At 52.9% G+C, this 142,318-nt stretch overlaps 1 protein-coding gene and 1 long non-coding RNA gene across 2 annotated transcripts; one reads left to right on the top strand and one right to left on the bottom strand.

Moving 5' to 3' along the window:
- Positions 1-24,841: 24,841 nt before the first annotated feature.
- GTF2IRD1 (GTF2I repeat domain containing 1) lies at positions 24,842-127,596 on the bottom strand. The gene is made up of 27 exons (XM_033110823.1): positions 127,483-127,596; positions 96,346-96,474; positions 94,628-94,769; positions 92,000-92,155; positions 90,631-90,814; positions 89,628-89,938; positions 88,518-88,607; positions 86,758-86,841; positions 81,993-82,176; positions 77,409-77,434; positions 76,371-76,479; positions 75,446-75,483; positions 74,865-74,945; positions 74,144-74,233; positions 68,511-68,558; positions 67,554-67,619; positions 66,339-66,522; positions 60,669-60,718; positions 60,392-60,448; positions 58,865-58,948; positions 54,564-54,747; positions 54,004-54,032; positions 32,676-32,753; positions 31,039-31,231; positions 28,767-28,804; positions 26,366-26,502; positions 24,842-25,053 (listed from the first exon to the last, which is right to left on the bottom strand). Exons 2-27 carry the CDS (start codon positions 96,466-96,468, stop codon positions 24,985-24,987), a joined length of 2,835 nt encoding a protein of 944 aa, XP_032966714.1. The 5' UTR covers positions 96,469-96,474; positions 127,483-127,596; the 3' UTR covers positions 24,842-24,984.
- A 373-nt stretch (positions 127,597-127,969) lies between these two features.
- Positions 127,970-138,693, top strand: LOC117025101 (uncharacterized). The gene is made up of 3 exons (XR_004423551.1): positions 127,970-128,279; positions 130,716-130,803; positions 138,341-138,693. It is a non-coding gene; the product is annotated as an uncharacterized LOC117025101 (long non-coding RNA).
- The last annotated feature ends 3,625 nt before the right edge of the window (positions 138,694-142,318 follow it).

The following is a 142,318-nucleotide window of genomic DNA, read 5'->3' as shown; positions in this document are numbered from 1 at the left end:
TATCCCGGGGGATGTGTGGCCCCTACTAGAGATGTACCTGGATCCTTGCAGCCTGAGTTTTGCTTTTGGCCAGAAGTCGCTACGACTGTGTTTCCCCGAAAATAAGACCAAGTCTTATATTAATTTTTGCTCCAAAAGACACACTAGGGCTTATGTTCAGGGGATGTCACCCTGAGAAATCATGCCAGGGCTTATTTTCTGGTTAGGTCTTATTTTTGGGGAAATATGGTATGGGCTGCCCCTCCTCTTGGTTTCCAAGGCCACTGTATAGAGTGTCGCTGTTTTGAAGAGAGGAAGTTCAGTGCACATTTATTTTCTACCAAGACACATCAGGACCACATTTTACAATAAGGCCATACTTTATTTGTTATTATTCCTGAAAAGGAAAGATGTATGTATGAGCATTGTTTTGGTTTTAATACAAAATAGTTTTTGTTTTTTTTTTAAGGAGGGCACAGCTCACAGTGGCCCATGCGGGGATCAGATCGGCAACCTTGGTGTTATTAGCACCACGCTCTAACCAACAGAGCTAACCGGCCACCCTTCAAAACAGTTTTTTTTTAAATGTAGGTCTTATTTTGAAAAATTGCAAGCTCATTTCAAATGTATTCAGATAGCTTCCAGAGAAAGATAATGTTACAGCAAATTATTTGATCATATGGCATGGAGAAATTTTTTGGAATATTCACACTTGAAGATTCCTTATTAACGAATGCCTTTGACTTAAAATGAACCAAAAGCTGCTAATATTTTCATTACAGAGGTTTAATAAACTCAGTTGCAATAAATAAAATACTTAAATTACTAAAATACTCTGAATTTAAGCATCATTTTGAGGAAGATAGAAGAGAGAAAGGAGGAGGGAGGTGTTGAAATCATGATTTGGAGTAGTCATCTAGTGCCTTTGGTTATTTGGACATTAATTTCAGAAGTGTCCTTATAATTATATGAAAGATCTCTCAAATTATAGGCCACAGATATCCACTTTCAATGTTGAATAATTATACAAAGATGCTAGTTAAAATGCTTCTGGAATCCCAGCATGAGAGGGTACCCATTTAACTCGGTGAGGTCAGGCCAGCCTTATATTCTGCGCAATCTCTTAGGTTGAATTTGAAGCAGTTGTTTAGCAGATTCATTTAAGCAAAAGCTTTGGTTTCTTGGCTGGCAGTGTCTTCAGCAAGGAAACCATGTGACCACTCAGGATAAGGCAGAGTCCCTTCAAGGACATTCAGAGGGCTTCCAAAGTGGCTGCTTCAAGGTCCCTCCCCACCGCAGAGGGACTGTGGCAGGCTGGGGTGAGGGCTCACTGGTGATTCTGACAGGAAGCCAGGTGTGAGAACCAGCCAATAATTGATTGATAAGAGGATGACAACTTTGATTTTACTTCCATTGTCTTTCTTGTATGGGAGACAGGCTAAGGGGAAAAAAGCCGGTGGGTAAAAATATTTTGGTGACCCGATAAACGTTTGCTGTAACTCCAACTGGATTTAAGAGTTTTAAAAGTGTTTTCAAGGACATTCTCCCCTTTGCACTCTACAATCCTCTGAATAGGTATTGTTGTCATTATGTTTATGGTTGAAAAAACTGGTTTAGAGAGATCAGGTGAGGGGCCCAGCTGGTAAGAGGCGGAACCAGGGCTCAGACTCGCCTAATCCAGCTGCCCCTTTGTTCTGAGTCTGAAACAATTCTCTTCTGTAAGGGCCCATCCATTCTACTTTTTGTTCTCTGCTGCCATTTAGCTAGCTTGATTCTTACTCTCTCTGTGTTTCTCTCTCTCTCTCTCTCTCTCTCTCTCTCTCTCTCTCTCTGTTTCTCTCTCTGTCTCTCTCTTTAAAATCACAGTGTAAATTGAGATCAGTGTAATTTCTGAGAAAACAGAAATTAACAGGCAGCCGGCCTGAGAGTGGAAAGTCAGGGACACACTCAGTCGGCCTTGAAGCATGAAACACTTCCAGATGCCAAAATCACTTACCGCTTGCTTCACTTTGTTTGGCAGGGCTAAAATTAAATACTGCTTTCCAGAAGCTGTGGTGGGAATCGAATTTTGCATCTTCATTAGACCGGTTTGGAAATGACCTTGAAAGATAGAAGAACCTCAATTTGTGTTAGCTGGTAGAAAATATCATCAAGAAAATAGCGACACCTCAAAACAATTTCAATTTTTAAATCGAGGGATTTTTAAAATCACAGATTTCATTTAAAGATAGGCAAAGTTCAAGCATATAAAACTGATTTCTTTAGTGGCAAAAAAAAAGAAAAGAAAAGAAAAGAAAATTTCAAGCAAGATCACATTTTCTGCAACTACTTGAAGAACTGCTGCCACCTCATGGAAAATTTTTAGAAACTTCCAGTTTGGGCAAGAATCCATGTTTGCTGTCTTCCAGAGTCTTCCTCTAGTCACTGCTGCTGTGTAATGTTCCCTCAGACCAAAACGCCTGGGAGTCTCTGGCCTGCAAATCGCAGTTGTTCATGTCATTGTGGATCAGTTCAAAAGGAGATCGAGTATCAGCGAAACAATGCAATTAGAAATCAAGAAACAGTATTTCTTTTAAAAATATTTAAAAATGTAAACATTTTACACTTTTAAGCATTTCTTTTTCAAGAAAGAAATATTTCAGTTGTAATTGAAATGAGCAAAGAGGACATCATGATGAAGAAGACCGTTCCCTGTTGCTCTTCATCCCTGTTCTGAGCGCACTTCTGTAACCGACAGACCTGCGCCGGCTGAACACAGCCTGCCCCTTCCCGCCTGTCTGCCTCACACACGCCTGAAATGACCTTCCCACTGTTGGGCTCCAGTGAATTCCTTTTTAAAGGCTGAGCGAAAGGAATGGCTCCTTCGTGGCAAAGTCCTTCAACTCATCCAGGTGGAGTGAGTGGGTTGCATCCCCCTCTTTGTTTCTGCAGAACTTTCTGCCCACTGCCACGGTCATATTTATTGTTCCCGTATTTACGGCCAGAGCACTTTATTCGTTTTGCAGCGATCGTTTTGTAAAGGGAATAAATAATGTGAGAGTTACGAGCTCCCACTCCGGGTTCCAGTCCTGGCTGTCCTATCACTTAGCTGTGCAACCTTGGGCAAGTTTTCTCTGCTGCAAAAGGAAGATGATCGTGTCACCTCAAAGGGTTGCTGTGAGCCTGAAATGCGTTGCTGTTCCTCAGGTGCTTAGAGCAGGGCACGGCACAGGGAGAGCAGTGTGTTGGTAGGAAGGCTCACTGCTGCTGCCCACGATGTGATTGCCCACATGCAGGCCCATCTCTGCCAGCGGACGGGCTTCTCAGAGAAGGACGGGCCCTGCTCATCTCGGATGCCCCTGTGCTGAACCGAGTGTGCCAAGCAATGCTCAGTTGTGTTTGACGGATGCAGGTGTGCACGAATGAGACATTTAAAAACTCATTTTCCACACAAATATTCTCACAGGAATGATCTCGCAGTGAGTGTGTGCGTGCTGGAGCCATAGCTGTCTTACCACTGCCCTAGCATGTTCTAGCTCCACACGCCAAGTCCAGCCCCAACATGTGCACATTATGCCAGGTTGAGGAAGTGCCAGGCTCCAGGCAGCTTCAGGCATGCAAAGCCGACAACAGCTAATCCGTCACCCAGAGCAGAACTGGTGGTGTGCACATGATAGTAACACATCTGTGTCAGAAATCCAACATGGGAAGTCAAGTTTCCTGAGCCTCAGACACTGCCAGTTGCCCCCCAATATCTCCATTTCCCCATCTCAGTTATTGTGTTCATTTCCTAGGGCTGCCGTGACAAAGGACCAGAAACTAGGTGACTTTAAAACATCAGAAATGTAGTGTCCCATAGTCTTAGAGGCCAGAAGTCCAAGATCAACATATCAGCAGGATTTGTTCCTTCTGAGGGTGCTGAGGGATTGTCCGTTCCAGGCCCCTCTCCGACCTTCTGGTGGTTTGTCAGCCACCTTTGGCTTTCCTTTGCTTTCACATAGTGTTCTTGTGTCTCTTCACAGTGTGTCTTCCCCCTCTGCGTGTCTGTCTCTGTCCAAATTTCCCCTTTTTATAAGGAGACCAGTCATATTGTTTTAGGCCCCCTCCCAAGATGTCATTTTAACTTAATTACCTCTGTGAAGACCCTATTTCCAAATAAGGTCACATTCTGAGGTACTGGGGTTAGCATTTACGCTGCGATTTCGTCTATAGTCGAATGATATCTCCATGCCACTGACTGCAGCGTTCGACTTTACCCCACGAGCTCAGTGTGCCAGAAAGGAAGTTTAGGAAAGCAAATGTACATTTTTCTATATTTTTGTGTTTTTCAAGAGAGAATAGCAATAGGAAATTTTTATATTTTAAAAGTAATCATTTATTTTAATAAAATGTAGCACCTTAACTGTATTTACTTAAAAGTATAAATACTGTAATTATTTTCTGTGGATTTTTGACACATTTTGGAGAACATACTTGAAATCAATTAACGCAGTGAAAAGGTTAGGAAGGACTTCTTTTTGGGAAGACACAAGTCAACCCATAACAGTTATGGAGAAGATTTGGAGATAATATTGCTGGAGGAGTGGCAGAATTTTCATTCTTAAGCTTCATGAGTGGAGTTGAAGCTGATGTGATGTAGTATTGCAGATTTGGAGGCTACTATTTTTTCCCAGTTTTATAGAGATGTAATTAGCATACAGCACTGTATGAGGTTTGACAGTTAAGTTCACAAACTTGCCACCGTGCATTTACATTGGCATAACTTTGGTATATCAGTGTCTCACAGCTGTGTTCGTGTCAATGTGTGACAATGTCTTGCTGAGTGGCGTTCATTATTGTTGTTGCATGTCTTTGTGTGCCATCGCGAGAATATCTGAGCTTGAAATAGAGCAACGAACACACATTACATTTCTTGTTAACCTTGTCAAGAGTGGAAGTGAAATCAGGGATGTGTTAGTCCAAGTTTATGGGGATAATGCCATGAAGAAAGCTGCAATGTACAAATGGATTAAACATTTTTCAGAGGGGAGTGAACGCGTCACTGATGAAGAGATGTCAGGGCAGCCAGTAACAAGCTGAACTGATGAAAACATTGCAAAAATTTGTCGAATTGTGCGCTGAAATTGTTGGCTGACTGTGAGAAGCATAGCAGACCAAGTAAACATTGATAGAGAAGCAGTTAGGAAAATCTTATCTGAAAATCTTGGCATGAGAAAGATGTGTGCAAAAATGGTCCCAAAGGAGCTCACCAATGAACAAAAGCAAAGGAGAGTCGAAGTTTGCCAAGACCTGTTGGAGAGGCAAGACAATGTTTGGGGCTGTGTTATCACTAGTGATGAAACATGGCTGTACCAACACGACCCTGAAACAAAGCGTCAAAGTGCACAGTGGAAGTCAGCCAATTCCCCATGACCAAAAAAGTTCCGTCAGTCCAAATCAAGAGTCAAAATGATGTTGCTAACCTTTTTTGATATCAGAGGGATTATTCATTATGAATTTGTACCAACTGGACAAACAGTTAACCAAGCTTACTATTTGGAAGTGCTGAAAAGACTGCGTGGAAAAGTTAGACGACCTGAACTTGTCACCAACAATTCATGGCTCTTGCATCACAACAATGCACCAGCTCACATGGCACTGTCTGTGAGGGAGTTTTTAGCCAGTAAACAATGACCCTCCCTATTCACCTAATCTGGCCCCCAATGACTTCTTTCTTTACCTGAAGATAAAGGAAATATTGAAAGGAAGACATTTTGATGACATTCAGGACATCAAGAGTAATACGATGACAGCTCTGATGGCCATTCCAGAAAAAGAGTTCCACAATTGCTTTGAAGGGTGGACTAGGTGCTGGCGTCAGTGCATAGCTTCCCAAGGGGAGTACTTTGAAGGTGACCATAGTGATATTCAGCAATGAGGTGTGTAGCACTTTTCCTAGGATGAGTTCGTGAACTTAATTGTCACACCTCATATACGTTTAAGATTTACAGCATAATGACTTGACTTACATACATTGTGAAATACTATTTGGTTTTTAAAAGGCACAGGGATCAGCATAGATGTTCATGGTTACTGAGTTATCTTAATGGTCAAATAGAGGAAATATGTGAACGTCCCACAGTAGGAGGATGATTAAGTAGATGATGATGACACAATGACGACGATGATGATGATAACTGATATTCTTCATGGCTTACTCTGTGCCAACACTATACCGATGACTTTATATGAAAATTACCATTTAAGTATAAGTTATGGTTTCTCAGCCTGATAAAGGTCATCTGCAAACCCCTCCCCCCGCAGGCTAACATCATACTTAGTGGTGATGAAAAGCTTTTCCCCTAAGAGCAGGAATAGGACGAGGATATCCATTTTTGCCATTGCTATTCAACCTTGTACTGGATGTTCTAGCCAGGACAATTAGGGAAGAAGAAGAAACGAAAGGCATCCAGGTTGGAAAGAAAGAACTAAGTTACTTCTACTTACAGATGACATCATCGTGTACATATAAATCCTAAGGAACCCATAAACACACACACAGACACACACACACACACACACACACACTTAGAGCTAATAGACAAATGCAGCAAGGTTGCAGGATACAAAACAATATACAAAAAAATCAATTGTACTTCAATCCAAAAATGAAATTAAGAAACAAATTCTACTTATAATAGCATCAAAAAGAATTAAATATTTAGGAATAAAATTTTTTAAAAGAAATGTAAGATCTTTACACTGAAGACAACACATCCGTTAAAGAAATTAAGGAAAACCTCAATTAATGTAAGGATATCTCATGTTCATTGATCAGAAGACTTAATATTGTTAAAATGGCAGTACTCCCCTCATTGATTTATAGTTTGAAGGTGATCGATATCAAAATCCTAACTAGTTTTTTTGCAGAAATTGAGAAGCTGATTCTAAGATTTATATGAGGATGTAAGGGACCCAGAATGGCCAAAACAAAGAACAAAGTTGGAGGACTCACTACTTCCTGACTCAGAAACTACTATAAACTTTCAGTAATCAATAGACTGCAGTGCTGGCATGAGGATAGACGTAGTATCTATCAATGGAATAGAATTGAGAGCCCAGAAATAAACTCTCACTTCTATGGTCAATTGGTCTTCCACAAGGGTGGCAATGCCATTCAATGGGGGGAAAATAGTCTTTTCAACAAATGGGGCTGGTACAATTATATATATATATATATATATATATATATATATATATATATATATATATATATACACATACATATATATTTACTCTGTTTTCTTCTGAAACGGTTACAATTTTCTTACATTTAAGTCTATATCACATTTTGAGTTAATTTTTGTATATTGTGTGAAATAGGGGTCTAATTTTATTTTTTGCATATATGTATATATGTATGTATATGACCCCTATTTCACACAATATACAAAAATTAACTCAAAATGTGATATAGACTTAAATGTAAGAAAATTGTAACCGTTTCAGAAGAAAACAGAGTAAATCTATGTGACCTTGAATTAAGTAGTGGTTGCATAGATATGACAGCTAAAGCATAATCAACAACAGATAAAATAAACTGGACATCATTAAATTTTTTTTTAATTATGCTTTAAAAGACACCATCAAAAAAGTGAAAAGACAACCCACAGAATGGGAGAACATTTTTACAAATCATATCTCTGATAAGAATCTTGTATCTAGAATATATAAAGAACTCCTCTAACTCAATAATAAAAAGACAACCCAATTAAAAAATGGGCAAATAACTTAAATAACCATTTCTCCAAAGACGATATAAATGGCCAATAAGCACATGAAAAGATGATCAACATCGTTAGTTATCAGGGAAATGCAAATCAAAACCACAGTGAAATACAACTTCACACCCAGTAGGACAGCTAAACTAAAAAAGACAGACAGTGACAAGTATTGACAATGATGTGGAGAAAAGGGAACCAACCCTCTTACACTGAAAGTGGGAATGTGAGCTGGTGCAGCCACTTTGGAAAATAGCCTGGTAGTTCCTCAAATGGTCAAACAGAGTTACCATGTGATGCAGCAGTTCCATTCACAGGTATTCTCTCTACCCAAGAGAAGTGAAGGCATTATGTCCACACCATAACTTGTACATGAATGTTCATAGTGACATATTTGCAATGGACTGAATATTTATCTTCCTCCAAAGTTTATATGTTGAAACCTATTCCCCCAACATGAACATATGTGGAGCTGGGTGGGGCATTTGGTAGGTTATTTGGTCATGAAGGTGCAACCCTCATGAATGGAATTAATGTCCTTTTAAAAGAGGCCCAGAAAGCTCCTTTCCCACTTCCATTATCTGAGATTACAATGAGAAGATCGCCCTCAGAGAGGAAGTGGGTTCTCACCAGACACCAAATCTCCCAGCATCTGGATCTTGGACTTCTCAGTCTCCAGAACTGTGAGGAATAAACTTCCGTTGTGTATGTGCTACCTAGTATTTTGTTATAGCAGCCCAAATAAACTAAGGAAATGTTCATAATAGCCCCAACGTGGAAACAACCCAAATGTCCATCAACTGACGAATAGATTTTATAAAATGTAATGTATCCACACAATGAAATATTATTCAGCAATGAAAAGAAATAAAATACTGCTACATGCTACAACAGGGATGAGCCTTGAAAACACTATGCTAGGTGAAAGAAGCCAGTTACAAAGGACCACATATTGTAGGATTCCATTTACATGAAATGTCCAGAACAGGCAAATCCGTAGAGACAGAAAGTAGATTCAGAGTTGCCCAGGGCTGTGGGAGTTGGGGGAAAATAGGGTGTAACTGCTAATGGATGTGGGGTTCCTTTCTGAGGTGATAAAAATATTCTAAATTGATTGTGATAGTTGCACAACTCTGTGACTATACTAAAAACCATTGAGATGTATAGTTTTAACCAAGTGAATTGTATTTCAATATAAGTGTTATAAGAAGTAACTTATATCTACTTGTTGGTATATCTACTTGTTGGACCAATATATGCCTCTTTGTTTGTAAAAAAGTTTAAACCATAAAGAATATATTCATAATATGATGTTCAGTTAAAACAGTAAGTATACAAAATTGTATCATATCAACTATCTAAATATATCTGTGTAGGAGACACTGTTGGCAGCCACCCCAGCCTCTTTTTCCTCTTCTTCCAACCTAATAGACCATGAAACGCAGGGAAGCTGACCCAACTCTGGGGATGATTGCTCTAAGCTAATGGCAGTAATCCCACCCCTTTATCTGGTCCATACAGGTTGATTAGCATAAGGCATTCCCAATGACAGTGATTGGCTCAGGAGTGAACCAGGTTGGCCCAATCAGACTGAAGAGGAAGACTTTTAGCCCCTTCAATCATCTCTCTGCTCTAAGAGGTGAAAGAGATGCCACCATTCTAGTGCTGTTGCAGAATGATGCTTGGGATGAAGTCAATGTTTGAATGGCCCAGGAAACATCACCTGGTTCCTTTAGAATGTCATTCCAACACCGTCACACCTGGCTGCCTCTGTGTTTCCTGCCCCCTGAGATCATTAACAGCTCTCTTATTTTAGCTTCTTTGAGTCAGGGTAGTTTTTGTTATCTGACAAAGGCATCCTAACAATATACAATATGCATAGAAGAAAGAAGGAAATGTATAAAACTATAAGTAGCAATTATCTTTCAGTGGTGGGATTAGGGGTTTTTAAAATTTCTTCTCTGTATTTTTCTGTTTTCCAATTTTTCTCAATTTAGCATGTAGTAGACTTTTAGTCAGGGTAAAAACTGTAAGTTTTTCAAAGAAAAAGGGAATATAAAAGAATATGTGCTCCCCTGTGGTAGCCAGCCACTGGGGCAAAATGACCCCCAATGTCCCCCGCCTCCTGGTGTTCACATCTTGTATAGTTATCTTTCATATTGTATTAGGGTTTATTTGTGTGATCAGTAATATAAGGCAGAAGTGATGCCATTAGGTTATAAAAAAGACTGTGTCTTCTGTCTTCAGTGCTCACTTTCTCTCTTGCATCACTATTTCTGGGGGAAGAACGCTGCCATGTTGTGGCAGTCCTATGGAGAGGCTTACGTACTAGGAAACTGAAACCTCTGGTCAACAGTCATCAAGGAACTTAGGTCTGCCAATAACCAGGTGAATGAGCTTGAAAGCAGATTCTCCAGCCCCAATCGACCCTTCAGATGACTGCAGCCCAACCAACAGCTTGAGTGAAACATCCTGGGAGACTCTGACACAGAACCATCCATCTAAGCTACTCCTGGATTCCTGACCCTCAGAATCTCATTTATTAGATAGTAAATGTTTGTTATTTTAAGGTATTAAGTTGCAGGGTAATTTTTCCATAGCACTGGATAACAGCAATAGATACAACACTCTTTCATTCAGTAAGCCACTTTGTGGAAATCTGAACTTCAGAAACAGAAGTACCAGAACCAAGGGATGTATCTTCAAGGATGTTTATTGCCACTGTCTTTGTTTTAGAAAAATATTGGATATAATTATAAATTATGGTGGTACCAATCTGTGGGACGATTGTGCAGCTTTCGATAGGAATTAGGTAGACCTATATGTGTTAGTCTGAAAAGATTCATGGCATATCAAGTGGGGAGAAATACTAAAGTATAGATCCCTAGATGTATGGTATCTAGGGTAGGCATTGCCAAATGTGTCTCCCCACTACCGATACGCCCCTGCTTCCTTATTCACAGGTCATTTACTCGGGTTCAAAAATAAATTTTGATTTCTCAGCTTCCCTTGCAGCTAGGCACCATCGCATGACATATTTCTGGCTAATGAGACACAAGTGGAAATGTACAGGGAAGAACTTCTGGGAAAACTATTATTTTTTTTTTAGTAGCATGTATTACATACGTTTTTAATCAGAGTCAGCTGGTATGTGCCTGTTGTCTTTTGCCTTCCCTCTTCTTCCTGCTTCGAACATGGACTTACATGCCTGGAGCCATTGTGTGACTGTGGGGACCAAAGTCACCCTTGGGATGGGGAAATATATGGAGATGAAGCATGTGCCTTAGTGGCTGTAGCAACCTGCACCATCTAATGAAACACATTTCTTATTTAAGTCACTGTTTAGGTGCTGAATGCAGTTCTGATTACCTTATGACCCATTTTCATTGAAAAGGAAAAGGAGAAAAATCACGTGCATGTATATGTGCCTCATAAGCCTGAAGATGAAGGATACATATCTCGCCCTTAACACTGACAGTTAATAGCAAGGGCTAAGATTGAAGGCAAAGGAAAGATTATAAAGTTTTTATTTTTACTCTATGTTGTTTACATTATTATATCAAACACTTGTTAATTTTGTGAAAAATATAATAATTCCAAAAACCTTATAAAAAGAGAGAAAGAAAGCGCTCTGGAATTGCCTGTCATCACTCAGCTAGCTCAGGCTCAAGGCAAGCTCGGCTCCAGGGACTTGGCAAATACTGGGCAGATTGTGGGAGGAGACAGGCAGGGAGGGAAGTGTCAGCAGAGCTCTAAAGTTTGAGCCAACACCACCAGCTTCAGAGCAGTTCGACAGGCCTTGGTATGGAGGGTCAGGCCCCAGCCTAGCAGCCTAAATGCTGCAGGCATCCCTCAGACGATCGGAGTCCCACCGGGGCAGGAGGCCCAGAGTGGAAGGTGTAGCCTAGTAGAGGAGGGAAGTGTCCAGGGGAAGCTGGGGTCCAGGGGAAGGAGATACAATGCAGGGGCCCTGACCTTTGGCCCAGCAGATCTCTGGCACGTGAGACTGGCCCTGAGCTCCCCAGAGAGGGGTTCTTGCTTTCAGGAGCTGGGCTCAGTTACCCTCCCTGCTCCTGAGGCCTGGGCTTGCAGTTGATTCCCACTGTTCATGCAGCTGAGCAGGTCCAGGGCACACAGGAGCCAGGTGTTCAGCCCAAAGCACAAACAATCGTGCAGCTGATGTGCTCATGATTTGTCTTCTTAGCCAGTGGCTCTTTGCTTCCTGGGGCCTTCATGGCACCCACTCTGTGCAGCCAAGGGGTTGGGGGTGGGGTGACAGTGCTATGGTCCTGGACCGCCTTCCCCACCACCGCCTGTCTGCTCCAGTTTCCTCTCTTATGGCAGCCAGAGGCTTCCTGTCCTATCTGGCTGTCTGAGCAGCTTCCTTCTTTCTCTCTCAGCATCTTAGAGCAAGGGTCTGATTGCTTCTCCTCTTGAAAACTCCGGCTGGGGCCAAGCAGAGCGCCTCTGGGATTGTTCAAAGGTACAGCATGGAAGGAACGGTGCCCCTCACTTCCTCAGCTCAGCAGAGCCCAGCTAGGTTCTGGGGGATCCAATGCAGGGAGACCGCCATTCTCCTGCCCGGGCCCGTCTGCTCTGCTTCTTCTTCCTCCTCCCTCCCCCCACTCAGAGGCCTTCTGTTTGCAGATAAGAGTCTGCTCCTAAGGTAGGGATGCCAGAAAAATACAGGAAGCCCAGTTCAATTTGAATTTCAGATGAACAACAAATAAATTTTTTTTAGTATGTTATGTCCCACATGTTCCGTGGAACACACTTAAACACTGAAGAGTTATTTGTTATTTATCTGAAGTTCACATTTAACTGGGCATTCTGTATTTTTATTTGCTAAATCTGGCAACCTGATCCTAAGATGGCTCAGCTTTCAAAGTTCTAATCAGATTTCCCAGAAAGGAAAGAGGGGGAGGAGGAGACAGCACAAAAGAAAAGAAAAAAGAAATCCCCAGAAGAGAGCATGTCTGTGACTCACAGCTGCCCTTCGGGTCTGAGAGCTGGGGGACCTCCTGTGGGCCCAGAGACGGGTGCCCTGGGAGAGAGGGCCAGGCCAGGAGGGGGCCCGGGAAAAATGTATTGAGTATTGAGTATTACAATCCTGGCTCAGGCACCAACTTTCTGTGGGTCACTCTGAGCAGTGGCTGGGCCTCCCTGGCTCCTAGGCTGACATCTGTGGCCTCCAGCAGTCATTCATTCATGGCACCTGTCCTGAATACCCCTTCTGTGTGCCAGACTGATGCCTGGGAGAGGAGCGGGACTCCTGGGCCCTTGAGCAGCTGGCCAGCAGTTGGCATGTGGAGGACACAGACACGAAAATGGATCCCTGTGATCCAGGGAGATAGAATTTCTGCTTCCCTCCTTCAAATGGAGTTACTTGGCCCCCCCGGGCCCTGCACCTGCCCTCTGCCTGGTGCCAGGGGCTGCTCAGGGATCTGCAGGGCCTCACTATGAGCAGCATCGGCTGCGATGGCACCTCTCACAGTACCCAGCGGTGGCACTGCCACTGTCAACAGAAAGCCATCTATGCAGCCATTCTTTCTCCTGCAGCCCCCAGGACGGTGGCGGTGAGCTTCGTGAACAGTAAGGTGTCCTGGAGGGATTTGCTTTCCTTGGACCAGCTGGGTTGGGTTGGATCGAGGCAAGCTTGGGTCTCCCAGACGCTCACCTATAAGTATCCAGGGCTTCAGATCACTTGGTGGAGCAGGGATGAGACCGAGGTGGGCGTCTCTGCATGGCAGGCTGCGAATGGTATGGTCAATAAATACTACCTGCTTTATCCGGCAGGATGAGTAGCAGGAAAAAGGGAAGGAAGGAATTGGAGGTTGATGACTCAGGGGGTAATTTAGGAGCCGACATTCTCCACACAGCACCCAGGGTGCTTTTAAAAAACAAAATTTTTTTTTTTAATTTTAAATTTTAAATTCCCAGGGGTGCCAAAAAGATGCACACAAGTCGACAGTTTGGTCAACGTTGCTCAAGCAGTAGTTCGCCGTAATCAGAAGTGTCTGGACGCTGATGGTAACCGCTTTGAGCACCTCTTGTAATTGCAGAAGTCAAACGTGACTTGTATTCATCTTTTGTTATTGGTATATACTGAGTATTACAATTTTAACACAGTTTTCCTTTCTTAAAATGTGTATACATTTTTGGCACCCTCTGTATATGTATGTCATAACATTTATTATTTAGGTGTACAGTTCAGTGGCATTAAGTACATTCACAATATTGTGTAACCGTTATCGCTATTTCCAGGACTTTTTCGTCAACCCAAACAGAAACTCTGTATCCATTAAATAATAACTCCCTGTTCCTCCCCCTTCCCTCTGTGGGGGTTCAGAATGAGTCACCCCAAGATGTGCTTCTGTGGTACACAGATTGTTTTGAACTAAAGGCAACTTTGGCTGCAGGCTCAAGAGAAACTTCTGTCCCTCCCTTAACTACCTAGAACTTGAATTAAGGGCCTCGACTATAATAAGAGATTATCAGAGATAACCTCTTTTGATCTACCTATAGGGCAGGACAAACTTCTATTTACCAAACATCTGCTCTTCTTGTCATCCTGCAAATGTCCCTGTGACGCCCCCAAGGCACCTAACCTCACCCCAGTTCAGGATGCATTATATACCTCAATCCCCCCTTCTACGGAACCTATTGTACATGTGGGGTCTCTGACTCTCATGTATGTGGGGTTCCCATACGTATGTATATATTAAATTTGGTTATTTTCTCTTGCTAATCTGTCTCACGTCTATTTGCTTATTAGATCAGCCAGAAGAACCTTGAGGGCAGAGGAATGTTTTTTTCCTCCCCCACACCTCCCAACGCCCGGTAACCTCTAATCTACTTTCTGTATCTGGATTTGCCTGTTCTAAATACCTTATATAAGTGGAACCATAACGTACTTGTCCTTTTGTGACTGACTTCTTACACTCAACATAATGTTTTCAAGAGTCATCCATGCTGTAGCGTGTGTCAACACTTCCTTCCTTTTTGTGGCTGAATAATATTCCACTGTATGGATAGACCACATTTTGTTTATCAGTTTATCTATTGGTGGACACTTGGGTTGTTTTTACCTTTTGTCTATTGTGAATAATACTGCAATGAACATTGGCACAGAGGTATCTGTGTGAGTCCCTGCTTTCAATTCTTTAGGGTATGTGCCTGGAGAAGAATTGCTGGGTGAAAATGAAAAACTTTCCTGTGTTTATCCTCTGCTATAACACTCTCCACTTCTGGCCACCAAATGTGTGGGGGCTTCCCACACCAAACAAGCCTCAGACACTAGCTGGTATCCTATGATTTAGCTCATTTCTGACACTATCTTCCTGGACACAGCCTCAGATCACACAGGCTAAGGGCTCAGTCCTACAATCTGCCCCCACCTCAGATACGAATTACAAGTCCAGGTAATGACCTGTGCTGGCAGACTGGCTATAAATTGGAGGTTCCTGTGACCCCCTCATTGGGTTCAGTCATTTGCTAGAGTGGCTCACACAACTCAGGAAGACAGTTGACTTACTCGATTTCCGGTTTATTACAAAGGATATTAAAGGATACAAATGAAGGCCCCCATCTCCCCACATCCTCACCAGATGAAGAGACACATAAGACGAAGTCAGGAGGGGTCCAGAGCATAGGGACTTCTGTCCTCCATGGAGTGTGACGTGTGCCACCCTCCTGGCATGTGGATGCATTCTGGTTCACCGACCTGGAAACTCTCTGAACCTGTACTGTAGGGTTTTCTATGGAGGCTTCATTGTGTAGTCATGACTGATTAAATCACTGGCCAGTGGTGATGAATTCAATCTCTGTCCCCATCCCCCATGTTCCTGGAGGTCTGGGGGTGGGGCTGAAATTTCCAATCCTCTAATCACATGGTTGGTTCGCCTGGCAACCAGACTCCATCCTTAGGTGCTGTCCAAAAGTCACTTCATTAACACAAACTCAGGGATGGTTGAAAGGACTTGTTATGAATGACAAATGACACCTTTGTTGTTCTTATCACTTAAGCAATAACAAGGGTTTTGGGAGCTGGTGCCAGGAAAGCAAGTGAAAACCAAAACATGTATTCCTTGTTACATCACACTGTCACACTGAGTCATATGATAATTCTATGATTAGCTTTTTGGAAAACCACCAGTTGTTTCCCACAGAGGCTGCACCGTTTCGCACTCCCACCAGCAATGCACGAATGTTCCCATTTCCCCATAACCTCACCAACACTTGTTATGTCCTGCGTTATTTTCCATAATAGCCATCCCAATGGATGTGAAACGGCATCTTGCTGCGGGTTTGATTTGTATTTCCCCAGTGAGTAATGATGGTGAGCATCTTTTCATGTTCTGATTGGCCATCTGCATATTATCTTTGGAGGTGACCACTCAACTCCTTCACCCATTTCTTAGTGGGGCTGTGTGTTTTTGTTGTTGCCGAGTTGTAGGAGTTCTTGATATTCTCCACACAGCCACCCGGAGATTTTTTTTAAAAACATCAGTTGGATTGTCACTCCCTGATGGTGATGTCCTGGGGCGCTCTGAGAAAAGTCTTGCCTCTGCTCACCTTTCCACCCTTGTGACTCTCTCCCCTTCACCCACCACTTGCCACCTTCACAGAAAGAAGCAGCTCTCTTCCCACCCCCCACCTCAGGGCCCACGGGTGAGCACTGCTCCCCCTCTCTGGAGGGGTTTGCCTTCTTTCTGCTCTTTGCCTGGCTGACTCCTACTGCCCCTTTAGGACTCAGCTTCACCCTGTCTCTGCAGGGAGGGCTTCCCTGGCAGGCCCTAGCCTTGGTCCCTACACCTTGTTTGTTTTCTTCACAGCTCGGGTCTTCATTTGTAGTTACATGTTGTCTATTTACTTGCGTGTTGTCCATCAGTAACAGGGCACAGAGTCTTGGCAGAGTATGTGGCAGATGCTTCATGAATCTTGTTTAATGACTAAATAAACTGATGAATTGTCTCTTTGATGGGTCTTTGGGGAGACACTGTGATCACACCACCTCCTGGCCGTGACAGCCAAACCAAGGGGCCAAGTCTCACAAATGTACTGAAGCCACAGCAAGTGACTCCTCCCAGCTTCTGAGGTCCCTCGCTCTTTTCCAGATGCACCTCAAACCATTCTCTTCCTTTGGGCCCAGGGAACCAGGTGCCTAGGCTGTGAGGACGCCCAAGATCCAAAGATGAGGTCCTGGGCGAGGCAAGTGAGTGCCTGCCCAGAGCCCCACGAGTTTCTCTTCTGATAGGAGGTGGGGGCAGCAGCAAGAGTGAGCGAAGGGAGGAGGCAGAAACCAAGGGAGCAGAGCCAGACTGCAGCTGATCAACTGCAGGACCTCACTGGATAGCAGAGCAGGGAGAGCTTCTGGAGAAGGACAAAGCGTCAGGGACCAAAAAACATGAGGCTCCCAGAACCTACTGAATAGGAGAAAATATTTGCAAATCATATAACTGATAAGGGGTATTTAGTACCCAAAATGTATAAAGAACGCATGCAACTCAATAGCAAAAACAAACAAACAATCTGATTTAAAAATGGACAGAGGACCTGAATAGATATTTTCGTAAGAAGGCGTACAGATGGCCAACAGGTACATGGAAAGGTGCTCAACATCACTAATCATCAGGAGAATGCAAATCAAAACCACAATGAGATGTCACCTCACACCTGTTAGAATGGCTGTTACCAAAAGACAAGAAGCAGCAAACGCTGGCGAGGATGTAGAGAAAAAGGAACCCTGTGCATTGTTGGTGGGATGGATGTAAATTGGTGCAGCCGCTATGAAAAACAATATGGAGTTCCCACAAAATATTAAAAATAGAACTACCACATGATCCAGCAATTCCTCTCCTGGGTATTTATCCAAAGAAAATGAAAGCACTGACGTAAAAAGATATTTGCACCCCCCGCCCCCTTGTTCATTGCAGCATTACTTACAATAGCCAAGATCTGGAAACAGGTACTTAAGTGTCCATTGTTGGATGAATGGTAAATAAAAAGTGGTACATATGCACAGTGGAATATTATTTAGCCATAAAACAGAAAAGAGGGGCGGCTGGATGGCTCAGTTGGTTAGAGCATGAGCTCTTACCAGCAGGGCTGCCGCTTCAATTCCCGCATGGGATGACGGCCTGCGCCCCTTGCCACTAAGATTGAAAACGGCGACTGGACTTGGAGCTGAGCTGTGCCCTCCACAACTAGATTGAAGGACAACGACTGACGGGTCCTGGAAAAACACACTGTTCCCCAATATTAAAAAAAAATAGGAGCGGGTGGGTGGCTCAGTTGGTCAGAACGCAAACCCCGGGCAACGGGGCTGCCGGTTCGACTCCCACATGGGCCAGCGAGCTGCGCCCTCCGCAACTAGAATGAAGGCAATGAGCTGCCGCTAGGCTCCCAGGTGGCCAGATGGCTCAGTTGGTTGGAGCACCGGCTCTCAACCACAAGGTTGCGGGTTAGACTCCCGCAAGGAATTCTTAGTTGCTGTGCCCCCTGCAACTAAGATTGAAAGGACAACAACTTGACTTGGAAAAGTTCCAGAAGTGCACACTGTTCCCCAATAAAAGTCCTGTTCCCTTCCCCAATAAAATCTTTAAACATAAATAAATAAAATAAATAAGAAGAAGAAAAGAAAAAGAAAGGAGATCCTGTCATTTGTGAGAATATGGATGGAACTTGGATGGAACGTGAGGGCATTATGTTAAGTGAAATAAATTAAAGACCAGTATGCTTTCACTTATATGTGGAATCTGAAAATAAAACACAGGAAAACCAAACTCGTGGGGTGGGGTGCGGTAGGGGGGTTGAGCAAAATAGGTGAAGGAGATCAGAAGATCCAAACTTCCAGTTATAAAACAAGCAGGTCCTGGGGATATAATGCACGACGTGGTTAACAAAAGAGGCTCCGAGAGGAACGGCACGTTTCCTGAGCAAAGACGGCCTAGATTTCCACGCTCATATAGCATCATGTCTGGAAGGCTACAGAGAAGAAATAAAGGACCTTTTTTTTTCCCCTGGGGGATATTTAGGAGATATTTGGAGCTAGTGTTTCAGGCCATGTGATCGATAAGCTATTTTTCAGAGGACAATAGCACATTGTGTTCAGTGCTGAGAGCACCTGCTGGACCAGCACCTCCTGGATCTGCGCAGAGAGGATCCTTCCGCTGGATTATAAAGCAGGGAGGGCAGACCCTTGTCAAGCAAAAAAAAAACCAAAAACGAAACTTGGGGGAAGGGCAAGCCATCCCAAGGCCTGGGCAGCGGCATGGAGGTCTGAGAGATTCCAGAAAGTTCTGAGAACAGTGAGGACATGGTCTGGCTGGAGTCCAAGGCACACTGGGAGATACAGCAATGAGTTGTTGGGGGCTGGGCCGCCGATGCCAGAGTGAGGCCTGCGGATTTCCTGCTGGGATGGCAGAGGCCAGCAGAGCCAGGCTTAAGTCTGGACGGGGCATGCTCAGAGCTGTGGGTAAACATGGCTCCTCACTGCTGTGTTCTGTTTTTCAGACGCTAGTTTCTTAATATCTGTGAGCCAAGCACTATGCTATACTTAGGGATTATGGCAACACCTTTTATGAACAGTTTTTATATGTGTGTGGGTGAGTGCATGTGACTGCATATGAGTGTATGTGTGTGAGTATACGTGTATGTATGAGTGTGTGTGAGTGTATGTATGTGTGAGTATGAGTGTGAGTGTGTGTGTGCGTGTGTGTGCGTGTGCGTGTGTATTCCACTGGTCCTTCCAGCTCTGGCTTCCCACTGATGTCCCTTTTCTGTGGACTGAGAGTAGTGTCTGGTCTGAGTAAACCTGAAGTAGCTGGCATCCACTCATTTTCTTTTCCAATGTACCACTCTTCTTCAAACAAGAGGGAAATCAGAAAACAAACTCCCCTCAACCTCAAGTTGCCACTGCTTTTCCAGTCCTGCTGGGAAGGGCAGTTGCAGGCAGGATCCACCCTGATATAGACTTGGTGGCTTGAGTCTTTGAGTCAGGGGCCCTAGCTTTGAATCCTGGGTTGGTGCTTAATGTTTGCCGGTTGTGTTACCCAGGATATAGCCCTTGATCTTTCTGAACCTCAGGTTCTTCATCTGTAAAAGGAAGAAACATTTCCTTGGCAGGGCTGTGAGGGTTAACTGCGCAGGAAAGGGCTTGCCTAATGGCCCTGATGTTGTATACGTCAAGTACATAGTAATTGCTTTTACTATTACCTGCAAACATGTAAGCAAGGCGGCGTGTTTTGGTACCTCTAGTAGAGGCCGCCTCTGCTTCTTCCGGACCTAGTGTTTATCCTGGGTCCCCTTGCCTACATCTTAGGTGCGCTGTCTCAGAGAAATTGATGTTGAAGTCTACGGCTTCTGGAGTTGAAACACTTGACCAGAAATAAAGAAAACTTTAATGGTAGAAGAACAGGCAGAGGCACCAGTCATGGTTTTCCCATATATGGATCTGGGGGTGGGGGTTAGGGCAAGATTTCTGGAATCATCGTGGAAGGAGGATTTAGAGTTAGGGAGCACTCATTTTTCTGTTCCCTGTGGACATGGGTGTAGTTTATTCTTACAGCTATGTGGCTCACATTTAGTGAGTAGTTCCCATGTCCCACGTCTGTGGTAGGGGCTAGGCTATGACAACGAACAGATGGATGTCATGCCTGCCATCATAAAGCTATAGCAGGGCAGATAGCCAGAAAATAACCACACAGAAAATAAAGTATTACACATGGTAATAATAACAGGATTTGTAAAAAAGAGATGAAATTTTAAAAATTATGAGGTGGTGGGGATCTGCTTTAGACTGGGTGTTCTGGAAAGGCCTTTTTGAGGAGGGGACATTCAGTGACATTTCAGTGGAAGGTAAAAAAGGAAGGAACTGCCATATAAGTTGGAAAGAGGAGGATGTTTTGAGGAAATGAAAGGACACTCAACCCCATGTGACAGAAAGGTGGTGCTGTGGAGATTGTTCCGGAGATGAGACAGAGAAGCATGGGGCAGAGGCTAGATTGTGCAAAGAGAGTCTCCGGATTATTGGGGTCCTGTTTTACTCCACATCTCAACTTCTATGCAATTCCCACTCCTGTATCCTCAAACCTCGATCACCCAGAATGTTGCCAACAAGAGCAGTGCTTGTAGCCTAAGAGCTGCCTGCCCAGAGACCATCAGCCCCTTGCACTGCCCCTTCACTCTCTTTGGGGCTCAATTTTCCTACTGAAAAATCATTAGTATTTTCTTCCAAAGCGTTCATCTTTCATTGAACCACTACATGAGGCTTAAAAGAGGGGCTGTCATTCCTCTCCCTCTCTTCTCTTCTTTCTCCTTCTTTGCCTGGGCCAGGTGGGAGGGAGGGGACCCTGCACCTTGGGGCCAGACTACCATTAACAAAACTTCGGGGCCGGCCCAGTGGCTTAGGTGGTTGGGGCACCGTGCTCCTAACGCTGAGGTCACCAGTTCAATTCCCACATGGGCCAGTGAGCTGCGCCCTCTACAGCTAAGATTGTGAACAACGGCTCTCCCTGGAGCTGGGCTGCCATGAGCAGCCAAAGCTCGGTGTGTGCTGCTGTGGGCTATCATGTGCTGCCATGAGTGGCCGGTGGCCAGCATGAGTGACCGGCAGCCATCGTGAGCGGCTGGCAGCAGAGGAGAACTGCCATGAGCTGCTGTGAGCGGCCGACCGACGACTGGTGACTGGCTGCCTCAGCCGGGGGAGCAAGGCTCATAACACCAGCATGGGCCAGGGAGCTGTGTCCTACACAACTAGACTGAGAAACAACGGCTTGAACTGGAGTGGGGGGAGGCGGAACCAGAGTCAGGGGAGGTGGAAGAAAGGCAGAAAAAATAAAACTTCAAAGGGAAAAGAAATAAAACTTTGACTTCTTGTGGGGAAAAAAAAAAGGTACATGGGCAGGGTTGCTGTGAAGCCACTGTCGCTGGAGCTCAGAATGACCCCTCTTGTTTTTGCAGAAGGGAGGCACCTGGGTGGTGAGGGAGGCTGCAGCCAAGGAGCAGGTGCAGTGCGAGCACCGCCCCTACATCCTCAGCCCTCCCGTCACCTTCCCTCCCCGCGTGCCTCACCCGGGCTTTGTCCCTGCGCCGGTTATTGCTTTATTACTGTTTTCAGTCAGATATAATTCTGGCACTTTCTATAATCTCGATCTTTTCGTTGATACCAGATTTTTATACAAAGATTTGTATATAAAATGATTATGTACCCGCCAGAATACGTTCCCCAGCAATTAGAACATTTAAGATGCAGCTCCTTACACTCCTTCCGCACATCCCTCATTTATTACTTTTGAAAGTGTTTTGTGATTTTGTGTGTGTGTGGATGTGTTTACAAATCCAATAACAATTCTCATTTAGAGTTGCAAAACACGAAACCATTTTGAACCCCAACAGATGGCAGCTAAATGAAGTTTAATTAAAGAATGAATGCTTTGAATCAAATTACTTTAAAAAGTACAGTATATTGAGATTCTGGAGAGGTTGCATAAACAGCATCTGGGCTGTTCTGCAGAAAGCAGGGCCTGCTTGCGAGGAAACACTTGGGAAGGCGTCCGCATCGGAACAGGGGCTGAGCAAAGCAACCAGGCGGGTGGGTGGCCAGCGGCCCCCACGTTTGTCCTCTATCCTCTGTTCTCTGCCCTCTGCCTGGACACACCTGCCAAAGCCTAGAGCTCGCGAACAGGAGGGGAAACTGACACAGGCCACCGCTTGGTTCAAGGGTTTTGACGGTGTGTGTGTGTGTGTGTGTGTGTGTGTGTGTGTGTGTGTGTGTGTAATCCCCTCCTGATTTTATGGAATGAGGTCGGGGCGCCAAGGCTCGAGGATTTGCTGCACCAATACACTTAATTGCACGCGTCAGTAGTGAGAGTGAAAGGAAACGGGGGAGGCTCTGCAGGCCGCAGTGCCGCTGGATCGGGGTGCCCCGAACCTTCCCTTGGGCTCCCGCCTCTCCCAGCAGCCGCCGGGGGCGCAGGCAGAGCACCGCGAGCGCCTCCTTTCGCCTGCCTCGCCCGGCGGGAGCCACTTCCGGCTTTGGCCGCAGATCTGAGCCGCGGGGCGGGGGCGGCCCCGGCTGGTCTAGACTACCGAGAGGCGCCAGCCCGCCGCCGGGAGGGCTGCGGGGGCGCCAGGTGGACCCGATCCCCAGGCGGGCTGCAGGGAGGCCGGTGCCCAGGCTGCAGCCACTCACTGTTCAGTGGCTGCCGTGGAGAAGAAAGGGGACAAACGGTGGGATGAGAGGCAGGGGAGGGGGACGGACCCGGCCGGAGGAGCCTGGAACGCGGGGTTTAGAAGTTTGCACTCAGTGCTGTGGGGTAGGAAAAGCGTGGTCTTTAATTCAGGGAGAGGGTTAGATGAAGGACGGTTCCAGGAGAGGGGGCTGAAGACAAGGTGTCGGCTGTTATGCTGGCCTTGATTTCATGGGCAATTTCTGCCGTGGTGGTCAGTGTAGGGGGTCGACTTTCCGCTGATCTTGGAGAGAGGAAGCCCCGCCAAGAGCAGAAGCCCGAGGATGGAGTGGAGGGCCCTGGGGAGTCCTGGAGCCGCGGGATATGGGAGGAAGTGGTGACACGAGCAGAGAGAGGAAGAGTTTGGGTGGGATGTGCCAAGCTTGTGGTTTCTGACTTCTTGAATCTTTCCAGGAGGAAGCAGAGTCTGGAAGGCTGGAACAGGGCCTTGCCTCCCAGCTCTGGGGTGCGGGTCTGACCCAGAGGGCTGGCAGAAGCTCCTGGACTATTTGGATCACGTACTTAGCTGACTCAGAATTTGTTCCTCCGTCTTAGGCCTTTTTGCTGGACCTTGGCTGGCTCCTGTGGTTACTCCGATCCCTCCACGCCCCAGCACTCCTGTCCAATTGACCTTCAAGTTCTGTTGGCTGACCTTGTTATTCTCTATCTGGCCCAAACCACTGCCAGTTCTCACTGAACAACTGTAAGAGCCTCCCATGTGGTCTTCCAGCTTCTTCTCTCACCTCTGATGTTCTCTCTGCAGGAAGGCTGATGCTTCCAAAATGCATGGCTCTCCCCTGGTACCCTGTGCTGTGGTTCTCCCCAGAAACACACACACACACACACACACACACACACACACACACACACATGCATGCGCGCGCGCCTGCGAGAAAAAGGATGCAGCCTGGCCCGAGTAAACAGCTGGGTCAACAGAACCCAGGCAGCATTTCTGTCCCCACTCACCCCTTTCGTGTAACACCATTTTCACTGCCTGCTGACCACCCCCACCTATCCCTCCATTTCACCTCCAACCATTCTCCTCGAGCCCTCTGCTCCAGCGACTCCTCGTTCTCAAAGCTCCTTGCCTTTGCATGTGGGTCTCTCCTAGAACACTGTCTGCGCACCCCGCCCCACTTTGTCCCACCAACTGCTAATACGCTCTTCAGGTCTCAGCTTCAGGGATTGTTCACTGATTCTGCACTAGGTGAGGCTCTGCCTTGTGCTCCCAGGACACCCTGTCCTTCCCCATCAGGATACTAGGCCCACATGCCTATCTTCCCCCCGGGAGTGTGTGCCAGGCCAGTGTGCCAGGCCCTGGATGACGACCAGGCCCTTCTGACTTGTGTTTCTGCCTCCAGTCTTAACCCTCCTTCTACCTTTCCACTTGCCACCAAAGTGGTCTTTCTGAGACACAGCTGTGACCCATCCCTCTGCTGCTCAAATGCATTGAGCTTTATTAGATGTACCCCACCCTCCAGGCCCAAAGCAAAGCCCCTTCTCCAAGATGCTTTCCCTCCAGCCATGGAGATCTCACACTTGATCATGCTTGAGACGTTTGACCTCACCTGAGTCACTGGGGCTAAGATAGGCTCCTACCATGTGCTCCCTGAGGCCAAGGGACCAGTCCGGTACTTGGCCTCCCATGGCACATCATCCTGAGGTCACATGGGCCCAGCACCAGAGAAATGAGTGGAGTTTGCACCCAGAGCCCAGGGCCTACTGGTCAGAAACACCGCTTCTGCTATGGCAAGGACAGAAGGCATTGGCAGGCCAGCTGAGCTGAGTTTCCTGACCTCGTCCCAGGAATGGCTGCGGCCGCAATTCCAAAAGAGAACACTCAACAGTTAAGAGAAAAAGCAATGCTTTTTTTTTTCTTTTTTTTTACTTATTTAAAAAGGCCTTGGTGGCAGGAATATAGTGTAAAAATCATTGGAAAAACTAAAAGGCATTGATACATATTCGAATATACACTTTGTACATAAATTACATTTCCTTTAGTCTTTCTGAGTGAGGTTCTGATTCAGCACTGAGGTCTAGTAATTCAGAGGTCCCGGCAGCTGCACGTTCAGGCCGGCATAGTCCACCATGTACATTGGCCATTGCTAGAGAGAGGGGGACAAATGGTCCGGGTTAGGACTCTAGGTGACATGGAAAGAACACTAGAACACTTAGTTTTGCTTTCTGAAGGGCTTCCTCAGATGCTATTTATCTTGAGGCTGCTGAAGGCCAAGGGATGTGACCTGTCCAAGGTCACACACTTCACCAGTGGCCATGGAGCCTGGGCCAGAGCCTTCTGACCTGTTCCCACATATATCCCAGGGGCTAATCATGTGGACCAGACATGAAGGCCAGAGGGAAGTGGGGACTGGCTCGAAACAGGTGGTTACCCGAGCAACTCAGCCCTTCCAGGCCTCATGCGCCAAAGAAGCTGTCATGTCTTGGGGTGGGGTGGGGTGGGGTGGGAGGAGCTAGTGACCGTCTGTGTGCAGTCATACACCCAGGCGGGGAAAGGCCGACTGAACTCGGGGATTTTCCGGGAAGGTGTTGAAGGGGAACATGGTCAAAGGATAAAGAAATCCTAAAATCCACAAGAAAAAAAAAGTTCTGTAACTATGTATGGTGACGGATGTTAACTACACTTATTATGATCATTTCACAATATATACAGATACTGAGTCATGATGCTGTACATCTGAAACTAATAGAATGTTGTATGTCAATTACACGTCAAAAAAATAAAAAATCCTAAAATCTTTTCCAAATGTGTTCCAACAATGTCCCCACTTAGACTCAGGATTTCAAAGCTAGTATTTTGAAATCAGAAAGAACTTTCATGTGTATGCCCCCAATAAGGCTTTTCTCTTGAGTGAGAGAGAACCAAACCCAGCCACATGGCAGAACAGGCAGGATTTGCAGGTGCGGTTCTTCATCCACCACTGACCGCAGTGAGGATGCAGTCAGCCAGTCTCTGACGCTCCTTTTCCTCGTCTACACACTTCGGGTAATACGCATACCTCCTAGGGCTGTGCTGGGGCTGGGAGCAAATGATGGGAGCACAGAGATCAGCCTAGCATCTGACTGTCCCTGTCCCAGAACCTGGACTCTGCTTAGGGTCCTGCTCTGGCACTGCCGAGGGCAGTGGGCAGGTCCCTGCCTCTCCCAGTCTCAGCCTGCCCACCTGCCCAGTGGGGATGTGACTTCCTGCCCCTACAACTGTGAACCCTTGATGAGAGGGGCGGACTATCTCGTGGGGAGACCAGGCAGATGTGTCTGTGACCCCGAGGCTGCAGAGCCCACTCAGAGCCCAGTGCCTCCCCACAGCCCAAACCCATGCCCCACAGTGGAGGGTCCTGCCCGAGTGCAGGGCGAAGGCCAGAGAGAAGAGTGGTCAGGTCCAGATCTCTGCAACTTTACCACGAGTGAGATCTGGTTGGTGGATGCCACAGACTCCGGGTTGGAGGATGAGGAAGAGGAAGACGAGGAAGAAGAGGAGACAGAGTTCCCTTCGGAGACCCGCTTCCTCTTGCGCTTGGGGATGCTGCTGTCTTTGGCTGGTGGGAGAAAAAGTTGCTGACACTGGATGCCAAGGCCACTATCTCAGCCTCCCTGGCAGCCTTGGAGGAGGCCTTTGTTTTCAGGTTTTAAGTCCCTTCTCAGCATTCAAGGCTTCCAACCCACCCACTGAGGCCCATCTCTGCAGCCTCCTTCCCTAAGCAGGCCCCACAGCCCATTTGCCTCCCTCCTGCTCCTGCTCCTGCTCACCAGCCTGACTTGCTAATACTATATCCTCACCCCGCAGGCAGGCCTCCCCAGACCGTCTGGCCAGAGGGTCCTAGCCTCCCCAGAACCCAAGAGCTCCCTCTGGGGCCCTGCACCCCAGGGTGTAGAGCATGGCTTCCAGGGCAGCACAGACTTGGGCCTTGGGGAGAGTCACTCAATGTCCCCGCACCTTCATTTCCTTGTGAGTAGAATGTGCATAAGATCCTGCAGGGTTGTTGGGAGGCTCCCATGCGATAACATGCCTGGCCCCCGGTAAATGCTCAGAAACTGAGAACTGGTATCGATATTGCTACTGTTATTGCACACGTGTAATGACCCTGATAATGCTGTGACAGATGGCAGTCCACAGGTACAATGAGTGGACAGGCAGTGTCCCAGTGGAGGGGAAAAAAACCCTCCAGTTTAGAGTCAGAAGTCCTAAGTTCGAATTCCACTGCTGCTAATTACTAGCTGTGTGACCTTGGGAAATTGATTAACCTCTCTGAGCCAAAAGGGGATAACAGTGTGATGTGAGACTCAAAGGAAATTGTGGTGAAAGAACTCAGTGCCAAGCCCAGCGCAGAGCAGGACTCAGCACGTGTTTGTTGCTGCTGAATTAAATTAATGTGAATATGTAAGACTTATACAAAAGATTTGTAACTGTGTGCTACCTAAGTGGGGTTTGAGGCTTGACTGAGTGGACAGGTTACTGAGTAGAAACCTAACACAGCCCACCAGAGGGGTCTTAATGACACAGTGTGAGGGCAGCCTGGGTCCAGGGGGCAAACGTTTGTCTAACTGGTGAAGAAAAACCAGAGCCTGGGGGCTGTGTTGTGGTGTAAATAGAGACCCCGGGAAAGAAAAGGCTTGGAGGCAGGGGGAGCCTGGCTATGAGTTAGAGAGGAGGGAATTTTGTGGGAGGCATCCGCTTGCCTGGGCCGTCTGGATTCCATCTGTATTTGCAGGGCACATACTTATACAAGACCTGGGCTTTTACACTCTTTCAGTTCGCAGGAACCTAGGAGACCGTTTTCACCTCCACGTGAAAGTCAGAGGTGTTGGCCCAGGGCTGTGGCCAGCCCGGGTCACCATAGGAGCCTAAAGATGGCCCTGGTGTGGGAGTAGTAGATGTAGGTGATGGCATGTGCCCTCTGATAATTTGTCCCAGACTCACCTCCTCCCTGAGGCCTCCCCCGTCTCTGTCTTTGACCTGGGAGCAGCTTCCAAACCTGCTCACCTCCCTACCCCAGGTGCCTGGTGCCCTGCCTGGCACGTGGCCTGTTGGGCTGTGCCACTCCAGGCAGTGGAGCTGCAAATGAACCAGGACCCAAGTGGAGTTGGGACCTCAGGTTTCGACTGGGGTGGGGAGGCCTTGCTAAATCCCATCACTGTCCCCACTGAGCAGCCACAGTGGCCTGCAGCCCACAGTGGCCGGGGGTTCAGATAGATGGTCTGGACACAGGGCTCTAGGCAGCCACCAACTCACTATGTGGCAAGTCTCTTTCCCTCTCTGGGCCTCTGTTTCCCAGATGTACAATGAGGGTGTACCTCCCAATCACCCAGGGGTCCATCCTCTCACGTTCTATCGCACATTTTCTCAATCAGAACCATTGTACCAGACAACGTCCCAGGTGTCTGCAAACCAAAAGGTTCTAAAAGTGCAGTGCTGGTGCCCTGCAAACGCAGGCAGAATCAGGAGGGTCCAGCCAGTTTCAGGCAGCACTTGCCTGCCTTACATCTGCCAGTCACACGTCACCCCTTCGTTCCCCAGGTGGCTTCCAATTATCCTACCTGACGTCCCTTCCTCCTGACTCCAGCCTGCCTCTCATTCTCTCCCTCTAGCTGATCTGACACCATCAGCCATACTGTGGCAGGGCCCCCCTCCGAAGGGCACCTGCAGGCTTCCTGGGGCCTCTGGGAATACTGGCCCTGCAGAGGGAGATCTGCAGCTCCCCGGAGAGGTACTTGGTGGAGGGAGCATACATTTTTCTCTCGGTGGTCACCACAGACTGGTCCCTGAGAGGTAGAAGGGTGGCTTCTTCAGCCTCTGATTTACCTGGTACCTTGGTGTCATTGCAGATTTCTGCAAAAGGTCTGAAAAAGAAAGAAATGAGGTGCCAGTTAGAAAATGAGGTTTTCTCTTCTTCTCACCTGCTCCCTGAATATGGGCGACGTCTCTCAAGAGATGAAATGCTGCTGCTGCTGGAGTGCCACAGGGGTGAAAACGGTCAACACCTCCACGGAGCAGGCAGTGCTGTGCCAGGCAAATCGCCCCTTGGGGTCTGCTTTCCTCAGCTACAAAGCGAGGGTATTGCCTGACCAAGTGATCAGAAATATGTGCCTAGATTTATACAAATGGATATTCATTACAATATTCGTTTTTATATCTTTTAATGTTATGGATTATTTTACTTGCAGCATTATTTATATGATCTACCCACAAAAACAGACTCAACCCAAATGTCCATCAGTAGAGGACAATATGGTCCATGTGTACAGTCATTAAAGGGAATTGTCGTGGACATGTGGTAACGCTCAAGTGCATTCAAGACAGCCAGACAGGAGACATCAAGTTTTATTTACCGTCTACTGATAAATATTGTATGAGCTCAGTTTCATTTTCTCCCAAAGCATATCTAACAGGCATTAAAAGAAAAGTGGAAACGTGGTGGAGCGGCCGGTTGCTCAGTTGGTTAGAGCGCGGTGCTCTTAACAACAAGGTTGCCGGTTTGATCCCCAAATGGGCCACTGTGAGCTGCGCCCTCCACAACTAGATTGAAACAACTACTACTTGACTTGAAGCTGATGGGTCCTGGAAAAACACACTTAAAATAAATAAACGTTTAAAAGAAGGGAAAAAAAAGTGGAAACATGGAAGGAAAACCCCAGAATGTCCTTGGTGATTCTCTCTGGGAGGTCCACCTGGAGGGCGGGGTGGCATTTTCTTCTATGGTTTCCTGTATTTTTCTAGTAGTTACTTCAGGGAGTGGACTGTAGGTGGGAGAGGGGCGAAAACCTCTACTTTTCATTTGAGACTTTTCTGAATACCGGTAATTTGGGATTTTTTGGACCCATGCAAATATTATTTTAATTTTAAAACATCTAATATAAAATTGAAAAGAAAATACGTGTAGAGGAAAAATATGGAAGAAACATACCAAAGCATTAACTCTGCAGAGGAGAGTTACGGGTTATCTTTTTTTCTATTTTTTTGGATTTCCCTAGTTTGCTGCGTGTATTGTTTTTAAATCTGAAAACATTAAAATAAACTATTTTATTTTATTTTTATAAAAAGACTATAAGGGGGGAGCCGGTTGGCTCAGTTGGTTGGAGCACAGTGCTCGTAACACCCAAGTCGCCGGTTCAATTCCCACATGGGCCAGTGAACTACACCCTCCACAACTAGATTGAAAACAACGACTTGACTTCAAGGTGATGAGTCCTAGAAAAACACACTGTTCCCCAATATTCCCCAATAAAAATAAAATAAAATAAACAGACTATAAGGATATATGGTAAAATAGGAACAGTGGTTATCTCTGGATAATGAGAGTACTGAATGAACGTTATTTTCTATAATAAATATATTAAAATGGGTAAAAATTAATGATAGTCAGAAAGGCAAACTTAATTAAAATTTTAAAAATAAACGAACACCCATGAATTGAGACTATGTGTTTCAGTAGAAAGGGGTTGTAATCAGGACACCTGGTGCTATAGGCTGAATGTTTTGGCTTTCCCCAAATTCCTATATTGAAACCTAACCCCCAATGTGATGGTATTAGGGGGTGGGGCCTTTGAGAGGTGATCAGGGCATGAGGGTGGAGCCCTCACGAATGGGATTAGTGCCCTTATAAAAGAAGCCCCAGAGAGCTCCTCTGTCCCCTCCGCCACGTGAGGACACAGCGAGAAGATGGCCAGGAAGTGGGCCCTCACCAGCCTCAGAATCTGCCGGTGCATTCTCAGCTTCCAGAACTATAATAAGAAACACATTTCTGTTGTTTAAGCCACCCAGTCTGTGGTATTCTGTAATAGCACCCTGGATAGAGTAAGTACCGGTCTGGAGCCACGCTGACCCACTGTGACTTACGCTGCCCCTTTCCTTGCTCTGGGTATCAGTTTCTTCATGTTTAAGATGAGAGTATTAAATTATCAAGTCTCCTGGATTCTGTGCAAGTGCATCACAAGCCTCCCTCTCTCTCTCTCTCTCCCTCCGCTCCCCCTCCTCCCCTCAACTCCTGGCTGGGACTCCTTGGCGATTCCCCTCCAGAATCCATGCAGCAGCCTTCCCTACTCTGACATCCTGTCCAGATGCTGGGGGCACTCACTGGAGCTGGTTGATGATGACCATTCGGACGTGCTCTCGGGCCTTCAGGATCTTCTCCAGCCGGTGGATGTCGTACGTGTTGGGGTTCCGGAAAGGGATGTCATCGGGCAGGCCTGTGACCTCAACGGCATCTGGGCTGTCTCGGATCAGTTTGTATGGGACGAGCACAGGTCGGTTCAGGCCCAGGGCCTCACCTGGAAGGCACAGGGGGTCAAGACAAGGGCAGGATATCCCCTGTGAAAGACCAAGCCCTCTGGGAAAGGGCTGGAACCTGGCATGGCCCAGCTCAGAAGCCACCACACCCCTGAGAGAGTTTAAAAGTCAACACACACACCATTTAAAAAAATCCAATTAGCAAAACTAAAAATCTAATACCCAGTGCTCATAACGAAATAAATACCGGCACATGTGTGCCTGGTTCAACGATGTGTTAAATGTGCACACCTAGAAATGACAAATGAGAACTTGATGTCTGCTTAAGATCCACTACTTATGTATTAGAAAAAAGTAAGTACTTCTGTATGTATGGATAAAATAACATGATGTTTTGAATTTGTTTTAAAGTACTAGAAATCTCAAAGTGAGTCTGTGGAAATAGATAAATAAGATTGGTAAAGTGTGGTAATCACAGAAGCTGGCTTTGGGGTATATGGTGGGCCATTATGTCATTCTTTCTGTTTTCGTGTGTTTGAAAATTGGTTCCAAAATAAAAAGTGAAAAAGACAACAGTACAAACCACAGAGCCTTTCCATTACTCTCAAAATGAAACCCTAAGTCACGTCAGGCCTGCCCTCCTCTCCCCCACTTGCTTGGTTGCTCTGGGCCCTCTGGGCTTCTCGCTGGTTCCCCATCATGCAGCTGCTCCCTCTGCCCGGGAAGCTTTCCCTCGAACGTTTGTCCTCTCTTGACATTAAAGTCTCAGCTAAAATCTCCTTCTTCAAGGGGCTTTCCTGTTCATTGAGCCAGAGAGGCCCTGCACCCCACCGCCTACCCCTCAGCGCTCTTGGTCACATGACTGCATTTTCTCCTTTTCCTTTCTCACTCTCTGAAATTTTTCTTTTAAAAATTTTACTATTATGTCTCCTGTGCTACAATGCAAAACGGAGATCATAATACTAAGTTCATCACAAATAAAATGTACGTAGTGCAGCTGTACAGCCCAGGCCTCATTAACCTAGAAAGTACTGTATCGTTTGTAACTCTATTGTTAACCGTCCCACCCTGGGTTCTGCCCTGGCACCCTGGCTGCCTTCAGCACAGGGCCTCGCATCTCCTGGCTCTCGTCTATTCCACGTCCATCTCCCTCCGTAGAGTCTGAGCTCCCTGACGGTGGGAGCAGACTCCTTCCCCTGGAGTCCTCAAGGCTAAGTGCCTGTGGGCAGAAGGGTATCTGCATGAACAAGCTCTTGGCCATGGGCCATGGCTTCTGCCGTGCAACCCAGCCCTAGAGGAATAGAAATGCTGACTGCAGTCGCTGCCCCTTTGTACCACAAATTGGGGCTCTTTTAGTCACGGGCAGAACTTTGTCTCCAGGGAGTAGCAGGCCAGCTGGGGGCAGCCAGAGGCGAGGCTGGCTGCAGAGGGAGGACGGGCCACCTAGGAAGGCTGGCCCCACAGACCTTCCCCCCGGGCACTGACCGTATTTCTCATTGAAGAGCTCCTTCACCTGCTCCCGCAGGATCACCTTCTCCCCGAGTCTGTTGGCGTCATCTTCGTCTGTAAGAGGAACACAAGGGAGCATGAGGGGACGCACCAGCTCGGCCACTGGACCTGCTCCTTCTCATGCGACGTCCCTGCATCTCACCTGCTGGAGCAGTCTCTCCAGGACCTCCCCACACCCCTGCAGCCAGTTTCTGGCCGCAGCTGTCTGTGTGCATATCCACCCATCCATCCCAAATTCTCTGAACAGCTCCCCCAGCACATGTCCAATGTCAGGCATGGAGCACCCCAGGAGAGGGAGGCAGAGCCCCTCCCCCAAGGAACTCACAAACTAGAGGGGGTGGCACACAGTCAAGTGTAACAGGAGACACCTCCAGGGAGATGTGGGCAGGAATCTGGGTGCTCACCCCATCTGTGTAAGTCTGGGGAGGCCCCCTGGGAAAGCAGGGTGTCTAAGTGGTCTCTCAGATGGCAGGCACAAGTCTGTGATGGATGGAGTGGGGCTGCGGAAAAAAACTCAGGCAGAAGGATCGGCCCACACACGGCAGCAAACGGTGGAAGGTCACAGCATGTTGGATGCAGCTGAAGCACAGGGCGGTGTGAGGGGAGGCCCAGCTGTGGGCACTGGTGTGATCCAGCTGGGCGAGCAGGCACCTACCCTGGCTGCCTTGCAGACCAAGAGCCCCAGGCCTGTGGCGGGGAGTCAGAGCACCTTGAGTGTGGGTGCTGCCCATTGCCCAGGGCGGCCCTTAGTGGGCACTATTGCTTGGACCCTGTGCTGCCTTCACTCCTCTCCTCAGCCTATAGTAGCTGGGGTCAGGGGAGCCCCAGAGACAGAGCCAGGGCCGGGCTGGGGGATGTGGAGTGGGAGAGACCATGGGAGGAATGGGACGGAGCGGGTGCTGGCCCGGGCAGCCAGGCTTGTGGCCGCTCAGGGACGGAGCTCGAGTTCCAGGAAGGGCACTTTGCACACCACACAGTAACCACACTGGGACGGGGGTGGAGCTGGACACAGGCAGGGAGCCCGGGCCTGGGAGAGAAGGGGCAGAACAGACAGAATGGATTTGTGGAGACAAACAACTCCTGGTTTTATCTGGAAAATGGCACAGAGCTCAGCGCCATTTAGGAGGCGTCTCCCAGGCAGAGGCTCTGTGCCTCTGTGTCTGCTGTCCCTGCCTGCACACCACACCCCGGGGGGGGGGCACAGCCCTTGCCATGAACCTACTACCTGGGAGTAGCCCGTGCCGTCTGGGGGCTGCCCCTCAGGTCAGAGAGCTTTCGGCACTGCCCGATGCCCTTCCTCCCAGCAGTCTTTCACCCCCTGCCCTGCGCCGCCCAATTCCTGCTGTCCCTTGTCCGGTCCCTTTCATGGCCACAGTCCTGACTCTGGAATCTAGAGCTGCCATGTCTCGGAGATCCCGCATCTTTCTTCAACCATAACCAACCTGAGACACTGCAAACATCAAGCATCCCAGCCAACAGCTTCCTCTTGTGTCCCCATATTGGCAAGTGAATAGCCCTTCTCAGCTACACCAAGACCCCAAACTCAGCCCCCCTGGGACCCTCCTTCCTACACGCAGCCCCTCCAGGTGGTTTTCAGGACCCTAGATATGGCAAGAATTGACCTGACCCTTCTCCAGGTCCCAGGCAGACTACTGTGTCAGAATTCTGGGCCCAGGGCCACCTTGAGCCGACAGGGAGGCAGAAATTTCTACCTACCCCCTTGTCCCTAGGAATTCCTCTGGTGGCCAGGATTCTGCACAGGCGCACTACACAGGACACGGGAAGGAGGACCTGGATTCACACCAGTGGGTGCCAGATGCTCTGCTGGCAGCTCTCCCAGACACGAGATTGGCCCCCTCTCACCACAGCCAAGGACACAGAGGCTCGGAGAGGTTAAGAAACTTGCCCAAGGTCACACAGCTGCTAAGTACCAGGAACACTGTCTGACCCTCTACTATGAACCCTGGGTTTCCTAAAGTCTCTGTTCCCCCATCTGTAAAAAGAAGAGTTGATTTTTAAGGTGTTTCCTCTACATCTCTTGCTTTATCAGCTCACAGTTCCACATCTCGTCTCCTCGAGCCCAGGACAGGGCTGCACTCGACAAAGCCTGCTGGATTAAAAGTGGGCAGCACTGGAAGACGAGCCCGACGCAGGTTGCCGTGGTTGCCGCACACGGCCGTCTCTGTGCACTCGGGTGTGTCTGAGAGTGCACACGCCTCACGCGCCCACCCCGCCTGCCCCTCGAGGCTCCTGTTGCTGTGTGGGTGGGGAGAGGCCAAGACGAGGCTGCCCTGCCTTGGGAGAGGTGAAGCCAGGCCCCAAAAGAGCTCCGAGCTTGGAGTCAGAAACCTGGGCTTGTGGGTCATGTGACGTCACATCTCAGTGTTCCTGCTCACTGCTCATTTGTCCCCTGAACAGGTGTTTCAGAAGCACGGTCCCACTTGGACGCGGTCCTGTTCCTGGGCGTTTAACAGAGCACAGAAAACAGCCCTAGCTAGAGGCAGGAGATGGTAAGGAATAGGAATGCTTGGGGACACGCTGGCTTTGAACACGCCAGTGCAGGGCCCTGGGAGCATGTGGGGGACCCAACCCAGAGGGGGTCAGGGAGGGTTTCCAGAGGAGGCAATGGCTGTGTGGCCTCATCTGCACAGGGACTCCAGGCCTCCTGTGGGCGCGCAGCACGTTAAAAGATGTGAAAACTTTCCCCTCTCCTTCCAAGTCCTGCCTGGGCTGACGGGCAGAGCACCTTCAAATCAGGCTGCAGCTGACAGGGAGAAATGACACCATGAGGCGGCCTACAGGAGGTGCGTTAGGGTCCTAAGCAGTAAACCGGAAATGGCGGGCTCAGTTAAATGTCAGGAGAGTGGGACCAGGGCTGCCTCAGGGACGGTGGTGGCACTGGGAGGTGTCCTGAACCCTCTGGTAGTACCGAGAATAAGCACAGTTGCTGCTGTGTACCAAGCACAAGCGATGTGAAGACTGTGCCAGGCCCACAACACATGTCATCACTGGGTTCTCCTGGCTCAGTATCAGGCCTCAGAGAGGGTGCTCTTGGCTTTTCCCCACCTCTCTGTTTTTACTGAATTTGGAGGAAGAAGTTCCATTTTTCTTAAAGGATCAGCTGAATGAATACGGCTGGGGAGGTTCTGGTGGGGGCTTGAGGGGAGCGTGCCCTGCCCCTCTGGGTACTCAGAAGAAACAGGAGGCAGCTCCTTGCGCTGTGTGGCCAAGGGACTGACCCACTTTTTGGGAGGGGACCCGAAGCAGAGGTGAAGGAGCTCCCGCACGTCTCTCTGCTCCCGCCCCCATCCTACCCAGCTCCATGCAGGGGAGAGGGTAACATGTCAATCTGAACACTCGTGACGTGGCTCGGAGGTGCGCAGGACAGAGCTGGTCTCCACTCCCCTGATGTGAATCGTGACCACTCTCCATAGCCGATGAAGCTTGCCCCAGCACCCTGGTGACCCCCGGGGCGAAGAGTGGGCGAGGGAGTGGAGCTACACTCCCTGGTCTGAAGGCCACCTATTACTGTTCTGAACTCTGAGTCAGCAAACCTATTCTGGGGGGATCTTCCTGAGCTCCCTGTACCCAGGGTGGCTGTAAAAGTCACCAGTAGCTGCGAACACTTCAGAACATTTCCCATTTGGAAACGTCATAGCAAGGGCTCAGTGTGGTGTGTGTGTGTGTCCTTCATGTACCTGCGTGAATGCCTGTGTACTGTGGGGAGGAAGGGGGTCCCCAGGCGCAGTGACAGGGAAGGTCGCTGGCCCAGCAGACTGCAAGGCAGTCTTGATTGTACCCTAATGCTGTGCGATGCTTGAAATCACTCAGTCTCTCTGGACTTTAGTTTCTACATCCTTCAAAGGGGCATCCTGGCCTGTTGGGAGGATCCAATAATATCACATATAAAAAAGTTCAAGGTCTCATGCCATCCAAGATGTTGATGTTAGTACTAAATCAATGCCTCAATTACCCTGTAGCCTCAGAAACTTAAATTTTACACGAGACTCTTGCAGATAAAGGAAATTTATTCTCTCTGAGTTTGTTTTACCCATTTTGGGTAGAACGTTTTCTAAAACGCCCTGGTCTTATTAAGCACACAATGGGGGTCGGGGGAGGTCACCCTCATGATCTGCGCCCTGGTGCCATCCAGAGAGTGCTGCTGAGCCTGCCCCTGCAGCAGTGACCTGCACCCCAGGGCCCCTGCCCCATCCTGCCGCCTTTATCCGGCCACTTCCTGCTCATGCGTTTCCCGGTCTCCTGTGTCTCATACTGTCTGCCCCAGTAGCTCTCATCTTGTCCCTTCTAATCTGCTGTTAGCCTGGGATTAACTGAATTCTGCCTAGGGAAAGAAAGCAACCAAGCTTATTAAATCACAGCCATGCTGGGTACACAATTTGAAGCCAATCAGCTCGGGGTGATGCCTGGGGTAGCACCACAGCCCTCTCTGGGGCAAAGTACAAGAGCCCTGAACAGCCTGGCCTTTCTCTGCCGGGTCTGAGGCTGCAGCTCAGACTGAGGACTGTAGGCTGGTTGTGATCACAAACACACGCACAGAGGCAGCCAGCAGCGACCGAAGGGCTGCATAGGGGGAGACAGATCTGTCCAGAGGGTGGAATAAATATCCCTCCTTTCCCCTCTCTGCCCGGCCTGGGCTGGGAGATCCAGGCAGGACGGAGGTCCGGGCAGGCCTGGCCCTCCAGGGACAGAGGGTGGGTGGGTATCTGGAATGCTCCACTCTGGCGGCACAGCTGCCTCTGGCAGGGAGCCGAGGTGGGGGTGAGGGTGGGGGACCACCAGAAGGGCCACATCCCTCTCTCAGGCCTGCAGCTCGTACAATACCTCCCTTTCCTGGCACCAGACATATGCCAGAATAAGAAGGTGCGCTTGGGTTCACCTTGTAGCCCCTTCTTGGGCCTGCACGTTGGTGCAGCAGGAATTCCGTCATCTGTTTTACAGATGGAGAAACTGAGGCTCAAGAGAGGGGATGGCTATGCTGCAGTGGGGTGGAGGCCCTTTCCCAGGCCGTGATCTCATGTACCCAAGAGAAACTTGTACACGTGTGAAAAGAAACATGTTCAAGGACGCGACCAGCAAGGTCATGGAACAACCCAAGTGGCTGAGGACAGGAAAGATAAAACTATGGTGGAACAGTCACTGGGTGGAATATGATGGACCAGTGAAAACAAACGAGCTATAGCTACACATTTCCACGTTATGTTACAGAAGGTTACGTGACAAAATCAAGTCCCAGACTTGCTACAACAGCATACCTTGGCCAGAAAAGTAAAAAACAAGCAAATGAAACAATTTTTGTTCAGGAAAATGCTATATGCAATAGAACCATTTAAAAAAATCAACCTGTGAACAATGATTATATCATGGGAGAAAAACAGCCATAAAAGACATTTTGGGGAATTTGAATATAGACTGTCTATTAGATGAGAGGGAGCTGCTAAGTTTCACGAGTGTTATAATAGTACTGTGGGTATGTAAAATAGCACTGTTCTGAGGCGACGTGGGAGACTGTGTTGAAATATTTAGGCGTGAAGAGTCAAGATGTCTGCAGCTTACTTCAAATGGAGAAAGAGACAGAGACACAGAAATAAATGGGGAGGGGTCTGCATGTGGGGGAGAGAGAGGGAGGGAAGAGAAAGGGAAACATGGCAAAATATTAAGAATGAGTGAATCCAGAGAAAGGATATATGGACAGTCATTATACTTTTCTTCCATTATTTTCCTGCAGTTTTGAAATTTTGGAGGCAAAAACCAAGAGAATGACACACACAAAATTCAGGATATTTGTTCTAGGGAGAGAGGAGGACAGGATGAGGGAGAGCACGTGGGCAGGTGTACGTTTTTTGCACTGTCCTAATTTTCAGACGGGTGCCGGGTTCAGGGGTGTCCTTTGTAGGATGTATTAACAAGTGAGTAGACAAATATGAGGGGATATGAATGAAAGAATAAAAATAAATAAACTGCAATGTGGTCTTCTGGATTGGATTCCGGAATATAAAAAGGACATTAGTGGCAAAACTGATGACGTCGAAATAAAGTGTATTGGTGCATTGCACCAATCCATGCTAATTTCTTAGTTTTGACAAATGTACCGTGTTATGTAAGATGTTAACATCCTACATAGTCAGGCAGTATTTGGGAACTCTACTACCTTTGCAATTATTTGTAAATTAAAAATTGTTTCAAAATAAAGTTACAGCAATCACTTGATGATTACCTGCAGAGACCAGTGGCAGAACGATGGACGTGATCAGTGCACAAGGTCCACTGCGGAGGGAAGAAAGCCTTCTCTGACAGTTCCCTCAAGCCGGGCTCTGTGTCCCTTTCAATCCATCTCCCTTCCCAGGGGTGGGGGTAGGGGGCCACACCCACTGGGGCAGGTGCTCTGTGTTCCTCCCTGGAGCCCAGCCGTCTGGGCTAGAACAGTGGCTGACAGTGGGCTCTCTGGCTGGAGCCTCCCCTGTTGGGGCTACCAGGCCCTTCCACTGTCCCCTGAGCTGCCAACACCGGGAAGCAAATCCCACATCTGCCTATTACATGCCCCCTGGAGACTGTGCTGGAAACGTACACAGTGACGTCCTTTATTCCTCACGACAAGCCTGACCTTTAGGTGTTGTGTCCCCCATCGTATAGATAAGAAAGCTGGGGCTCATAGGAGTCAAGGTGCCTTTTGAAAGCCACCAAGGACCGTGGTCTGCAATCGGTGGCACTAGGATTTGAACCCAGGTCTTTCTGACCCCTGGGAACTGCATTCCTGTCTGAGAACAGCCCAGCACCTTCTGTCCTGCAGCCCTATGGCTGGGCAGAGCAGGCACCAGGTTTTGTCTTGGGGGTCTGTCCTGGACAGACAATCCTGGGGCCAGATGCATGCATGGCCTTTCCCGAGGAAAACTGCCTCCTTCCCTCTCTCCTTTCCCTTCCTCCGAGGTCCCAGCAACACAGCTGACCCAGCCAGGGACAGCACTGACCCAAGGCCGGCCAAGGCCCAGGCAGAACTGTGGCCACACTGCCAGGCCCAGAATATTGTGTGCACAGCACCATGAGCAGGGCATCAGCGCCTTCTCCTGGGAAAGGGGACACGTTTGGGCAGGTGACCGCATAGGCTGGGGCAGCGAAGCTGCACGCTGTCCTACGTCCCCTAGATGGTTCTGAGAACACGTCCTCACAATGTGCAGCAGCAGCGGCCCAGGCTACAGCCGACTACAGCAGCATGGACGCTCCATGGGGGCTGAGGCTGTGGTCTGTTTTCCGCTGTCCGTTCACGATTACAGCCCCAGCATCTACAATAATGCCTGACACATTATAGGCACCCATTCAATGTTAGAGAAATCAAGCTCTCACGTGCCAGGCACTGTTCTTGGATCTTTGCATGGATTCGCTCACTGAATCTCTGCAACAACCCATGAGGTGGTATCTATGAGCATGTCCACTTTACAGGTGAGGAGACGGGAGGAGGAGCAGCGACCTGTCCCAGGTCACACAGTGAGGGAGTGGGGCAGCCAGGATTCACCCCCGGCTCCCAACCACCTCGCAGTATAGTCCCTCTGTCCTGGCTGTGAGCACAGGGGGAAGTGTCCAAAACCCAGGCTTGTAATCATGCTGACTGCTTGTTAGGACCTTGCTTCCACACGTGGGTGAGGGCAGAGCAATCTGCCTCCCACCCTGGCCACGCGGCAGCCCCTTCTCACTCCTTCTGCACTCACGTTTCCAACTGCCTCCTTGAGCACCTTGGGTTCCACACATCGCCAAACAGCCTTCCCACCCGTCCCTCCTCCCTCGGCTTCTCATGGGTGATGGGTGCCTGGCCCCACTCTCCTATGTGGGTGCTCAAGAGAGAAACTGAGGCTGCCTCCAACCCTTGGTAGGCCGAGCAGTGGCCCCAAAGCTGTTCATGTCCTGATCCCCGGGGCCTGTGGCAGAAGGGACTTTGGGTTGTGATTAAGTTAAGGATCTTGGGATGGGGAGATTATCCTGAATGATTTAAGTGGGCCACGAATATGATCACAAGAGTCCTTTAAAGGAAGCAAAGTCAGAAGCAAGAAATGGGACAACAGAAGCAGAGACTGGAATGCTAAGCTTTGAAGATGGAGGAGAGGCCATGAACTGAGGAATTAAAGTGGCCTCTAGAAGCTGGAAAAGACAAGGCAACGAGTCCCCCTGGGAGCCTGTGGAAGGAACCTGCCCAGCTGACGCCCTGACTTTAACCCTATGAGATGCATTTCAGACTTCCTACCTCTACAGCTGTAAGGGAGTAACTCTGTTGCTTTAAGCCACTGAGTCTGGGTAATTCGTTACAGCAGTCACAGGAAATTAATACAACCTCCTTGGGTCCCTTTGCCTCCATCCACAAATCCAGGTGGATGGACCACTTTCCTAGAGAAACTTCCCACAGGTCCAGCCCAAGGATGAGTTAGGCCTCGTCAGCTCTCCTCTCACTGAGGCAAGAACTTCTCCCCTGGCCTCCCTGAATCCATCCTCTGATCTGCGAGCCTGCGGATCTTTCTAAAGTCTATCTGACTGTGTCATTCTCTTGCTTAAAACGTAAGAAGTTTTTGTTGTCCACGGGGCAAATCCATCCTCCTTCCACCAAACAAGACCTTCTGCTGAGACCACTCTTCCCGGTTTTCCCCCAGGTTACGTGTTCTGCCTGCCATTCTCCAGGTCCCTACCAAAGAGGTCACGAGAAATCTATTCAGCTACACGGAACAGATAATGGAAACTCAGGGCTCCATACGTCCTGGAGTGTCAAGAGGACCTTGTTTCCCTGCCCTGCCTTGTGTGGCATCTATAATCCTGCATGAGTGTGTGTGTGGGGAGCCTCTACCTACGAAGGGTGATTTTTCTCTATGCCCAAGACTGGGTCCCGCTCAGGGCCACCCCCCATGTCTCTGCGAAATGCTCAGCCAAGTCTCTGGGCTCTTCATGGCCATAAGGGGAGAAGGCTCCCCCAGGGAGAATGGGGTTTGACACTGGCTCCAGGTCACGGCCCACTCCTGGTTCCCTCCTGTCTCACCCGGCACCAGGACTCCGGCTCTGACTTGACTCACTCCCGATGATCTCATCCTGTCTTAGGGCTTTAAATACCAACAACATGCTAATGATTCTCAAAATTATACAATTATACCTCAAGCCTGGACGGCTCTCCCCAACTTGTGCATGGCACCCCCGATTTAATGACACCCCAGACTTAACATGTCAGAGGGCATGCCTGGCATTCCAGCCCGCGCAGCCCACTCCTCCTGTATGCTCCTCCTCTGAGCTACAGGCACCTCCGTCCTTCCAGCTCGGCCTGAATCCCTGAGGTCAAACCTGACTCCTCTCTCTCGTAGCCACATCAGCAAGTTCTGTTGGCTTTAGCTACAAAACACACCCGACCCGGAGCCAACGACTTACCACTGGGCCTCACCTCCTTCCGTTTCTCCCTGTTTCTCCCTGCTACTACCACCCTGTCTGTCCTCATCCGGCAGCCAGAGTAATCCTGTTAAATCCTAAATTGGATTCTTTCTTCTGCTCAGAAGCAGCTCCAGCTCACTGGGAACAAAAGGCGTCATTCTTACCCAGCCGCACACAAGCTGCCTTCTCTCCCATTTCCACTTCATCTCCTACCATGTCCCCCACCTCCGTCCTCCAACACCCTGCCTAGGGACCTCAGGGCCTTTGCAGCTGTTGTTCTCTATGCTTGCAGTGCTTTTCTTGTCCCCCCAGCGTCCTTCAGGCCTTTACTCAAAGGCCTTTCCTGGACACCCCCATTTAACATTGTATCCCCCTAAAAATAAACACAACCTCTCCCATCCGCTTTTCTGCTCCTTGGTGCTCATGTCTAACTTGCTTTACACTTCCCATTGTTTATTCTCTGCATCCACACCAGAACGTAAGCGCCACGAGGCAGGGTTTTTCTAAATCGGTGTTGGTCAAAAGCCCAGCACCCAGCCCAGCGCCTGACCCCGGTCTACCGGGAACTGTTCATGGACCAGGTCAGTGCACCTGAGCTCCTAAAGCCTTTAAGAGGCCCCTGCTGCCCTGGTCCCCACATCTGGGAGTTCCACGTCCCCCACCCCCACCATGAGGCCTCTTCTGACACCAGACCCCTCTTCAGAAGGTTGGAAGGATGGAATCCACCGAGTAATCCACAGGTGCTGAGCCCTACTTAGTGTCTGGCGCCTAGGCCTCCACTTTTGTGGCTCAAAGGCCCATTTATTAGCCAGGGAGAGCTTCTGTTCAGCATGCAGTGCCTGGTGACCCTCAAGCTGATTTCATTCCCGCCCAAATAAAGGCACTGGTTGTTCCTGTCAACTTGGGTGGTCCCAGCTGGGGAAATAGTTTCAGTGAGGTTTTCTGGAATGTTGCAGAAGAGTCAGAAGCCCCCCACTGCTCCCTTCTGGGGCCTACCGAGCCTGTCTAACAACCACTGGGAAACTTGAGGCCCCCCACCCCCACCTGGCAGGACTGGGGACCACCGACCAGCCCAGGGGCAGAATGGGGAGGCAATGATCCCGCTGAGCCCCCACAGGCCAGGAAAAGGGTGGAGCCTCCTGACATCACGTCATTCCATCCCCCACTGTGCTGCCTCGCCTGGAAGAAAGGAGGCAGCCGGCCAACTCTGGGCCTGGCAGCCAGGCGTCTGTCTGCCCACAAAGGGCTCCAAGCCCCGCCCAGCAGATGCCAGCTCCTTGGGGAAGGCAGAAGGGAGATCATTACTGGAGCCTAATTAACAAAGAAAAGCAGAGATAATTAAGTGGAGAAACATGTGGCTGGCGCTGGAATTGTGATATCTTTAGAAACTTGAGAAAGGATGGTTTTATTTTGAGCCCTCAAGAACATGACAGAGTTGGAAGGGTGGAGAGAAGGTGGGGAAAGCCAAGAGGCCAGAGGCGTGTGTGTGACTGGAGTGGGGAAATGACCCTCAGGTCTTCTGCGGTGGAAGAGGGGACGGGAGGGGGGCGGGGGGGACACACCATGGAGGGCATTCTGCTCCATGCAACCTCAAGGCCCAGAGACAATTAGTTAATTTATCCCCGAGATCACAGACAGTAAGTTAACTTATTCAAGATTACAGACAGTTAACTTATCTAAGATCACACAGCTCAGAAGTAGTGGAACCAGTTTCTGAAGGGGCACAAGGGGACCTATTCCTGCTCCTGTTCAGCTCCCCGCCTCCCCAGGCCCTCTGCTGAGGTCAACACCATGCTGGCGCCCAGGCCCCACTTATGGCCTCTTTTCCAGGAAGCATACTCCACACATACCTCACTGAATGACAGGAGGCCCCACAGAGAAGACTGACCTGGCAGGGGCCCCAATGAGGACAATGACAGGAGGTACCGGCCCATTTGGGGGTAGGGCCTTTCCCTGCTTGTACCCTCCCTGAAAACAGGGTCATAACCCTTTGCTTGGCAGTCCCTTCACCAACAGTTGAGTTTCTCAAACTGGGGTCTTAGGCAATGCTGGGGAGTATGAAGTGATTTAGGTGGAATGATCCATTTTCCTCAGTAGAATATAATTTTACATACACCGGAGTTCCTTAAATTAAAACTAGAGTGTATGGGGTAGACTATGTGAGAACTTTCCTAGATAAAGCTGGGGCTGGCGAAGAACTTGAGCCCTGGCCCTCGGGGGTGCTCGGGCTCCGGCTGCGGAGACATCAGCGGAAGAGCTTGCCAAGGCCGGGTCTGCAGGGTCTAGTCCACGCTGCAAAGCCAGGCCTTCCAGGCCCTCCTCGCTCCAGCCTGGCCGGCCTCTCTGCCTCACCACCTCCTGCTCTTGACGGGCCATTCATTCTTCTCCTTGATTGGCTGTGTGCCCCAGGGTAGCCCTAGTGTGGGACTTTTTCCATTTTACAAGTAGGGAAACCGAGGCCCAGACAGGCAAACCTGACTTGCTGGAGTCAGACAGGAAGTCGGCAGCTCTGCTGTGTCTCTGGGGCCCGAGCCCTTGCTCTGGGGTGGGAAGGAGGTGGAGGGGGTCTGGCTGCTCACAGAGTTCCCTCAAGCTGGCAGGGAGGGCTGTACCCCAGGGGCAGAGGGAACCCAACGGAGAGGAAGCTGGGGCAGGGCAGCTGGGCCTGTAACTCTGGTTATCATTTGGCTCCCAGACCCAAGGGGAGCTGTGCGGAAGCTTGGGGCTGGGTAGCAGAGGGAAGTGATCTGGTATGGGAGGGGAGGAGGGAGGGGGGCCCTCCCTCTGCACCCTCCCAGGTTCTGAAGGGCCTGGGCTCTTGCTTCCCTTTCTCACAGGCAGGTGGATTATGCACAAACCCAAGGTAGCTTCAGTCGGAAAAGCCCTTCCCTCCTTTCCTGCAGGGCTCCTTGTGGGAAGCAGCCTCTCATGTGCTTTGTAGGCTCAACCTCTACTCAACTGCTTCCAGTAACAGGGAATTCCCTACCTTCCAAGGCTTTTTTTATGCTAGCGCTATTTGAGAACAGTTCTAGAATGTTCTTTATTTCTTTGATCCTTCTGGTGTTGCCCAGAAGGACGATGCTCTCTCTTCCGAGATTGGCAAACAGCTGCCTGACTCAGTTTCTCTTATCCTCACATTTCCTCCACCTCCTTTCCTTCCACTTCATCTCCTTCTGTTCCTTACAGGCTCTTTTCCTTCAAGGTGCCCTGGAGGTCGCTGTAGCCCTGGGCCCTCCTCTGGTAGCTCCACATTCATTCCTGGTGATGTAGCTGCCACCTTCACACTGACGGTGCCAGCCCCATCACCATCCTGCCGGCTCTAAGCACCACTCAGGTCCAGCCAACTGCACATTTGGCCCTGGATGTCTCACAGGCCTGCAGACCAAACCTTGGGCACAGGAACCACAATCACCCTTCCGGAACCTTCTGTGCTCCCTCCCTCCTCACACCCTGCTACCACCTCTAGGTTCTAACGCCACTCATGTCTGGGTCCTGCAGCCCACTGCCTGGCTTCACTGCCCCAGTTTTGCTTTCTACAATCCACCCGTGGTGGGTGGAAGTGTGGTTACCATGGTAATCGTAGGACAAAGCAAATCCGATCCTATCATTTCAACTGAAAAAAACTTCCAATGTTACCAGATAAAGCTTGAGTCACCAGCGTTTAGGTCAAGGCCTTTTATAATTCTGCCTCATTTTTTTGCTACCCTCCCCCCTCACCGCCCAACACCCCCTGCCCACACCCCCTGTTCAGGCTCCAGAATAGCAGAGACCTGGGTATGGCTTTAGCCCAGGGCTAATGATGTGAGTTTTGCGTCTTTCAGCCTCAGTGTGCTCAGCTGCAAAGTGAGGGTGACGACAGGCTCGACCTCACAGGCTTGTGTGAAGGGCACAGGCATGCCGTGAGCTCAGCAAAGGTTGGATGTGGTTATTTCACGGCTGCCTACCTGTGTGGTGTTGCCCGCAGTCTGGAACGCCCCAGCTCCTTGGGGAGCTTGCCCGGACCCCCCGTGCATCTGGTTCTCCTGGGGGAAGGGGGAAGAGGAGCTGGTCTTTGCCTGTGGCTGGCACTGAACTCACATGGTGGCCGGGGCCTAGGAAACCCACACTGCTCCCTCTTATTTCCTGGGGATCAACCTGCAAGCACATAAGCCTTCCACATCCCTGGCCCTCTGGCCCCGACCTCCTCTCCTCCCTCTAGCCACATCTAAACCTTTTGGTCTTCAACAGTGGTGGCCTCTCCATGGTGCCATGTCATGCATCCTTCTCTGACTGTCCCTTCCCGTCTGTCTAGCCCTCCCCTCTAGGACCCTGACTCCAACAGTCGTTTATTCCCATTGGGACCTGCAGTCCCCCGTCACCCTTTCCATCCCCTTCGGAGGAGCTGGCAGAGGGACTCTTGTACAAGCTCTCAGCAGCCCCTCTTCAGCCCATCCTGTTTCTTGGGGGGATGCTCCTCCTCTCACCATTCTCCCCACCCTCTCTGCTGCATCACTCCTCTCTCTCTCTCTCAAATTACAAGGTTGCCATTCCCACCTCTAAAACCCTCTCCTGCATTTCACCCTGCAGCTCCCATACCGTCTCTCTCCTGCCCTTAAAGGGTCGCCTGTCCCGGTGAGTTCCATTTCTCTTCTCTCATTCCTTCCTGAGCCCACTACCACGCACAGGTCCCCACCTCTCACGGAAACTGCCCTTAACCAGGCCGCCTACGACCTCTGGGCTGCTCACAGCCATAGTCCGCTTTCCGGCCTCCTCTACTTGACCTGGCTCAGGTGATCACTCTCCTTTGACAGTCTCTCACTTGCCTCCCAGGACATCACACCCCCCAGGTGATCCACCTAGCTCTGCAACACCTAAATGCTGGAGGGCGCCACGACTCATCCTGGGAACGCTTCTGACTGTCCATACTCATGCCCACTGGTCCAGTCTCACGACTTAAGTACGTGAAATACAGAATGGCTCTCGACTGCACGCGTCTGCTGGGGTCCTCCCTGATTTGTAGCTCTAACCGCCTGACCCGCCTGTTCACTTGGGTGTCCAACTTGCCCACCACTCAGATCCTGCCCCCTCTTGCTCTCGAGCTGCTCGGGACAAAATCTTGATGTTGTGGGGGTTCAGAATGAGTCACCCCTAGATGTGCCTCTGTGGTGGTATGTATAGATTGTCTTGAACTAAAGGCAACTGGAGCCACAGGCTCAAGAGAAAGTTCTGCCCCTCCCTTGACTACCTAGAAGAACTGGAATTAGGGGCCTTGCCCATAATTACCCCCACCCCCCAGGGATCCTGTGAAGCCCCTGGTCCAATCCCCCCCTTCTTTTGACCCATCTATAGGGCAGAGCCAACTTCTATTTACTAAAAGTCTGCTCTTACCCTGCAGTGACCCTTTGAAGCCCCCGAGGCTCCTTACCTCGTTCCTGGCTCAGGATGTCTTATGTCCCTCAATCTTCCTTTCTATCTCTGAACCTCTGCTGTATGTGGGGTCTCTGACTCTCAGGCATTCCCATACCTATGCATGTACTAAAGTTGGTTATTTTCTCTTGCGAATCTGCCTCACGTTGTTTGATTATTAGACCAACCAGAAGAACCAGGCAAGTTTGTTCGTCCCCCACAATGTCATCCTTGACCTCTCTTTCACCCCACGCCCCCCACTCTACGTCAGCAATTTTGTTCTACTTTCAAAATATGTCCAGAGCCCCAGGGCCTTTGCACTGACTGGGTTCCAGCCCCTGGATGTTTCAACCATTTCTACATGGCTCATACCCTCAATTTTTTCAGGCCTTAACTCCTGGTGGCTTATTTAAAATTGTCCTCTCAATAGATAGTCCTATTTCTGCTTTATTTGTCTCCATGGCACTAGTCGCTATGAAATATACTATTTGTTTTTAATATTTGTCTCCTGGGGCACTAGAATATAAGCACCACAAGAGTAGAAATTTTTGTCTATTTTATATTCCCATATCTTGCTTGGCACAGAGAAGGTACTCAATACATTTTTGTTGTACAAATAAATGAACCCAAAGCATTAATTGTGAGCCTCAAGGGTTGGATAGGTAGGATCAATGTTGTAATGTCAGCCAGAAGGGGGCAGCAAAGAGCCACCCAGTGTAGATGAAAAATGAGGGTGGAGAGAGCATGAGCACATGCTGTGTGACATCAAGCAAGTTCCTTAACCTCTCTGAGCTTGTTTCCTCCTGTTAGACAGGTTATTGGGGGAGACGACATGTGCTGGCATGGGAAGGCTTTGTAACTGGCAAATCACAAGCACATGGATATAAGCTGCACAGTATGAGGAGCTGCCCAAATGTCCACAGTGAGGCACAGGGCAATTATGTAACTATGATGCAGTCCGGTGAGGGAATATTATAAAGCATTTTAAAGACATGGGGGAAATGCTTATGTTTTACGTTTGTGTATATGTAAATATCACAGAAAGGAAAACAGTTAGATGTGAAATTAATTAAGTTTGTGGAAAAATCTGAAAGAAACGTATCATCATAAAAATCAAAAGCCATCTGGCCAGTTAGATTTCTGTATTTTCCAAATTTTTGCCATGGGCATGCATATATCTGTGATTCCCCTTAGGTTTTTCTGACCTACTAGAAGAATGTTCTGTGGCTGTTACTACCGGGTTTCCCCCAAAATAAGACCTGGTCTTATATTAATTTTTGCCCCATTAGGGCTTATTTTCAGCAGATGTCTTATTTTTTCATGTACAACAATCTACATTTATTCAAATACAGTCATGTCATCTTGTTCTGGAACATCGTCATACTGTACTTAATGTGTCTGTCGGGCTGAGATCTTAACTGGGGCTTATTTTCGGGGAAACACTGTATACCCACTACTTAGGCAGAGGGCCTCTCCCAACATATCCCAAACATCTTCCTTTGCCATCCTGGGTTTTTGAGGCCTTGGGAGAGGTCACCTGGACTTGGTGCTGCTGAGAGCACAGAGGGCTGTGCCAGGCTCACCCAGAGCCCCTCCCACAGCAAACATCCCGGGCCGTGCTCTGTGACTTGCCTGCTGGGTGCCCACTAACCTGTGGCCCCTGGTGCACACCTGCTCCTGAGAGCCAGATGGATGCCTGGCGCTTGGAGGGCAGAGATGCCCCACTGCTGTTCCTAGCACCAACCTGTCTGGCCCCTGGTCCAGTCTCCCTACTCGAACTCATGGTACTGCAGCAGGCAGGTGGGTAAGGTGGGGGGCACCTACACAGGCAGCAAGGAGCTACCAATGGCGTGCATCTCTCCGGCCTTACTTGCTTGGGCCCCTGGGGTTAGGCCTGGGTTATCTTGGCCCCTTGAAGCCAGGGCTGGAGCTCACTCTAGTATAAGTGGGGGCCTGGCCCCACCGTCCCTCTGTAGCCCCAGGCTCCTCCTGCCTGCGTGCCCATCCCCCAGGGATCCCGTGAAGCCCCTGGCCCACAGCTGCTCTGACCAAGGCCTGCAATCCCCCCACTGTCCTCTCAGGCTCGGTCCAAGTCTGTCTTCCTCTCTAGCCAGGTGCCTACCACCACTCAGTATGAGCAGGACAGGCTACCAGACACCAGTGGGGAAACTGAGGGCAGATGTGTATCCAGTTGGACAACACCAAAGGCCTTCTGGGCTCATCTCTTTTCACCCAGAACAAAACTGGCTCAGGAATGACCATACCCTCAGCCTGCTCCGGGCCAGCCCATTGTTCCAAGCCACATCGTGAAAGGCCCAGATTTAACCACCAATTTACCTCCAAAGCACAGTTTCCTTCTTTACCATTAACCTTCTCAGGATGGTTCTGTTAGGAAAGGCTTCAATAAATGACCTAGAAAACCTGAGAACCATCCTTAATGGGGTCCCTCCTCTCCCCAGGGAAGCCCCCCTCCTTCCCAGCCTCCCCCTCGAAGCCCTCCCACTGACCTAGCCTCCCCAAGCACTGGTCAGCTCACGCTCAACCCTCTGCACAGGTGGCCGCAGAGGTGGACTTCACAGAAGCTTCGGGCCCTGGGCGGGGGCTCAGTGGGTAGGAACAAGGGGCATCTCTCCAATCACCTGACTGGACAGTTGTCCGCGGATGTCTTCTGTGTACCAGGGTGGACACGTGACATTCGAGACTTGATGGGCCCCCTCCCGCTTACTTCTTGGCATTGTGGACGCCTCTGGGACTTGCACATAAGCCCAGGAAACAGGGGAGCCTAAGTGGACTCACATTAAGTTTCTGCCGCTATGTAAGGAGGGCTTTTGGTAGAAATCTAGTTCAATTTTAGAAGAACAGAAAAGAAAGTTTACATGTCTTGCACTTCTGAGTTTGCAGACTAAAGTCCATTCCCTATTGTTAGAAGAGATGTTAAGAAAAAGGAAAAAGTCTCAAAGTTCCCACTGTGCCTGGGATAAGGCCTGCCTCCTTGTCATGACAAGCCATACCCTCCTGTGTACGCCAGCTCCATCCCTGCTGGACACCTGTGATTTCACTTCGGCTGTGCCCTGTGCAGCACCACACACTGTTCTGCTCACCTCTGAGGCCCAGTTCAATGTCACCTCCTCCAAGAAGCCTTCTAGAGCCCCAGGAATAACAATAACCAACACCCCCATTGGCTAAGCTCTTCCCATAGCCAATCCTGGGCTGAAGGCTTTACAAACATCTTACTTGAGTGTCAGGACAAAGCCCCCCAGGGCAGCAGGTGGAAACAGTCCTCAAGAGCTCACCCACCATTGCCCACCATTTGTCCAATTCAGATCACCTGGGGCGGCAGGTATCACTATCTTCATCTCACAGATGAGGAAGTGCAGGCTCAAGGATGTGAAATAACGAGCCCAGTCACACGGCTAGGAAGAGGGGTGCAGGGATCTGAACCCGGGTCTCTCTGAGCACCAGCCTGTGCTTCCCCATGGCCCACAGGCTGCCTTGGACCCACAACCCCAGAGATCACCTGCCACCCCTCCACATGCCCAGGACAACTGCTAAAGTCCTGCCTCCCCCAGTGACCTGAGCTCCTGCTCCAATATCACACCCAGACGCTGGCCTTTATCAGGCTTCAGTGATTTTCTCATGGAAGGTTTGGAACAGCCCTTTCTGGGGCAGGAACAGCACTCAATGACCTCTGGTGAACCCTCGGAGGCCCATGTGAGCCTGGACACCTTCCCAGCCCAGCGTGACAAGGGACATGAGTAAATGTGGAGCTGGCCTGCAAGCCAGCCTGCTTGGCCCGTCCAGGCCCGGGGTGCCAATGCCTGGAAAGGCGCTGGCAGTTCCACCCCCGAGGGCTGGGACCAGGGCCACTTTCCCATCTCCTCTTCCAGGCAGCCTGCCATCCTCTCCCATAGCACATGGGCAGAGGAAGCATTTCTCAGGGCTCTGTCTGTACACAGAGGAGCCAAAGGGAAGGTCAACGGACAGGGAGACTGGCACAGAGACTGAGGGACAATGGCTGAGATTCAAGAAGCTGCTCAAACAACAAGATGGGCCGTTGAGCTCGCTTAGCTGGAGAGAGAGTCCTGGTCAGTGGAAGAGGTCACCCCTCGAAGGGCGCAGGAGCTCTGGTCTGCGCGAGGGCGGCTGGCTGACCCTCTGCCCGCAGTGCGTCTCCCCAAAGCCTGACACACACTGTTCAGTGGCTGCCCTGATTTATGGACTGCCCGCCCATGATCTGTGGCCTCCCTCACAGAATGCAGGGAGCCAGGCTTTGGAGCTAACCCTTACAGTTCCTTCCCTTACAGGTGGGGCATCCCAGGCCAGTCACGGAAGTTCCCTTCATCCCTTCATCCATAAATGGATGCAAAGCGCTGGACGTACAGCCTGGCATACATGAGGTGTCATAAATGACTTTTCTTTGCCTGCTTTCCAAATTCATTAAAAATGTACATGCCCCTCAAGCAGCTGTATTTCAGGACACGTGACCCCTTCCTGGACGGGCTGGGGAGCACAGGAGGAGCCAAGGGGAGGCCGAGGGGCTGCCACACTGCATTTCTACTTTCCGTCGGCAGAGGGAGGCCGGGCCATGCTTCCTGCTGCTGTTTGTGGGACCGGGCCCAGCACTGACACCAGCTTAGGCAGAAACCCAACTCGGGGCAGGCAGTGGCTGGAAGCTGACGCGGTGGCACCAGCACTGATGTCTATCAGGCTTGGAGCCAGGCGAGTGAACCACAGGCACCGACCACAATCCTGGAGCAAGGCAGATCCACAGAGTTGGGGCCAAGCAGCCTGTCACAGAGAGGGGAGGGACTGGTGGTACCAGGAAAGGTGTGTTCTGGTTTCCCTTATGAGAAGGGAGCTGTTCAAGTCCAAAGGCCTGTGATCTTCTCACGAGCATTCGAGCCTCCGTTTCCCTGCCCTGTCCCTGCTGGACCCAGCTTGCTTCCCGGGGAAACACTCACTTCCTGTGTGGTCATCCGAATTGGGCGGACCCCTGGCTCTGCCTCTAAGAGTGCGGGCCTTAAGGCCACATGCCAGCTGTGTGACACGAGCACACTGAGGAAACGCAGAGCCTGTTTCCCTCTGTGGGTAGGGTTCGTGCACCTACCTCACAGGTCTGAGGAGCAAACGCGACGCCTCCTGTGTGTTCACTGCTGTAACCCTAGTGCCTAGAGCACTGCTGGCCCCAGGAGGGCCTCGGGTGTAAAATGAACCCACGCGAGGCGGGTCTGACACCCAATAATCTTTCGGTAAGTTTTCGGCTGGGGCCACCACGGCTGCCTCTAGCTGCTACTTCCACCGTCTTCCCTTCCTACCATCCCATCACTTTCCCATGTCTGAGAGCTCTGAGAAAACACCTTTGGGGTGGGCCTCGGACACCTGCTGCGCACCCACCTTACCCCGTCCTCTCCTCCTCTCCCAAGTCCTGCCTTCCCCTGAGGCACCACGGAGACTTCCTCTCCAGGAAACCCTCCCCAGCCACCCCTACTCTCGCTCCGTTTCCTGGGGTGGGGGGGGTCCCTACAGCCTGACAGCAGCTGTCACATTACTTCACCCCTCAGGAAGTCTTGCTCCTTCCAGTTTATTGGCCTCATACCCCTTCCCCAGAAGCCCACCAAGCGAGCCTGGCACAGGGAGTGGACAGCTCCAGGGCGTGGGAGTGAATGTGCGTGCGGGGGGTGACAGGTGATGTCCCCGGGCATGAAACTGGGTTCTTGTACTGCAGGCTTCCCCTGATCTGGGGATGCCAGGACGGCTCACCGCTCTCAGCACATCAGCACAGCCTCCCCAAGGGCACAGGCGGGCTAATCCTTACACCAGCAGCGGCTCCTGGGGTGGGCGTGGGCGGGGATGAGGTGGCAGGGCTCCTCTTGTCTCTCCATACACAGGCTCTGGGGTCAGTGGTTCAGCGTGTGCAGCCTCCTCCCTAGAGGTCCTGGCGAGCCTGGGGTGCTCACCCAAGGGTCAGCCTCTGCTTATTCTGGGTTTGGGAGGGCTAGGACACAGTCCATGGAGGAGGCGGAGGGCCACAGATGCCTTGCAAGGGGTCAGGAGAGACATTTCACCCTCTAAGGCTGGGTGGGCACCTCTTACATCTTACTGCCAAGCTCACAGGTCCCGATGCAGAACTTCCTCCCTCTGAGGTTAGAAACCCACCTGCCATCAACCTCATCTATTCACCAAGGGCAATTGGGCCCCTTCGTGAAGAGGAGTGGGGAGCACTGACCAGGCCCCTTCTTCTCAAACCCTGGCTGGGTGAAGCTTACAAGTCGCCAGTGCCACCCACCACCCCTTTCTCTGCCCAGGTTGCAGCCTGGCCTTCCCCCTGCCTTCTGGGGCTGGTACCCAGGTAAGGTGGGAGAACAGAAGAACGGGGGTCTGTCTGGCTCCTGCTTCAGGGCCTCACAACCTGTGTCCCACAGAAAGCTCGGCTCCACCTCTGGCCCCCAGCACCACGGCCGGCTCCCACGCCAGCAGGCCCCCCCGCCCCCCAGCCAGTGCCTCTTACCAGGCTTTGGGATGAGTCCTTGGAAAGGTCTAGAAGAGAAACAGAGAGGGCGGTGTCAGGGGGAGGGCCTGGGAGCTCATTAGAAATTGTTTGGGGCCCACCCAGACCTACTGCATTAGACTGCGTCATTTTCACAAGCTGCCCAGTGATTCGTGTTCATGGGACACCGTGCAGGAGGGTGACCAGGATTTCCCACTGGCTGTACTCTGGCCGGCTCTGTGACCTTGGGCAAATCACTTGTCTCGGTTCCCTCCCCTCTGAAGTAGGCCTAGTACCTCTCCCAGGGGGCTAGGAGTGCAGCGATCAGGTGCTGCGAGCAGGTAGAAGGTGCCCAGGAAGGCCGCCCCTGTTATGGTGGTTGAGGTGCTGGTCTCACCTCTGTGGGGCCTTCTGCACCCCGGCTGGCCGGCAGTCCTCCCCACAACACCCAGGACGGCTGGGACAGCCGTCTTGCCCATCAGGGAGGGCAGGACCCACTGAAGGAAAGGCCAAGCATCCCTGGGTGCAAGCCCCCACCCGTGCTAGTCTTGCCTCCTCTCCTTTCCCCTTCCCCTGCGTACCTGGTGACTGTGAACTTGATCTTGTCAGCCACCGCGAGGATCCTCTCCAGGTTCTGGGAGCCAAAGGTGCAAGGCTTTCGGAACGGGATTCCTGGGGGCAGCCCCTCGATGATCACGGAGCCGGGGTTACTCTTGATCCGCTTGTAGGGGACCTGGACCGGGTACTTGATGCCCAAGGCTTCCCCTGTGGACAACAGACAGAGAAAGTGTCATCAGGAGCCAGAGGCAGTGCTGGTGTGTGGACATGGGGGTGCGTGGGGGGTGCTCTGTGCATGAGTGGGAAAGAGAAAGCTGTCGGGTAGCACCGAGGAAAGGCACAATCGGTGGGGGAGTGGGAGTTAGGGGGTATGTTGTGCAGGATACTTAGGGGTTGGGTGTGTGAGTGTGTGCCTGGGCCGGGTGGACGTGTGGGCAGGGGATATGTAGCTACAGCTGCTGTGGGGAAGGCAGTGGCTCATGTTTCTCAGCCTCCCAGGCTGCGAATATGAAGCCCATCTCAAGGATGGTCTCTTCTGGGCACAGCTGGCCTTTCCCACAACGCCCGACCCTCCATCAGCCCCAGGGCTCTGCCTCACCCTGTTTCAGGACCGGCCTGGCCTGACAGGACAGACTGCAACCGGGAGCAAGGAAGGCAGCCTGAAGCCAGCCCGGTGCAGGTCACACCTCGGGGTCCGTCCCAGACCTTGGGGCCCTCTTTCCCTATCTGGGCGTTTTCTCTTTCTGTCACCAAGCCTCCGTGCAGGGCTGTGGCATGCCCTCGGTGACAGTACTTTGTCTCATAGCTGGCCTAGGGACAGTCCTGGGGTGGAGGGTGGCCCCTGCTGTCCCATTCTCAGCCAAGGGCTGCCACCTGCTGTCAGGGGCCACCTCTGAGGCACTGCTCGGCTGGTCCTCTCATAGTTCCTGCTCACAGGGCCCAGGACACAGGTGCGGACGCTGCAGCCTGGATGCTGTCAGGCTGACTTGAAAGTCCACGGCTTTCCCAGACTTACACGAGATCCACTGTGGGAGCCCCTCTCGTACAGAGCTAAGCTCCTGTGACCCGAGGGCTGGCTGAGACCATCATCCCCAGTGTCACAGGATCCCCCTTTAGGGAGACACTGCAGGAATTTTCATGTCTTGCACTAGGAGGAACAACTGAACTTTCTCGTGCAATAAACTCATTTTTATCTCACGGACACTAGGGATGGTAAAACTTGCCTCATTTCCCAGTTTGCTCTGACTCCTGGGAAACTCAGAGCCCAACGTGTGGCCTGTATCTAGCAAGTACAGAATTTCTGAGTCTTCATGTCACTCCTGGCTTCGTGCCATTGCTGCAGCCTGTTTGGTTTTATTTAATTGAGATACAATTCACATAATGTCATAAAATTTACCATTTTAAAGTGTATAATCCAGTGGTTTTTAGTACACTCACAAGGTTGTGAAATCATCATTACCATCTAATTCTAGAATACTTTCACTGCTCCAAAAAGAAACCCTGTACCCATTAGCTTTCCCCCTCCCCATGCCCTGGCCACCACTAATCTATTTTCTGTCTCTCTAGATTTCCAGGCTGTTTTTCACTCTTCATCTTGACTTTGTTGCTGACTAGTTTATAAGTTAATGCAAAGAGATCCTTTTTCAAATGAAAAAAAAAAAAATCAGACAAGAAGGAAAATGCGTACCCATGATTCATGGATTCACAAATGGAAACACTGTCATCTCTACTTCTCCTCTTGCCGCCAAAATGGCTGTTGCTCCAATGACCAGTACCCGCCACCTTGCAAAACCTGTAGACACTTGCGCTCTTTGGCAAAATCCCAACAGATGGCCACTCTGCCCTTCTTGGTGTCCATGACCCCACACTTTCCTGGTTTCCCCTCTTTCTGGCCACGCCTCCCCCTCCTGGACTGACCTCTAAAACACAGGCTCCTTGGTCTTTGGTCTGGGTCTCTTTCTGCCCCCTCTGCACGCCCAGGGGTGCCTCCTCTATCCCCCATGACCTAATTTTTCAGTCCAATCCAGACTCTTTCTGAGCAGCAGACGGTGTGTATCTCTGCGTGCCTGTGGCTCATCTCCACTCACTTCTCAAACTCGACAAGCCGCAGATGGAACCCATCACCTCCCCCTCTAACTTCCCCATCGGTGAGGGTGGAGCGCCATCTCCCTGGCCGACAGTTCGGGTGTCCGCCTGTCCTTGATACACCATGTGCTCTACCCTCCCCCTCCGTCACGGTGACAGGTCCGGGTAACCTAACGAGCATGTGGCCTTTCCCTACTACAGGGAATTGTTAAGGAATGGACATATGATTCAATGGGGACCAATGAGAAACAAGGGGAGAGCTCAGGGAATTCTGGGAAAGAAGTAACCCAGCTCTCTTGAGAAAACCTATAGGAGAGCCAGCCCTCTCCCTCCTCCAGTGCGCTGGTGGGATGTCTGGACCTGCTGCAGCCTTTCTGCTAACAAGCAGGAAGCAAGGCTGACACGATGCTGACACTGGAAAGACACCGGGGACATCCCTGGGCTGCTGGATCCAGCTGATTCTGAAGTCCACCCTGCTGGACTTCCCTTGCTATGAGCTATGGCTGATGATACGGTCCAAGGAGAGCTACCCCGATCTTCCATCTCACATACTCTCACAGTGTCACACTTCTCCACAGAGAACTGGGGGTGGGACTTTGTAACCGCCTTGACCAAGAGCACCACAAAGGCGACACGGCACGACCTCTGAAGCAACACAGCTTCCGCCTGGCTCTCTCTCTCAGAACACATGCCTCAGGAGGCCTGACTGACACGCAGGGAATCCAGCTATCCTGGAGTCACTATGCAGGAAAGCCCACAGGGAAGGATCACAGAGAAATCAAGAGAGATGCCGGAGGGGCCCAGCTGTTTCCCCAGCCCAGGGCTCCGACATGTGAGTCAGGAAGCAGATGATTCCAGCCTCAGCTATCCAGACTGCAACCTCGGGAGACGACCTGAGTGAGAGCCACCCAGCTGAGCTGCTCCCAAATTCCTGACTCACTGATACCAAGAAAGATGATAAATGGTCATCGTTATTTACGCCAGTATGTTTTGGGGTGATCTGTTCTGTAGTCATAGTAACTGAATCATAACCCAATTAACCCCCTTTATTGTTGAAGCCAGTTTGAGTTTTTGTTACTTGAGACCAAAAAATCTAAAATCTTAACTGATTCTAGCTTGTTTTCTGCAAGCCAGGACTCAACTGGAGGCCTCTATTTTCCTCCCCCATCTCTGCCAGTTCAGCACCAGTGATTCTCCCCCTGAGCACATCTCAGCTCCATCCACTTTCTTCCAGCCAGCACTGAAGCCAAGGCCCCACCCGAGATCATTACTCTGGCCTGAACTACCGCTTGAACCTCTGAGCTGGTCTCCCAGCATGCACCCTCACCCCCCTGCACCCATTCCCTTTCCTCACAGCAGCCAGGAAGATACTGCAAAAGTGCAAAGCGGCTCTAGTCACTTCAGCCCTCCCAACAAAATGCAAAAGTGATACAAAGCTGATACCAGGGATGACCAGCTCTGTCTCCTGGCCAGCTCCATGGGGGTCCTCCTCCCCTACCTCTATCCCCATGCTTCAGCTTTCTCCCCTTCTTAGGACAAGCCTCAGGGCCTTTGCACATGCCATTACCTCAGCTGGAATGTCCTTCTTTCACATTCTGTGTGATTAATTCCTTACCTATCCTTCAGTTCTTTCTTTAAAGAGGCCTTCCCTGGCCCCCAATTTAAGGTAAGCACGCAAGTTATTCTCTCTTGAGCAGTCTGCTCTTTTCCTGCACGATCGTAGAACAATTCTTCATTGTTTACCGTGTTTCCCCGAAAATAAGACCTAGCCGGACCATCAGCTCTAATGCATCTTTTGGAGCAAAAATTAATATAAGACCCGGTCTTATTTTATTATAAGACCAGGCGTTATATATATAATATACAACATAATATATAATATAATACAATATAATGTAACATAATATAAATATAATATAATACTGGGTCTTACATTAATGTTTGCTCCAAAAGACGCATTAGGTCTGGCTAGGTCTTATTTTCGGGGAAACACGATAGTAGATTCTGCGGATAGTTGATAAACATCTGTCTCACCTCATGATCTATGTGACCCATGAGAGCAGAGACTGTGTGTTTTCTTCATTGCTATATCTCCAGTGCCTGGCACATAGTAAGTGCTCCGGAAATATTTATAAGCAGTGACTGGTTTTCCCAGCAGTGACCACAGTTGGACCTGGGAAGCTCCTGCCTCTCTTCCCACCCCGCCAGCTTCCCTGCCACCCAGGTGCCCCGAGCTCACCGTATTTCTTATTGAACAGATCCTGGACTTGTTCCCTCAGCGTGTTGGCAATGTCGATCCGGGAGAGTCTGGTGTCATAATTTTCTGCAAGAGAAAAACAATTATGGAATGGGCTGTTAAATTAAAAGGCACTTGGTGACTTTTAAGGAATATGATTTTCTAATTATGGGGAACTCCTCTCTGGCAATTATCAGCTCCTTGGAGTGGGCCCCTCAGAGTCCTTCAGAGCTAACATCTTGACAGAGATGTGTGTTTTTCCGGAAGGACACACACTGTTGAAACAACAGCAACGAGTCTGAAATTAAGTGAATTGTTGACATTTGAAAACCACCACAGCAATAAACGAGCCCTGGAGGTGACAGACACCAGGAAGAGGAGCAGTGCCTACGCCATGGTGGGCTCGGAGCAGGGGCCCATGAACTGAGACGACCAGGCAGCCCCCGGAGAGACAGGGAGCCAGTCTAGCAGCTCCTAACGGTCACTCACCCAGACGGTGTTTGTTAAGGAGCCCGTGTGCCAGCACAGGGCCCTGTCATTGGGGAGATTACAGCCTGGTATTGTCTTGTGAGAAGAGAGAGGTGAGCGGGGAGAAAGAAGTGGATGCCAGGGCAGTTTGGGTGGGCAGTGGGGTGAGAACCCCAGTTGGCTAAAAGGACCGGGTATAAGGAGCCACGGGTGAGGTGCGAGACTCAATCCCCCTTATCACGAAAAGTCCCAGCTGCCTGGGAAGGAGAGAGAGAGACTGGGCATTGAGAAGCCTTGGGTCCTATCTCGAGGCTCCTCCCCTCCACGCTGGCCCTTCCTGCCACTGGCTCGCTGACCCTTCTCTCCTCAGAGCCACCGTGACCACCCAGGGCCCAGCTGGGAACCCCGACCCTTGGGACTCACTCACAGCCACACCCAGAACTATCCCAACAGGCAGACAGACGGCTGTTCTCTGCCCCCTCCCAATACAGGGAAGGGGGAGAGAAGAACTAAAAGGCTGAAAAGTGATACCGACCCCCCAGTGACGGGAGGAACAGAGCACCCCCTCTGAGTCTGGTCCCTTCTCGTTTCTGCTTCTCTTGTATGGTCTGGACTTCACACCTTCAGTCAAGCTTTTCCCCCTTTTCTACACCTCTTCCTCCACACTCACTTCTTCCCATCCCTTCTTGGCCTAGCCACAGTTCCCCTCCTCTGGAGAGCCCTCCTTGCGCTTGGGGAAATCCGCCTCCTCTGATTTCAAAGCTGTAAGAGCACGGCTGACTGTCTAACATACAGTGGGCAGGTCAGCTGACTCCCCAGATGGACAGCGGGCAGCTCCTGACCCTGCACCCCACCGTCCCTCCCACTGCTCAGTGTCCCTGTGGAGCCTCTTACTCAAGAGCTGGCAGGCTACAGCCCGGTCCTGGTTGCCAGCCCACCTCATCCAGCCCCCCAAGTCCTGAGGTAATGGCCAGCTCCATCCCCAGCCTGGTCCTCCAAACCCAAGCCAGGTCAAGGTCATGGTGCTGGAACAGATGACCTCATCCTGAGCTGCAACCTTACCTTGAAAGCCCTGTCTCTTCAGGCTCTGGTCCACAAAAGGGTCCCCGGAATCCCTCTCTAGGGGCGGGGGAGAGAAGCCAGGGTGAGCAGGCAGCTAGCTCCTGAGACCCAGGGACAAAGGTGGTAACTGGTGGGGGTAAACCCAAGGGGGAGGGCAGTGGGGGAATGCCAGGGGAGGATGGGACCAGAACAGAGGAAGCAGGAGGGGTGGTGGCAGAGCCTGGGACCCCGCCCACGCCCAGCCCACACCTCGGCCCATGACCCCAGTGCAGGGTACCTTGGCTATCCGTGATGGGTTCTTTGATTCCCTCGGTGAGCAGCTCGGGCCTGAAAAACACCACAAGTAGGGCTATCACCAAGGTCCCTCCAGGCTTCCCCCGTACTGCCCAGCCCTCCCCTCTGGGCCTCAGTCTACACATCTATGCAATGGGCCCTCCTGGCTCTGGACAGTCCAGGTCTGGGTCCCTGCCCGCCCCCCCTCATGTCCTGCTGACCTACGTGTGAGATCTGGGGAGCTGCGCTGGGCCGAGGACTCAATTGCAAGTGAGACCAGCCTAGTACTGGCCCAGTAGGGCTGAAACCATCACTCTCAGTTCCAGTGAATGACTGTCACTATCCAGGGTCAGAGGTAACCCATCCAATGTCCTTGAGGAAGGTACTGTTTTCATCATCCCATTCTCAGGATGAGGAGACTGAGGCATCGGCAAGGTGAGTACCATGTCCAAGACCACGCAGCTCGAGAGCTCGAGGGGCAGAGCTCCAGGGGCCTCTCTCCTTGTCACCAGCTGAGGGACACCATCTCCCCACCCTGGGCTTCTGTTTCCTCATACAAAATGGGATAACCCTGCCTTGGCTCAGACAGAGGAGCGGGCCTTACAAATCCAAGCCTGAGGAGGCAACACAGGACTGTGGAAAGCACTTTGGCCTGGGAGTCGCCAGTCTAGCTCAGCTCCTGACGCTCGTCCTGCAGGTGACTGCAGGACGTCATTCCACTTTCTGGGCTCCCTTTCCCCATTAGGAGGAGAGGTAGTGGTGGGGGCACTGAAAGCAGTCTGAAGCTTTTTTCAGCTCCTGAGACGATGGTCCAAGGCAGGATTATTCCTCCTTTTTTCCTGGCCCGGGGAGCCCAGCTCTGTGCCAGGCACCGAGCTGATGCCCAGAGGCCTGCTGTCAGGACAGGCACCAAATCCTCATTCACTGGCCACCTGCCCGGGGGCGGGGTGCCCTGAGAGTGTGGCCTTTGGCTTCGCTCCCAGGCAAGGTCTCTGTGCTGCCGCTTGGACCCCACCTGTGACAGAGAGCTCACCTCAGCGGGAAGCTTCTACAGACCAATCTTTACACTAACCCTGCTCCAGCATCCCTTTCCTTCGGGAGGTTTGAAGGAGTGGTTCTGCTCATTGTCTCACTCCACCATGCCATGTCAGCTCTCTGGCCAGCTTGACTCCCCAGTGCCCTCAGGCTGCCACAGACCCCAGACCTCCACCCGCTCAGACAGGCCTATTCTAGCTGGATACGGTTGCGCTGAAAACGGGACATTCAGAATCAGTGCTGTACAACAGTTTGTCTGGTCTTTGTCTCTGGTTTCTGGAAGAGAACCTCTAAATCTTTGGAATTTCTAGAGTGACAGGAGTGTCTTTGTTATTCATGGTGGGCTCCCTGGATCACATCTACATTTATGCTAACGAGATGACTCAGGATTCGGGAAGAGCAACCAGGTGAGGAGAGGTCTGGAGCTGTGAGCCATCTGACATCAGCCCAACCTCCCGACTTCTAGGGAGGGCAGGGGCTGGAGACTGAGTTCGATCAGGTGACCAATAATCCACCGATCTTGTGTAATGAATCCCAATAAAATCTGTGGGCACTGAAGCTCCGTGGAGCTGCCTGGTTGGTGAACACATCAATGTGCTGGGTGGGTGACGTCTTTGGATTTCATGGGGAGAGGGCATGGAAGCTCTATGTGGGTGCCCTCTCCGACCTCATCCATTGTGTCTCTTAAATTGGCTGGTCTTGATTTGTATCCTTTATATACAACTGTAATCGTAATAGAGCCGACCCTGAATTCTAAGAGTTGTTCTAGCTAATTATTGAACGTGGGGGAGTCATGGGAAGTGTAGGTGGCGTAGGGACCCTTGGGGCTGGAACTTGGGGCTGGTGTCTGAAGTGGGGGCAGTCTTGCTGGGGCCTGTGCCAGCAAGGCCCCAGCTGTGGGACCTGCGAACTTGGGGTGGTCCGCGTCAGAACCGCACAGTAGTACTACAATCAGACAGAGCCTTCTACCACTACTTCCCTGGACCCCAGGCTTCTACCCATGAAAATCTGCCCATGGTTTTAAATTTCCTAAGGGTTTTATAATTTTGGAGAATTTGATGAAAGCAAGAGACCCTCTCTCCAGAAGAATGCACAAAAGAATATGAAAATTTTGCATACAAGTTCAAGGATCTGGGTTAAGAATGTTTTCTGACCAAAGATTAGAAAGTTTAATTTGATTTTATGCCAACTCTCACTGATTGGTAGTGGTTGTCTGGGGTATTGTTTAGACGGATGTGGAGGTCGGGTTCAGGTAGAAAGAGTCTCAGTTAGTAATGTCTCCTGCAGATGATAATTTCTTATATATATTTTTATGGGCTGAATGGTGCCCTCTCCCCAACTTCATATATTGAAGCTCTTACCCCCAGTACCTCCGAATGCGATGAGTGTATTTGAAAATAGGGTGTTTAAGGGGGTGATTACATTTAAATGAGGACATTAAGATGGGCCCTCACCCATCTGCCTGGTACCCTTGTAAGAGGAGATTAGGTAATGCAGAGAGAGATACCAGGGATGTGTGCACGAGAAAAAACCACTAGAAGACACTGCGAGGAAGTGGCCATGTGCAAACCACAGAGAGAGGGCTCAGGAGAAGCTAAACCTGCCAACACCTTAATCTTGAACTTCTAGCTTCCAGAATCGTGAGAAATAAATTTCTTTTGTTTAAGCTACCCAGTCTGTAATATTTTGTTATGGCAGCCCCAGCACACTACACACATACACACACACACACACAAAATATATATATATCTTATATACACACACACATACATATGCTTTAGATGTAATTCACATACCATAACATTCACTTTTAAAGTATACCAATCAGTGGTTTTTAGTATATTCACGAAGTTATTTAAGCAGCTATACTTCTAATTCTAGAACATTCACATCACCCCCAAAATTTTAAAGTAAGATTAATGAGAAGTAGCTATTTTTCACTTAATAGTCCCAACAGAGTATTTTCTAATTTTTAAAGTAAGAAATAACAAAATAAATATACTCAAGTGTTCAATCTCTCTCCGCTAATCATTTCTTAAAATCACCCCAACTAGTCTTGAGTCCCATCACCTCACCTTGCACTCGACAAAGTTAATTACTCTCTCCCACTTGAATCGCTTTCTTCACTTGGCTTTCAGGAAACTGGAATTAGTTAATTTCACTTTTTAAAATTGATGTATTTTTAAAGAAATGAACTCCTCATACAGGCAACCACATGGATCAGTCTCAAAAGCTAAGTGCAAGAACCCAGACACCAAAGGCTGTACACCGTGTCATTCCGTTTAGATGACAATCTGGAAAGGGCAACATGATGGGGGAACACTGACCAGTGGCTGCCAGAGGTGAGGGCTGCCAACAAAGGGGGCACTCGGTAGTTTTGGGAAACTGCTTTGTATCTTGATTGTGGTGGCGGTTTATACGACTGTATGAGTTTGCCCAAGTTCAAAGAGCTGTACATTGACAAAGGGCGAATTGTTTCAATAAACCTGACATTAAACAAACAAACCCCATCTTGACGGAGTCTTACAGTGTTCCAGGTTCTTTGATAAGCCTTGAACTCTACTGCTACCCTGTAAAGTGGTACAGTGCACCCCACTGAACCCCCCAAGCAACCTGCCCAAGGTCACAGGGAGTCAACCACCCAGGAGACTGCCAGTCTGCCACAGAGCCACCCGGCTCCCATGCGTCCTTTCTAAATATAAAGCTGCATTACAAAATACTCCGGAGCACAGGGGAGAGGCCATCTCTGCGGGGAGACAACAAGAAAGGTCAGTTCACGAGAGTTTGCTGTTGATTTGACTCCTCCCTTCGAGCCACCCAAGTGCTCCTGGGTCTGGGTTTACAGGGATGGTCGTAGCAAGCAGCCTCATGTGCTCCATCCTGCCTGGATGCTGGCAGATCCCAAAGTTCTGTTCACACCCGACTCTCCCTGAGCATCACATCTATGCTCCTGTTACCCACCTGCCATCCCTCCCTGGAAGGTCCAATGCATTCCAAACCTAACCCATGTCAGACCCAACTCTTGACTGTGGTCTCCACCCACATTGTCTCCATCTCAGAAAACGGTATCCTCAGCAGCCTGGTTACTCAGCCCCAACCCTGAGTCATTCAGGCCTCGCCTCCTCTCACAGCTCACATCCAATATATCGGCGAATTCTACCAGCCCCATCTTCAAAATACTGCCTGAATCTGACAACTTTCACCACTCCCACCCTATCTTTACCCGGTTCAAGCTGCTGCCCTGTCCCCTGAGCAAGAGTAAAGCCTCCTCACTGGTCCCCGCTTCTGCCCCTGCCCATACCCCCCCAGCTCCTCCCACCTCTGCCTTGCAGCTGGAGAAACTAAAATTAAATGACCAGATCATGTCGTACCTTCCTCCTGTCCTCCTGGCAGCTTCCAGTGAGTTCTCATTAAGTTTGAAATAAAACCCAAACTCTTTAAGCCAGCCCACGACCCTGTGTAATCGGCCCTTGCTCTCTCTTGGGCTTTACCCCTTTCCCCTGCTCACTCTGCCCTGGCCATACCATGCCTTGTTAGTCTTCAGACACAAAAGCACGTCTCTGTCTCACGGCCTTTGCACCTGCGGTTCCCTCTGACTGAACACTCTTCCACAAGGTCCTGGCATGGCTTGCTTTACTGGATCTGTTCCAATGTCACCTCCTTAGACAGGTTCCTCTTGCCCCTCTCTGCCCCCTTACTTTGCATTATAGCACTTATCTCTACCTGACGTTATATTGTGATTTTATTCCGTGAGATTGGCCAACTCAAGGGCAGGACTCAATGCCATTTGCTGCTGTATCACAGCCTGGCACAGGGTTGGCTTTCTAGGTGTATTTGTTGAAGGAAGGAACCAGGTAGCCACTATTTGCGCCTCCCGGAGTACCACCCCTTAGTGCAAACCAGGCCCCATGGGAGAGCGCAGGGAGAGCTCCCTGGGCTCCATCAGAAGCCTGCCACTCTGGGTGTGAAGAACACAGTGAGTTTCCCCACTTGGGGGCCATCTGCTCCCCTAGGGGCAACACATCCTTAAGACTCCCCTCTTTCTTGCCCCTTTCAACCAAACCAAACTTACAAAACATGACAGTAACACACAGAAGCAACAAACACAAAACAGGCCCCCCAAGGTCCTCCCTCTCCTTTCAAACATGAATAGCCGCCTCCACCTTCTGCAGAGGGACTTCATATCTGAGCCGGGCATACAGTTCCATTGGGCCCTCGCTGACAAAACTGAGATGCCCAAGGAAACCGGAAGGATCTGGAAATGCCATTGTCATCCTGGGATAACGGGGCCTTTCCCTCAGGAGTGTCCTGATGTCCCCCCGGCCCAGGACACCAACACACCTGCCCACAGGGTACTCAGAACGGTCTAGGAGAGCAAGCCAGTGGGCACATTCGCATTCCACAGGTCGGCAAACTGAGTGCTGAGAGGATGTCAGTCTGGTCGCTTCAGATTTGGCAGGCCTGGGCTGGGCCTGGACAACCTCGTGTGCACCCAACTGTGCCCAAACCCTGTCTAAGACCCCACTGTTTTAAAAACAAAACAGAAGCCTGCCCTAATCTGAAGAGGAAGATGGTAATTTGACGCTGTTCCTGAGTGCTGGGCAAGCCTGGAGGGCCTGGGGAGCTGGCCAGGCCTTACCTCTTGATGACAAACTGGATGCTGTTGCTGGCCTCCAGGATCTTCCGGAGCTTGGCGATGCCGAAGCAGTTGGGCCTGCGGAGGGAGATGCCTTCAGGCAGCCCCACCACAAACAGCTCCTCTGGGTACATCAGGAACTTGGAGTAGGGCACCTTGACGGGCTCCGAGATGCCAATGGCCTTGGCTGCAGAGACACGGCTGCTGTAGGGCCACCCACAGCTATGGGGCCACCAGCCTCACTTCCCCCTCCCATGTCTGCGCTGGGGACCAGAGATGCCAAAGCCCCTTAGAGGCAGTGAGCCTTCCCAACCTTCCTGAGAGGTGAGTACTGCTACCCAGTCTCCAGGTAAGACACCTGGAGCTCAGAGGGGATGTGACTCATCTCAGGTGCCAGAGCCCCAGAGCTGGGGGGTGTGAACCCCAAACTCATGCTCATTCTGTGCCTTCACTCAGGCACTGCAAGAAAAGTCACTGATGGCTGGTGAGACCTCACGTTGGCTCTCCCCAAGTCCGTGTGACCGCATGTTGCAAGAAATGCCCTCCAGCAGGTCCCCCAGTACCATAAAGAACCCCAAAAATCATGTGGCCCAACACCATGCCTTGGGAAGAAGACAGATCTCTGAGGACCAGGCCAGATGCTGCCACTCACTACTAGTTGTGAGGCCTCAGACAAGCCATGTCACTTCAGCAGGCCTCATTTCCTCATCTGTAAAATGGGTATTAGGACACAGGGATTTTGTGAGATGGTATGAGAGAACTTGTGTGAAGCACTTGGCCAGTGCCTGGCAAACTACAGGCACTTAATAAGAAATAGCTTTCTCCCCTGCCTCCCCATCTTCTCTCCTTGTCTCTCTTGAAGGAAAGCTCTTGCTATGTATGAGTCCTCCTGAGGACCCTGAATGAGGGTGTCCACAAGGACAGAGGGACAGTTCTGACAGAGGAGAAAATGGCCTCTCCAGCCTGAGGCTGAGGCAGATGTGACTGTGATGACCGAGGCCAGCACGCGGTGTTTCAGAGTGTGGGGTTTTCTGCCAGTGCCTGCCTTCCTGGGTGCCCCCATCCCTTCCCAATGGATTCCAGTCTCTCCCTCCCCTTCCCCCTTGTCGCTGTAGAGGGAGCGGCTGGGATGGGGGGCTGGGCCCCAAGTCCCTCTGAACACAGGGCAGCTGGAAGGCTGGCTAGGATGCCCCTGGCCCCGTCCAGCTCCTTGCTCACCATAGCGCGTGTTAAAGAGCAGCTCCACCTGCTTCCGCAGGGGCCGGATCACGTCACCATGGCTATCTGAAAGGCAAAAGCAGCCTGCTAAACCTCCCCAGCGGCAGCGGCACCCTGCTTCTCAGCTCATGGCCTAGCTCTGCTGGCACCAAGAATGACCCTGTGGTGGGACCTTGGAATGGGGAAGGCCAGGGTGGTGGGGGCAGGTAACCCATTCCCTCAGAAATGGCATTCCCACACAGGTTTGCAATTCCTGAGCTCAAATACCTGCTTGTGAAATCCAGTCTAGTGCATCACCAGGCCTGAATGGAGATCTAGAAGGTTTTGTGTACTAAGAATGACCATGGGCCTTTCTAGGTAAGTGTCACTCTGGACCAGCTCTGGACCAGTGACTTAACTAGTTAATACTAGGCCTGCAAATTGAGTATGCCACCAGCAGGTGGCAGTGGACTTTTGTTAACACTTCCTGGTTCCCTGGCCCTGGCAGTCTGGGTTTGGGGAAGTGACACTTCTCTCCTCTGACACTCGCTCCTTGCATTCCGCAGATACTCCAGAGATGAAAGAGACCCATCCTCACTGTGGTCTCCTTCCATCCTACTCCCACTCGCAGCAGGAAGGGAACGAGCGGGGCTGACTGACGCAAAGCCAACTTTTTGTTTTCGGGCCTAAATTCTATTTGCTCAGGAAGACTAGGTTCAGACCTCCCTCAGCCTTAAAACTTTTGTGGAAAGAAGCAGGGTGTGTATAAAAACGAAAAAAGATAGGCTTGCAATTTCCCTTACCATAAAGAGCTGCTATACCTCTGACCAGGTACCTCCTAGTTCTAGAAGACAGGTCTGCAAACCTCCCATCTCAGGTAGCCCACGGGACGTCCACACCCAAATGGGGTGTTGGAGAGAAACAAAGGGGAGACGAAAGGGAGAAGAGGTGAAATGTGGGAGGTGGTCAGCGCCTCACCCTCCACGGGCCTGTCCTCGGGCCGCAGATCCTCACTGGGGCCTTTGTCTGAAAGAGAACAGAGGGAGCTGGAGAGCCATGTCCATCATGTCCTGCGCCCTGTGCCGCCAGTCAGGCCAGACAGGTGGGCAGCGGCAGGCCGGTGGGCTCTGACTCTGGAGCACAGCATGGTGACCCCCAGATGGGAGGAGGGACCCCGATTCAGTACAGGCACCCCCCTCGCCTCGATGTGAAGAGGGCAGGTTCAGAGACCAGGTACCCCATCAGATCTGGTATGTAACCCCCGGGGGGGCCCACCCTGAGCCTGCCAGTCCTTCCTACTACTACATGCTACGTCGTTCCAGGCACTAAGGGAAAAAGAAAGCCCTGTCCTTCTGGTGTGACGCAGACATAACACAATGCCAGATGGTGGTGACGCCATGAAGAACAACAGAGGCAAGTAAGGGAACAGAGGGAACAGGTGGGAGGCATGGAGCTACACGGTCAGGTGGTTGGGGGTGGGGCTGATGAGGTGGCGCTCATCCCAGCACTGGCTGGCAGCACTGGATCCAAACTTGTCCCCAGGTAGCAAGGCCAGAGTGCAGCCAACAGGGGGGTGACAGCTGAGGCTGTACTTGGGGGGGCTGAGGAGGGGAGGCTCTCTGCAGGAGGCCGACAGCTGGGCTGTACCCCTGTGTCCAAGAACAGCAGTGAAGTGGGAAGGACACACGCAGGGAGGAAGGGGCACATGTGGGGAGGGGGAGGGGCAGGGAGAGGGGGCCGGGGGCAAACCCCCCAGAGGACTGGTTTTGGCTGGAGGATGACATCCAAGTGCAGGCAGTGGGAGTGGGGTGAACGGGGTGTGGCTCCTTTGTCACCAAAGGTAAAAAAGGCATTGAGGGGTTTTCAACACTTGTAACAACCAGATGGGAGCTGTGGCTTAGGAAGCTGGCTGGTGCCTTCACACGCAGCGCTAACCCTTACACAGCCCCTTTCAGCCCAGATGTGCAGCTGAGCTGGGGAGTGGTGGATCCCAGGTCTGCTCTCCCGCCAGCTCGAGAGAGCACTCCGTGATGAGGGATGCAGGGCATTGTCCCCTGTCCCAGGAGGGATGCTGAGCTGAAGGAAAGGGGCTAATCCTGGGGGAGCTGACAGTGGCGGTCAATGCCTGCTCACCGACCGAGGGAAGGTGAACACCAGGGATCACCAGGAAGCCTGAGACTTGGGCCTCAGCCCAGAAGGAGCTGGAAGGTTTCAACTACGGGTATGCTCAGCTGCTGACTTGAAAATGCCGAGGGCCAGCCTAACCCTAAGGGTTTAGGCCTAAACTTTCCTCAGGGAAATGGACACACTGGGCGCAGAGACAGGGTCCACCTGACTCTGTCTAAAGAACCAGCTGCAGAAGAACAAGCAAGCTGCGAGCCTGTGGTTAACGCCCTGGGAACAGCTCAGCCAATAAGGGGGGCGATTTGGCAGATCGCTAACCCAGCTTCCTCTTCACCCAGCAGCGTAAACTCAGGCGTATGGTTAGTGGGCTCCCGTGGGCCCTCTGCTCAGCTGCCTGCAGAGGTCACAGGCTGGTAAACTGACAGCACTGCTGTATTGCCTCCGCCCCACTTCACCCTGTATTAGTGTTCCCGGATCTCTTCCCAAATGAACGAATGCACTTGTCCTGGGGTCATCTGGGGGGGATCCCACTAACACACTAGAGAGCAGGGCAGGCAGGAAGACATGAGTCTGGTGGGGACAGAGAGGCAAGCAGGGCCACAAGGGAGGGTTTCCCTGGGCAGGGGCCTGTGACAAGGAGTCAGGTACTGTCAGTCCCGAGGTGAAGGAAGCTGCCCTGGTGTCACACCTGGAACACCTATTAAGTTCAGCAGGTGGCCTGTGAGGGGCAGGAGAGCGGAGACCTGGCCCAGGAATCTGTCCCCATTGTGGGCTGTCCACGTGTGCAGTGCCCCCCCCCACCCCCCCAGGAGGTAGCAACAATCTAGAGAGCCAGTCAGATGACCTGACCCAGCCATCCATAGGAGCCCAACTCGGGAGGGGTTTCTGCCAGCTTTGTTAGGTCCCTCAAATGGAAGAAAGTGGGCTGGGTCCACTCCTGCGGAGCCTATCAAGGCAGTAGGAGCCAACCTGGGTGTTTGGGGGGCCCAAATTTAAACAAAGGGAGCTTGTGTGATTCTCCACCCAGACGGGGAGGGCTGAGCTATTTCCTCTGAACACACCCATTCACGGGCTCACCACTCTCCGGTGTCAACAGTGAGAAACTGCAAACCACCTTAATAAACGATCAAGGACATGCTGACACAGCGAATACCGTGCCACTGCAGAGATGTCCGAGGCACTGGGTGAGGAAACGAGGGACAAGGGTACGCAACAGTAACAGCATGTGTTAGCGTGCGCGTAGAAAACACGGAGGGTGGACACTAAGCTAGCAGGTGCCTAAGGAGGGGACAGGGGGCACTTTTCCTCTAGGTGTTACAGAGCTCTGTAGCGTTTATTTTACACTGTGCACATGTAAACAGAAAAAAATACAGCACATGTACACAACCTCTAACCCATGGTGGTCCTGAAAACCTCAGCATCTTCATAACTCATCGGCTTTGAGTGGGGTGCCTTGAAAGGAGCCCTGGACGGGGAGTTGGCACCCTGGATTCCAGCCCCAGGCAGCACATGCATCGCTGTGTCTTCTGCATTCGCCCTTGCTGCCTAATTTTAGTGGCTGCCATCAGGAGGATACCACTAATGACACCCCCGTAGTTGGAAGGGCTCTTTCCAGTTTCTCATTGTCATCAGTAACACTGCCACGAACACCTCTCTGTGCAGAAAACATTGTCTGTATTTCAGATGTTCTCCTAGGATGGGATTCCTGGAACGACCGAGGGAGCTCATTTTCATGGCTCTGCATTCTTAACCAAACTGTGTAAGTCCCTATTTCCCAATATGCGCAACAAAAGTTCTGTCCAATTAAAAGGTGCAAAAGAGACATGCCCTGCGCAAGCCCCCATTTCTCTGTGGCTGCACGTCTTTGCTTACTGACTCGCTCTCTCTCTTTTTGGTGCAACCATCCATTAATTAATGTGCTGGGTACCGGGTTGCGGCAGTCTCACCTGCACCTTGTTGCCCCAGTGGCAGGGACTGTGGTCAGCTGGCAGCCTGGGGCAACTGCCCCTTCCAGGACTGCCTCTTCAGCAGTCCCATGTAGGGGTATAGGCTAGGGCATCCCGGTTCAATGTGGAACAACTCTGTGGGGCCATTCTGGCTCCAGAGCTCCCCATGGGGTTGGCGGAAGCTGTGGACGGGGCTGCGTCATGGCTTGACCTCTCCTCTGCCCCCTTGTGCTTCCTTCCCCTCCTTTACATAGGTGTTGATCCCAGGGGCAGCCCCTCAGAAACGCCCCGCATGAAACTCCATTTCAGAGTCTGTTCCTGGGCAACACAACCCACGAAACATTTTCTTGGGCTGTGAATTCTCCTAGTGCATCGCAGCCCAGTTTCTGGGCTGTCAAGGCCACGGAGAACATCCTTCTTGGTGGACTGCCTGTTCCTTCCCGAGGCATCTGCAAATTGCATAATCCTGCTGCCTGACGTCCCTGTGGCCAACTAACGGATAAATATTTGAGGAAGAACCAAGCCCTCCAGGATAGAACAGAAAACATCCCGCAGGTGGAGGACAGGGTTCCCTTGCAACCCTGCTTCCCCCGCTGGCCCAAGGCCAGCCTGAGATCCTGATGGCCCACAAGCCGACTCATTCCTCATGAATAACCCACCCTTCTGATGAATCAGCTGTCCAGGTAACAATCTGTTCCAGAATTGTGCCTGGGGCTGACACCTGGTCTACCTGTCTGCAATTTGGGCAAACCCTCATCTTGAAGTCTGTTTTCCTGTTGTCAGCTCATCTTCTGTCCACTAGGACTTCTCAAGTGCTCTGGACGGTGGATCTTAGGTATCAGCTGCCCGGGATTTGACTGATAAGAAGCTCGAGATCCATACTCATCCATAGCAGCTCTACAGACCCTCGTATCTCCTTAAGGAATGGGACTCCCACGTCCTCCTCACTCTTTCCCATTTCCAGACCCTTCTCCCTGACAGAGAAAATGGAAGCGAACAAGGGGCAGAAATGTTCTGCCCTTATTCTATCATCAATTCATATGGCACCACCCACCTTGGCCAGCAGGAAACCTTATTTATTTTTCTAGACATTTGTTTATTTTTGGTAGAGGAAAAATTAAAAAGTGCAGAAAAGCATACAGAACATTATAATAAACACCCGTGTACACACCAGCCGGAATGAATATATGTTAGCATTTGATCATATTCACACCTGAGTTTTTAATAAAACACTAAGCAATACTGTTTTTATGTTTCCAAATTTAGATAAGTACTATATTGTCCATGTCTGTCTGCACCTGCTTTTCACACAGAACATTACATTTTTGAGCTTCCTTTGCACTATTCACTTAACTGCTGCCTACTATGCTTTTGTACGGTACCCTTAAATAACGGCTGCCCCTCCGCTCCCCTCCCAACCACGCCCGCACTGGACATCACACACAGGGAAAGCAACAAACACCATCCTTTTTCTTAAATGTTTCCTGGCCTGGCCCTGCATCCCTATTACAGAGCTTTCCAAACTCTAGTCACCTGACTACTGATATCTTTTCTGCCATATCCACGAACCTTCTGTACTAGAATTTACATACTATTTATCTTTATAATGATTCACTTTTACAAACCAAATCATATAGAACCCCACTCCTCCCTGCTGCTATCTACTGGCCCAACAACTCCCCTTGCCTAGGTTATTGCAATAGCCTGTTTCTGTCTTTGTCCCCATTCCTCTGCAGTCTGTTCTCAAGCTGACAGAGTAAATACTGTGTTAAAATGTTCAGTGTTAGCGCCAACCCCCCAGGGGTTCCTGTGTCCTCACAATCAAGTCCCCACTCCTTCCTTTGATGTACTTGCCCTGCACAACCCACCCCACCACTTCCCTGCCCTCGCCTTCGCACCTCACTCTGCTCCAGCCACCTGGGCCTCCTTGCAGACGTCCTGGGCACAGTCCACCTCAGGGCCTTTGCACTTGCTGTTCCCTCTGCCTATAAAGCTCTTTCCTGACCTCTGCATGGCTCCTTCAGGTCTTTGCTCCCACGTGACTTTCTCAGTGAGGTCCACTGACCAACAAGTCCAGTAGTAACAGCCCATTCCTGCACCCAACACTTCCCCTCCTGGCTTTGTGTTCCCCACAGCACGTACCACCATCTGACTTTCTGTTTTACTTATTGATTTGCTTACTACGTCTGTCTCCCAACACTGGGCTGTCAGCGATGAGGGCAGGGACTTTGGTATGTTTGGTTCACTGCTCTGTCCCCAGCACCTCTTACTAGATCTGGTACATAGTAGGTGCTCAATAAATAGTTGTTGAATAAAGAAATCAATCCAAATGGGAGCTCCTAGGAAAGACTAGTAACCAGGCTTAATATAAATCAAGGCCAGCTTCAAGTTTTCAGAAAAGAACCGAGCCTGGCTGGAGGAGTCAGGCACGCACTGGGTTTCCTCTAAGAGAAGTCAATATGAAGAAAAGCGTAGGGGCTTCCTGGCCCACTCCTCTGCCTGTTATCCCCCAGGAAGGTGGGTCTCCAGCCCATTTCTTACCAGTGAGCATCTCCATTCCATAACCAGAATCTTCTGAGGGCAGATGCCCAGGCATCGAGTCTGTCATTTCCTCAGAGGTTGGAGAAGGGTCTGAAGACAAAACTCCAAATGACAAGAGAATCTTCTGCCTGCCCCACCCTGTCAAAGCCCCCCAGGGAACCCAGTCTATCATCCCACAGAGCAGGACCTTTACAGAAGCCATACCCTAAAACTCTGGGAGGGCAGCTGTAATGACCAGAGTCCAGGTTGGGGCCTGGAATCCTGGCGACTCCCAGTGGTTACCCCACACTGAACCTTGAGGGGCTAAGTACACCTTCCTGTCTACAGACGTGGAAACTGAGGCTCAGGGGTTTCAAGTCTGGAGTCAAACTCAGAGCCTTTCACTCCAGTGCCTTTTCTTCTCTCCCCTCCTGCCTCCCAAATCCCAGGGAAGCCAGGCCAGAGAGGTGAAGGCTGGGGGGCACCTTTAGGAAGGTTGGCGCTGAGACCTGACTCCTGGCACACAGGGCTATGTGATTCCCCCACTGCTCTCAGGATCAAACTAGAAAAACAACGATCTGGAGACCTCTTCTTGGCCAGGAGACAGGACAGCCCAGTCTAGCTAGAAGGGGACGCAGTGGTGCTACAGAAGGGGACCCATGAGCCCTGCTGTAAGAGCTGTTTGATTCCTGTAGGTTCAGATGGAGCAGCAAGGTCAGCCCTTCCGAAGTTTGTTCCTTACCTGGGACGGTGACCTGAATGATATCCAGATCCTCTGGCTCAATTTTTATGGGTCTCAGCCCACCTAGCTCCCCGGAGGTTCCTGAGAGGAGGAAACGAGGGATCCAGTCAGGTGTGGACATGAGTTTGGCCAGGTAAGGCAAGTCATTCCAGGATATTCTGTGTGTGACTTGTTAGTAGCACCCAGGAAAAGTTATATCAGCCCCCATGCTCTTGCCCAGACCAAGAATAGAGGGTCAGGCAGGACCTCAGGCCAGTCCTAATGTCTCCAATTTACAGCCCTGGCAACTGGGGCCTACCGAGGGGAAGCCACTTGTCACAGACACAGTAGGAGGCAGTGATGCCAGAATCCAGGTCTCCCAACTACCCGCATCCCATGTGCCCCACACAGGCCCCGGCCACCCATGAGCTCCCAGCATGCTCTGAGGCCTCGGGGGTGGGTGACGGGACAGGCACAGGCAGAGGAAATTCAGTAGTACTCCAGGCTCATGGTCTGAGCTCGGCTCCTCCCCAAGGCTGCTGGGTGGGCCGACAGACGCTCGCCCGCCCCAGCACACACGGCGGGGTCCTGCTCCTCCTCACCTGGCCCACAGTCTTCGGAGATCCCGCTCTTGTCTGACCTGTGGGAAGGAAGCCGAGAAACCACATGGCGACATGCCATGTCGTTTGCCCTCCAGGCAGTCAAGGGCCCATGGTGGCTGCCAATTCAGAACGCACCCCTGACCGTGGTCACTGCCACCCTCACCGACGGCCCTCCCCACAGTGAGGTTCCCAGGGCCTCGTCTCCTGGGACAACAGTCTCCTGGTGCCCCAGCCACTGGCCTGCTCGCCATCCTGGAGTGAACCAGCTGAGCTCCTCAGGCCTGGTTCTGGCCAGGTTGGGAGTCCACAAAGCAGCACAGTGGGGGTTTGATCAGTGCTTATTGGGGGGACTGAGAGCTGGGGGGACTGAAAGCAGGGACCATCAGCCAGGAGGGGAAATGGGAGCCTGGGAAAGAGGCTGGGAGTGAAGCTGGGCAGAATCCCTGGGACAGATGATTCAGTTAATTCACGGAGCCTGTGGGGGAGGCCTGGGCTGGACGCGAGGATTTGCGGTAAATGGTCTACCCCTGGCCCCCAGGATCCCGGAGCCTGGGTGGGGGGCACTGGGGAATGGTGACTGGGCCATGAATTGAATGCAGGGCCTTGTGGACAGGTAGGGCAGGTGTTTGGGGGCCAGGGAAGGCTTCTGAGACCCGGTGACATGTGGCCTATTCCCCAGGGGGGGACAAGAGTTGTCCAGGTGGAGGAAAGCTGGCAGTCTCTGTTCTCTTTCCCTTCAGATTCTCCCTCGCACAGAGTGCGGTGAGGGCACACAGTGTTTGTGTGGGCTGACCCCGTGCCTGTGCAGGGCGTCGGGATAGAGAGACCGTTGGCCAGTTCTAGGCCTTGCCCCTCCCCACAGGTGACACCACCACAGCCCAGAGTGGCAGGGGAAGTGTTGGACAAAAGCTGGGTGAGGCCTTACCGAGCAGTCCCAGCCAGGTCAAGGACGGCGGAACGAGAAAACTCTGCAGAGGTGTCCTCTGGCGGGCTGGCTGGCTCCAGTTTTGTGGGGTCTTTGGTAAACTTGTTCCCTGGGTGGAGAGTCAAGAAGGGAAGGGAAAGGGGGGTCAGGGCAAAAGCTCTCCAGCCTCCTCCTGCCTGGGGTCTATGTGATGCTCTTGGGGCACCCCTGGGTATGGTCTGGCGTCTGCCCCTCCTTTTTATGGGCTCCAGGTCCAGCCAAGTCCCCTGGGAGAAGGAATAAATGCCCCAGGGCCAGGGGAGGGTAGGAATCTGTGAGGACTGAGCAGCAGGACGGAGCTGCCAGGAACGAAGGGTCCTGAGCTCACACAGGATGCTGGGGCTCAGGGAGCCCTCGGGAAAGTTGCTGAGTCTCCTCCAAGGCTGTACGTGGGACCATTCTCTCATTTAATTACCCCAGGAACCCAGAGGAAGGGACTCTATCACCCCCACTTCCTAGATGTGAAAACTAAGGCCCATAAGACCCTGCCTACTGTCACAAAGCTGGTGGGAGTTCGGGCAGGACCTAGGGCCAGGGTACCCTGCACCCTAAGATTCATGCTGCCTTTGTTGTACCAGGCAGAGCCGGCTTCTTCCTCCTGAGGCACGCTGCCTACAGGATACGGCCTGGACTCTGGGGCCACGTGCCTGGATTTGCAGCCAGATCCCACTGCCCACTAGACGGGCTTCAGGGAAAAGAGAAAACTTCACAGGACTGTTAAAAACTAAATTAAGTTAAAATCACATATTCTAACAGCTTAGAAGAGTACCTGGCACATGTTAGTATTCAATAAACGTCAGCTTTATTATTCCCTGTCTAGGGCATCCCAAGTCGAGGGGCTGTCTGCTCCTGGGAGCTGGGGCCTTGTTTCCGCCCCAGGATACAGAAGCGACACCCAGGCTCCCTCACCGCCCCGGGGTCCGGTGTAAGGGCAGCTCAAACACTCTTAGGAGCATCAGATTGGAGCTTCTGAATACACTGGAGGGTACCCACACATACCTGTGAAAATTCGCTCATCGAACATCCTGGGGAGAGAGGAAAGATGGGCATGAGAGTGGTGCAGGCCCGCTGGCTCCCCCAGGCTCAGGGAGCTGGCCTCTAGGTCCCCTCAGTGACAGCCACTCGAGTCCCACATGCATGGCTCCCACATGCATGGCTATACCTGCAGACCTGGGCCCCAGGCTAGCTATGCATGTAGACAGGAGGGGGCAGGGTCCAGAATAGCCAGATACCCCAAACCATTGCTCCTCAGCCAGGGAAAGCATGGGCCAGTCCCTGGGTGGTCCTGCAGGGTCCAACCTGCGGTAACGAGGCCTCAGGGGCCTCCTCTAGCCCCAAGCTCTCCTTGGCCACAGTTGGCTAATGACACATCCTTTCCCACCAGGGCCCCGCAGGCTTTTACCTAACACCGTCTGTGTCTCAGGGACTGGCACAGGGAGGCCCGCTCCCAAGCAGCTCTCTGTTGACGGCACAAGCCAGGCCTGTTCAGATCACAGCCATGGAGGGTGACGTGGGACCCCTCACATGAGTCTCAGAAGTCAAGGGGACGCAAGCAGAAGATCGGGAAAGACTTTGTGAGGAGGGGATGGCAAGCTCAGGTGGGATGGCTGAGAGGTTCTCCAGATAAAGGCACAGGGAAGGGTGGGGGACTCCACAGAGCTGGCTGATGCTCAGGCACACGGTCTGTACCTGTGGCCAACAGGGAGTCCCTGAGGGACACGGCACCATCAGATCACTCCATTAGCACAGAGGATGGAGTGGAGGGGGGATGGCTGGGAGCGCCAGGGCCATTCAGGGACCCCTGCATCAGGTTGGGAAGTCACATGCAAGCCTGGCCAGGAAAATGAGGATGGAGAAAAGGTGGGTGAGGGAGCTGGGTCACCTGCCCATCCGCCTCCAGGGCTGGTGTTCTCTTTGTTCTGCCCCAGCCCCAACTAGGTGGCATCTGGCAGGTTGGGGAGCCTTGGGCAGCTGGTCTGGGCCTGCAGCAGAGCCTGCATGCCAGGAACAGCTGAACAAAGGGGCTGGGCCTTGGTCACTGAACCCAGGCTACAGAGGCAACATGGGGCAAATGAAGGGGTGTCCGAGTACAAATACAAGGGGGCAATGCCTAAGGCAGGCCCAGTGGAAAATTCAGAGGCAAAAAAGTCAGCGATAGGAGGCGAGGCCTGGGTAACCAGGGCGGTGAGGCCGCACCCAGTGACCAGAGACTGCCAGCATCACCTGTGGTTTTGTTATTCAGGGTTGTAGTTATTTACCAGGGAGCACAGATGGATAGGGGGCTTGCTAGCTCCCTGGGTGGAGCTGGGAGGCAGATGATAGGGAGACCGTCTGATGGTGGCTCCAAGACTGTGACGGACAGGGCTGCCCAGCCTGAACGCCCGCTTGATGGGTGCTGACCAAGGGCTGCTGTCAATCTTCCACAGCACCCTCCATAGTCCTAGGAACCCTCCAGACACTTCCCCTCTTAAGCTGCCTCTGAAGTTCTGTCATAGGTAGAAGCGACATGTCGGCCCCTCAGGTTGTGAATTCAGATCCCCTCACTAGGAGGGGCTGTGTCCTGGAGGCACAGGAGATTTGGAGGCCAGAGCTCGACACAAGTGGGGGCCTAGGGGCCAGGGAGTCCCCCACTACCAATAACAAGACCCACAGGCCTTGTCAAGGGGCATCTCCATTTGGCAGGGAGCACTCTGCCTTCCCCGCACGGCGCAGACGCCTGGGCTGGGGTAAAGGCTCCACGTCTCAGCTGCTTCCTAGCCCCCTTTTCTCCAGACCCGTGTCTGCCAGGACGGCCTCAGAGGGTCCTGGGAAGAGGCTGGGATGTGTAACAGTGGGAAGTGTACAGAGGGCTCGGAACAGAGCAGCCACTTCTAAGCACATTGCTCACACCGTCAGTCAGCCCCAATCAGCACGAGGGGGCGCGGACAATCACTAGCCCCATTGTACACGTGAGGAAAGTGAGGCACAAGGCAGCCAAGTAACTTGCCCACGGACACACCGCTGGGAAGTGGCAGGGGCAGGATTCAAACCCAGGCCGTCAGTGCCCATGTGCTTAACTACTTAATGAGGTCAAGGAAAAGGACCCGTGTTTATTGAGCATCTGCCACATGTTAGGTGTGTTACGTCCACTTCCTCAGTTTATGTTGAAGAAAACCTGGGAGAAGAGCATCACTGTCGCATTTTTATAGACAAGGAAACTGATGCTCAGAAGAGAAGCTGCTTTTCAAGGTTATCAAGCTGCAAGTGGATTCAAGCCCAGTCTGCCTGATGCCAAAGCCTCTTCCTCCAGGAAGCCTTACAGGCTTGCTGCTCACCTGGGAACATGTTTCATGTGTCCTGGACTCATCACAGGAGTGACCACCCCCTATGACAGGCACTGGCTTCTGGGGGAAGGAGGGAACTGTGCATGTTGTTTCATGAAGTCCTCAGCAAAGCCCAGTGAAGGGCTGAGTCTGTAGCAGGCATTCAGCACATACTAGTGAGGAATTAAATGCACTATCGTTTGAATCAGGGAGATCAAATACCACACTCAGGCATGTAAGGAGACACTGGGGTGCCCCTGTTGCTTTTCTTCTCCCTTATCCCCCTACCAAGAGTCAAGTGAAGGAAAGCAACTTAAGCAGCAGCAAGAGAGATTTAAGCTAGACAATAGTAGGCACTGACAGAGAGGCGATTGATTTCAGTTCACCTACACAATCATTTATCAAGTGCCCGTTGCGACCAGGGCCCCGTCAAGCAAGGGTTGTAAAGGTACAAGAGATGGCTCAGATGTGGTCCAAGTGCCGTAGGAGGTGAGCAGCGCGCTAATGGGGGAAGAAACTACTTGTTACCAGAGGGCAAAATTTGTTACCAGGGGAGGGCTTTCAAATGCAGAGAAAAGCAAAAGAGGGCCTTGAAGGACAGACAGGTGGGCAGACAGGTGGAAAGCTGGTCCAGGTGGAGGGAAGGGCTTCAGCAAACGCCCGGAAGAAGGTGAAGAGGCAGGAGTTCCCAGGCATGGGAGGCAGAGGGACACAGAGGCTGGCATGGTGACTGCCAACAGGCCAGAAAGCGTGCGCTGCACCCTGAGGGCCGGGGGCAGGGAAGGGTTCTGAGTGGAGACCCACATGGTAAGAGCTGACTTTTAGAATCACCTCCTGGGAGGCATCGAGAGGTCCAGGCCACTTGTCTCAGCGTCTTGTCCTCGTCCCTCCCTCTACCGTGGGATCCCAGGGTCCACCTCGGCCCTCTTCTCTTCTCGCCTCTCTCCTCCCATGATCCCTTCCTGGTCCACGCTGACAACCCTCAGATTTTTATCTCTAACCCAGACCTCTCTCTCGAGCTTTTGACATCTCAACTTGGCCTCTGAGAATTCCATGTCCTGAGCTTCTCTGAGTTAACATATCCAAAATGAGCTCACTCAGAAACATGGCGGTGACCCTTGCCTTCCTGCTTCCACATTCCATCCACCAGCAAACCACACCACAGCTCAGAATCTATCCCAAATCCAGCCACTTCTCTCCCTCCACCTGCCACGCTGGCCTGTCCCCCTGCCCCAGCCTCCCTGCGAGTCTCCCCACCCCCACCTCTGCTCTCCGCTCCCCACAGTCCAATCTTCCCCAGCAGCAGGGGCCCCATGAGACCCTGGCTCTGGCCTCTAGCAACCCCGCAGAGGTCCTTCCCATGGCTCTAGAATGATCTCCACTCTCAGAGTTGATCCCCAACCTCTGCTCCTTCTACCCTTGGGCATCTCGGCTGCTCACTGAGGCCAACCCTTCCACCCAGACCCTGCCCAGCTCAGTGTGGGCCGCCCTTCTCAAACTCCCAACTCACGCTGAATAGGTGAGTCCTCCACCTGGACCCCCACCCATTTCTCTCTCTCCCATTACCCTGTTTATTTCCTGAGCTCTAGGAAGTCAGAAGGCATGAGTCCGAATTTGGACGAGTATTCATTTGTTCGTTCATTCATTCATTCATTCATTCATTCATTCCACAGATACTAGGTATCACCTACACACCAGGGACTGTTCCGGGTACTAGGGAATCAGCAATGAGCCAAACACAGCCCTGCCTGCAGTCCCTGCTTACTTTACAGTCTACTGGCAACAAGCGAGTGAGCAGGCACACGAGTACAGGAACACACTGAGAGCTGCACCCTCAGGGAGCTTCTGGAACAGATGCCTGGGAAGGGACTGGTACAGCACTGCCTGGAGGCAGGGGGCGGGCTGGCACCGCCTCTGGCCACCCCCCATCTCTAACCATTTAGGAGGGAGCATCCAGGAAGGCTGGGCATTGCCTGGAGCTGCCGGTGCCAGCTTGGTGGTGAGTCCAGGCAACTCCCCTGCCAGCTTTAAGGGCCAACGCCCTCCCCAGGGAGGAGGAGGTTGCACAGCTGTTAGGTGAAGGAGCCTGAATGCTCTGCCGGATCCACCCAACTCTGTTAAGTCACAGAACCGCTTCATGCCACCCCTGCCCCGCTATCGCCTCCCCAGGGCCCCGCCTCACGCCTGCTGTTGCCCCCGCCTAGCCCTCCCTCACACCCCAATACTCTGAGCCCAGGCCCAGCCCAGAGCAAAGGCCATGGCCCTGCCCCCCGCCCCGCACCTCCTAATGATGAAGTGGATGCTGTGCCGCTCCTCCAGGATCCGCTTCAGCTTGGGGACCCCATAGGTGCAGGGGCGCTTGAAGGGGATCTTGTCTGGGATGCCCACGATCTCCACTGCCTCCGGGTCACAGGCGATCTTCCTGTAGGGGACGGGGACCATGTGGTCCAGGCCCAAGGCTTCCGCTGGAAGGCAACGGTACGGCTGAGTGCCAGACGGAGGCGGCAGGACACACGGGGCTCCAGGGCCACGGTCTTCAGCACCTCCCACCTCCCTGGCACCACTCTGGCCATGCTGAAATGTCAAATCATCTCACTTCTGTCAAAAAATGCCCACAGGCTCCCACATAGCTCAGCGATGGCCAAAATCCTGCCTGGGCCTATGCGGCTCTATGTGACCAGTACCCCGTCACCTCTGGCCTTATCTCCCTCCTTGCACCCCTCTGCTTACTCGCCCTGTCCCTCCAGCCTCCTTGTTGCTTCCCTAACACACCAGGCACACACCCCAGGGCCTTTGCACTTGCTCTTCTGTCAGATAATCATATGCTTCCCTCCCCTCTCCATTCAAATGTTTACTCAGATGACACCTCATCAGCATAAAACAGTCCCCTCCGTCCCTCCCTAAGCCACCCTGCTTTGTTTTTCATCCCTAGTTTATCACGACCTGACATTACAAACAGGCTCGTCTATACGCTGGTTCACTGACTGGAACCTAAGGTCCACAGGAATAGGGGCAATCCTTCTAGCTCCGTGTCTGGGATCTAATAGGACCAGCACATAGTATTAATAGCTGCTCCCTGCATATTTGGTGAGTGGATGAATGGCCGCAGGAAGCTCTCAGGCTCAAGGAGGCTCTTGGCAGGATGCCTCTGCTGCACAGGTGTGCCCTTTCCTCCAAGGAGGGGCCTGGCACCCCTCTCACTCTTCAGTGACATAAATGAGACCCGGCCAGAAGCTGACAGCTTTGCCGACAGCGGTGTGGACAGAATCTGGGCTCATGACTAGTTACGTGTTCTTTTCCTCCAGACCATTACATTTGGTCTTATAAATGTTGGTTGTGCACTTACACCCCAGCTCCGCGTGTTCATTCACTCACTCACCAAACACTTCTTGAGCATCCGCTGAGTGCTTGATGGTACTTTCACACTTCCCTGTTCTCCCCAAAGACTGGGAGGTCTCAGGCGACCAGCTGTGCCTTGTCATTCTGATTTTCCCAAGAGTCCCACATCTCCTCGCTGTTCCCCAGGACCTTCCCCTTCCTGGCCTTGTCTATGTCCCCACCAGGCTTTGCCTGTGTCCTGAAGTGCCAGCTGGACCCCCCTACAGCCATTCCCTGAGCAGGGCAGGGCAGAGTTGTCTGGGGCCCTCTCTGGGGCTCTGTCAACATTGTTTTTCTGTTGATGCAGCTCAGGTCTGCGTTGGTGGCTTTGGCAGCCGGATCTCACTGCGAAGTCACACTTAGCTCACTGTCAAATTAAACCCTGGAAATCTCAGCAGCTGTCAAACTATTTCTTCTCCCCCCCGACCCCAACATCACCAGCCACACCCCAAGCTCAGCTCCAGCATTGGAGTGATGGGTTCTTCGAGTCTACGTGAATTCATCACCACTCGGGTTCATCGGATGTTCTGGGCCTGTCTTTTCAGCAGCAATGAGATCCAGCGGATAGAGGCACGACCCTGCCCAGCCTCCAGCCGCTACCCGCTGGGAAGCAGAGAAGGAAGCCACCATGCACAGTCCTAGCCCCGTCTCAACTTCTTCCCAGGTTACAATGTCCGTGAGGCTTCCTGAAGGCTGGGAACCCCCATTTCTTCTGATTTTCTTCCCCCTCTGCATCCCCAGCCCCATTGCTGGCCTATCGTATCCAGGGCTGGTAGCTGAAAGGACAGAATCAGGAGCAGGATCTGCTCATTCAGGGTCGGTGGGAGGCCTCCGCTTGCCAAATGTCCCCACCCATGGGATCCCCCAATATTCACGGGGAACCTCCTTATCCCCAGGACAGCTGAAAGGAAAGCTCAGAGGGAGCTCCGGCCTGAGGAGGGGCAAGGCCTGGACCACTCCAAGCCCAGTACTTCTTGGATTTGGCAGTGGGTGGGGTCCAGGTGCTCAAGTCTGGAAAAGGCTCCACATTCTGGAAACATCCAGAGCTCACAACAAACAGGCCTGAAGACTGGTGGCTGCCTGCCAGCTTTGCTGGGGCAGTGCCCTCCCCTAAGGGCAGACAGAGCCAGCCCTCCCCAGCTCCCTCCCACTGCCGCCCATCTAGCTCACACCTGCCGGGGCCAGGAGGACTCAGGTGCAGACAGCCCTCCAGTACCAGCAGTACTGGGCAGAGGGGCGGAGCAGGCGGGCCAGGCGGCCACATCAAAGACACGCAGGCTGTCAGACTCCTCACTAGGGCCTCCAGGGCCTCGCTCAGCCTCACCCCAACCTGGAACTGCCAAACCCACATGCCCAGGTCTCCCCAGCCCCAGCGGGGATCAAAGGGCAGCTCCTCCATGAAGCCGCCCCTGACTCCCCAAACCTGTTGAGACCTCACCTTCGTCTCACCTGTGTTCTCTTTCTGAGGGCCCCTACCATGTACACTGCCACATCTTAGATCATGCGGCTCTGTACCACGTCCTGCGACCACTGCACGTGGCTGCAGGCTGCTGCTGCTACTTCAGACACATCTTCAGGCAAAAACTGCTGAAGAACCTTGAGACGAGAATTGCCCTGAGTGCCTGGCACAAGGTGGGGGGCTCAAAATGCATGACTGGTAAGCGAGCAAACCAGTAAATGTACGAGAAGAAAAAAGAGAGGAGGAAAGCAAGACTGACGTGTGATATAATAAGAAGTATATATATGTGATCTTCAACTTGGGTTCTTGGCACTAGGGCTCCTAAAACCTTTGTAATTTCACCCCACGCCCCTGTGATAGGGGCGAGAATCATACCTGGGTATATGTGAATTAGGTGACTCTCGGTGGGCCCGCGGTTAGCTTCAGGATGTGGGCCGCTCGCTCGGCAGAGGAACCAACAGTGCAATTAGAGGGCTGGAACTCTCAGCTGCCTCCCAGCCCACCTCCTGGGAGGGGAGGTGCTGGAGACTGAGCTAATCACTGCAGGCCAATGACTGAGCCAATGATTAATCAATCGTGCCTACTTAATGGAACTACTATAAAAACTCTAAGTGAAAGGGTTCGGAGGGGTTGGTGAATCTGAGTGCCAGGAGACTGGCACACCCCAAACTCCATGGGGATAGAAGCTTCTACACTGAAGACCCTTCCAGACCTTAGCTTATGTACCTCTTCATCTGACTGTTCATTTGCATCCTTTGTAATAGACAGGTAAACAGAAGTAAAGTGTCTCCCTGAATTCGGTCAGCTGTTACAGCAAACTGTTGAACCAGAAGAGGGGGTCGTGGGAACCACGGATGTGTAGCCAAGTCAGACAGAAGTGTGGGTACCCTGCGAAGCCACTATTAGTGACGGGTGCCTGCAGTGGGGGCAGTCTTGTGGGCCTGAAGGGTCTGTGTAACTCTGGGTAGTTAGTGTCAGAATGGAATTGAATTGTGGGACCCAGCTGCTTAGGAAAACCCACACTTCTGGTGTCAGAAGTGTTTTGAGTAGAGAAAGAGTTTTCCTTTAATAAGGTAGGAGGGGAGGGAAGAAGAAGAAACGAGATGAGAGACAGGCGAGTAGAGAGGGGGAGGAGGGGAGGGCAGTAAAGCCCCCGCCTGTCAGGTGCAGTCGCGGTGAGAAGGCCAAGGTTAGGGAGGGAGACCGTCCAACTCCAGGTCGCCAGGCAGGCGGCCGTGGACTCCCAGTGCAGTGCTCATCCCCCCACCCCAAACACACAGGGAGCCCCAGAGACCCCGACTCTCCTCTGTGAGGAGAAAGCTCTGGCGTGTGCCCCCTCCCTGCCCTCCCCGGCCCCATCCTGCAGACTCCCCCCCAGTGGGGCTGCACAATTCAGGTGGGATTGAATGACAGCTCCCCTGCGGGGTCATGTCCCCAGTGACAGGGCCACCCACTCCGGCCAGGACCACACGGTGTCTGACCCTGAGTGGGGTTTACAGATGGAGCTTCATAAAGGCTGAGCAAGCCAGTGACAGCGAGTGAGGACAGCCAAGGAGACGAGAACAGGTGTGGTGGGGGCGCCCAGATACCTCTATCTCCCAGCCAACCAGTGGCTGCCCTTTCTACTGGGCGCGAAGCGTGGCCACACAGATGGCACACCTGCCCAGTTACCACCTGTGTTTGCTGCCCAGACTGTGGCGGGCTGACGTGTGCTCTGAGCCCGGCTCTGTCCTGCCCCCATAGGGCTAAGGCACATCAAGTGTGTGACGTGTAACAGACGAAACCCTCAGGGCTTTGGGGGCCCAGGCTGAGTCTTGAAGAATAAGTAGGAGTTTGCCCCCAAATGATGCAAAGGTCATGCCAGGCAAAGGGCATGCCAGGCAGGAAACGGCGTGGTGCTATGGGGAACCTGCAAGCGTGTGAGGTCAACAGCCATTTTCCATTTGACAGCCTACCCTTGACCTGCCTGCCTCCCACAGGTGAGCGAAGGTCTGGGGCTCTGCCATCAGTCCCTCCCCTTGGAGAATCTGGAGGAGAAATATTGACACAACCACCTCCCTACCCAAAGAGGAGATGACATTAGTGTTGACGGCGTGCGGGTGCCAGCATATGGCTCCTGCTGTCATGTTAGAGAACACAAGTGATTGCCACGTAATGAGATGCTCGGCACGTTGCTGGGGCCACACAGCGGGCCCTGCCGCCCACTCACCATATCTGCTGTTAAACAGGATCTGCACACACTCCCGGAGCGTGTTGATGTCCTCGGTTTCCTTTATGAAGGCGTCCCACTTCTCTATCAAAACACAGGAGGTACAAGTGAGGGCCAGATGGAGCCGGGACCTCATGGCCTGGCCGCCTCGTTGAGGGGCCCCCCGTTCCCCACTGCCCTGTGGACACTCCCAGCTGGGGTCGTGCCCCAGAGACAGCCACACTCTTCCCACAGCCCCGGGCCCTGGGCCTTCCTCTCCAGAGTCCCAGACACGAGCCCCAGCCCTTCCACCCATTCCCACCTCGGACCCTGACACCCCAGCCTCCTCCAGAAAGGAGCCCTACACAAATCCAGGGTACTCTGATGGTCTCCCCACCTGCTCTGCCCCACAGGCAGTGGATATCATGCAGGCTCAGCCTGTCCATCCTGGGCCCCTCCTGCCCCAGACAAGCAGGAGGTGGGGAGAATGTTCCCTCTGACTAACGAGAGGCTGAGTCCTGACCTCAAAGACCAAACCCTCATGCCTCATACATCTGGGGTCTCACCAGCCTCAGCCTTGTCAGCTTCCCCCAAACTCCCAGCCCTGATGGCCTCTTCCATAAAACCAAAGCCTTTGCCTCAATTTTAATATGAATAACAAGAGTGATCGTTTGGTTCATTATAACTATAAAAGTAACATCTTTAATTAAGAGCTTTAATTAAGGATACATATAATATCCTACTGAATCCCTCAGGACAACCTTTAAACATAGATATTATTCCTATTTTTCAGAAGAGAAAACTGAGGCTCAGAGGGGCTGAGTACCTTGCCTGAGATTACCCAGCTAGTAGCCAGCGAGATTCTATTCCAGCTTGTCCCCTTGCCCACCATGGCCTCCCATGACGCTGTTCCATCTGGATATCCAGGTCTTCTCTCTGCCAGGGATGGATCTTGTTTGGGGCAGTGAGGTCTCCATTTTGATCCCAGGGAACTAGGTTTTTCCGAAAGAGCCTCTCCCTGAAGGTGAGGCGGAGACCTCCACAAGGCAAAACTGCTGGAAAATCTTACTTCTTCTCTTTTTGGTATAAATGAATCCCAAATTTTCCTGCTCTCAGTACTCTATGAAGTACTTTCAAAATCTGTCCACACGTGTTTGATACTCCTTCCTTTGAGAGGTGGAGTTTAATTCCCCTCTCTCCCTTTGTGGACTGGATCAAGCTTCTGGCTTCTAATGGGTAAAACATGGCAGAAGTGACAGTGATTTCTGAGGCTAGGTCATAAAAGACATGTGGCTTCCTCCTTACTCTCTCTTGGATCATTAACTTCAGGAAACCAGCCGCTACATTGTGAGGACACGCAAGCAGCCCTATAAAGGCCACATCATAATGAATACGCCTCCTGCCAATAGCCACACCAGTGATCCTGGAAGTGGATCCTCCAGCCCCAGTCGGGCCTTCAGATGATCTCAGCCCCAGCCAACTTCCTGACAACAGCCTCATGAGAGACCCTGAGCCAGAACCGCCCAGCTGAGCTGCTCCTGAATTCCTGACCCACAGAAACTATAAGGTAAAATGCTTGTTGTTTTAAGCTAAGTTTTCGGGCAATTTGTTACGTAGCAACATGTAACTATTACACTCTGGCTTTACTCACAAGGCCTTTGTGCAGAACTGTCCTCCTTTCTCTCACAAAGAGCTGGTGGACACATTTCCATTTCAGTAAGCACCACCCCCAGCCCTGGATCCCCACTCTGGTCAGGGTGCTGCCATGGGCACCGTCCTACCTGACTTGTCATGGACGATGGAGAAGAGAATGCGCTTAGAGGCATGGACGTTCTGAATGAGAGGCCCACCGGATCCAGTGGGCTTCTGTCCTGGACAAGGGGAGAGAAAAGGTATAGGTTCGAGGTGGGCCCCAAAGGGACCCCTGACCTGGCCTGAGTGCACAGGCATTAGCTCTGGGGTAACAGTCTCACCCACCAGGAACACCCCAGAACTGAGCCCTGTGATCATGAACTCTAGGCAAGTTCCCTGACCTGAGACATTCTTCAGTACAGTCCGCTACCCAAATGGCAGGTCAGGGAGGGCAGGGCGTCTGAGGCCACCTTTTACAGGTGGAAACACTTTTTCAGGCCTACGAAGTCCCATCCCCCTGCTCGGCCCACACATTTGTGTTTGTGTATGGAGTCCTTTTCCCTGCTTCTCACAGTAACAACAGCAGTAAACTTAACTTATAAGCACCCACCATGTGCCAAGCATTGGATGTGTTTTAATACAGCAGTTCTCAAACTTGAGCATACGTGGAACCACATGACGGACTTGTCAATACGCAGATGGCTGCGCCCCGCCCCCAAAGCTTCAGATTCAGCAGGGCTGTTAGAAGGTACATTTCTAACATGCTCTGTCATTGAATCATAATGACCCTGCAAGGTAGGTACTACTGACATCTCCTTTTTACAGATGAGGAAATTGAGGCTCAGAGAGGTAGAGATTTGTCCCAGGACACACAGCCACCAAGCAGAGAAGCCAGGATATGATTACCGGTCTTTCGCATACCCAGCTGTTCCTTCTCCGATGCTTCCAGCCCCTAATGCAGTGGGTAGGTGATTGGCGCTCACTGAATACACGGGATTGCCTAGCGTGCTTCCTCTCCATAGACTCCTCCGGAGTCCTCTCAGGTGTCTCTGGCTCCCAGGCCAAGGACAGTGTTGGCTCAGCGAAGGCCTGGGGTCTCACTGGGTCTACCTTAGGGCACATCTGTCCTACGCAGCCTCTTGCCCCAACGTTCCTCCTTCAGCCTGGGGAAGGCCTCACCACCCTGACCTGCCCTGGAAGGGGCCCTGCCTAAGTGACCTCAGTCCCAACCCCAGACTTGGGGGGCCCCAGCAGCTTACCACAGCAGTCAGGGAAGTCTTGGGCAGCGGGAGTCTTGGGCTCAGGCCCGGGCCGGCCAAGGCCCAGGTCGCTGGGGGCAAGTGGGCAGGCGGGCGCCTCCTGCTTGAGCTCTCTCACGGCATGGTTGGGGAGTGTGGTACTGTACAGGAAGCTGGCCACAGAGGACGAGGTGGCAGTAGGGGGCAGGTCCTGGGGTGGCCCCTTGGTGGCCTGGCCATGCAGGCTACAGTCCCGAGAGCCCTTGGCTATCAGGGAGACACCATTCAGCTCTACCAGGGCCTTCGAGTCCCGCCCGCCATCCTCGAGTGGCCTGGGTGAAGGAGAGGACACATGATAGCTTCGTACACCTGTCCTGCCGGCTGTATTCTTACTGCCCAGCCCCTCAGCCCGCCCTCTACAGAACACAACAGCCTGTGAGGTACATAGAACAGGAACCAGTCCCATTTCCTAGGTGGGGGCTTCAGTGTCCAGGGCCACACAGCTGGGCCCCGGAGGATCCCAGCCCTGCCCCTCAGCCTGTGCCCCAGTCCACCAACTGTGTTCTTTCAGCTGCAGCTGACCGTCTCCCATCTCCCACTGCCTCCGTCTTCTTTCGGGATTGTGTGCTGACGGTGGGGCCTGAGCTGCTGGCCCTCAGGCTGGCTTCCCTCCTCCACACTTTTGCACGGGCAGTTCCTGACATCTGGAGTGCTACTGGGGCTATTTGTTCCCCAACCAAGTGCTGTGCAGCCTCTTTGCAACATAGAGGTCCCCTGGGAGGACTTCCGTAACCAAACGCATGGCTCAGATCATGCCCCATGAGCTCACCTCCACCATCAGATTGGGAGCTTTTACAACCAGGGTCCCCTTTGGGGTCTGAAGTTTCCTCCCCTCTGGCTGGGGTAAGTGACCACAGGTGGCTGAGCCAGCATGGAAGCAGGCCACCCTCCTAACTTCTCCTGGCCCGGCCCTCATGGTACAGCCACCAGCCCTGGCCCCCTCTCCGGCAGCTGCCTCACTCACCTCTTGAGCTTGAAGCGGATACGGTGGCTGTGCTCCAGTATAGCCATGAGGGCCTTGGGGTCGTACTCGGCCGGCCTCCGGAAGGCCAGGCCCTCGGGCAGCCCCTGAACGGCCAGCAGCCCTGGCTCCCTGAGCAGCCTCTCATAGGGCAGTGGCACCACGCTGGCCCTCCCCAGGGCCTCGCCTGTGGGGGAAGGGGTTGAAGAGAGGGCCTGGTGTGAGAAGGCAGCCGGGGTGGGAAGGGGGCCACGCATGCCCTGTGCTGAATGACTCCCCCTGGTGCTGGTTTTCCAGAAACTGGACCCCATCGGCTCCTTAACTGCAAACCTCACACAGAATAACCCCCCCGGGCTGGGAGTGGGGTGGGCAGGGTCTGAGGACGAGGCCCCATTGTCTGAGGGCTGGGGCTTCTCCATTCAGGGGGTCTCTGTGTCCCTTGCCTTTCTCTTCTCCACTCCAGGCATCTGGGTAAAGGGGAAAGTAGGCCGGGGCTGTGGGCAGGAGGTGAGGAGGGGAGCGGGCTGAGAGACAGAAAAGAGGGCAGGAGAAAGACTGAAAAGAAAAAGCCATAGGGAGGAAGAAAGAAGAATGAGAGAGAAGCAGAGAAAGTAAGGAAGACAGGAAGTAGAGAGGAAACAAAAAGGACGGATTCAGAAAAAGAGCGAGGAGAGACAGACTGAGAAGATGGTACGAATGAGGGAAGGGGAGAGTAGAGGGGAGACTGGCTGAGGACGGAGGAAGTGAGATGGCCAAGGGGCCAGGGGTCAGGAACATCTGTTGTCTCCCCCCTACTACAGCCCCCACCCAGAGGCAGAAAGAGGCCCGTCACCTCCTTGCCACCTTATTCTGTCTGAGGTGGGGAAGGGGGGGCCAGGACAGAGTGGGCAGGGGTGCAGGGGGCGCTAGGCACAAACCCTATAGCTGGCTAAAGTGTCTGCAGTGGCCCAGACAATCATGCATGAAAAGTCCTCCCACCCAGGACTTCTGGGCCCCCTATGAGCCTTTGGCTTCCTTCTCCTGACATCTAAACAGCAGGAGTTTCCTCACAGACCTTTGCTGCATAGAACCAAAGGCTGAACAGGGAAAGGAATAAAGCAGGTCAGAGATAAATGAGATGGGACCCTTAGGGACATGCGCCCGGTCACCTAGGGCATAAGACGGTCACCACTGGGCCCTGAGACTCTGCAGCCTGAAACTTCCCAAGAAAAGCCAGGCCTGGACTTGGCTGACAGTTAGCCTTCACTCAGTCATTCAACAAACACCCTCTGAGCACCTGCTGTTGCTGGGCCTGAGGGGGCCTCCTCAGCTGGGCAGAGACTGGGGCTCCCACCCGCCTAGGGGCCCCAAATGGAATGAGGAAGGATCTTACTATAAAGAACATCAAACACCTCCTCTACCATCTTCTGCAGAAGATACACGTCCGAGCCATGCTCCAGGGTAGACCGCGGGACGTTGCGACTGCCAACCTCGGCCCGAGGCAGCTTCTTGGGGTGCTCTGCCTCCGGCTCCTTCCACGGGGGCCCTCCTGTGGGACACAGAGCACGTGGGCCGTGGTGAGCATCATTTCACCACCTGTCCAGTAAGCTGGGATGTCCCTGCCCCGTGCTGAGCCCAGAAGGTGGGCACCCAACACAAACTACAAATGAATAAATGAATGAATGAATGAATGAATGAATAATTAATGAGTGAGCAAGCCCTGCCTCAACCTCAACCACCCTACCCAGGTCCAGGGTGCACAGGGCCTGGGTCTCATCCCTGGTCACCTCTAACTTGCTGTGTGACCTTGGGCAAGTCCCTTCCCTCTCTGGGCCTTAGTCTGTGAGCTCTCATGGGAAACCAGCTGGCCTGGCTCAGAACAGGGTTCAACGAACATCCATTCTATCCGCCCCTTTCTGTGCACTAAAACTAACTCTCTGTCTTAACCAATCAAAGCCCCGGTTTTCTGCTCTGCCAAATGGGGATACAAAGGGGAACCTACCAGAAGGCCAAGAGGCTGCAAAGAGGCAGGTTCCCGCTAGGCTGGGCCAGGTGAAGGCTTAGGAGTGTAAGTAAATCCTTGGGTGGGGAAGATGCTAAAAACAGTATTGAAAAGGGGACGAGAGGAGGACCTAGAGGCCCCCTCCCAGCTTGGAGCCTGCTCTCCTCCAGGGATCTTTGAAGCTTGAAATAAAGCAGCCGAGTTCCTGGCGCTATAAATAGTGGCTCTGCCTGGCTCTGGGAAGCCAGGTGCACCTTCCTCAGGCCCCAGCCTGGCTCCCAGCCTGGCCAACTGGGGGCCAGAGGACCCTGCCACTGCCCACTCTGCCCTGGCCCAGCCCCCACCGCACCTTGCAGAGGGTATAGGCTCTTAGAGCTGAGTGGGACCAGGGAATGGCCAAGGAAGCAGCTGGACCCCAGTAATGATATGTCCAATGCTGGGGGACAGCCTTCCCTGAAATGGCTAATCCTAGGGTTCAGGCCCGGGGTGTCATGAAAATGCTAATAATGGTAAGACAGCAGCTGATGCTTACTGAGTGTGAACTAAGTGCTAGGCAGTTCCAAGTGCTTGCCGTGTGTTAATTCATTTAATCCTCAGACTGACCCATGAGAAGGTAGCACTGTCCTCCCCTTTCAAAGATGAGGAAGTTGAGGCCCAGTAGGTAGCAGGGGGCAGAGCCAGGATGTGGCCCCAGGCATCTGACTCAAGGGCCTGCTCTGAGTCCCAAATTGTGGCTCAAAGGTCTGCTTGGATGCTGGCCTTCAGTGCTGGGACCAGGCCCTAACCCTGTAGTACCTAGTCCGCCAGAAAGGTGAAGCTGACCTCCCCCAGGAGTTTGCTGCCAAGCTGGGACACCAGGCGCAGATGGAAATTTAGGGCATGTGGGGGGCTGGAGTGGTGTGGGGAGCAAGCACAGCATAGGTGCAAGGGGTAGACGGGCCCAAATGGGGCCTGGGGCGGGAGTCTGGGGAGGCATCTGCTAGGCAGAGGAGAGCATGAGGGCCTTCCAGATCCGGGAACAAAGGCAGAAGTGAGAAGGGACACACAGGGCTGGTGAGCTAGAACTTGAGCACAGCGCAGCCAGGGTGAGTACAAGACACTAGAGGACAGAATGCAGAGGCACGGGCTGGGTTAGTGGGCCTTTAAGGCACAGTGTTGAAGAGTTGGGGGCTTCAGAACGACCCCTCTGCCTCGGGGCTTCCGGCTCACAGCCCTGATTACTGATTTCTTCCAAGAGCAACCAGGACCCCCTGGCAGGACTCCCGGGAGTGCCCTGCGGCATCTCACAGGTTTTGAAGGGGCATAGCAGAAAGAGCATGGGTTTCAGAACCGGAGGCCTGGCCTTGAATCCTGCCTCCATCTCTTGTCAGCTTTGTGTCCCTGGGGAAGTGGCTTATGCTCACTGCGCCTCAGTTTCTCCTTTGTAAACCAGTGGTAACTGTGCTAAGCCTGCTGGGAAAAGTAAACAGAACACCAGCACATGGCCCTGCCTGCGGCACTGTCACACCAACCACTCACACTAATCAAGCATTTCCTACGTGCTGTTGGATGTGTCCTGAGTCACTGTCCCCATGAGCCACCAGGAGGAGGCTCCAAGATTATGTTACTGTAACACTGACAGTGCCTACCTCCTAAGACTGACGTCAGGATAAAGGAGTTGGCATTGTGAAGGGTGTTGCGCACAGCAGGCGCTCAGCAAGTTCTACCTGGACAAGTGTGCTCGGTGCCTGTGTCAGGGACGCAGAGCAATCGGGCAACAGCACTGGGCATCTGTGCCCCCTTCTGTCAATGAGCAGATGGGGGTGGCGGGGTCTGGCTGGCCCTGGCGTTCAGTCAGCCAGGCTCGATCCACCGAGAGGCTGCTGTATGATTCCAACTAAAACTGGGGTCACCCCTGGGAACGCCACATTGGGAAGCTTGCACAACCCTCTCCTGTCCAGGGCGACCCCCGACACAGCCACGCTGGTGATGCACTGGGGACCCAGTGCCCTGGCCCCTCCAGAGCCCCGGGGTACTCACGGCAGAACCTGAGGAAGTCTGATTGCAGCTCCTTTCGCGCATTCAGGAACATTCTCCCCTTCTCGGTGCCCACCACGAAGGCGCTCTCATCGTGCACGGCGACACAGGCCACTTCCGCATTCAGCTTGGAGAGCGCTGAGCACTGTGGGGGGAGCAGGGGGTGTGAGCCAGGGAAGGTGCCTGGAGGTGTCCCCATCCCAGGACACCTCCACGCCAGCTCTGGGGGAGGGATGTGAGTTGCAGGGAGAGGTCTCTCCTCCAGCCTTCTCGGTCTTAGAATCTGCAGTGGGAATGGATGAATGACCCTACCCGGTGAAGGCCCCAGGGCCGCGGGAGCCTGTCTTGTTCACGGCACCAGGCTAGCTACAGGGTCACTAGAGCCTCTGAAACACCCTCCAGACCAGTGCTGTCTGACAGAACTTCCTGCCATGATGGAAATGTCCTGTGTCTGCACTGTCCAGTACCGTGGACACTGGCCACATGTGGCTACTGAGCAGTTGAAATGAAGCTAGTGCGACTGAGCAACTGAATTGTTTATTTAATTTTAACGGGTTACAGTTTAAATGTCAATGGCCACCTGTGGCTAGTGGCTGTGGTGTTGGCCACCATTGCCTGCGTTGGTTAGACTTCCACTAGCAGCAAACTAACACTGCTGCAGGACCCGGGGCTGAGCTCCTGGGGCTCCCCGCCTCAGGACGGCTGCCCTGCACAGGGGCGGGGTTGCACCCAGTCGGCTTCCCCAGGGGTACCCACCACCTCTGGTCAAACACCACTTAAACTGCCCTAGAGCCGTCTACAACAGCGTGGAAGGAGCCCCTTTGTCCTAGGGGAACTGAAGACTTTGCACCTGGAAATTCACTTTGAAAACTAGTCATGCCCCGGAGGCGGCCGGTTAGCTCAGTTGGTTAGAGTTTGGTGCTCTTAACAAGGTTGCCGGTTCAATCCCCACATGGGCCACTGTGAGCTGCATCCTCCACAACTAGACTAAAACAACTATCTGACTTGGAGCGGATGGGTCCTGGAAAAACATACCTAAATAAATAAAAGTAAAAAAAAAAAAAAAAGAGCACGACAGGTGTTTTAAAAAGAAAAAAAAACCTGATCATGCTGTGTGACTTCACGCCCTCTTTGAATTTCAACCTCACCACCCTAAAATGCAGGGGTGCAGCTAACTGACACCAGATTTTTTTTTTAATACCTGCCAACCTTCTCCGTCACAGAACTTTCCCGCGGGAAAAAGCTGGTGGGAAACATTATTATTTCTTCATTTGGGATATATGGCTACAGGCTTAGATATGCAGGCGGCGGTGCCAGAGGAGTGATTTACGAGATGCAGCCCTGAGATGCAGCTACAGCTCTTGCTGTAACATCAGGGATCCCAGCTTTCTAATGAATCACGGCCACACATTATCTGCCAGGTGACCTGCTGGGAGGGAGACTTGTGACCGTGCCAGGGACTGGCCTTGACCGGCAAGAGGTGATGAAATGAGGACAAGGGGATGCAGACCAGAGCCAGCGTTTATTCTCAGGACTCATTTCTACATATTCGATCTCACTTACGCCTCCTGCCTCAATGTAGGCAGAGACCCCTGGTGCAGGTGGGGACTCTGAGGCTCAGGTTGGTGAAGGCTGCTCTCAGGGGCAGAGCTGGGACTTGAGCTCTGTCTGCTTACAAAGCGGGGTGTGCCACTTCTCCGGGGGCAGGCAGGGGCACTCACCATGGAATCTAAGGCAGACACAAGGCTGGTGATGATCTCGTCTTTGCGGGTGAAGGCAGAGTTCCAGCGGTCAGGCCCGCAGCCGTTGGCGGGAACGTCGCAGCGCTTCCCCAGCAAGGCCATGGTCACCTGGATAGAGGAACGGAGGAGGCAGAGGTGGGTGTGGGCCACAGGGTGTGGCACATGTGGCAGCTGCCCACCCCAACCCGCTGGGCCCCTGGGCTGTCTCTACTGCCCAGGTGGGACAAATCAAGAGCTGGCCTTTTCTTCGCCTATGCAGGCCTGGACATGCAGCAGCTTGCACATAGCCCATATAGGAGTGGGTCAGATGGCAGGAGTGTGCCCCACAGCACGTCCCCCAAGTCTGCAGCCCCAGAGCTGAGCCCAGCACCCCAGCCACCAACTCTCCCCACGCACAGTGCTCTGGCCATGGCCCTCTCTCGCTCACACACTCTCTGTGGCTCCCTAGTGCCCACATTAGCTCTTGACTCCTCAGCTTGGTATTCAAGGTTCCTGGTCCAGATGCCCACGTTCCGGGCGTCTAAGCATGACAGGCCCCCAAATATGCCAATATTCTTCATGGCTCCCCAGCTGTCACAGGTCCCATTCTCTCTGCGCTGAGCGCCTTTCCTGGCTGCTTTGTCATCTACTGACTGTCCACTCGGCTTTTAATTGCTGCCTCTGCTGGGAAGGAACCACTCCCACCCCACCCCCTGCCCTCTCCTGCCCGACTGGGTCAGGTGCCCTCACTGGCCCCCCCCACGTCTCCGAGCTCCTCCATCACAGCTCTGTATCAAGCCACGTGCTCCCCCCCCGATAGATCACTGCCCCGAAGCCTCCAAGTCAGTCCACTTTCTGGCTGTCAGGACTAGGTCTCAGAGGTGCAGAGGTTGCTTCATCTCAGATGAGGGTTTCTCCCCAGAAAGGACTTTGTTCCCTCTTCATGAGGCTCCTGGAGGAGAGCTGCATCTTCTCCTGTGCTGGGGTGGCCTCAGACCAGGTTCCCCCGACCCCACCAGGGTGACCTCAGGCAAGAAACAGGCCTGGTGTCCCTGCACCACCAGCCTGGCGTGGGTGCCCACGAGATACCAGTCAGCCTCCCTCGGTTCCTGTTCCACCTGCCCCTCCCTTTCCAGTCCTCAGGAACCAGCTCTCGGGGGCCCACACACAGGCTGCCCCAGTGCCAGCTCCTTCCTTTGAGGCAGCTCGCTCCTCACCAATCCAAGCAAAAGAGAAGGGAGAGGTCAGTAGGTTTCCCTCCCTGGGCCCAGCCTCCACTAGTACTCTGTACACAGGCCCCAGTTCAGGGGAGTGAGCAGGAGCAGGGCTGCAGGCATCGGAGGGGGCCCGAAATCCTGCCCTCGCTGCTTCCGGCCCATGGGGATGAAGGAGTCTGTGCACATGACCAGCGGCATGGTGGGGGGAGCACCGGGCAGGTGACAGCTGGGCCTGGCACCTTAAAGGGTGCCGAGCCGAGAGTGCCTTCTACCACTGCAGCTGCCCCTGGACCATAAGCTCTGTGCGGCCAGGGACCAGTCTGCCCGTCACTGCTGCACCCCAGGGCCCAGCTCAGGGCCCGATGTATAAGACAGAGCAAAGTAGTGTGGTCCAAACCATGGACTGTGGCCTTTAAGTGGCTCATGAAATCGATGACACAGAACAGCACATACCGGAGCTTGGCACATGTAACAAGGTAAGAAGTGTCCGACTCCAGTTACGGAAGCATTCAAAGGAATTAGGGACGAAGCATTAGAGCTCAGCTCTGGCCTCAGTCCTGGCCCAAGCCTGCTGTTTGCTGTGGATAAATACTGACCTTAACCACTGGCCAGCCAGCAGTTGGCTAAAAGGTGTATTGGATTCACTTTAAATGTTTATAAAATTTATTTCTTCCCCCAGGTTGCAGTATTATAAAAGTTCAAAACCCACAGTATTCAGGGCATGACATGCCACGGAGAGACATGCATCAAAGGGCGGCCAGGCGCCATGGTCCAGGGCTTTCTGTGGCAGGACCAGTTGAGGTCTGCCTGCCTGGGGTACTTCAAGACTTGTCCCCTCCCCTCAGCTGCCCCTTGCCCACCAGTCCCTCGAGCCATTCCCAGAAAGGCCTCTGGCTATTGGAGCCCAAATTGAATCAGGGCAAAGCAGGAGGCACCAGACGGCGCTCCAGCCCTGCCTCCAGGTCGCCCCAGACGGCTGCCAGCTCTTAATCCATTTAGGAAGAATTCAGGGAGACAGAGAGGGAGGGTGAGGGAGGCATGGAAGGAAGGCTGGGCTCCCTTGTCCTGGCCATCTGGGCTCCTGGGACCCGATCTCCTGAGCTGGAGCCTAAGGGGGCCCAGCCCTAGGCAGCTGTTTGGGGAAAATGGAGGGAGAAGGCCCTCCTGCCATCGCCCAGACCTCTGAGAGAGGGGCAGTTTGCACATGGCTGGAGCTGCTGTGGGAGGGACGGGGGCAAGAACTCTGAGCTGGGGGCCATGAGCCCCCAGGGGAGATCCAGGCGCAGGCCTGTCGGCCATGCTGATCAACCACCTAAACACTGTTTTCTCATTTGGAAGGTGGGACTGGTGCTAAACTGAAAATGAGGGAGGGAAGAAAATTCACCCAATAAAACCAAAAACCTCCATAGAACAGAGCGCACAAAGAGCCATATGCAGCTCACCAGGAGGGAAGCCCCAGGAGTAAGTAGGAGGAAAGTCCCTGGAGGAGTGGACAGTGAGAATGGAGGTACCAGCTGAAGCCATCACACACGGTACACGGAGGGCTTGGAGCCAGGTGTGGGGCGAGGCTGGAGACGGCCAAGTGCTGCTGTGTCACCTGGGACAGGACATCAGAAGTGACATCGCAGGTGATACATAGGTGTCTGGCTTCTGGTCTGGGGCACAAGTGGCCAGGAAGCCCTCGGTGACAAGGGACTTCTAGCCACCCCTGACGCCTGGGGGCGCAAGGCCTGCTAGGGCCAAGAGGCAGGCAGGGAGGCCGTGAGCGCCCTTCCCCTCCTCAGTCACCTCCCAAGGCTGCCAGCGTGCCTCACACTTGCTTTTCCTGCCCCCGCCCAGGCACTGCCCTCCTGGCAGTGACTGCCAAACGCGGGGCCCCCTCTTCTTCCCTGTCCAGCCCCCTCCCTTATTGCTAAGCAACCTCTTGACTTTCTTAAATATTACCTATGTGTAGGTGACTTGATTTTTCTCTCACCTCCTCTCCTGAGATGTCACCTCCTGCCTGCCTTCACCTCTCTTCAACATCTAACAAATAATTCAAATAAAACAGGGCCCCGTGTTTCCCACTCACATTTGCTCCTTTCCGGTCATCCGCTTAGACTGAAACCGAGACCTCAGCCTGGAGTCCCTTCTCCCTCACTTCTAAAACATTCTGGGGCAAATGCACCCAAATCTGTCCACTCCTCGCCACCTGCCCACCCAGGCCACCATCCTCGCTGCCTGTGCCCTGGCAATGGCCTCACCACTGCCCTCCCTGCTTCTACGGTCCCTCCTGCAACCGGCAGCCACAAAAATCTCATGTCACGCTCCCACTTAGAGGCTTCTGGTGGTTTCCCACTGTACGCAGAATGGAAAGCAACACCTCCCTGCGCTGTAGGCCCAGGTCACAGGGGGCCTCGTACTCGAGGTTTCTCGGGGCGGAAGGCTGTTCCAGGTCATCTCTTCCCGCTCCCACCTTGTCCCACCAGAGGCTTCCTTGACCTCGCAGCCACACTGGGAGCCCCACCCCGTGCACTTGCTCCTCATCTCCTTTTATTTCCTTCACGGATCTGAAGCAACTTGTTCACGGGCTTCTTGCCTGATTTCCCCAACTAGAAATTGAGCTCTGGGAGGCCAGAGGCCATGCCTTTCGGGTTTACCATCTACCCACTGCCTCACACGCTACTTGGGTTTTCATGGGCACTCAACAAATATTCAAGGACTAACAAGTGTGACAGCAGGCCACTCGGGTGGGGGGGGCGGGACATACACAAGCTATAAACAAAGTGTCGGACAACTTTTGGCTTGCCTGGCTCTCAGAAAAAAGGCGGCAATGTGGGCGATTGCAACTCTGTACGCAGCCTGGAATTGAAAGTGAGGGAGGCTGCTGCGTCAGACGGCTGTCCTGGACAGACAGGTGCTCCCCCAAGAGCGTTTCCAGGACCCACAGCATCGGCCTAGAGACACCTAGAGACACACCTGTCAGGGGTCCAGGCGAGAGCACCACTGAGTGTGAGCTGTGTTCCATCACAGAGACGAGGAAGGGACTTGCCCAAGACCCCTAGCCAATGGGCAGTGGGGATGAGGTCTGTCCATCTGCCTGTCTGTCCCCAAGCGGGGTCCTTTCCTGTCAACATGTGGTGGGAGAACTCCTCATACTCACCAGGACTTGGGGAACAGAGAGATCAGCTGATCCAACCCACAGCCACTCGGTCAGGCGGACTAACTTGCCCTGGTTCGCCCGGGACTTCCCTGGGTTTAGCCCAGAAACCCCTTAGTCCCAAGCAAACCAGGATGGTTGGTCATCCCACCACACAGAGACCAGCATGGCCACGAACGCAAATGACTCGGAGAACAGGAACAGACACCAACAAGGAAGATGAAGTGATCAGGTCCTGCTTTCAGGTCCAAAATATTCGACCTCACTTAGCAAGGTGAGAGTTGGGCTTGGGGGCTCTCCCTGTGGGAGCGGACAAAGAGAAGAGGCCTCCCAAAGGAGGAGGCAGGGCCGCTGTATCCAGGGAGGTCACAGGAGGAAAGCAAGCCACTCTCTTGATGTGTCTGAGGGTCAGACATGGGCCAGAGGGGACAGCCGTGTTTTATGAAGCTCCAAAAGGTGGAGCTGGAGCAGGGGGAGCGAAGGTCCTGGTTCCCAGTCTGTGTGACCCCTGCCCCATTACCTGGCTTTCCCGCCTTGCTCTGCCCATCTGTGAGGGAAGCAGGCAGGCAGCACAGGTGCTGCCAACACCTGCCAGTCCACCCCCCAGCTTCCTGGGCCCCAGAAGACCTGAGTTGACAGGCCCACAGTGGGGGCCAGCACACTGTATTTTTAAGTTCCCAGGGGATCCTGACACACAGCCAGGTACAGTCTGGTGGTCTCTGGGGATGTTTCCAGCTCCAATGTCCCGACTCTAGTCTGTTCAGCTTTGCCTGCGCGTCACCTCCCTCCCTTGCCGGGATTCCTTGCCCAGACAGTGGCAGCTCTGCTGGCCACTGAGAGCTGGAGGCCAGCCCGGTCCCTGAGCCAAAGATCAGCCACGTGCTGTGTCCCTGTCTGAGTCACGGCTGCCCTGCCTCCATGTGGGAGGTACCCATAGGGGTGGGACCCAGAAAGCCCACTCCCACCAGCCCTGGTGCCGGGGGAGGGGACATCACTTCAGCTGGTTTTCTGATCCCAAAAACCCTGCACTGGGCACTCCGGGCCAGCTGGGAAGCTTGCACCTCTCCTGTCCATTGCCCATGGCCTAGACACCTCGGGGGACAGTTGCTTGCTCTGGTGGGTACCTGACCTCCCCCAATGCCTGGCAAAAGTAAATGAGTCAGATGTGGGAAGGGGGTGCAGGCAAAAAAATCAGGGCTGTAGACCAACCTCCCAGCTCAGGCCATTTAAAAACCCACCCACCATCCCAGATGCTCCTTCATCCAGGGGTGCGATACACCCCTCCTCCTTGCCCTGCTTCCACTGCCAGCGCCCTCCTCTCCCAGGTTGGAGAGCCAGCCTCATTGCCGCCGACCATGGCTGCCCCTGGGGGTCCCCTTGAGCAGGGCCTCGACCTCCCCTTGGAGGCTGCCACCTGCTTACAAGCACTCTGACATCTGTGACCTCCGACCGGGCTGCGGCATGATGCAGGGGGCTGCACCCACTTCAAGGGTGAACAAACCAAGACCCAGAGGCAGAACATTCTTGCCCAAATGACAAAGCCAGGAAGAAATTTGGGACACATGAGCCACACAGTCCACTCTCTTTTTGCTCCTCCTCAGGGCAGGGCTCCTAATTCAGAGGACTGGGGCTAATACCCAAGTGCTGCGACGGGCCAGCTGGGTGGCTGACGAGACCCAGAAGGCTGGCCGTGTTCCTGGCTGGAGGCAGTGAGGACCCGGGGCAGGGCTTGTGCATTCGATGGCGGGGGCCCTGGTGCTGATCGTCTGCACCACGATGGCCCAGGAACTTGAAGGGGCACACGGGATACCTGGAGGACCCAAGAGCCAAGCTAACAAGTGCCAAGGAAGCGGGCCCGGCCACCCGCCACAGGGGCCTGGCCACCATTCTCTCTGACAGGGACTGGCGGGGGAGGGAAGGAGTAATAGGGTTTTTCCTGAGTTCCCAGGATTAGAAAGGCCCCCCGGCAGACAGCTAATTCTCACACCCACCCTCATGTCAGAGGATTTGGAGGCTCAGGCACCCTGACCCAAGGCGCCAGAGCCAGAATGTGGCAAAGGCAGGACCTGAGCCCAGATCCTGCCGACTAAACCAGGGTTCCCTTCACCCCATGCTGCAGCGTTCAGTCCACGTCCCTCTGGAATGCCCACGTATGACCGGGCTCGGCCGACTGCAGTGAGTGGAGTTCACCCAGCGCTCTGCTCCCCAAGCTGTGGGGCCCCATGGCAGGCGCAGGTGAGGAGACCCCCACAAGGGTCTGTTTCTCCTCCCTGGGCCTGTGGGAAGCATACCTGTCCCCAGAGCCCAGGGCCACCTTGGGCAGATGCTTTCCCTGGCCAGTGGCTCAACTGGGAATCCAGACCGTACCCCTCAAGTCTCTCCAGAGCTGGCAAAGTACTGGCTTAAAGAAACAGGAGTGTGAGGGGCATCAGTGAGAGTGCTGGTGTGTGGATGTGACAGTGTATGTCTGAGAGGGCGAGTGTGTGTGTGACAGCAAGCACAGTGATGGAAAGAACGGGGGGGATAAGAAAGGTGATAGTGTGTTTTACACACACAGAGTAAGAGCAGCCCCCGGCCAGAGTGACAGCAAGAGGCCTGGTCCTACCAGGCTAGGGACGGTCACTGGTCTCCACTGGCTTGGAGTTGAATCAGGAAACAATCACCAGCTCTCCCACAACCAGCACATCCAGGGGATGGTGAGCGAGGGGGCACCCCGGTCCGTGCCCTCCTCCCACTCATCAGCATGTCCAGGTCCCTCTGCATCAGGGGTACCTGTGTCGGGTACCCCATCCACCCTTCCACACACATTTGTTGAACCCCAAGGGCTACACTCATCAGCCACCCAGCTATGCTACCCTGGGATAGAACAGAGAGCACACCTCCACCTGGCCATCAGCTGGGTCACAGTTCCCAGGTAATGCGCTCTTCGGAGCACGTAGCCAGCCTGCAACAGCTCGGCAGAAGCTGGAGGCCTGGCCGCAGGGGGATGGCTCGCTGGTCTCCCTTCACCCCAACCTGTTCACTAAAGACCTCCTGGAAGTGACTCAGACAGCACTGCCTGCCCTCCTAGAGCTTGCCCGCGGGCCAGCACGACCACAGAGAGTTACAGGACTGTGAAACGAGGACGAGCACGAGAGCTCACCCAGGAACAGATCTTGCTGCGGGGGAAGGGGCTAACCCCCTTTCACTTAAACATTTTGTTTGTTTAGCTTTGAGAGAGTGGGGGTCTCCAAACAAGATTCCCCTGAGTTGAGGAATGTTGGGATGGGTTTTGAAGGGTAACAGGAGTTCTCTGAGAGCGCTCGTGAAAAGATGGTATTATCGTCTCTGTGAAGAGAGGCGCAGGGAAGAGGCCTGGCTTAGAGATACACAGCCTTCACTCCATGCGTAAAGGGAAGTGCTTGGCTGTATTCACTGAATGTTAATCCTAAGGTCAGAGTGGATGCTCGGTGGCCTTTGCTGGAACGGGGCAAGGGGGAGAGAAAGAGACAGGGGGTGTACCTGACGAGCACACCTCTGACACAGCACTGGCAAACACATACATGCACAAGTGTACTAATTCAAGTCCTCCTGGGCCAGTCCCAGCACGGTCAATCTGACTGCAGGGGACCTCACGGAGAAGGCGCCAGCCCAAGCCCGCAGGTCGGCAGCACCTCAGCCAGAGCAGACCAACAGGACAAGCCTCACCCTCGGGGGTCACTATCGTGCACTGCGAGCAGACCTGCCCCTGCTCCTGGCCTCACTGCTCTCCCTCTAGCCTGCAGGCCTCTGGACACACCTGTCCTCTGGCTTCTGCCTCTTGGCACCTCTGTGCCCTTTGTAAGACGCCCCTTCCCTTCGCCAGGCTCACTCTTAGCTGCTGACAGGCTCATGTGCTGACCCTCTAGGCTGGCATGCTGCCCCTTGGCTGGGCACCCATAGCTCCTTCTTCCTTCCTGCAACTCTCCCTCTGCCAGGGGGGAGGTATCTGGGCCCCCACAAGACCACCGACTCCTGTGTGCCTCCTGGGTCTGCCCAGTACTGGCCTGATACACAGAACTGGGCCTGGAGGGGCGTCTGAGGGGAGGAGCTGTTTATGCAGGTTTGGAAGAATCAGGAAACATGAAGAAGGTGGGTGGGGAGGAGGGGGGCACCGGCACTGAGGCATGAGCAAGCATGATATAGCACAGGGTCCTCACTGAGGCAGGAGGGGAGCTGGTGCAGACCCCTAAAGCGCTTTCAACCCAGACTGTGGTCAGACTCCGGGACTATCCAGTAGGAAACACCCTGCACGGTCCCCCCGTGGCCCCAGAGCCTGGGCCTGCACTTCAGAGGGCCCTGTTCCAGCTCTCCTCCAAAGGGCAGGCAGTCTGCAAGCCTAACAGGACATGCCCCACTGGGCCCTTTTCTGGGTCCTCAGGCCCCCAGAACCCACTGGGCAAACAAATCCCCATTCCGGGTCCCCAGGGGCCTCTTTGGTGTGTCTTCTTGCAGTAGATTGAAACACGACTGGAAACTCTTTGACACTTCTCCCATAAAGTAGTGACATGGATTATCCTCTTGTACATGGCCTTAATATCTCACTTCTAACCAAGAGAGTGCTCTGGAAGTGCCACCATGTCATCTCCAAGACCAGGTCCTAAAAGGCACTAAGTTTCTCCCATCTTCCTCCTGTCTGAGACACTCACCACTAGAGCTCTGAGCCAACATGGAAGAAGTCTAGCTATCCTGATGCCACCTAGCTGGAGAGGCCAAGTGGATCTAGACACGCCTGAGAAGACGCAGCCCTTCCCCAGACCGGACACTAGGCTAGAGTGTAAGGAAGTCTTTGAGATGACCCCAACCCCAGCCATCTTTTGACTGCAATTATAGGAGAGACCCTGAACCAGAGCCATCTGAGTCTGGTCAAGCCCCAACTGTGAGAGATTAAAACAAGAAATGACTGTTGTTTGACATTGCTAAGTTTGGGGCTACTTGTTACACAGTGATAGATAACCAATACACTCTGAGGGCAGAGCATGCAGCTGTAGGTGCACCCCCAAGGGACAGGTGCTTGGGAGGGTGGACAGAGCTTGGATATATTTGGGGTACCCACAAGCAGCAGCATGGGGAAGAGCTGAGATGGGAAGAGAAGGGGTGGGTCAGCTGGGAATCTCCATCTGTCCCCCTCTTCCTAGCTGGGATGTCATGAGAAAGCCTATCTACAAGAATGGCTGCTCAAATTTTCCCTTAGGGACTCAGGACAGGCCCAAAAACGGCCCCCCAGAGATATTCATACCCTAATCCCTGGAGCCTGAAATGTCACTTTATATGGAAAAATCACTTTTGCAGATGTAATTAAATTAATGACCTTGAGATGGGGAGATTATCCTGGATTATGTGGGTGGACCCTAAATGCCATCGCATGTATCCTTACAAGGAGGCAGAGGGAGATCTGAGACCTGGAGAATGCCACTCTGAAGATGAACAGAGAGAGATCTGAAGATGCTGGCCTTGAAGACTGGAACGAAGCAGCCACGAGCCAGAGTGCTGGACGCCACCAGATGCTGGAAGAGACAAGGGACAAACTCTCCCCCAGAGCCTCTGCAGAGAGCATGGCTTTACTGGCACCTTGATTTTGACCAAGTGGTACTGATTTTGTTCTGACCTCCAGAACTGTGAAATAATAAGCTTCGGAAGTTTTAAGGCACAAAGTTTATGGTAATTTGTCAGCAGCCTCAGTAAATGAGTCCAGGCCCCCCCCTTGCTCCCCACATCCCACCCACAAACTCTGCTCCAAGTCTTCAGCTCCTGGACACACAGCCTTCCGCTCAGACCTCTGCAAAGCTCAGCCCTGGGTTTGCTGTCAAGTTCTCCAATCCCTTTTCCCAGTGGAAACCCCAGAACCACCCACTGAAAAGAACTGGATTTTTTTGGATGCCGGGGGAGTGCCTCTGACTCACTGCCCTGTGTACCAGCTGGGTGCTGGAGTCGGCGAAAAATACACTCAGCCCTGCAAAAGGCAAGCGTATACACCACCCAAACACAGCCCCCGCGCCATCCGCTGCCATATGCTTGTGTTTCTTGAAAAATAAGCTTGAGAGAACAAACAAAAAGGAATCTCTCCCTCTTGGGGGTGGGGCAGGGGCATCCCTCCTCCCCAGAGACCCCACCCCCCACTGGACATTCCATTTCCTGTCCCAGGGGCCCCCAGTGGGAATGGAATTGCCTGGGCCCTGAATTCCTGCCCCCTCCCCACTGTCCACCCATTGTTGCAGATGGCAGAGAACAGAGGCCGCAACCCTAACTTCCTCTCCTGTTTGCTCCGGTAGGCTCCTTGGAGCAGCTGCAGGGGGTCCAGACTTTTTGGTCAAGACACCAAGTCCTTCACCCGCACTCTGCTAAAGAGCCCCCACTGAGTCCTCATTTAAAGGCGGGTGCTTGGGGCAGCAAACTCGGTGACTCTCCAAGGCTCAGATCAAAGCAATCCCATCATCCCCTTATCTGGGAGAGCTTTAAGGAGGAACTTACAGGTAACCCAGTCCTGGCCACGGAGACATGGGTTTCTAGGAAAACTCTCTTGGCTGTTAGAAAGCAACTCAAACCAGGATGTTCTCCTTCTCCTGCACGTGACACCCCCAACCATGACCACCTTCTGAGGACAAAAGGAGCCAGCCCGGAGGTAAAACCATCATGTGGAGAACAGCAGAGCGGACGAGTGCAAGAACGTGGCCCTTGGCGACCCTGGGTCCGCCACCTTTAGGTTATGGATAATAAAAGTCTATACTGCTTAAGCCACTTTTAGTGGAGGTCTCTTTTCCTCACAGTTGTATCTACAGGGAAACACTCAGCACACTGGACATCACATTGTTTTAAAGATAAAGAAAAAGCATATCCTAGTTAAGTCAGCTGTTACCAATTGTAGCGTCATCCATTTGCTTTTGTCTCCTAGTTTATTTTGTACCAGACCAGGATTCCCTTTCCAATTGGCAGCTACGGAGCATACATCCCACTTGGGGATCTACCCACAGTGAGAATCTAGGATTCGGTGGCAGACGCTGTCACTGCTTCACTCAACCCACACTGAATTTCTCCTCCCACCCACAGAGCAGGCTGCCCACTGCTTCCCCCCCCTGTAGGCCAGGATGACCAGAGCAGCTGCCTAGGCTGGAAGAGCCAGGGAACAGAGGTGCCGACCCCTGTGATGTCCGAGTAGCAGCCCCAGGGCTGAAACACCCACCTCCACACTTCTCGTTACAGGAGAACAAACCCCTTGCTTCTTCCATCTGTCGGGTTACATATAACTGAACATGTTCCTAACAGCCAGACTCCATGGTAGGCATTTCCAAATTTAGATTCACTTTACTATAGTTTGTGTTTCTTTATCAGTCTTTCAAATCATTTCTGAAATAAGGTGGGATGGAAAATAAATGAAAATCAACCAACCTTTTAAAGGCCCTGCCTTCCCGGGGGGCCAGTCTGATGAGCAAGTTATTTAATCTCCCTACACCTTACTTTCCTCATCTGTAAAATGGGACCAATCAGACCCACCTCACTGCGCTGTTGGGGGGATTAAATGTTAGTTGAAGTGGAATCCGTTCTTAAAGACCTCCGTCTCCAAGACACTCCTGATAAATACCATTGTCTCTCAGTCCCCACAATTAAGGAACGCTTGTTCAAGCATCGAATCTTGAGTTTCTCCTGCTGCAGCCCCCACCTGCTTCCTTCTAGTGGGGCATCTGGAGACACAGATGATGCCTGGTTGTCCTCCCCTCTGCCATGATCCTGCTCACGAAGCCGATTTCTCCACCCTAAGCCACCCCAGTTCCCAGCCCTCAAATAGTCAGAGGTGTTAGAAGGGCTCCCATCCCGCCCCTGGAAGAAGTCTCAGCAGGAAGCTAGATGGACAGACTCAAGCACTGGATAAGGGGTCGAAAGAGGTGACTTCTCAGAAATCCTGTGTTACAGCGATGTTGATGATAATATAAGTCTCAAAGAGAACTGCGCACCATGTTCACAGTAGCATTATTTGCAATAACCAAAAGGTGGGAGCAATCAAGTGTCCATCTACAGATGGACAAAGAAAACGTGGTATACACATACAATCCAATATTACGCAGCCTTATAAAGGAAGAAAATACTGTCACATGCTACTACATGAATGAACCTTGAGAACATCATGCTAAGTGAAATAAGCCAGTCACAAAAGGACAAATACTGGACGATTCCATTTGTTTGAGGTACCTAGGATAGTCAAACGCACAGAGACAAAGCAGAAGGGAGGCTGCAAAGGGTTGTGAAGAGCAGGGAAAGGGCGATAGTGTTTTTTTTTCTATAGAGTTTCATTTTGGGAAGATAAAAAACGTTCTGGAAATTGGTTGCACAACACGAACGTACCTACCACTACTAAGTGTACACTTCAAAGATGATGAAGATGGTAAATTTTATGTGATAGGTATTTTACTACAATTTAAAAATAATAGTAACAGCAGCTGCTCCATTTACCAAGTGCTTTCAAGTGGCACTTGTCACGCCAGACCTGGTAATGCACGTCACCTCCCCAATCCGATTCCATGACTGGCTCCTAAAGTCCCACACGAAGTCCAGGTTCATTCATTCACACCGGAGGAAGTTATAGGGATACAGGCTTTGGCTCAACCCAAGGAAACGCTTCCCAGCTGGCAGGGCTCTCCCCAAATGGAAGAATAGGCTGCCTCCTTGGCACTGGGTCCCTGGCCCCAGGGGGTTTTCAAATGGAAGCTGCCCACATATCAAGACCCCTTTAAAGAGGGCCTGTACACGTTTTTAAAGGAGACAGGATTATCTGCAAAGATCCTTCCACCAATCACCTGGCCTGGGGGTAACATGGGCAGAGGTCAAGGACAGCGTATGTTTGCTTTATGGAGAAACTGAGGCAAGTTAGTAAACAGGATCGCAAGAGCAAACTTCTGCCACTTTAAAAAATGATCTCTTAGCGCTTCTAACTACACACTTAGCGTCATGGTGTTCAGAACTGGACGGGACCCTCATCCAGCCACCTCCATGGGTACCTGGAGAAACCAAGGCCCAGAGGGGGCAGGCTTTACCCCCGATCTCGGCACACCCAGTGCCAGTGCACGCCACAGCACAGTGGGCTCTCCCGTGTGCATGACTGCTATTCCAGATTCTTTCCTATTCACCAGAGCAGGTCCTTTAAGGAAACAACTATTTCTTTGAAAACGGGCAGTAAATCAGATGCACTGTTCTCAGTGTAGCGCCCACGTGTTTGCTTGCATTGCATTGTCTCTGGTGCCTGATCTGTTGAAAAAGCCGTCAGACATATAAACAACCGACCTACATGTGACACCATGGCAGAATCTCTCAAGTATGATGGAAGGATCCAGGCGCGAAAGGTCACCCTGGAGGATTCCATCTGTGTATGGTTCACAGTCAGGTCGAACCCCGACGTTAGGAGTCAGGATGGTGGTCGTGTTAGGGGCATGGGGGAGATGAGCGGGGCGTGGACGGGGCACTGGGCCTGCAAATGCGCTGCTCCTGACTTGGGTGCTCTTACCTGGGCGATTCGGTTTCTAAAATGTATTGAGCTATTGACGCATAATAGCTTTTTTCTCAATAAAATGTTTTAAAATGACGTCAGGTATTGGGATCCCCACTTAGGCAGCAGACAACAGGAAAGTCACCTTGACACATCTCAAGAGGTGTAACCAGTTTCCTACCCTTTGACCCAGCAGTTCTACCAATTTTATTCTGAGAAAATGATCCGAACCCAAGGATGACCCTGCACAGGCGTTTCACCAAAGCCCGTCATACATCCGTAAAAACACACGCCACGTACACAAAGGACACAGCAGACACTCTAAGAGGTCCTGGTGGGGCTGAAACCAACGCTGTACAGACTACTGACCTCGGGTACACACGGAAGAGCCTGGGATTCAAATTCCAGACTGTTCATCTCAGTGGCTAGATCACGAGGGAGTTTTCTTCCCTCTACTCTTCCATATTTTGAAAATTATCTGAGATAAAGAGGTATCACTTTCGCAATTTGGAAAAAACTAACAGAAACCTCATTCTTAGAAACTAAAAATAACCAACCAACCCACACAGCTGCCCCACCCCCAGGGCAGGAGAGCGGCCCCAGACCGGGCAAAGGGCAAACCCAGGGAAGCACATGCCCGGTGCTGCTTCCTGGGGAAAATGAGGGCAGCCCCGGGCCCTCTCCTCAGAGAAGCTGGGGAACAGGACAGACCTGTGGCCTGGCAGTGGGAAGCCCTGTCTCCTCCTCCTTAGTCCAGGGTTCCAGAAGGCAGGGCTTCATCCTTCACAGGTGGCGAAGAGGTTTATGAAGGTGGACTGCCTCCTCTCAGCCTGGGCTCCCTGGGACCAGGCGAGGGCCATGCATGTGCTCTGGGTGCTAAAACAATGAAGGGAACCCCCAAATTCAGCTTTTGCCATTTCTCGGCCACCCCAGAGGAGACGGGAAGGATGCTGTTGGTATTATGGGGTGTCTGGGCTCTGGTGGGGTCAAGTTCCCATCCCTTATTTAAAGCCTGGCTCCGGCTCCTGGCAGGCGGGCAGGGGCAGGCGCCGCCTGCGTGACCAGGATGAGAAATCGCCATCTTGACTCAGGCCTGCGTGCCTATGGCAACTGGCGTCGTGGCCTTGGAGACTAATCTCCAGGCTTCAGCCAGCAGGGGCCTCTCCGGGCGGGGCTGCTGCTCCCAGCTGAGGCCCTTGGCTGGGGAATGGGACCAACCCGTCTCCCTACTGAAGAGTGGGCATCTGGCCTCGCCGTGGGGCCCCTGGCCAGGCTCAAAACACACAAGTTCCCACAGCCACAGCCCCTGCCACCTTCCTCCCCCAACTCAGGGTCATGCATGTGGGGACACGGCCACACGCACACACACACCACCACCATCACATTTTACTTTATACGGACGCATCGGGGCAGGCAGCAGGTGCTTCTGCCCCTGAGAGAGTCCCAGGCTGGGAGGAGATAGGAGAATTACAATCCAATAGGCTATGCAGCGAACAAAAGATTAAAACACAGTGAGACACAACTTGATTTGAGTGGTGGTTCCACGGGTGTATACACAGGTGAAACCTCATCATGTTGGACACTTCAGATTTATGCATTTTACTCTAAGTAAATGATTATACTTCCGTTAAAGATAAAAATCAGTGACACACCAGCAGCACAGGACAGCAGGTAGAGAAGTCAGGGGAGGCTCCTTGGAGGAGGTGACACCTGAGCTGAGTGGAGCCTGACATCATGGGGCGGCAGGAGTTTGCAGGGGAGGAGCAGGGCCAGGGAACTGTGCCCAAGCACTGCTCAGGGGATGACCGCTCTGCCCCCCGCAGCGCCCACCTCCCTGGAAATAAATGCTGAGCAAATACAGCAAGCCTCGTTTGAAAGCGTGCCAAATTACTGGCTACCCAGGAAACTCAAGCACCACCTGGGCCACCCACGTGTTGCAGTTGTGCTCAGGCAGGTCAGTGGATGGGGTAGGTCACTGGGCCTGGCTCTGCGTGGCAGAAATGTTCAGGTCAGGGCAGGAAGTGGTGAGTGAAAAGACAGGCTTGGCGGCTAGGGCCAGGTCAAGGACCTCAGAAGGCCATCATTTAGGGGATAGAAACCACCATAAGGTTTGGAGCAGGGGTAAAACAAGGTCATTTTAAGGGGTTCTGGCAGGATATGGCAGGCAAACTATGGTGGGCAGGACGGGAGCCAGGAGCTGGTAGTTAGCAAACTTCTCCAGCAGCCTGGGCCAGACGCGGCCAGGTCTGAGGCAGATGGTGGCAATGGGATGGAGAAGAAGGGCAGTTTGTAATGGAATCAATGGAGGAGTCCTGAGAAGGAAGCACCTGGAATTCCTCGTTCTGACGTGGGGTGGACGATGGCATCCCCAGCGCAGCAGGGAACAGAAGGGAGAAGCTGAGACGCCAAGTCTGGGATGCTGAGTGCCATCTGTGATCTGTGGGTATCAGGGGCTGGAGGCTTGTGGGGGGTTCTGGCTGAAGGGACAAAATCTGAGAACACCTGGTAGAGGGCAGCACTCAAAGGGACTAGAGTGCCCAGGGAGAATGAAGTGGGAGAAATCAGAGGGAAACTGAGGACAGGAGAGAATCAGAGAGTCCAGGGAGGGGAGAAAGGTGGGGCCCGAGGGGTGGGGGATCAGAAGACAGGAGGCTGGTGAAGGAGCCTAGAGGAACAGCAGTGCTGGTGCAGCAAACAGGACGGGCAGGGGAGCCGCACAGAGGGTGAGGAGTAGGAGGGGTGGAGGCTGTGGGATCCGGGGGAGAAAGGAGGTGGAGAAAGAAGGGGGGTGTGAAAGGCTCAAAAGGGCTTCATTCTTTCGGATGAGAAACCCAGAACCAATGGGGTGGGTGGAGACACACACAGTCTCTTACCTGGGGGCCAAGCCTCCCAGGTTCTTCCAGATGGGTACCAAGGCCTCTGAATTCAGGACACAGGCCCAAACGCTGAGCCAAAGGCCTGTACACCCAGGCCCTCTGCCAATCTAAGACCGTGAAGGGTGCCCACCCCATGGCTGGTTCATTCCATCGGATGGGAAGGTGTGTGTAGGACGTCCAAGGCTGGAACCCAAGGCCAAGCCTCCATGACAGACATGCGCACCTGGGGGCAGGGATTTTCACGCTGTGCCCCAGAACCACAGCAGGCACTCCACACACATGTGTTGGGTGGGTGAGCGAGGAGCTGAAATGAACTGGAGGTCTGAGAGTAGGGGAGCAGCTCAGCCCAACATGGCGTCCCTGGCACCCAAGGCCCGCCTCCCGCTCCTCCAACCCACCACGCTCACATCTGGGCAGCCCGAGTGCTCCTGCTGCCCAGTCGACACCAGGCTGTCCCCTCAGCATGAGGAGGGGGAAACGCCTGGGGGTTGGGGTCAACCAAAGCTGGATCAAGGCCCGGCCCGGCTGTCACCAGATGGTAGCTTCCATGGAGGCACTTGAACTCTCCACGCCTATTTCCTCATGAGCAAAATGGTGCCACTGATTCTGCCACTCAGCATAGTGAGGACCGCGCCAGCTACCATGTGGAAAGTGTCTGGCACGGCGCCTGAGATCATGCGCGCTCGTTAAAGAAACGGCAGCGATGAGGGCTTCTCACTGACGTCACGTGCTGAGCTCCTTCCTCCCGACCGCTGCGTCTCCAGCTCGAGGCCAGCTCACACTGGTCTCCTGACTGGCAGCACAGTGACATCTCTGTTCCCTCAAGTGCAGGGAACCTGGATGGGAAAGGCATGCCTGGCACTCAGCTGGGCAGCAGGAGACCCCAGCACCCGCCCCTACCCCGCCACCCCCACTTATGGCTGATGCTCGGCAGCTCATCAGCAGAGTGTAGCGGGAGGGGGTGGAGAGGTACCAGTTCTGAAGCATCTGCAGCGCTTGGGAGCTGGGTGTCAGGAGGTGGTGGGAAGAAGCACACAATGGGGCGGTGCCAGCCCCTGGGGCAATCGTGTCCCCAGAGCCCCCTTGCCAGACAGAAGCAGGTCTCTCAGAAGGATGAGCAACATGGATGAGGAGCATCAGGGCCTTTCTGGTGGGGAAACGATGGGCTCACGGCCCCACCCAGCAGGCACCTGGCCTCACCCTCCTTAGGCTTCTACTCAACCCAGCACCCACGTCTGGGCCACCAGGGACAGCCATGCTCCATGGCTAGGGGTCAGGAGACCAGGCTTCTAACTCACCAAAGGGCAGCCAGGGCACCACCCCTCCCTGGGTCTGTTCCCCCATCTATAATTCAGAATTTGGGCTAGAATTTCTTCGAGAGCCTTCCCCCCTCCCAGTGGGTGGGGGCGCTTCATACAGGGGGATGGGCTTTCTCTCCTGGATCAGTGAGGTCCGAGGCAGGCTTCCCGGAGGCACTGTGGGCCCTGACAACCAGAAGGATCCCAACAGTAAGGAGATGTCATCGTCTGAGCCAAAAATGGGGTAGCGGGCCCAGGGAAGAGTCCTGTGCTGCCAAGAGCACAGGCTGTCTGGGATGTGCGGTGGGGTATGGACACAGCAGAGGGGGATTCCTGGAGCCGCCAGCCCTCTGAGCAGATCCCAGACTCCACGCTGCCCAGTCTGCCCTCATCGTTGAGCCAAGAAAACGGAACAAGTTTCATGCCCCCAAAGAAACCCCATTGGAAACCTGGGAAGAGAAAGTCACTCCTCCAAAGTTCTGTCCCAGCAGAAGCGCAAGAGGAGTCACAGGCCCTGCCCCTGGCACCCTTAAGCCCCGGCTCCAAGGATCCGCTTAGCGTGAGAATCCCCCTCATGGGGCTGACATAGCTCCAAACTAGTTCCCCGAGGTGGGTTGCTGGCAGTGGGCACTCGGACATGAGCCAGCTCCAGCACTGTGCCCGCAGGCTGAGCCGCGGCCGTGCCCTCCATGCCCACCCTCATGGAAGTCTCAAGAGCTCTTTGCAGCGATACCAGGGTGGACACACAGTGAGCAACTCACCACCAGGATAAACCTGAGGCCTGCGTCACCGAGACTGGGGCCAAACCTCCTAGGGGGTCACCACCCAAGATACCCGCCTGTCTGTCCCCCCCAACCCTGGTCTCCTGAGGTCTCCCCAGGAGGTATGTCCAGGTCATCAGTCCCACCTGGCAGACCCTGAGGACTGTCTGCTGGGATTTAGCTGGATAATAATGAGGCTGGAGGGTTCCCCAAGGTGACACCTTGGGCTCCACGGGCAGAAATCGGTGGCCCTCTCTCATGCCTGTCTCCAGGGGCAAATAGCCATTCCCACATTCCACAGCAATCAGCCACTTGCCACTTCCTGCCTCCAGGCAGAATCTGAGCCACTCTGTCCAGCTGAGGACTCTTTCTCTCCTACCTTGGGGGGTTTCAGAGGCCCCAAAGGGGCCTTTGATCACTCTCATTCCCCTATTTCCCCATCTGTCATGGCTCCAAAACTTCTCACCAGCTGTTCTGCCTCCAGTCCTGGGCCTCAGTTTCTTCAACTGAGAAGGAGAAGAGGTCAGTATATTCTGCTCTAACAGTTCATGGCCCAAAAGCACATGACGGCACACCCCATCCAAGAGGCTCAGGAACAGGGGAGGGAGAAGTGTCTGAGGAAGGTGGCAGGAAGCCCCAAAGGAGCCCTGGGCCCCAGCCCTAGGCAGAAGTCACATCAGTCGTCTGGAAAGACTCAAACTCAATAGTTACATGTAAAGGGGAATGTGACACCAACTAGAGCAAATGGATAGACTCACCCTACATGGGAGGGTGGGTTCCAAATCCAGGTGTGATATACATACAGTAAAATTCACTTTAGGGTGTAGTTTTATGAGTTTTTACAAAGGCAGAATCACGTAATCGCCACCACATTCAAGACAGAAGAGTTGCATCAATACACCAAAGTCCCCTGTAACTCTAGTGCACCAATCCGCCCGGCCCTTAGTCAACCCCTGATCTCTGTCCCTACAGTTTTAACATTTTCCAAAATGTCACACAACTGCAACCATACAGAAGGTAGCCTTCTGGGTCTATGCCATCCACTCAGCTGTGATTCCCCTGTGCTGTTTGTATCAGGAGTTCACTTGTTTCCACTGCCAACTCGTATTCCAAGGTACGGATGGACCAGGGTTTGTTTATCCATGCAACACTTGGACATTTAGATTGTTTCCACTTTGACACAATCACGAATAAAGCCACTATAGATATTTCTCCTCAGGTTTTGATATGAATCTAAGTTTTCATTTCTCTTGGATAAATACCTAGGAATGGAATTGCTGGGTAATACGGTAAGTGCACGTTTAACCTTATGAAAAGATGCCAAAATCCAGAGACACCATTAGTGGCTGCCAGGGGGCTGGGAGTGGGGAGAAAATGGGGAGTGACAGCTAATGGGTATGGGGTTTCTTTTGGAGTGATAAAAACTTTCTGGAATCAGCTAGTGATGATGATTGCACAACTTTGTGAATATACTAGAAACCAAATAGAATCCTTTTAAATGGTAAATTTTATGGTGTGATTTTACGTCAATAATAAACAAACTACCAAACTCTTCCAAAAACGGCCATGCCACTTTACACTCGCATCAACAGTGTATGCGAGTTCTGGTCTAGGCCAGTTTGAAAGGCGAGAAGTCCCATAGCTCATTCTGGGCTGGGAGGCAAGGAGCAGCAAAGGCCCTGAGATAAGACTGAGGGAGCCCTGGGCTACAGGACTCCTGGGTGGGCAGGGGAGTCAGGGGGGGCTGACACTGTCTTCCACAGGTGTGGTCCCCTGGACTCCAGGGCAGGGGCTAGCTAATGGGCAACGGTGAGTCTGGGCTACAGCAGAGCCAGGCATCCATGACCTAAGTCCCCACCCTACCCATTGGGGGGCTCCACATCCCTCTTCATGCTCCTGGGGAAACGAAGGAATTCTCACTGGCCTGGGCCACAGGGGGCAAAGGCCAGGGGTCGGCTTGCCCATAGCATCCCCAACCCTGGTCCTCTCCCAACAGGCCAGGAAACTGATGCCTCTGTCTTTCCAGCTCCCTTGCAGCTAGGGGGCACCATGTGACCTGGGTTGGACCTGTGCAATACGGAGAAGTCCCTCAGGAAGTGTGCATGAAGGCAAAGCTTCGAGAGAAAGAGGCTGCCCTAATACCTCTCTATCTGAATCATGGCTGTGAGGCTGGCGGGGACGCAGCCATCTTGAGACCACGAGGCACACGCATGAAGACGAAATCCAACACGCCAAATCCAAACCACACGAAACAGCACTTCACACTTACTGGGATGGCTGTAACCAAACAGATGGACAATACCAAGTTTGGCAAAGATGTGGAGGAACTGGAATCCTCATTACACTGCTGGTGGGAATAGAAAATGGTGCAGCCATTTGGAACGTAGTCTAGCAGTTTCCTCACAATGTTAAACATAGAATTGCCATCATGACCCAGCAATTCCACTCCTAGATATTTAGCCAAAAGAATGGACAACACAGTTCACACAAAAACTTACACACAAAACTTATACAGCAGCGGTATCCTCAACAGCCAAAGCGTAGAAACAACCCAAATGTTCATCAACTGAGAAATGGATAAACAAAAAGTGGCATATCCTTTATGTGGAATATTATTCTGCCGTAAAAAGGAATGAAATTCTGACACAGGCCACCAATGTGGATGAACCTCAAAAACATTATGCCAAGTGAGAGAGGTCAGACATAAAGGCCACATGATATATGACTCTATTATTTATATGAAATGTCCAGAACAGGCAAATCTGTAGGGACAAAGTCAGTGTTTGCCAGGGATGAGAGGGGGGAGGCAGAGTGACCTAATGAGTCTGGATTTCTTCCTGGAGTGATAAAAATGCCCTGAAATTATATAGTGGTCAATATCGCACAACTTGGTGAATATATAAAAACACAATGAAGCGTACATTTTAAAGAAAAATAATTTTAAACGAAAAAAAAAATCTAAACTGTTAGGGAGGAAAAGAACCCCTGAAGGCATCACTGTGCCCCCACTCTAGCCTCTGACTGCCTACCCACGGGCTTTTCCTTGTGAGGAACAAATAAATCCTTTGTTTAAGCCTCTGTAGTCAGGTTTTCTATTACCTGGACCCACACACACTCCTAACTGAAGGACTCATGCCCCTCTGCCCCCCGATGAATGTACAGGGGGCTCTGTGCACCGGGCAGGACACATCCCAGGCTGGTGGTTGGGATTCAGCTCAATGTCAGTTTATCTGGCACAGGCACTGCTGGCCTCCAGAATACCACACATACGTGCACATACACACACGTGCGTGCATACTATCAATCAAGTGTGTCTAAATAGCCCCGGGGATTAACTGTTCTGAGCCTCCACACTTGTGCTCTCTCCAGGCACACCAGCTGCCCTTCACCAGGGGAAACCCCCAAAACTGTGCTGTCCCCAGCCTAGGAGACATGGCACCCCCACCATCACCACCTCCGTCTCTGGACGTTCCTGAGAGCGACAGCCAGACCAACAGAGGCAGCCCTTGGGGAGCATGGGCGCAAACCAGAGGAAGTTGGTATTGAAGGGTGGAAAGAGCCCCCCGTCCTCCAAGACCCCACCCCAAATGCCCTGACACCTAGCTCACTTCTAATTCACATCATAAGTTTGTACTGGACGCTCCCTCTATGTGGCTGGGTGTTGGGGATGCAGAGGGACAAGGCAGCATGCCTCGACCCACTGGAAGGTGACAGACGAGTCCAAGGGCAGTTGGAACACAATATGTGATGGGGGATACGCAGGGGTAGTTCAGGGCCTGTAGGGACACAGAGGAGGGGCCCCTAACACAGACTTGGGAGGGGCATCAGGGAAGGCTTCTGGGAGGAAGTGACATCCAAGCTGAGACCGGCAAGTGAGAATTAGCCCACTGAAATGGACAGAGAGCATTAAAACGTGTTCTAGGGAGAAGCAACAGCACATTGGAAAGCACAGTATTTCTAGAAACTGAGTGAAACTCATCATGGCTGGCACAGAAAACAGGCAGAGCGGGCCACGCCCAGCCTGGGAGTGAGGCGATCAGCCGAAGGTCCTCACTGGACTCAACACAATACTCCAAGCTGGTCTCTGTGGGATGCCTTGCCACTTCTGTAGTGAAATGTTTACTTGGCCACATGCACAGTCATTTCCTGTCTCTGGACCTTTATTCAAACTGTTGCCCCCACCCCTCCAATGCCCATCCCTGCCTACTCCTGGGTCTGAATCCCACCCATCCTCCAGGGCCCAGCAAAATCACCTCCTGCAGGCTGCCCTAGACACACTTGAGAGTGGGCTTGTCTCCCCTCCCCTACAGCCCTACAGGGAGGGCAGGCTCTCTAGGAACCAGCTGCAGCGCCCATACCCGAGTGGCCCCAGCCATCTCATAACGATACAGATTACACACTCCAAGCGGGGAACAGGCCAAGGGCACTAACCAGTTCTACCCTGGGAGATTTCCCAGCTTGCAGAAGCAGAAACTGAGGCACAGCGTACCCCATGTTCCATGGGCAGAGGGTGTGTTCCCCAGAGGGGCGGGAGCTAAGAGCAAAGTAGGAAATGAAGGTGTCCAGTTCCCCTCTGGGGTCATCATGTGACAAGGTGAGGACACACTTCTGGACAAAAAAGGGGTTCCAGGGAAAGTCACCTCACAGGGTGGTCTGATCATGAATTCCTAACTGGGCAGGTCATGGTGGGTAGTCACGCCCCAGACACATAACTTCTTTAGTAAAAGGCGTATTTATCTTCGCCGTAAGCAAAGCCCTGTCCATGGTTTCTGTGCACCTAGGTTAACACACCTCTGAAATGCCCTCTATTCAGACCCTTCCTTCTGACGTGTGACCACCCTCAAGAGAGCACATAATCTGAACCATTCTGTAATCCAATCCTCCCCTTGCTTTCTCCCACCTTCATGTCATCTTCCTTACGTTCCCTCCCTAACTTCAGGTGCATAAGAGAAACTGCAAACTGTTATTCTCCAGAGCATTTGAGATCTTGCTCCCCAGCATATGTTGTCAGTTTGGCTCAAATAAACTCTAATAAAAATTCTTTACAGGTTTGGCTGTTTCTTATGACAACCCGCTCTTAACTGGAATGTCTACCAGCTTCCCCAGACTGAATGTGCTGATCCTCCCAAGAACCCTGCAATGTCTGGATAACAATCCTCATTTGTTCAAATGAAGCTCAGAGAGGTGAAGTTACTTATCTGAGGCTACACAGCAGGTCGGTGGTAGAACTGACACTTGAACCCATGTCTGTGTGGCTTCAAAGGCTTTGGTTCCTTGGTACCCTACTGTGAAGTGGGGAAGTCCCGAGGCAGCCAAAAGACCCCCCAAAGAGGGGCATGGCTTCTGACCCAGGGTGACATCGAGCATCTCTCCCTAGGATGTACTGAGAACAGTGTTTCAGGGAGTGGCTGGCCCCAGGTGGGCATGGCCCCGAATTAGAGGGAGGATGTGGTTGGTTAGCCCACCTGCCCAGAGGGCTGCATCCCCAGCTGGGAGCCGGGGCAACCACCTCCTTCCCAAAGGCCCTACCTCTCCCAACCTGGGCCTCTCCGCTGAAAGCTGCCACACCTGAAAAACCAGCTCCTGGATAAACATGATAGAGACATCAGACTGGCCCAGTCACAAGACCCCCTTGGAGTACGCCAGGACCACCCTGGAGCTGGGTGGGTGGGCAGGCATGGGTCCTGTCTGCTTAGGGCGCCACCCAGGAGCGCCCGAGGGCTCTTCTGCACGGGCTAACCTGCCACATTCTTTGTTGGCTTCCCACTGAGTACAGTCCACAGGTCGGACTGAGGAGTCCAGCTTTTGAGGACACAGGGGTTGGGGGGGCAATGGTGGGGTGCAGGGGGGAGGTGTGGGGGCAGCCCAGCTCATCAGGAAAAGTCAATCACTTCTGCACAAAAAACAAAGTTAAAACCAAATCTCTCAAGACACCCATGCGAGCCAGACTGTGACCCAGGGAGCTCCCTTTCCTTCAGGAGCCCTGAAAGACCAACGATCGTGGTGGACCCCATCACTCATGCACTGCCAGTCATGACACCCACCTGGGAACCCTGCAGGGTTTCCAGATGGTCAAACTGAGGCTTAGCCAATGCGGCAGCAGATCAAGTCACACGCAGCGGGCAGGTGGCAGAGCTGGAATCGGCCTGACTAGAAGTTTCTGTGACCAACTGAAATCTTAGTGCTGCATGCACCAACATTCAGGAGAAAAGCCACTGTTCATGAGAACTGACCACAGGCCGCGGCACATCCCAAACCTAGTATTTTATTTAAAACCCTAACAAGTAACTCAGACAAAAGTGGTTCTACTCTGGCCCAACGGGGGACACAGGGAGCTGGAGGCCCACACGTCCCTACCTCCTTCCCCTTGGCAGCCCCCGGGTCCCTCCAGGGTTCTGAGGAATCCCACCGGCTTTGGTTACCCGAGCTGAGTCTTACACTGATCCTGCACACCAGACGCTCTGTTCTCCTATTTACAAATGACCAAGTAGAGGCACAGAGAAGTGAAGCCACTCACCTGAGGTCACACAGCCCTGTTGTGACTGCCCTCCCTCCCTACCCCCAGAAGAAGCCCTGCCCTTGTTTCAGGAAAAGAGTTTTAGCCCAAGCTAACAAGCCACAGGAGTGGAGACCAGAGACACATAGCCAGAGACCCCCAGCTTCCCAGGGGAGTGGGGCACACAGAGAAGGGCAAGACACCCCAGGGCACAGACAGCTCCCCTCCCTTCAGGCCAGCCCCCGCCCCCCAGCTGTCCTGGGCCCAGAGCATCAATTGTTCCAGGAGCCCACCAGCATGGCGGAGGATTCAGCCCTGAGGGCAGCCACAGGCAGGTGTAATTTCATCGGGCCTCACTGTATGTGAGTCACCAGAACCCGAGGATGAAATTCCAGCTCTGCGGCCGGAGGCATGCGGTTCTCCTGGTTCAGGTCAGCTCTGGATGGGGGTAGGGTGCAGGCAGTGACTTTGTGAAAATGAGAAAAGGGCACCCCCTCCTCTGGGTGGTCCTGAGCCAGCGCTGGGCTTGTCAAGCCAGGTGTGCTGGATCTCCGCCCCAGGAGAGCGGGTGCAGCTGTGTGGTGGGTCCACACAATGGAATACTACTCGGCAAGCAAAAGGAACCTGATACAATGTGAGCGATGCATTATGCCCCAGGAACCAAGCCAACAGGCTGCACACTGTGATTGCATTTATGTGATACTCTGGAAGATGCTATAGAGACAAAAAACAGGCCAGTGGTTGTAGGGGCTGGAGCGGGGGAGCAGAGGGGGCTGGCTACAAACGGGCTTGAGGAGACTTTAGGAGGAGATGGAGTGTTCTACGTCTTGACAGGGGCTGGGCCATATGAGCATGCATTGGTCGATCTCCTTGGATGGCAGACTTGAGACCTGGGCATTTCACTGACTGTCTTTCGTCCCTCAGCACCTATATAACAACAGGTGGGTGAGCCCCGCCTACCTGCTGGCTGGCGGTGGGATGCCAGCACCTCGGACCCCGAGATGTGCTGCCTCTGCAAGTCTCACTGACTGCTGGATTGATAGGCAGATGGATGGACAGACACAGACCCCCGCCTCCATAAAATGTGCCTTGAAACTTCACAGATCCCAACCAGCAAACAGGCCTGGCCCTGTCCAAGCCTCCAGGAGAGAAGCCTGAAGGGTCTCTTCCAGCTGTGGGCCCAGCTGCTCCCGCTCGCAACTCCCCTGCCCTCCCCAACCACAGCCTGGCTGAGCGCCCTCAAGCTGGGTGCTCTCACCTCTGGCTTCCCAGCCTGTCTCCACTCCACACCTGCACCAGGGTGACCCACATACCCAAGAGCAGCTGCAGAGTCCCCCCAATGCAACACTGAGCCCCTCAAACCACAGTGCCACCTTGGGGCTCAGGCAGGACAGGGGATATCAACTCCATGTTACGTGTGAGCATACGGCTGGACTGGCGGCAAGGGCACATGAGCCATGAGACCCCGCCCCTCATTTCCTGGCCATGGGCCTCCTCCCCCCACATTCCAGGGACCTCAGCACAGCAAAGGCGCTAAGCGGGGGTGCGGGGAGAGGGCCCTACCTCAGATGGCGGCATGGCAGCATTTCCCAGCAACCACAATGCTGCACTCACCTAGCGTCCCTCCAAAGGGATAGCCACTCACACCTGGGACTGGTCCAGCAAGGACCTTCTCCTACCAGGGGCTCCGGGGACAGAACCTCCAAACCTTGCAGGTGGGCATCCGAGAAACAGCCTTCCAGTGATCAGGTCTGGCTCTGCAAATCTTGACTGCAAATCCTGATTTCATTTCTGACAGGCTGTCCCCGGCAACTTCCCTCTTCCCAGCATCTCTTATTGTGCCGTATGAACCAGTGGCACAGAAGACAAAAGCGGGGCTGCACAGACTGGGGACCCTGAGCCCCCCACACCACCAGGCCTAACAGGAGATCTGCACCTTGGACCACAGACTGGAGAATGCCTCACCCAGGAAATCAGGATCACTGCTGCTAGACTCAAACACACCCCGTACCCACCCCCGCAGCCTCCCATGGAGCCCTGAGCCCAGCTCAGGCCCCAGCCCCCCCCTGAGCCCCTCCCTCCCCAGTCCTCAATAGACCGCAGCTGTAGGGTTGCCAGATAACACAAGACCCCCGGTTCAGTCTGAACTTTAGATAAACGATGAGTTAAGTTTTCAGTATAAGTGATGTCCCCAAAACCGCATTATCCGTTGCTTATCTGAAATCCAAATTTAACTGGGCGTCCCTATTTTTATTAGCTAAATCTGGCAACCCGAAGCAGGTGGTCCTGAAGGAGAAAGACAGGTGGGCCTGCAAACAGCTCTGGGTCAGCCAGGCCCAGCTCCAGCCCAAGAGGAAGGGCGTTTGGAAGAACAGCTCTCCTCTCCGCCTGAGACACTGCCACCAGTCACCCCAGTCTGGTATGAACCAAGTACAGCCCACCAGCTCCTTCAGGAAATCTAACTCACCCCAGAGAACAGAGGCTCAGCCCCTGGCAGCTCCCTCCCCCCAGGTCTCTGAGCTTCTGCTGTCATCACTATAACCCACAGCACGAAGTCTGAAAGGACACAACACCGGCCCCGGTGAGCATCAGGATCAGACAGTCCCAGCCAGACATCACTGCACGTGAGGAAGCTGGGTGCCCAGTGTTGGGACCCACCAACACCTCCACACAGAAGTCTCCACGGTTATCCCGCCACCAAGGGGCACACCCATCCCACTGGAGGTGAACTGACCAGGTCCACCTCCTCCTTCTCCCCCACAGTCAAAGCCTTCCCCCCACTCTGCCCCTGTTTATGAATTCCTGCTGGGAATTCCCTTCCAGTCTCCCCAAGGTCCATGGCTCCTGGGCCCACATCCTGGGAGGTCCTGAGCCCTTGGCCCAGGGTCCTGCTCTGCTCTCCGGTGTTTGTGAATTGACCCTGCAGGTCTTGTTCCTGGGTACCCCCTAAGGCCTCTGTGGGCCCCATCATGCTGGGCACACGCACCTGGATTGTCCCAAAGAAACTGACTGCGTCCCTGGCTGCCGGCCATCAAACAGAGATGCACGTGAAGGGCCAAGAGTCAGAGAACTGAGAGAAGCGGGACGGATGGTGATACCTGGGCAGCAAAGCCCAGCTCAGGTTCAGAAGACACAGGCCAGGAAAACGGGGAAAGAGGAGGCCCTGGGAAGATGGTGAGCAGGAAGCTCAGACAAAGACCCTGGGATTCCTACCACCGTGGGGGGACCTGCCCCAGAGACCGGAATTTAGGAACAACAGGAGAGTCTGCTTAGCAATGTGGGCCAAGGCTCTGGAGCAGGACTTCATTCATTCATTCATTCAGCCACTCAAGCAGCCATTCACCAAGTATTTGGGTACCAGCCCTGGGGCACCAAGGAATCAAAAGCAAGTCTCAGTTCCTGCCCTGTCCCTAGGGCAACTGAGGAGACAGTCATGTAACTTTTGAGTGAGATCAATGTTGGGACAGAGGAAGGACAGGATAGCATGGGGACACAGAGGTAGCACCTTGGCCAGCTCTGGGGACCAACTCAGGTGTCCAGCCTGAGGACATGACAGCCAGCTAAGACCAGACCAACGAGAGGAAAAAGACAAATTCTATAACCCCTGCCCCCCAACTCTAGCCAGGCACGGCCATTACAGGAAGTTCACCTCAGGGGAAGGGTGGGAAGAACCTTCCAGGTAAGAACAGCATGTGCAAAGGCCGTTCAGGAAAACCACAGGATTCAATGAGGGGACCAAGGAAGCCTGGGTGGGCAGATGAGAGCTGGAGGAGATGAACCAGAACCGAGAATGAGGATGAAGCAGATGCGGTCTGTGGTTCCAAGGTCACACTTAGGGCATGATCGCCCCAAACCATCACACACCATGTCACCCTGAGATTCTTACCTAGGGTCTCTGATAACCAGTCCACTACCAAACTGTAGCCACCCTGGCTGCTGGAGACAGGCTGGCTGCAAGAACAGCTGCCTCCGAGGCCCCTCTGTTCACATCTGCCTTCCCAACTATTTCGAGCACTGTCACCATGTCAGGGGCTAGCGCAGCTCTGGGAGACTGCCTTAAATGAACACATAAAAAGTATCTGTGATTAGCACATGGCAATAAATGTCCCTTCCTCCAGCATCTAGAGAACAGCCCTCTTAAGTAGGTTAAGTGCACCCCTATAATGCTGTCTTCAAGGCCCAATTTTACAACCTCCCCCCCCCCAAGTTCTCCCACATTTTGGATGAGCGGCTAGAGTTCCAATCCTCCTGGTTTCCGCTGCTGGGGCCCTCTGGGACCCACTGAGTCAGAGCTGCGACTTTCTAGGTCACTCTCGGAGCAGGCTCCAGAATGGGGTGTGGTCTTAAGCCTCCCACTTCCCAAAAGCAGGTTGGGGGTTCCAACATCCTATCGCCTTGGTCCACCTGTCCCTGTTCAGGAGAGGTAAGTCCACCTCAAACCGTCCTGGGCCCTGCACTGGGTGGCTCACGAGGGCCACCTTACTGACCCCATCCTTGGTGTCGCTGTCCTGTGCCCATCCCCTCCCAGCCAGCAGCCACCAGCCACCAGCCTCCCAGCCACCGGTGCCTCCTGCTCCGAATAAATAATCGATGCTGGTGCCCTTTCCCTTTGGGAATGACGCTGCTGAAATAAATGGGCAGATCTGAGGCACCTCCCAAGCCCCGAGGCCCAAGGCCAGTACTGAGGAACGAGCAGTCCTAGCCACCGGGCCACCAAACACACAGAGGAACACGATGGCCAGAGAGGGTGAGAACAGCTTCTGGCCAGCCCTTCCTTCTGCCGTAGGCAGTAAGAGAAGCTCCGGCAGGTGCCTGCTATCTGGGCCTACCCGTCACCCTGCTGCCAGGCCCAGAGCAATCACAGGGCAGCCCCACACCCCACATCTCCATTACCACGCTCTGTCCAGGGCTAGTGCTTCTCCCACGTGCCCAGCAGGGAGACCCCTACAAGCTGTGCTCCCTGACTCTGGCTGTGATGGGGAGCCTCCAACCCCAGGTCTGTTCCTGGGAGGCTGGGTCACAGGGCCAGACCTCCAGAGCTCAAGCCCCCTCCAGCACCGCCAAGAGGGCACTCTCAGATGCATGGTCATCCTCTGGACCCAGGGCATCATGCCCTTCCCTAGCTGAGAATGTAACTGGGGAGCCCAGGAGAGGTGTGAAGCCCACCATTCCCAGGGATTCAGGATGGGGGGTGGGCATCACGCACCCTGTGGCTCCTCCACGGCCTGACCTCCCCACCCATCCGCAGAACTCAGGCACTGCCCACAGATGGGGCGCCCCAACTTGCTCCTCTGAACCCTTTGTCCCCCCCACACACACTGCCATCCTCTGAGACTCCTGCCCCCCACCAGTGGTTCAGATGTTACCGCTCAGGCCAGCCCCCTCCCCGAAGACCCAAACAGTGTGCTGGGCCAGTACTCGCTGTGTTAGACTCAGCCTGCGAATGGGGGGCACGGGCCAAGGGATGGCCCAGCCCGAGGAAGGCAGAGGTGGGGGGACCGCGGCCTTCCCAGCCCCCTCGGCTCCCACACGGGAGCGACCGCCTCACGGGCAGCACAACTGACCTCATTCGCCAACTGCAGCAGCCTGCGGGCGCCCGCTGCCCGCCCGGGGCGCCCCCCACCTCCGGAAGGGCCGGGGGTGACAGCTCCCGATTCCCACACCCTCCCGGCAGGTGGGGGCGGCCGTGCCTCCCCTCCCCGGGCCCGAATTATAATCCCAGTCACGTGCCTCGCAATGCACCCAAAAGCCGGACCCAGATTCTGTAACACCTTGAGGGGGAGGGGCGGGGGCCACGGAGGTTGGAGGAGAGGGGAGAAGGGCCTGGGCGCCCGCCCCCCGCAAAAGTTTCTCCTACCTTGGAGGATCCCCAAGCGCTCCTGCCAGCGGCGCCCCGGCCCCGGCCCGCGGCCAGGACGCAGCCTCCTGCCGCTGCCTCCTTAATTAATCCGGGAGAATAGGGGACGGCGCGGCAGAGGAGGCGCGGGGCGGCGCGCGCGGCGGGGGCGGGCGGGCGCGGGGCGCGGGCCGGGGAGGGGGCCGCGGCGGGGGCTCTCGGCCGGCCGGGGGGCTGGCGCTCGGCGGCCCCCACCCCCGGCGCGGGCTGCGGCGGAGGGCGGGGCGCGGCGCGGGGAGCGGAGCCGAGAGCGGGAGCGCGGGGAGGCTCTTTGTTCTGTAATCCCAGTAAGATTGCCAGCCATTCGCCCCGGCCCTAATCCCAGCCCCGCGCAACACCACCCTCCATTGGCTGCCATTTACATACGGGATTAGCCCGCCCGGCCCGCCCCGCGCCCTGGCCTGGGCACCGCGGGGGGAGTGCTGCGCCCCCGCCCCGCGCCCCGCGCGCGCGCTCGCGCCGCCCCAGCGCCCGCCACTAAGGGGGCCTGCGGGAGGGGCGCCGCGACCTCGGCGCCCCCTGGCTGCCCGGCGAGGCCCCTCCGTAGCTTCAGTGCTGGCCAGGGACGGATTAGGAAGCCGGGGCTCAGAGACCAGGCTGGAGGGTCAAGGTCACTCAGCGGGCGCGGGGAGGATCCCAGTAGAAGAGACCGGGGCCTGGAGTGACCGTAGGCCGGCGCGCGTCGTCTGGAGAAACTGAAGTCAGCACGGCTGGTCACTCCTGCCATGCCCAGGTTATCTTCCGGTGGTTTGGCCCAGGTACCTCTTTCAGCCTTTGTCCCCTGGCATATGAAGGAAGGCCGTTACATGCCCAAGGTCGCAGCAGATCCAGTTGGACACCGCAGGTCCCATCTTGTCTCTGGGCAGCCCACCTCCTGATCCCGTGACCCAGGTTTTTGCCACCACTTTCCCCCACCATACCAGGCGTCCTTCGGAATCAGGAAGCACACTTCCCATCTCTCCGAAGCCATACATGTTAGTTAACTCAGCACAAGGAGTGCCCTGAGCCCTGTGCTAAGCCCTTGCTATGCCGGACATTGCAGGGAGGGACACAAACCAGGCAGGCCCCAACCCCAGGGAGCTCCTGGCCTGGATGGAGAGAGCCAAATGTGGATTGGGAATCTACTCGGTCCTAGCAAAACCCGCAGGGTCTCCCCCCAGCCCCCTGGGGCCCTGTTGAACACACGGTGGGTACTTGGTTAAGGCTAACCTTGGCTGGCCAGGGCTCCTCCTGGCAAGCCCACAAGCCTACCAGACTGCGCTTTTCCCTGGCAGGCCATATTGGCAATACCCAGGCCAAGGCTGAGCCCAGAGGGGCTCCGGTGTCCCCTGGATGGCTTGCCCACAGAGGGTATTGGCCAGCGAAGTGGGGATTAGGAATGAGGTACACTCACTCTATCCCGTGCCGCCCCCCTGCCCCCTTAGGGTACCTCCTGTTCTCCCTCATCACCAGCAGGCACCTTGTGTGGTCCTTAGACCCACCTCCCCACCCGCCCTGTGCTGTCCTTGGTATGGCAGCATGGCCCAGGGGAAGAGCCAAGGTTGGGAGCCTGACTGTTCATGTTCACCTCCTGGCGCTTCCTTGCACCACTGTGTGACCTAGGGCAAGGCAGTTCACGTCTCTGAGTCTCCACTTCCCCTTTCCTGCGGCCTCTCAGTCAACTGCAGCGTGGCCCCAGGGTGGGTGACAGTGATGATGGGCTCCCTTGTTAAGCGTCTACTAGGCGCTGGGCAGAGTGTGTATCAAATAGCTGTTCGTACACTAAGCCTAGAGGAGGGGTCCTAGTGGCCTCATTTTACAATGAGGTGAAGTGACTTACTTAGGGACGTACAACACGTGAGTGACACTGTTGGGATTGGCTCTATAGGCCTCGTTTTGCCCATTGTCCTGTGGTCCCTCCATCACATCTGTACCTGCCCGTGAGGTGCTGACGGTAAGGCATGGCTCAGTGGGCCTGGCCGGGGGAAGCTGGTCCCAGAAAGAGCTGGCTGACTAGGCTGTGGTTTCTGGACAGAATGCTTCCTGGACCCTAAATCCTGGGGCAGAGTGCCAGAAGCCTCTGGAGCCAAAGGCCTAGACAGCTGAGGGTTGGTGTGTGCTCAGTACTGCCCTCTGCATGCAGAATCCAGAGCAGCAGTAATACAAGTGGAGCACTGGGGGTGGATGCCTCCACCCTCCTGCCTCTAGGCTGTCTTCCCAGTGGGAATAGCCCGCCTGACCCGAACGTTGTCCAGGCAGAGACTGTGGGCAGTGTGGCACAGCAGAAGGCCCTGGCTTGGCATGTCTAGGCCCCATTCAGCCGCATGTAACGGGTATAACGAATGGCTCCACATTCACTGGCTGTGTGTCCTCAGCCAAATCAATTGGCCTCTCTGGGCCTCAGCTTCCTCATCTGTAAAATGGAGCTAAAATAGTCCTTCATAAAATTGCTGTGAGGATTAAATGACATATAATACAGCAAAAATGTTTAGCGTAGTGCCTGGAGTATATTTGTTGCTTCATCTCGGGACGTCAGGCTCAGAGTTTGCTTTGAACTGTTCTGGGACGGGCAGCAGTGCTCCCTCAGCTGCAAGGAGAGTTTGGTTGAGAAGTCCTTGCAAGTGGCCACTCCTCACCCTCAGGAATTTCTCCTGCCTGCCTTATGAAGCCCATTTGCACTGGCCCTGCCACATCCTGCCCCACACCAGTCCAGGGCCCCGCCTACTATGCAGGTGTGGAAACTGAGGCTCCTCTCGCTGCCTTCTTCTTAACAGCCTTGAAGCCACAGGACTTCTCCCATTACAAAGCCCTTTCCATGCCCTTCTTCACTTAACCATGTGGGCCTAACAGTACCCATTTCACAGATGGGAATGTAGGATGTAGGGTCATTTGCAGAAGTGAATGATTGTGTACTGGGGCGTCCTGTTTCCCCATCAGCCCAGGAATGACCAAAGCAGGAGCTGGTATCTTCCTGGCCATGTATGTTCCAGGTTCTCTGACCAGCAAACTAGGTGCCAGGGAGAACTGTCCATATGGACTCAACCCCCTGCTCCCCTGCGGTTTGGGCCCAGACCTGGGTCCCTGATCTCCATGTATCATTTCCCACGATTCTGGGCCAATTCTGGCTCTTTGTTCCTTGAAGGTAAGACTCCATGGGGATAGGAAAATAGACAACCCAGTCATCCCCAACAAGGTAACCCTTCTCTGAACATTAGGGCAAGCCCAGAGGGAGCCTGGAGCTGTGATGCCCTGTACGTGACCACAAGGGACTAACGATGAGGACAGTGAACCCTCATCTTTTGGGTAAATACACTGCTGTACCGAGAGGCAAAAGACTGAGCTGCAGGAGCTCAGGGTGAGCAGCAGGGGTAGACCTCAGGACTCCTTACCCCACCTGCTACTCCTTCGCACCATCTCTGTGGCTTTCCTTGTATTTTCGTCAATGTGATTTTATCTGGATGAATGCCTCTGGAATCAACTACCCCTATTTATTTTCAGAGCAGTATATCTCTTATTCCATCATGGAAACCAAAGGGAAAATAAAATTCGATATTTGGAAGTAGACTTTCAAAGACAGCATAGCGTGCAGGATCCATGAGACAAGGGCAGACGAGGTGGCCACAGATGGTAGCCAAGATGTTAACTGTCTCTACCTGCCAGGGCGCGGAGGTGTCGTGTGGGCTGCACAGGGGCAAAGGGTAGGTGATGGGCTTGTTTGGGGGCCCCAGAGTCTGTGACTTAAATCTCCAGCCCCCTTTCCCCACGAAGGGCCACTCCCAGGCCTCCTGGAATCTCCTTTCATCTGTCTGGGCTCTGTTCTCCTGGAGCTTTGTCTCCATGGCTGGTCTAGGCTGCTGAGGACAAACCATTTCCTTCCCTGAGGTCTTTGATCAGCAGAGTAACCTCTTAGAGTCCTCCAAACCTTCCGGAACCCCCAAAATAAAGCCCTAGTGTTGGGATTTTAGGCACCCTGGCAAGCTGGAGCGGAGACAGCTGGGACGTAGGGAGGTCTTCCTCTCAGACGTGGGCAGGTCTGCAGCCAGCCTCGCAGGCACTCGGCTTGGCCTGGTGAGTAGTTGAGGGGAGCGCTGGCCAAAAGAAATAAGTGACCCACAAATGCACGCCACAGAGGAAATTTTAAATTTCTTTGTAGTCATGTTAAAAAAGTAAAAAGAAACAGGTGAAATTAATTTTAATAACATATTTTATTTAACTCAACCTATCCAAAATGTGCTCATTTCAACGTGTAATATTTTAAAAAATTAAGAAACCTTACATTCTTTTCCTTACACTCAGTCTTTGAAATCCAGTGTTTATTTTACACTTGTAGCACATCTCAATTTGGATGAAACAGACTTTATTATGTGACTCGTGGCTACTTATTGGACCATGCAGGTCTGGGGGATAGTTTTCCAACTCTTTTTAAGCCACAGAGCCTTTTTCCAGTTGATTCTCATATAGAAACTCAGTTATAAGAGGTGCACATGGTGCTGCACATGGTGGGAGCAGGAGTGAGGGTCCTGGAGCTGCCCTTATAAATACGACTAATAACAATATCTGACATTTATTGACTCCTTACTCTAAGCCAGGTGTGGTGCTTAACGTTTCACATCAGGCTCCTTCTATGGAAGAAATAGGCTCAGATAGGTGCCTGAGGTCATGTCTAACATGCCACCCAGAACTGGGTATTACTGAGGCTGCGGAGAGGCCTCCCTGACCCCTAGCTGGGAGGGGCTGGGACAAGGGGGACAAAGGCATTGCCTCTTATGTAGCCCCCCACAAGGGACCCCTGTTTTCCAGGTCCCAGCACCTCTCCTCTCCCCCGCCCCGACCACAGCCTCCCAACCACAGCAGGAACCAGCAGGCTTTATTTTCTAGCAAGTACCAGGCAGCTGCTCTGCTAAGCAAATTTAGTTATAAATCAGTGAAGATTTAGGACAACTTCAGGGCCAAAAAAGGAAAAACAAGGGAAAAGCACTTCAAAGCAACTTCCGCAGACACTCAGAAAAACAAGGTCTGTTGGAGAGCTTTGGGGGGACTTCTGCTTAGTGTGTGTCTCAGTGGAGGGCTGGGCGGAGAGGGGACACCAAACAGCCAGGCACCCTCTTACCTGCTAGAAGCCTAGCACGGCAAGAAGCTGAAACTCAGCTGCATCTTTAAGGGGGGTTTCTTCTCTGAGCCTCAGTTTCCTCACCTGCAGAAGAGGTGGTGTTACAGCCCAAGGCCTACAGTGAGTTCAGCCCCAGCCTAGAGCTTGGCACACAGATGGGGATCAGATGTGGCAAGTGGACAAGCTGGGACTGGGGGTCATGTGAGAGCATCTGCCATCTCAGCGCAGCTGTTGACTTTGGGGGACCTGGGCCTCAGTTTTCTCACTTGTATGCTTGTTAAACGCGCAGGTCCAGCTCCGTCTAGGAGATGCATTGGCTCAGACGTGAGGGGTACGGAGGTCTGGGACTTTGCATTTGTACAGAGTCCACAGCTCTTTGTGACACACATTCCAGTTCAGAAGTATTGAGCTTCGTGCTCTCAGAGCCGTTTGAGCTCTGGCATCTGTGGTCTGACCACACAGCCATGCGGTACCGGCCCACAGCCACCTCCCTTATGCCACAGGGCACTCAAGGCTGGCTCCTCTGTCACAGGCTGCCAGACTAGCCCTGGGGAGGTAGGGCCCTGCTTCCGTGCCAAAGTGCCCCTCTGCCCCAGGCATCATGTACACTCTGTCCCTGTTCCTGGGAGCTCTGGGCCAGCAGTTATATGTACAGCAATGAAGGGGCCCTGGGCCCTGGAGCCAGAAGGGGCACCCGACTCAGCCTGAGGAGGGAATGGGGATTGCAGAGGCCCATGAGGAACCAACTGGACAGCCCCCTCCAGCCTGCATGCCAAAGACCCACTGGTTCAGGGCCCCAGCACGTGCTAAAATAGTTCTCTACCACCCCAGGATTATCTGGGAACCCAAGACCCTGCTGCACTCCCACCCCCACCCCAGGAGAAGATACCACACAGATCTCCCTTTTTCCCGCCACCAGCCTCTTATAGCCCCCACCCCCTCCAAGGGAAGGTCTGGCCCAGGCCTTGGAACCAAGTCCTTGCTTTTGCATGAGGGAGGCCTTCGCATGGCGCCTTTGCATGCATAGTCCTACACCTGCCTGCCCCCCAAGCTCAGCTCCTTGCGCTGCAGACCTCAGCCTTCCTGACTGCACTGACCGGGCCACCCACCCCACCAAGGCCCTCAGAGAGCACCTGGCCTGATCAAAACTTTACATTGGGTGAGAGATTATTTCATCCCTGTCTAACTCATTAAATTCTAAGCTCATGTGAGGGCAGAAGTTGGGGGTGGGGTGGGGGGAGCTTGTGCACCTTGGCAACCCCAGTCTCCGGCTGGGCACACAGAAGAGTTCTACAAACATTTGCTGAATGAATGAAGGAAAGAAAATGGACATCATCTGTCTGCTTTCAGGTGACTTGTTGGTCTCTATTTCTCTCCACGTGTTTGTTGCTCTTTTTAGGTAGCTCCAGCACAGTGTGTGCATGGGTCTTTCTGTGTCCTTGTTTCTGCCTTGGCCTCTGTGTCCCCTCCCATACTCTCTCCGTGTCTGATCCCAGCTGTCTCTCTCGATTGTCTCTGTCTCTGTCTAAATCAGCTCTGTCTTTCCTGGGATCTCGCTGTCATTTCTCTCTCTCTCAGCCTTTATCTCTCCCAGCTATCTCACTCAGGTCTGTTTGTCTCTGCCTCTGGGACTCTGTCTCTCTCTGTCTCTGGGGGTCTCTGTGTCCATTGCTCTCTGCATCTCTCTCTCTCTCTCCTTGTGCCTCTGTCTCCGTCGTCTCTGCTCTCTGTCTCCTCCTCCAATTCTGTCCGCTGGAATCTTTCAAGAACAGCGAGAGGCATGTAATTGAGCTAGGGCCGTCTCCATGGTTGCAGCTGTGGAGTAACTGAAAGATCAATTTGGAATGACTGTCTCTGTAATAATTGCGCCTTAATAGTTTCTGTGAGGCATAGTGGGGCTCTGTGTGAGGTGGCCAGGACCGCTCTGGGACTCTGGCAGGGAACGGCCACTCAGAGTCCCCAGTATTCCTGGGCCAACCTCTGGAGGGGACACTTGGCCTTGGCTAGAAACAGAAGGGGGTGGGATCGAGTGAGTGGGGAGGGAGCCAGTCTCACCCCCCACACACCCTCCCAGAGGTTTTCCTGCCTCTGTTCCCACCGACTGTGCCCCGCTTCTGTTTATAATTTATGCTTATGATCAGAATTATCAGCAATAATGATAACATGATTATAATTGCCGAGCTGCCTGGCTCAATTGCAGCGCTGTTGGTAAATATTATGATAGAGAGTAGCGTGAGGTCACTGCCTCCCAGAGCTTGAGGGACGCGTGGGGAATAGGAGTGCCACAGGGTTGCATGTCCCTCCCCTGCTTCCCGCCAACCCACCCACTCTTCTGCAGACAACTCGCTGATTGACCATTTGCTCATCCATTTTAATACCCAACAATCCTCCCCATGTGTAACTGAAACCATCCCTGCTGTAGCCTAGGCAGTAGCCACTTAGATGCCTGAGGGCTGTGGGGCACATAATCTGTCGCCCCACCAACAGAGGGCACTCCAGAGCTGTGGTGTGACTTCCGCCGGGAGGTGAGGCAGCCTAGAGAGGATGGTTCTTCCACACCTGAGTTGGATTTCACTGGTGACTTAGTGCCCCCAGAGCTCAGAGGTGGTCTGAGGGGTCTTGGCAGAGGGCTAAGGAGCAGGACAGCACCACTGCTGTAGGCACAGGTCCTGGGAGGCGGGACATTCCTGGCATCCAGAGACCCCCTTTCTGCCCAGGAGAAGTGAGGCTGGAGGCCCAGGGTAGGAGGACTGCAACCTGCCTATATAAAAATAGTCCCTTTAAGAGAGCCCACCCCGGTAACCCAAGGACGGGGTGAGATGTGCCCACTGCTGCCAGCCAACAGCCCCCCTCACTCCACCTGTGCCCCCCAACAGCCTGGAATCCCTGTCAGTCTCTGCTGCTATGGGGTCCGTGTTTAGAAAAGGCTGGTGGGCTCTGATAGTCTCTGAGGCCGTGAGCAAGGACAGCAGTGCCCCAAAGGAGGGCCAAGGCAGCAATGAGGCCACAGCCGCCCTGTGGGTGGTAAGGAGAAGCTCAGCACCCCCGGGTTCTGTCTGGGGACTCTGAGGCTCAGAGAGTCTTGCCCAACTGCACAGAGCAGCAAGTGGCAGGGCAGGATTTGTCCAGGGCCCATTTGTGGTGACTTGGAGCCTCCCGGACAAGACGAGCCAGCCAAGCCCTAGTCCCTGATGTGCTGCATTATTCATAAGCCTGACGTTCCCCCCTGGGTTAAACATTCAGAAGAAGTGTTTCAAATCCACTTGCCTGCTCTGAAAATAAATAAAGAGCAGAGAAAGCTGGTGCTCATGGAGGCGGTGGGCCCAGACTCCTCAGAGCCCTGGAAAGCTCACAGATGGCCTATTTCTTTCCCCTCACCCGGGGCCGCTGAATGGTGGGGCCAGAGATCCATGAGCTTGGCTAACTGGGCAGAGCCCAGAGAGCGCCTGAAGCGCCTCTCTGCCTACTTTCCCTGTCCTGGCCCTGGGGACAGCCCAGCCCCCAACATCCCACGTGACTGTGACCCTTGGGACTTGTTAGGTTCTGGGCAGTTGGTACAACCTCCATGAACTGGGAAGCTGATCAGGCCCAGAGAAAGCCTCAGCTCCTTGCCAGAATCAGGCTGATACACACTTAACGGGCGCTATTGTGGCCTGAAAAAATAAGAGGCACCACTCCGCTGTCTCCATCACCTGGAAGATGCCCTGAAGGTTCCCCGCTCCCCGACCCGCCTCCACACTTCTCCAGAGGAGCACAGCACACAGGAAGCCCTCAGCACCTCCACGTGCCCGGAACGCCAGGGTGGACCTCCCAGAGGATGCATCAAAGAGGGAAATGTTAATTTAGTTAAATGAACATTGATCTTAAAAAGGAGGTTAGTGCTCTGGACCAAGGTCACAGAAAATGACCTTGGTTTCAATAGCAAGAGGGCAAATTGCAAACTGTCCATTTGAAGTTCAAGAGGGGTTGTCAAGTGGTCAGGGATGGGTGGGAGCTGCACCTTCAACTGGGTTGGTCAGATGAGGGAGGAGAGGGGAAAGTAACCCAGGTGGAAAATGTAGGAGAATACATTCAACTAACTCATCAGCTCAGGTCCCCAAGGAGATGGGCAAAGCGTGTCCTTGTTCCCCGGGTGACAAAGGGGTGCAGTATACCGATGCAGGGAGCCAGGGGCTCACCCTCTGAACGTCCTTTCCAAAGCCCCATAACCACAGGTCCCATGCCAGGGCCCCACCCCGCACCAGGGAGCTGAGTTTGGGCTGGACTTCAGCCCTCTTCTGCTTCTCGGTACAAACCGCCTAATCACTGAGGCCCTCAACTGTCGTGTCCCCCAAGGCTGAAGGCTGGGACACTTTGAGATCTCAGAGGGGCATTCAGGTGACAGAACGGGACTATTTGGTCCACTCCAGAGCAGGGAGGCAGGAATTGCTGAGCAACTGCAGGCAAGTCCCTTCTCTCTGAGCCTTAGTTCATTCATTTGTATTAGGCTGGTGCAAAAGTAATTGCGGTTTTTGCAATCGTTTTAAAAAACATGAGGACTTTATCTAACATTTTGATAAATTTATCTCATCTTCATTCTAAATGGTCTAAAAGGGGCCAGCTAACCAGAACCAAAGGGAACCCAGAGATAAAGAGAAAGAGCTCATTGGCCCAGTGGTTAAGAGTACAAATTCTAGCTAAGCCCTTTCTAACTGTGTGTCTTTGGGCAAATAACCTCACCTCTCTGTGCATCAGTGACCTCACTGATCACATGGGGATGAGGAGTTTGCTCGCCTGGAGGAGGTGCCATGAGAACTAAATGAGTTCCTGAGTGCTAAAGGATCAGAATGGTGTCTGGCATGTAGAAGGATCCAGGGCCTTAGCTGTGAGGCCCCTACCCCCGGCCGTGGCCCCATCCCACTGTGGCCTGAGGGACCCTAGTGGGGTGGTGGGCCAGACACCTGAGAACACAGACACACTGGACATCTAGACCGGCCATGCCAGGTCAGTGGTCTGGCAGGCTGTGGGCGGGCGAGCCAGGCTGAAGTGCAGGCCACACTGAGCTCACCAGGCCTCAGGGGCACGGGGTTGCCTCCACAGGCAGCCCCTCACCCCTAGGACCCCAGCACAGCATCTGCCCAGAGCGGAGCCGCTTTCTAATTTATTCAGAGCCCACCTGCTCAAGGCGGCTAGCCCCCTGCCCTCTGGGCTCTCCTGAGAGGTGCCCTTTAACACTTCTGGACATCTGAGCCTCCTGCCCAGGCTCCCTGACAGCACCGTCCAGCTCGGAGAAACAGTTTGTCCAGGCCCAACCTATCCCAAACCCCGCTGAACCTGGAGCTTCCTGTCCCCCTTGATGGCCGAGATCGTCCCTCCCTAAGCTCCTGCTCATTTCCAGTTAGCTGTCCCCCCCAGGCCAGGGCTCTGGTTTGTCTTGTTCTCTGCTCTCTGTCCTGACCCAGAGCACTGCCAGAAGAAGCTCAGTACATGTGTGTTCATTGAATGAGGGGGGAGGGGCCTGTTTAGGGCCTGGACCGGGAGCACTGAGGACCCCCTCTCTGAGGCATGGTCTTCCACCCTCTCCTGCTCTGGCTCCTTTAGGGCCGGTGCCAAAGGCCTGGAGCTGCTGCTCAGGTGGTCACACTTGCCAGGGCCAGCCCGGCGCTCGGAGAACCCTAAGGTTCCTGGACAGATGACCACCAGGTGTCCTCAAAGCCCCCTTGTCTGCCAACATTCTGTTCCCTTCTCCAGGCCCAGCTCTCATGTCGCCGCCTCCAGGAAGGAGTCTCTAATCTCATGCTGCTCAGCCGCCTGGCTGGGCCCCTGCAGGCCCCCAGCACCCCTGCTCAATCTGCTTTGCAGAGAACTGGGAAAAGAAGAAAATACCGCGTGAGACACGCTTCTCCTCCTGCCTGGTCCCTGAATGGTTCAGCCCCAGGGCTGGGGCCAGCTATATAACTCCAGAACAAAAACGTGGGATACACTGTTCAAGAAGCAGGAAAAATGTGTCCTTAAAAGTACTGAAACATAAAACGTTTTCCTTCTGTGGTCTCTCTTTTGACTTCTCAAGGTGTTTTGTTTTTTGATTTGCGATTTGATGTCATTCTAAGTACAGAAAAATAAAAAATTTAAATTATTCACATTTTGACATCTCATTTTTTTTTTTAACTTTTATTTATTTTAAGTGTGTTTTTCCAGGACCCATCAGCTTCAAGTCAATCTAGTTGTGGAGGGCGCAGCTCACAGTGGCCCATGTAGGGATCAAACCAGCAACCTTGTTGTTAAGAGCACCGAGCTCTAACCAACTGAGCTAACCAGCTGCCCCGACATCTCATTCTTTACCATTCATTTTTATGTTGTTCAATGCCAGTCTTGAATGCAGTTATAAGAACATTTAACTTGTATATAGAATCACCAAATTTACACAATTCATATTGTGGCTTGTACGTGCATATATGTATTTCATTCTCACCCCAACAGTGGAAATACTGAACAAAAGTAACTCAACTGTTTTTATTTCACTTCTTGATACACAACTATCCCTCTGGCTTCGGCTTATGATATGTAAGGAAGGACTAAGAGGAAAAGAAACTACGAGTTGCCCTATCTTTCCTTTTCCTTCAGTGTCATCATTGTGGCTAATACGGGGAAGTAAACAAGTAAGAAAGGATATGACAGGGTGCCTTGGTTCTCTGTGTTTCTTAGAAAGCCATTGCCTTCCTTCTGCATTTGGAGCAAGGTTTGGTTTGAAGAGAAAGCAGGGCCTCTCACGGCCCCCAGTGGTTCCTTGATATGAGATACTTGCCTTGTATTTGCTTGAGTCTCGCTGAACTGCCCATCCTGCGTCCACCGAAATTCCCTGCCCGTGGGGCCTCGCCAACGCTGTATGTGAATATGACGGCACGGAAGGGACAAACATGTCCTGAGTACCTGCCCTGGTCCTGCTCCTGCTCGCTGTCACGTTGGATTCACTTACAGAACACACATTCAAAGATAAAATTATGAAGAATTTCGAGATGGCAACTGCAGAGCATTAAACCAAGCGTGGAACCTGAGCACAGGACCTTGTGTGGCCCAAGAAGCTGGCCCTGCCAGCGAGAGCAGTTCGCTCATTGCCTGTTTGCACACTGGCCCGCAGGGCTGTTGCTTTTTTCTGCCAGAATCCTGGGGGCCAAGCTCAGTCTTGCCTCCCCCCCACACTCCCCCGAAGGCCTGTCAAAGCCATTGCCCCAGCATGGTCTCCCTGGGTCATGGGCCCAAGTTTCAGCTTCAGGAGCCCATTTGCTATCCCCCCCTATTCTAGTTTCTCCTCTCTCCCAGAAACTAGAAACCAGAAACCTTTCTCCCCATCCCTGCTGCTCATGAGTTGTGCGGCCTTGGTCGCTACCTCCCCTCTGTGAGTCTCAGACAGCAGCGATGCCAGGGGCTCCCTGACTCCCTCTAAGAGCTTGCCATTGGCCAGGCTGGTGGGGGGTCAGGGGGGCAGTTGTCCTTCTCTCTCATCCACCTCTTTGTCACACTTGGGGACATTTTAGCGAACTGTCAGTGTTCATAGTCCCCCAGACTTCACTGGCCCCGGGCCTGGGGCAGCCTGGCCCCCTTCCCAGGTGGGGGCTGTTCATCCCACAGTGCACTGGTTTCCTTCCCACTCGGCATTTCTGCTGGCACAGCCGTATTTTCAGCGCTGGCACTGTGTTCGTATTTAGGTCAGGCCTATTTTAATTCCGCTGGGACTAATGCTGGGCTGGGACCGCTTTCCGGGGCTGACACAGAGAAGTGCTGGGTTGGTTCAGCCCAGCTGGGCTGCTGAGAGTTTGGCGGAGGGAGGAGGGGAGGAGGTGAGGAGGGAGGCAGGGGCAGGTGGCCTCTGCCCCCAAACCCTGGCCCATCTGGGGCCTCACACCCTGTCCCAACACACACACTTAGCTGGTGAGGAGGAGACTTGGTTCATGTTCCACCAATGTGCAGTATGATTTGGGCAGGTGATGCCCTCTCCTGCCTCGGTTTCCCCGCCTGTCATGAAGCGCTGCTTTGATGATGCTAGCCAGCACGTCTAGGTCCTTGGCTCCCTGATTAAGAGCACAGGCTGCTCCTTGCTAGCCGTGTGACCCTGCCAAGTGATAAAACCTCTCTGCTCCCAAATGTCCCCAGCTGCAAAATGGGGATAAAAATAGGACCAGTCTCAAGAGGATACTGGGAGTGAGATGACAGAAGGCCCGTGAAAAAGGCGGTCACGTGGCCCCTGCCTAGTGCTCTGTAACTGCCTGGCAGGAGGTAACGGGTGGTGGTGTCATATTTGTCACTGGTCATCCACGCCGGGTGCCCTCACCTCTCAGCCCCTCGTCAGCCGAGGCTGAGCCTCAGGGGCCGGCTGCTCATTGACATTCTGACCACCAGGCTCCGCACCCAGGCTGAGGAAACCTAGCCCACGTCTAGCACCGGATCTGGTAATTAATACCCTTGACGGGTGTTATTGGAATGAAGCAGGACCTGCACGTGACTTGCTTTTTAATTAATAACCAGGCCTACTCACGCCCCTCCCTCCTCCTTCTGTCCTTGAGGACAGGCTGGGGTGGGGGCCCAGTGTCGCCCAGGCCTGTCCAGCTACGTCTGGAGGGACAGGTGCAAGGCAGGGCACAGGGAGGCGGCCCCTGGTCATTCCCCGACATGGACCCCAAACCTTCCCTGTGTAGGACAGGGAGCCAGTTCTGGGTCGGGCCGGGCCCAGGGGATACCCAGATGTGGCCTCCGACCTCGGGGAGCATGAAGCCCAGGGTGGCCAGACCCACAGACACATTGATCCCAAGAGCAGGTGCTACAGAAGTCTCTGGAAGAGCAGAGCTGGAAACAACCAGCTTGGCCGGAAGGAGCTGGGAAGGTGCCTTTGAGCTGAGGCCTGAAAGATGACATAGCTCTCCTGGTGGGAAAGAAGACGGTGCTGTTCCAGGAGTGGCCTGTGCAAAGGCTCAGAGTCGGGGTGAGGCTGGCGTGATGAGAAGGGGCGCTCCTTCGGCTGGAGAAATGGGGAGTGCTGGGGACACGGTGGGACACGAGGCTGAGGGACCAGGCAGGACAGGCCGGAGCACAGGACTACAAGCTTAGCTTTGTCCTGAGGGCAACGGGCAGCCTCGGCAGGTTGCATACAGAAGAGTGACATGGTCATACCTGGTTGTTAGAGTCGCTGCTTGGCTGTGCAGTGTGTGGAAGGCACTGGTGGGAGTAGAACTGCAGCGGGGATGCCTGGTTATTAAAAGCCACCGTTGACGACCAGGCGCTGAGGCCTGGTCTCCCCACCAGGGGCCCAGGAACCTGGCCCTTCTCAGGGCATCTGGCCTGGCAGCCTCCCTCTACTCTTAAACTTACCTCCTTCCTCCTGCTATTTTTAATGTAGCATCTTGTTGAGATTCAAATGAGCATCTCCAGTCTGGGCTCCTTTGCATAATTTGCCTCAATTAACATTTTCAAGATGCCAATTAAGACAGCACACACCCCCAAGTAGGGACCCCGTCACTCTGGAGGGACCCGGCTTCTCAGGAGAGGAACACACTACCCTCATCCTGAAAGCCAAGTTCCAGACAAGGACTTGTTGAGCTTGACTGAATGTGCTTGGGCAGGCCCTTGGCCTCTCTGTGCCTCAGTTTCCCATTTGTGAAATGAAGGGGCTGGTGGCATGATCTCTAAGGGGCTCTGCCCACTCCTGGCTCAGAAACCATGCATGGTCTCCTTTCC

The sequence above is a fragment of the Rhinolophus ferrumequinum genome, chromosome 7 (genome assembly GCF_004115265.2).
Source record: "Rhinolophus ferrumequinum isolate MPI-CBG mRhiFer1 chromosome 7, mRhiFer1_v1.p, whole genome shotgun sequence".
NCBI lineage: Eukaryota > Metazoa > Chordata > Mammalia > Chiroptera > Rhinolophidae > Rhinolophus > Rhinolophus ferrumequinum.
Note: the sequence above shows the minus strand (reverse complement) of the source record. Positions and strands in the feature narration are given on the sequence as shown.

What these genes read in the sequence shown, in the direction of transcription:
- GTF2IRD1 (XM_033110823.1), bottom strand. Translation starts at nt 96,468, where the DNA reads ATGGCCTTGCTGGGGAAGCGCTGCGACGTTCCCGCCAACGGCTGCGGG. An exon ending in CCTGTTTAACAGCAGATATG is followed by an intron (nt 82,177 to 86,757) that starts GTGAGTGGGCGG and finishes GTTGCCTTCCAG; the next exon opens with CGGAAGCCTTGGGCCTGGAC. An exon ending in GTCATCATCAACCAGCTCCA is followed by an intron (nt 28,805 to 31,038) that starts GTGAGTGCCCCC and finishes TTTCTTTTTCAG; the next exon opens with ACCTTTTGCAGAAATCTGCA.